Source organism: Leucopleurus acutus, assembly GCF_964270905.1.
Source record: "Leucopleurus acutus genome assembly, chromosome: 6".
Classification (NCBI taxonomy): domain Eukaryota; kingdom Metazoa; phylum Chordata; class Mammalia; order Artiodactyla; family Delphinidae; genus Leucopleurus; species Leucopleurus acutus.
The window spans coordinates 14,811,781-14,955,959 of record NC_139149.1 but is presented as its reverse complement, the minus strand read 5'-3'; positions in this window follow the sequence as shown (position 1 = coordinate 14,955,959).

Here is a 144,179-nt window from a genome sequence, read left to right as displayed (position 1 = left end):
TTTAAGAATAATTTTGCACAACTTTATGTATCTAAATTTGCAAATCTGAAAGAAATGGAGTTTTCTAGAAGAATATAATTTACTGAAACCAGCTCTAAACAGACCAATTTTCATAGAAAATATTAGAGAAAATTTTAAAGGAGTTAATTTTTTTTTTTTTTTTTTTTTGCGGTACACGGGCCTCTCACCGTTGTGGCCTCTCCCTGGAGCACAGGCTCCGGATGCGCAGGCCCAGCGGCCATGGCTCATGGGTCTAGCCGCTCCGCGGCATGTGGGATCTTCCCGGACCGGGGCACGAACCCGTGTCCTGTTCATGCCCCTGCATCGGCAGGCAGACTCTTAACCACTGCGCCGCCAGGGAAGCCCAAGGAGTTAATTTTTTTAAAAGTACAAGGGCTACATGTTTCCCAGGCAAATTTAACCAAACCTTTAAAGGAAGGATGATTCCAAAACTATTGAAATTGTTCTGGAGCATATATGAAAAAGAACAGCTTTCAAATTATTTTCACCCAGCAAAGATAACATTGAATACAAAGGCTATACAGAAAAGAAATGATAAATGAATCTCACATATGAATATTGATGCATAAATCATAAGTAAAATATTAGCAACCAGAATTCAGCAGCATACTAAAAGAATAATACTTCATAACAAGTACAGCTTATTCTAAGAATGCAAAGACATTTCATCAAAATAGATCTAAGAAGAAAAATCATATGATCGTCTCTACAGATACTGAAGATGCATTTGACAAAATTCCATACCTGCTTGTATTTGCATAAAGAATCACTGGAAGGACAGGTAAGAAACTAATGAAACTGGTGAGTCATGGGGGCAGAGAGCAGGGTTATCAAACAGGGCAAAGAACAGCATGGGTGGGGGCAATGTTCTCAATGTCCATCTTTTTATATCACTTTCATTTTTAAGCCATGAGATCATTTTACCTGTTCAAAAATTACAGTTCTCCATAAATAATATTATTTTAGTTACCATTGTATTCTATGCCAGGCGCTTCAACTCTGTTTTTGTTGAAAAATTAAGCTTCAGGTAAATCACAGACAAGAGCAACACTTTGTCACAGAATTGTAGGTCAAAGGGAACTAAAGGAAAAACCAAATGTGATGTTACTTCCTTTCTAGACAATCTCTCTCTGCTCCATCTTGACTACAGGATGTAGGCTGATCTTGGACTTGCTGTAGCACAAACAACCCTACTCATGGGCTTTGGTAAGTCCTATCTCGTCCCAAGTCCACCATGCTGGTCTCACTCTGTCCTTTGATGAGGGAGGAAAGCAAATCCATAAGCAGTGTGTTCAGTCAGTCCTGCAGAGCCCGGGCCTCCAACCTTTCTATTATCTCCAACTCCCTGCCTCGAAAAGGAACTCTGAAGTGACCAAATGTGCAGTGTGGCCCAGGACTACCCAAAGGGTCCTGATTTGTGTTGGAACCCTCCTCAGCATGCTGTGGGTATTCCACTGTGTTTACTGAGCATCCGCTCTGTGCTGGCATCAAGGTCCTGGAGCTGAAAGACTCTTCCCTTCTGGCAGAGAACTCAGACCAGAGAGGCCCAGGCTGGGCTGTCTGCTCCTACCTGCTCCTATAGAAGTGTGCAAAGGGTGCAGAAGAATCCCACAGGAAAGCTTTGAGACCCAGCCAGGGAGGTCAGGCCAGGCAAACCTGCCCAAGTTTTAAGGGGTGATTTGGAACTTGCAAGACCCAGAGGTCAGGAAGAGTGTTGAAAACACAGCTTTAGAGTAAGAGGCCTTTGTCAAGTGGCCCCTCTGCCCAAAAGGCCCTCCACCTTCCCTCGACCACTCTCATCCTTCAAGTCCCCTCCAAAAAGGCGATTCAAGAAGGGCAACCTCAGTTCTCTCTCTCATGCTGGTGTGTTTGATATGTTCACCATTGTCTCCCTAGGACCTAGACCAATGCTTGGCCTCCAGTAGGTGCTTGGTAAGTATTTGTTAAACGAACAAATGATTTGTAAGTTATGTTCTTCAAAGCTGGCCAGGAAATTTTACATCAGGGTGTTCTGTTTCTTTGGATAAATCTCTATGGCAAATATAAAAAAATCATTCAGGTGCTTATTTGTTTCTGAAAGAGGCTGTGCAGGATGGAGTGTTTGAGTTTGAACACATAGCCAACAACTTACAATATTGGGCTTGGGAACAGTGATACCCTGACCTGATTACACTTAATTCTGTTTCCTTTGCTCTGCTCCCTCTCCCCGCCTGAAACTCTTCCTCTTCCCTTAAATCATAAGAAGGAAATAAAGGAAGTCATTCATGTAGGTACACAAACATTTTAAAGGGCTCTACCCTTGGTGGATAGTACACATATATCCCATTACTTTTTATTATTTATTGTGTGATCTTCAGCCACTCACTTAACTTCTTCAAGCCTTAGTTTTTTCCGCTATAAAAGAGAAATGTTATTTCTACTCTGTTTATTGGCCATGTTTATAAAACTCACAATTGAACACCTCGTACATAATAGATGCTCAATAAACAGGAGATGAGACTCCCATTTAGTAATAGGGGTTGCTATTATTATTGGTGATGGTGACGGTGTGTGTATTGGTTCATTCATCAGTCTCAGCACATTACAAATACCAGTCAGCAGAACCTCCTCCTTCATCCTATTACGTCTATGTGTGCAGAGAGCAGTAAAGAGTTCACAAAGATATTGAGAAATTAATTAAACGTACTAAATGATTGGGGCAGTGAAATATGAAATCGTGGAACATGAAGACTGGGAAAAATAAGACTGAAAAGAAGGACTTTTTGAATCACAAGGAAAAGTTCTGTGTTTTAGACATTCAGGTCTGGATTTAAGTACTCAGAACTCTGTTGGAAGCAAATTCTTGGTGTCTAATCTAGATCCGTCACCCTTCCCCTTTCTTTGGATTCTTGGGCAGGCACTGGCTTGTTTTCCTCCATTCCCTCTGCTCATTCTTTGGTTTTCTCCAGGCTCTGCTTCCTATGCCCTTCCTTAAATGTGCTTCCCAGATCTTGCTCATCAGGTCCTGGTGCATGCCACTCTGACCCTCCAATCACCTGGGTGAGGATCCAGGAGTCATGCTTGATTCTTCTTCCTCTTTCTCTTTCATCAATCTCTATAGCTTAATAGTTTTCAAGCTTTCCATCCCCACTGGCGCAGTCTACTTTCAGACACTAAAAATAGCAGCTAGACTTCTGTGGTAGCCCCTGACCTTGACTATCATCCATGCTTCCTTCTCCCAAATTGTTCTTCACACTGCAGTCAGAGGGATATTTCCAATGCAAATCCCTAGTGCCCTCAGAAGACAGTCAGGGCTCCTTAACATGGTGCCCAATGCCCTTCAGGACCTGACTCCTGGCAGGAGCCCACCTCTCCAACCATATCCTGCTACCTCCCATTTTTCTCTCTCAGTCCCTCTCACATGAAAGGAGAAGCTTCACAGTTCAGGGTCTTTGTTGATATGCTCCTTTTGCTGGGCATACCTTTTCCCAACTCCTAGCCAGATCTCAGCTTGGGGGCCACCTCCTCTAAGAAGGCTTTGCTGACAACTCCTCCCACCCCTCACTCGACTTATACTCACAATATTTATGTCATCATTATGGTTGCCTCTTAACTGTCCTTCTCCCTGTATGGAATAGTGGTGAAATGTGGGTACTCAAGAGCCATCTTACCCACCAACCAGCTGTGGCATCTTGCACAAGTTACTTAACTCCTCTGTGCTTCAGTTTACCCATCTGAAAAATGAGAGTAACCATTGCAGGATGATTGTGAGGATGAAATGAGCTAATACATGTAGAGTGCTGGGCACAGAGAATGGAACATAATAAGCCCTGCATGAGCATGAATTATTATTATTAGATTGTGATCACTTTGAGGGCAGGGCTGAGTTTTATTCACTTCTGAATCCTCAGTTTCCAGCTGAGTCCCTGGCACTGAATTAATGATTAATAATAATAATAGTGACAATGATGATCAGAGCAATAAGTGTCTATAGAGATAGCACTTTACATAGCTTATGACATGTGTTCACCTGCTGTAAGATACCTATGATTATCCCCATTTCACTGGGGAAGATATGAGGCCTCAGAGAGGACTGGATTAATCCAGTTTGTTGGAGGAGTAAACAGTAGAGATGGTATGCAAACTAGCCATTCTGATTTCAATACTCATGCTTTTGGAATTTGGGGATTTTAATATCTGAGACTTGGAGATTGGTTCAAGATGGCAGAGTAGAAGGACATGTGCTCACTCCCTCTTGCGAGAGCACCAGAATCACAACTAACTGCTGAACAGTCATCAAAAGGAAGACACTGGAACTCACCAAAAAAGATACCCCATATCCAAAGACAAAGGAGAAGCCACAATAAGATGGTAGGAGGGATGAAATCATGAAAAATCAAATCCCCTAACCACTGGGTGGGTGACTCACAGCTGGAGAACAATTATATCACATAAAGCACCCACTGGAGTGAAGGTCCTGAGCCCCACGTCAGGCTTCCAAACCTGGGGGTCTGGCAATGGGAGGAGGAACCCCAGAGAATCGGAATTTGAAGGCCAGCAGGATTTGATTGAAGGACTTTGACAGGACTGGGGGAAACAGAAACTCCACTCTTGCAGGGCACAAACAAAGTTGTGTGCACACCAGGAACCAGGGGGAAGAAGGAATGACCCCATAGGAAACTGAACCAGACCTACCTTCTAGTGTTGGAGGGTCTCCTGCAGAGGCAGGGGTCAGCTGAGGCTCACTACTGGGAGAAAGACACTGGCAGCAGGAGTTCTGGGAAGTACTCATTGGTGTGAGCCCTCCCGGAGTCTGCCATTAGCCCCACAAAAAGCCTGTAGGCTCCAGTGCAGGTTAACCTCAGGCCAACAACCAGCAGAGAGGGAACACATCCCCACCTATCAGGAGACAATCGGATTAAAGTTTTACTGAGCTCTGCCGACCAGAGCAACACAGAGTTTTACCCACAACCAGTCCCTCCCATCAGGAAGCTTGCAAAGTCTCTTAAATAGCCTCATCCATCAGATGGCAGAAGCAAGACAAACTACAGTCCTGCAGCCTGCAGAATGAAAACAACAATAACAGAAAGATACACAAAATGAAAAGACAGAGGACTTTTCTGTCTTTCATTCATCATCTGTCGAAGATGAATGAATAAGATAAAACCCCAGATAAACAATTAAATGAAGTGGAGATAGACAACCTTCCAGGAAAAGAATTCAGAATAATGATAGTGAAGATGATCCAGGATATCAGAAAAAGAATGGAGGCACGGATGGAGAAGATGCAAGAAATGTTTAACAAAGACATAGTAGAATTAGAGAACAAACAAATGGAGATGAACAATACAATAACTGAAATGAAAAATACACTAGAAGGAATCAATAGCAGAACAACTGGGGCAAAAGAACAGATAACTGACCTGGAAGACAGAATGGTGGAAATCACTGCCATGGAACAGAATAAAGAAAAAAGAATAAAAATAAATGAAGACAGTCTAAGACACCTCTGGGACAACATTATATGCACCAACATTCACATTATAGGGGTCCCAGAAGGAGAAGAGAGAGAGAAAGGACCTGAGAAAATATTCAAAGAGATTATAGTTAAAAATTTCCCTCACATGGGAAAGAAAATATGCACCCAAGTCCAGGAATCACAGAGAGCCCCAGGCAGGATAAGCCCAAGAAGAAACATGCTGAGACACATGGTAATCAAATTGACAAAAGTTAAAGAAAAATTATTAAAAGCAACAAGGGAAAGATGACAAATAATATACAAGAGAACTCCCATAAGGTTAACAGCTGATTTCTCAGCCAAAATTCTTCAAGCCAGAAGAGAGTGGAATGATATAGTTAAAGTGATGAAAGGGAAGAACCTACAAGCAAGAATACTCTAACCGGAGTTCCGGGAAGATGGCGGAAGAGTAAGACGCGGAGATCACCTTCCTCTCCACAGATACACCAGAAATACATCTACGCGTGGAACAACTCCTACGGAGCACCTACTGAACGCTGGCAGAAGACCTCAGACCTCCCAAAAGGCAAGGAACCCCCCACGTACCTGGTTAGGGCAAAAGAAAAAACTAAACAGAGACAAAAGAATAGGGACGGGTCCTGCACCAGCGGGAGAGAGCTGTGAAGGAGGAAAAGTGTCCACACACTAGGAGCCCCTTCGCGGGTGGAGACTTCGGGAGGCGGAGTGGGGGAGCTTGGGAGCCGCGGAGGAGAGCACAGCAACAGGGGTGCGGAGGGCAAAGCGGAGAGATTCCAGCGCAGAGGATCGGGCCGACCGGCACTCACCAGCCGAGAGGCTTGTCTGCTCGCCCGCCGGGGCGGGCGGGACTGGGAGCTGAGGCTCCGGCTTTTGTCGGAGCGCCGGGAGAGGACTGAGGTTGGCGGCGTGAACACAGCCTGCAGGGCGTTGGTGCGCCGCGGCTGGCCGGGAGAGAGTCTGGGGAGGGGTCTGGACCTGCCGAAGAGGCAAGAGACTTTTACGTCCCTCTTTGTTTCCTGGTGCACGAGGAGGGGGGATTGGGAACGCTGCTTGGGAGAGCTCCGGAGACGGGCGCGAGCCGCGGCTAAGAGTGCGGAGCCCAGAGACGGACATGGGACGCTAAGGCCGCTGCTGCCGCCGCCAGGAGGCCTGTGTGCGAGCGCAGGTCACTAGCCACACGCCCTTCCGGGGAGCCTGTGCAGCCCGCCGCTGCCGGGGTCCCGGGATCCGGGGACGGCTCCCCCGGGAGAGCGCACGGCGCGCCTCAGGCTGCAGCGTCACGCCGGCCTCTGCCGCTGCAGGCCCGCCCTGCACTCCGTGACCCCCCCTACCCCCCGGCCTGGGTGAGCCAGAGCCTCCGAATCAGCGGCTCCTTTAACCCCGTCCTGTCTGAGCAAAGAACAGACGCCCTCCGGCGACCTACACGCACAGGCGGGGCCAAATCCAAAGCTGAGCCCCTGGGAACTGTGAGAACAAAGAAGAGAAAGGGAAATCTCTTCCAGCAGCCTCAGAAGCAGCGGATTAAAGCTCCACAATCAACTTGATATACCCTGCATCTGTGGAATACCTGAATAGACAACGAATCATCCCAAATTAAGGAGCCCTGTGGATGAAAGGCTCTTGGTGCTGCAGCCAGGACTCAGTGCTGTGCCTCTGAGGTGGGAGAGCCAACTTCAGGACACTGGTCCACAAGAGGCCTCCCAGCTGCACATAATATCAAACAGCAAAAATCTCCGAGAGATCTCCATTCAACGCCAGCACCCAGCTTCACTCAACGACCACCAAGCTACAGTGCTGGACATCCTATGCCAAACAACTAGCAAGACAGGAACACAACCCCACCCATTAGCAGAGAGGCTGCCCAAAATCATAATAAGTCTACAGACACCCCAAAACACACCACCAGACGTGGACCTGCCCACCAGAAAGACAAGATCCAGCCTCATACACCAGAACACAGGCACCAGTACCCGCCACCAGGAAGCCTACACAACCCACTGAACCAACCTTAGCCACTGGGGACAGACACAAAAAACAACAGGAACTACGAACCTTCAGCCTGCAAAAAAAAAAAAAAGGAGACCCCAAACACAGTAAGATAAGCAAAATGAAAAGACAGAAAAACACACAGCAGATGAAGGAGCAAGATAAAAACCCACCAGACCTAACAAATGAAGAGGAAATAGGCAGTCTACCTGAAAAAGAATTCAGAATAATGATAGTAAGGTTGATCCGAAATCTTGGAGATAGAATGGACAATAGAATGGACAAATTGCAAGAATCAGTTAACAAGGACCTAGAAGAACTAAAGATGAAACAAGCAATGATGAACAACACAATAAATGAAATTAAAAGTACTCTAGATGGGATCAATAGCAGAATAACTGAGGCAGAAGAACGGATAAGTGACCTGGAAGATAAAATAGTGGAAATAACTATTGCAGACCTGAATAAAGAAAAAAGAATGAAAAGAACTGAGGACAGTCTCAGAGACCTCTGGGACAACATTAAACGCACCAACATTCGAATTATAGGGGTTCCAGAAGAAGAAGAGAAAAAGAAAGGGACTGAGAAAATATTTGAAGAGATTATAGTTGAAAACTTCCCTAATATGGGAAAGGAAATAGTTAATCAAGTCCAGGAAGCACAGAGAGTCCCATACAGGATAAATCCAAAGAGAAATACGCCAAGACACATATTAATCAAACTGTCAAAAATTAAATACAAAGAAAACATATTAAAAGCAGCAAGGGAAAAACAACAAATAACACACAAGGGAATCCCCATAAGGTTAACAGCTGATCTTTCAGCAGAAACTCTGCAAGCCAGAAGGGAGTGGCAGGACATATTGAAAGTGTTGAAGGAGAAAAACCTGCAACCAAGATTACTCTACCCAGCAAGGATCTCATTCAGATTTGATGGAGAAATTAAAACCTTTACAGACAAGCAAAAGCTGAGAGAGTTCAGCACCACCAAACCAGCTCTACAACAACTGCTAAAGGAACTTCTCTAGGCAAGAAACACAAAAGAAGGAAAGGACCTACAATAACAAACCCAAAACAATGAAGAAAATGGGAATAGGAACACACATATCAATAATTACCTTAAATGTAAATGGACTAAATGCTCCCACCAAAAGACACAGATTGGCTGAATGGATACAAAAACAAGACCCATATATTTGCTGTCTACAAGAGACCCACTTCAGACCTAGAGACATATACAGACTGAAAGTAAGGGGATGGAAAAAGGTATTTCATGCAAGTGGAAACCAAAAGAAAGCTGGAGTAGCAATTCTCATATCAGACAAAATACACTTTAAAACAAAGACTATTAGAAGAGACAAAGAAGGACACTACATAATGATCAAGGGATCAATCCAAGAGGAAGATATAACAATTGTAAATATTTATGCACCCAACATAGGTGCACCTCAATACATAAGGCAAATACTGACAACCATAAAAGGGGAAATCGACAGTAACACATTCATAGTAGGGGACTTTAACACCCCACTTTCACCAATGGACAGATCATCCAAAATGAAAATAAATAAGGAAACACAAGCTTTAAATGATACATTAAACGAGATGGAGTTAATTGATATTTATAGGACATTCCATCCAAAAACAACAGAATACACATTTTTCTCAAGTGCTCATGGAACATTCTCCAGGATAGATCATATCTTGGGTCACAAATCAAGCCTTGGTAAATTTAAGAAAATTGAAATTGTATCAAGTATCTTTTCTGACCACAACGCCATGAGACTAGATATCAATTACAGGAAAAGATCTGTAAGAAATACAAACACATGGAGGCTAAACAGTACACTACTTAATAATGAAGTGATCACTGAAGAAATCAAAGAGGAAATGAAAAAATACCTAGAAACAAATGACAATGGAGACACAACGACCCAAAACCTGTGGGATGCAGCAAAAGCAGTTCTAAGGGGGAAGTTTATAGCAATACAAGCCCACCTTAAGAAGCAGGAAGCATCTCGAATAAACAACCTAACCTTGCACCTCAAGCAATTAGAGAAAGAAGAACAAAAAAACCCCAAAGCTAGCAGAAGGAAAGAAATCATAAAAATCAGATCAGAAATAAATGAAAAAGAAATGAAGGAAACAATAGCAAAGATCAATAAAACTAAAAGCTGGTTCTTTGAGAAGATAAACAAAATAGATAAACCACTAGCCAGACTCATCAAGAAAAAAAGGGAGAAGACCCAAATCAATAGAATTAGAAATGAAAAAGGAGAGGTAACAACTGACACTGCAGAAATAAAAGAGATCATGAGAGATTACTACAAGCAACTCTATGCCAATAAAATGGACAATCTGGAAGAAATGGACAAATTCTTAGAAAGGCACAACCTGCCAAGACTGAATCAGGAAGAAATAGAAAATATGAACAGACCAATCACAAGCACTGAAATTGAAACTGTGATTAAAAATCTTCCAACAAAGAAAAGCCCAGGACCAGATGGCTTCACAGGCGAATTCTATCAAACATTTAGAGAAGAGCTAACACCTATCCTTCTCAAACTCTTCCAAAATATAGCAGAGGGAGGAACACTCCCAAACTCCTTCTACGAGGCCACCATCACCTTGATACCAAAACCAGACAAGGATGTCACAAAGAAAGAAAACTACAGGCCAATATCACTGATGAACATAGATGCAAAAATCCTCAACAAAATACTAGCAAACAGAATCCAACAGCACATTAAAAAGATCATACACCATGATCAAGTGGGGTTTATTCCAGGAATGCAAGGATTCTTCAATATACGCAAATCTATCAATGTGATAAACCATATTAACAAACTGAAGGAGAAAAACCATATGATCATCTCAATAGATGCAGAGAAAGCTTTTGACAAAATTCAACACCCATTTATGATAAAAACCCTGCAGAAAGTAGGCATAGAGGGAACTTTCCTCAACATAATAAAGGCCATATATGACAAGCCCACAGCAAACATCATCCTCAATGGTGAAAAACTGAAAGCATTTCCACTAAGATCAGGAACAAGACAAGGTTGCCCACTCTCACCACTCTTATTCAACATAGTTTTGGAAGTTTTAGCCACAGCAATCAGAGAAGAAAAGGAAATAAAAGGAATCCAAATCGGAAAAGAAGAAGTAAAGCTGTCACTGTTTGCAGATGACATGATCCTATACATAGAGAACCCTAAAGATGCTACCAGAAAACTACTAGAGCTAATCAATGAATTTGGTAAAGTGGCAGGATACAAAATTAATGCACAGAAATCTCTGGCATTCCTATATACTAATGATGAAAAATCTGAAAGTGAAATCAAGAAAACACTCCCATTTACCATTGCAACAAAAAGAATAAAATATCTAGGAATAAACCTACCTAAGGAGACAAAAGACCTGTATGCAGAAAATTATAAGACACTGATGAAAGAAATTAAAGATGATACAAATAGATGGAGAGATATACCATGTTCTTGGATTGGAAGAATCAACATTGTGAAAATGACTCTACTACCGAAAGCAATCTATAGATTCAATGCAATCCCTATCAAACTACCACTGGCATTTTTCACAGAACTAGAACAAAAAATTTTGCAATTTGTATGGAAACACAAAAGACCCCGAATAGCCAAAGCAATCTTGAGAACGAAAGAAGGAACTGGAGGAATCAGGCTCCCAGACTTCAGACTATACTACAAAGCTACAGTTATCAAGACGGTATGGTACTGGCACAAAAACAGAAAGATAGATCAATGGAACAGGATAGAAAGCCCAGAGATAAACCCACGCACATATGGTCACCTTATCTTTGACAAAGGAGGCAGAAATGTACAGTGGAGAAAGGACAGCCTATTCAATAAGTGGTGCTGGGAAAACTGGACAGCTACATGTAAAAGTATGAAATTAGATCACTCCCTAACACCGTACACAAAAATAAGCTCAAAATGGATTAAAGACCTAAATGTAAGGCCAGAAACTATCAAACTCTTAGAGGAAAACATAGGCAGAACACTCTATGACATAAATCACAGCAAGGTCCTTTTTGACCCACCTCCTAGAGAAATGGAAATAAAAACAAGAGTAAACAAATGGGACCTAATGAAACTTAAAAGCTTTTGCGCAGCAAAGGAAACCATAAAGAAGACCAAAAGACAACCCTCAGAATGGGAGAAAATATTTGCAAATGAAGCAACTGACAAAGGATTGATCTCCAAAATTTATAAGCAGCTCATGCAGCTTAATAACAAAAAAACAAACAACCCAATCCAAAAATGGGCAGAAGACCTAAATAGACATTTCTCCAAAGAAGATATACAGAGTGCCAACAAACACATGAAAGAATGCTCAACATCACTAATCATGAGAGAAATGCAAATCAAAACTACAATGAGATATCATCTCACACCAGTCAGAATGGCCATCATCAAAAAATCTAGAAACAATAAATGCTGGAGAGGGTGTGGAGAAAAGGGAACCCTCTTACACTGTTGGTGGGAATGTAAATTGATACAGCCACTGTGGAGAACAGTATGGAGGTTCCTTAAAAAGCTACAAATAGAACTACCATATGACCCAGCAATCCCACTACTGGGCATATACCCTGAGAAAACCATAATTCAAAAAGAGTCATGTACCAAAATGTTCATTGCAGCTCTATTTACAATAGCCCATAGATGGAAACAACCTAAGTGTCCATCATCGGATGAATGGATAAAGAAGATGTGGCACATATATACAATGGAATATTACTCAGCCATAAAAAGAGACGAAATTGAGCTATTTGTAATGAGGTGGATAGACCTAGAGTCTGTCATACAGAGTGAAGTAAGTCAGAAAGAGAGAGACAAATACCGTATGCTAACACATATATATGGAATTTAAAAAAAAAATGTCATGAAAAACCTAGGGGTGAAACAGGAATAAAGACACAGACTTACTAGAGAATGGACTTGAGGCTATGGGGAGGGGGAAGGGTAAACGGTGACAAAGCGATAAAGAGGCATGGACATATATACACTACCAAACGTAAGGTAGATAGCTAGTGGGAAGCAGCCGCATAGCACAGGGAGATCAGCTTGGTGCTTTGTGACCGCCTGGAGGGGTGGGATAGGGAGGGTGGGAGGGAGGGAGACGCAAGCGGGAAGAGATATGGGAATATATGTATATATATAACTGATTCATTTTGTTGTGAAGCTGAAACTAACATACCTTTGTAAAGCAATTATACTCCAATAAAGATGTTAAAAAAAAAAACAAACAAAAAACACATAAATAAAGTTTAATATATTCCAAAAAAAAAAAAAAAAAAGAATACTCTAACCAAGAAGGATCTCATTCAGATTTGATGGAGAAATCAAAAGCTTTACAGACAAGCAAAAGATAAGAGGATTCAGCACCAGCAAACCAGCTCTACAACAAATGCTAAAGGAAGTTCTCTAAATGGAAACACAAGAGAAGAAAAGGACCTACAAAAACAAACACAAAACAATTAATAAAACAGGAGAATACATATCAATAATTACCTTAAATGTGAATGGATTAAATGCTCCAATCAAAAGACACAGACTGGCTGAATGGATATAAAAACAAGACCTTTATATAAGCTGTCTACAGGAGACCAACTTCAGACCTAGGGACACATAGAGACTGAAATTGAGGAGATGGAAAAAGATAATCCATGCAAATGGAAATCAAAAGAAAGCTGGAGTAGCAATACTCATATCAGACGAAATATACTTTAAAATAAAGAATGTTACAAGACACAAGAAAGGACACTACATAATGATCAAGGGATCAATCCAAGAAGAAGATATAACAATTATAAAAATATACACACCCAACATACGAGCACCTCAATACATAAAGAAAATGCTAACAGTTCTAAGAGGGGAAACAATAAGAGTGGGGGAATTTAACACCTCACCTACACCAATGGACAGATCATCCACAGAGAAAATTCATAAGGAAACACAAGCGTTAAATGACACAATAGACCAGATACATATTATTGATATGTATAGGACATTCCATCCAAAAATAGATTACATTTTCTTCTCAAGGGCACCCAGAACATTCTCCAGGATAGATAAGATCTTGGGTCACAAATCAAGCCTCTGTAAATTTAAGAAAATTGAAATCATAGCAAGCATCTTTTCTGACCACAATGCTATGAGATTAGAAATCAATTACAGGAAAAGAAAAAACTGTAAAAACACAAACACATGGAGGCTAAACAATACATTACTAAATAACCAAGAGATCTCTGAAGACATCAGAGGAAATCAAAAAATACCTAGAGACAAATGACAATGAAAACACGATGATCCAAAACCTATGGGATGCAGCAAAAGCAGTTCTAAGAAGGAAGTTTATAGCAGTCAATCCTACCTCAAGAAAAAAGAAAAATCTCAAACAAACAATCTAAGCTTACACCTAAAGGAACTAGAGAAAGAAGAACAAAAAGCCCACAAATTTAGTAGAAAGAAAGAAATCATAAAGATCACAGCAGAAATAAATGAAATGGAAACAATAGCAAAGAGAAATAAAACTAAAAGCTGGTTCTATACGAAGATTAAAAAAATTGATAGACCTTTATCCAGACTCATCAAGAAAAAGAGGAAGAGGACTCAACTCAATACAATTAGAAAAGAAAAAGAAGTTACAATAGACACTGCAGAAATACAAAGCATCATAAGAGACCCCTACAAGCAACTCTATGCCAATAAAATGGACAACCTGGATGAAATGGACAAATTCTTAGAAAGCTATACCTTCCAAGACTGAACCCAGAAGAAACAGAAAATATGAACACACCAATCACAAGTAATGAAATTGAAACTGTGATTAAAAGTCTTCCAACAAATAAAAGTCCGGGATCAGATGGCTTCACAAGTGAATTCTATCAAACATTTAGAGAAGACCTAACACTCATCCTTCTAAAAATCTTCCAAAAAATTGCAGAGGAAGGAAAACTCCCAAACTCATTCTACTAGGCCACCCTCACCCTGATACCAAAACCAGACAAAGATACTACAAAAAAATAAAATTACAGACCAACATCACTGATGAATATAGATGTAAAAATCCTCAACAAAATACTAGCAAACAGAATCCAACAACACATTAAAAGGATCATACATCATGATCAAGTGGGATTTATCCCAGGGATGCAAGGATTCTTCAATATATGCAAATCAATCAATGTGATACACCATATTAACAAATTGAACAATAAAAACCATATGATCATCTCAATAGATGCAGAAACAACTTTTGAAAAATTCAACACTGATTTTTGATAAAAACTCTTCAGAAAGTGGGCATAGAAGGAAACTACCTCAACATAATAAAGGCAATATATGACAAACCCACAGCAAACATCATTCTCAATGGTGAAAAACTGAAAGCATTTCCTCTAAGATCAGGAAAAAGACAAAGATGTCCACTTTCACCACTATTATTCAACATAAATTTGGAAGTCCTAGCCACAGTTGAAAAAGAAATAAAAAGAATCCAGATTGCAAAAGATGAAAAAGAAATAAAAAGAATCCAGATTGCAAAAGAAGAAGTAAAACTGTCACTGTTTGCAGATGACATGATTCTATACATAGAGAATCCTAAAGATGCCACCAGAAAACTACTAGAGCCAATGAATGAATTTGGTAAAGTTGCAGGATACTAAATTAATGCACAGAACTCTCTTGCATTCCTATACACTAACAATGAAAGATCAGAAAGAGAAACTAAGGAAACACTCCCATTCACCACTGCAACAAAAAGATTAAAATACCTAGGAATAAAACTACCTAAGGAGGTAAAGGACCTGTACTCAGAAAACTATAAGACACTGATGAAGGAAATCCAAGAAGACACAAAGAGATGGAGAGATATACCATGTCCTTGGATTAGAGAATCAGTATTGTGAAAATGACTATACTACCCAAAGCAATCTACAGATTCAATGCAATCTGTATCAAATTACCAATGGCATTTTTTTACAGAACTAGAACAAAAAATATTAAAATTTGTATGAAGACACAAAAGACCCTGAATAGCCAAAGCAATCTTGAGGGGAAAAAAAAAAAAAAAAAAAAAAAACGGAGATGGAGGAATCAGACTCCCTGATTTCAGACTATACTACAAAGCTACAGTAATCATGACACTATGGTACTGGCACAAAAACATACATATAGATCAATGGAACAGGAGAGAAAACCCAGAGATAAGCTCATGCACCTATTGTCAACTAATCTATGACAAAAGAGGAAAGGATATACAATGGAGAAAAGAAAGTCTTTTCAGTAAATGATGCTGGGAAAACTGGACAGCTACATGTAAAAGAATGAAATTAGAACACTCCCTAAAGCCCATACACAAAAATAAACTCAAAATGGATTAAAGACCTAAATGTTATACCGAACACTATAAAATTCTTAGAAGAAAACATAGGAAGAACAGTCTTTGACATATATCACAGCAAGATCTTTTTTGACCTGCCTCCTAGAGTAATGGAAGTAAAAACAAAAATAAACAAATGGGACCTAATGAAACTTAAAAACTTTTGCACAGCAAAAGAAACTATAAACAAGACCAAAAGACAACCCTCAGAATGGGAGAGAATATTTGCAAATGAATCAATGGACAAAGGATTAATCTCCAAAATATATAAACAGCTCATGCAGCTCAATATTAAAGAAACAAACAATGCAATCCAAAAACGGGCAGAAGACCTAAATAGACATTTCTCCAAAGAAGACATACAGATGGACAAGAGGCACATGAAAAGTTGCTCAACATTACTAATTATTAGAGAGATGCAAAACAAAACTACAATGAGGTATTACCTCACAGCGGCCAGAATCACCATCATCAAAAAATCTACAAACAATAAATTCTGGAGAGGATGTGGAGAAAAGGGAACCCTCTTGCGCTGCTGGTAGGAATGTAAATTGATACAGCCACTATGGAGAACAGTATGGAGGTTCCTTAAAAAACTACAAATAGAACTACCATACGACCCAGCAATCCCACTACTGGGCATATACCCTGAGAAAACCATAATTCAGAGTCATGTACCACACTGTTCACTGCAGCGCTATTTACTATAGCCAGGACATGGAAGCAACCCAAGGGTCCATCGACAAATGAACGGATAAAGAAGATGTGACACATATATACAATGGAATATTACTCAGCCATAAAAAGAAACGAAATTGAATTATTTGTAGTGAGGTGGATGGACCTAGAGCCTGTCATACAGAGTGAAGTAAGTCAGAAAGAGAAAAACAAATACCGTATGTTAGCGCATATATTGGGAATCTAGAAAATGGTACAGATGAACTGGTTTGCAAGGCAGAAATAGAAACACAGATGTAGAGAACAAAGGTATATACACCAAGGGGGGGAAGTGGAGGGTGGTGGTGGTGGTCCGATGAATTGGGAGATTGGGATTGATATATTTACACTAATACGTATAAAATAGATAACTAATGAGAACTTGCTATATAGCACACGGTACTCTACTTCACTTCGCTGTACAGTAGAAACTAACAGAACATTGTAAAACAGCTATACCCCAATTAAAAAAAAAATAGCCAAGACTTGGTCAGAATCTTCTCTTTGTCTGGAAGTCTCTTTTCCAGATTTTGTCTGGCCAAGTCCCACTTGTACTACAACTCCCTGCTTCAAAGTCACTGCTCCCAGGCAGCCTCGCTGACCCTTACGTGCTTATGTGCTGCATGTCCCCATTGTTCTGTGAGTTCTTTTTTTTTTACACCTTTATTGGAGTATAATTGCTTTACAATGGTGTGTTACTTTCTTCTTTATAACAAAGTGAATCAGTTATACATATACATATGTTCCCAGATTTCTTCCGACTTGCATCTCCCTCCCTCGTACCCTCCCTATCCCACCTCTCCAGGCTGATCCCTTTGTGCTATGCGGCTGCTTCCCACTAGCTATCTATTTTACGTTTGGTAGTGTATATATGTCCATGCCATTCTCTTGCTTTGTCACAGCTTACCCTTCCTCCTCCCCATATCCTCAAGTCCATTCTCTAGTAGGTCTGTGTCTTTATTCCTGTCTTACCCCAAGGTTCTTCATGACATTTTTTTTTCTTAAATTCCATATATATGTGTTAGCATACGGTATTTGACCTTCTCTTTCTGACTTACTTCACTCTGTATGACAGACTCTAGGTCCATCCACCTCAATACAAATAGCTCATTTTTGTTTCTTTTTATGGCTGAGTAATATTCCATTGTATATATGTGCCACAACTTATTTCTTCATTCATCTGATGATGGACACTTAGGTTATTTCCAACTCCGGGCTATTGTAAATAGAGCTGCAATGAACATTTTGGTACATGACACTTTTTGAATTATGGTTTTCTCAGGGTATATGCCCAGTAGTGGGATTGCTGGATCATATGGTAGTTCTATTTGTAGTTTTTAAAGGAACCTCCATACTGTTCTCCATAGTGGCTGTACCAATTCACATTCCCACCAGCAGTGCAAGAGTGTTTCCGTTTCTCCACACCCTCTCCAGCATTTATTGTTTCTAGACTTTTTGATGATGGCCATTCTGACTGGTGTGAGATGATATCTCATTGTAGTTTTGATTTGCATTTCTCTAATGATTAATTATGTTGAGCATTCTTTCATGTGTTTGTTGGCAGTCTGTATATCTTCTTTGGAGAAATGTCTATTTAGGTCTTCTGCCCATTTTTGGATCGGGTTTTTTGTTATTGAGCTGCATGAGCTGCTTATAAATTGTGGAGATTAATCTTTTGTCAGTTGCTTCATTTGCAAATATTTTCTCCCATTCTGAGGGTTGTCTTTTGGTCTTGTTTATGGTTTCCTTTGCTGTGCAAAAGCTTTGAAGTTTCATTAGGTCCCATTTGTTTATTTTTGTTTTTATTTCCGTTTCTCTAGGAGGTGGGTCAAAAAGGATCTTGCTGTGATTTATGTCATAGAGTGTTCTGCCTGTATTTTCCTCTAAGAGTTTGATAGTTTCTGGCCATACATTTAAGTCTTTAATCCATTTTGAGCTTATTTTTGTGTATGGTGTTAGGGAGTGATCTAATCTCATACTTCTACATGTACCTGTCCGGGTTTCCCAGCACCACTTATTGAAGAGGCTGTCTTTTCTCCACTGTATATTCCTGCCTCCTTTATCAAAGATAAGGTGACCATATGTGCGTGGGTTTATCTCTGGGCTTTCTATCCTGTTGCATTGATCTATATTTCTGTTTTTGTGTCAGTACAATACTCTCTTGCTTACTGTAGCTTTGTAGTATAGTCTGAAGTCAGGGAGCCTGATTCCTCCAGCTACATTTTTTGTTCTCAAGATTGCTTTGGCTATTCGTGGTCTTTTGTGTTTCCATACAAATTGTGAAATATTTTGTTCTAGTTCTTTGAAAAATGCCAGTGGTAGTTTGATAGGGATTGCCTTGAATCTATAGATTGCTTTGAGTAGTAGAGTTATTTTCACAGTGTTGATTCTTCCAATCCAAGAACATGGTATATCTCTCCATCTACTTGTCTCATCTTTAATTTCTTTCATCAGTGTCTTATAATTTTCTGCATACAGGTCTTTTGTCTCCTTAGGTAGGTTTATTCCCAGATATTTTATTCTTTTTGTTGCAATCGTAAATGGGAGTGTTTTCTTGATTTCACTTTCAGATTTTTCATCATTAGTGTATAGGTATGCCAGAGATTTCTGTGCGTTAATTTTGTATCCTTCTACTCTACCAAATTCATTGATTAGCTCTAGTAGTTTTCCGGTAGCATCTTTAGGATTCTCTGTGTATAGTATCATGTCATCTGCAAACCGTGACGGCTTTACTTCTTCTTTTCCAGTTTGAATTCCTTTTATTTCCTTTTCTTTGATTGCTGTGGCTGAAACTTCCAAAACTATGTTGAATAAGAGCAGTGAGTGTGGGCAAACTTGTCTTGTTCCTGATCTTAGTAGAAATGCTTTCAGTTTTTCAACATTGAGGACGATGTTTGCTGTGGGCTTGTCATATATGGCCTTTATTATGTTGAGTAAAGTTCCCTCTATGCCTACCTTCTGGAGGGTTTTTATCAAAAATCGGTGTTGAATTTTGTCAAAAGCTTTCTCTGCATCTATTGAGATGACCATATAGTTCTTCTTCAATTTGTTAATATGGTGTATCACATTGATTGATTTCCGTATATTGAAGAATCCTTGCATTCCTGGAATAAACCCCACTTGATCATGGTGTATGATCCTTTTAATGTGCTGTTGGATTCTGTTGCTAGTATTTTGTTGAGGATTTTTGCATCTATGTTATCAGTGATATTGGCCTGTAGTTTTCTTTGTGACATCCTTGTCTGGTTTTGGTATCAGGGTGATGGTGGCCTCATAGAATGAGTTTGGAAGTGTTCCTCCCTCTGCTATATTTTGGAAGCGTGAGGAGGATATGTGTTAGCTCTTCTCTAAATATTTGATAGAACTCGCCTGTGAAGCCATCTGGTCCTGGGCTTTTGTTTCTTGGAAGGTTTTTAATCACAGTTTCAATTTCAGTGCTTGTGATTGGTCTGTTCATAATTTCTATTCCTTCCTGATTCAGTCTTGGCAGGTTGTGCATTTCTGCAGAAGAATTTGTCCATTTTTCCAGGTTGTCCATTTTATTGGCATAGAGTTGCTTGTAGTAATCTCTCATGATCTTTATTTCTGCAGTGTCAGTTGTTACTTTTCCTTTTTCATTTCTAATTCTATTGATTTGAATCTTCTCCCTTTTTTTCTTGATGAGTCTGGCTAATGGTTTATCAATTTTGTTTATCTTCTCAGAGAACCAGCTTTTAGTTTTATTGATCTTTGCTATCGTTTCCTTCATTTCTTTTTCATTTATTTCTGATCTGATTTTTATGATTTCTTTCCTTCTGCTACCTTTGGGGTTTTTTTGTTCTTCTTTCTCTAATTGCTTTAGGTGCAAGGTTAGGTTGTTTATTCGAGATATTTCCTGTTTCAAAAGGTAGGATTGTATTGCTATAAACTTCCCTCTTAGAACTGCTTTTGCTGCATCCCATAGGTTTTGGGTCATCGTGTCTCCATTGTCATTTGTTTCTAGGTAATTTTTTTATTTCCTCTTTGGTTTCTTCAGTGTTCACTTCATTATTAAGTAGTGTACTGTTTAGCCTCCATGTGTTTGTATTTCTTACAGATCTTTTCCTGTAATTGATATCTAGTCTCATTGCGTTGTGGTCAGAAAAGATACTTGATACAATTTCAATTTTCTTAAATTTACCAGTGCTTGATTTGTGATCCAAGATATGATCTATCCTGGAGAATGTTCCATGAGCACTTGAGAAAAATGTGTATTCTGTTGTTTTTGGATGGAATGTCCTATAAATATCAATTAAGTCCACCTTGTTTAATGTATCATTTAAAGCTTGTGTTTCCTTATTTATCTTCATTTTGGATGATCTGTCCATTGGTGAAAGTGGGGTGTTAAAGTCCCCTACTATGAATGTGTTACTGTCAATTTCCCCTTTTATGGCTGCTAGTATTTGCCTTATGTACTGAGGTGCTCCTATGTTGGGTGCATAAATATTTATAATTTTTATATCTTCTTCTTGGATCAATCCCTTGATCATTATGTAGTGTCCTTCTTTGTCTCTTTTAATAGTCTTTAAAGTCGATTTTGTCTGATGTGAGAATTGCTACTCCAACTTTCTTTTGGTTTACATTTGCATGGAATATCTTTTTCCATCCCCTTGCTTTCAGTCTGTATGTGTCTCTAGGTCTGAAGTGGATCTCTTGTAGACAGCATATATATGGGTCTTGTTTTTTTATCCATTCAGCCAATCTGTATCTTTTGGTGGGAGCATTTAGTCCATTTACATTTAAGTTAATTATCGATATGTATGCTTCTACTTCCATTTTCTTAATTGTTTTGGGTTCGTTATTGTAGGTCTTTTCATTCTCTTGTGTTTCTTGCCTAGAGAAGTTCTTTTAACATTTGTTGGAAAGCTGGTTTGGTGGTGCTGCACTCTCTCAACTTTTGCTTGTCTGTAAAGGTTTTAATTTCTCCATCAAATTTGAATGAGATCCTTGCTGGGTAGAGTAATCTTGGTTGCAGCATCTTCTCCTTCATCACTTTAAATATGTCCTGCCAGTCCCTTCTGGCTTGCAGAGTTTCTGTTGAGAGATCAGCTGTTAACCTTATGGGGATTCCCTTGTGTGTTATTTGCTGATTTTCCCTTGCTGCTTTTAATATGTTTTCTTTGTATATAATTTTTGACAGTTTGATTAATATGTGTCTTGGCATATTTATTCTTGGATTTATCATGTATGGGACTCTCTGTGCTTCCTGGACTTGATTAACTATTTCCTTTCCCGTATTAGGGAAGTTTTCAACTATAATCTCTTCAAATATTTTCTCAGTCCCTTTCTTTTTCTCTTCTTCTTCTGGAACCCCTATAATTCGAATGTTGGTGTGTTTAATGTTGTCCCAGATGTCTCTGAGATTGTCCTCAGTTCTTTTCATTCTTTTTTGTTTATTCTGCTCTGCAGTAGTTATTTCCACTGTTTTGTCTTCCAGGTCACTTATCCGTTCTTCTGCCTCAATTATTCTGCTATTGATCCCATCTAGAGTATTTTTAATTTCATTTATTGTGTTTTTCATCATTGTTTGTTTCCTCTTTAGTTCTTCTAGGTCCTTGTTAAATGTTTCTTGCATTTTCTCTATTGTATTTCCAAGATTTTGGATCATCTTTACTATCATTATTCTGAATTCTTTTTCAGGTAGACTTCCTATTTCCTCTTCATTTGTTAGGTCTGGTGGGTTTTTAATCTTGCTCCCTCATGTGCTGTGTGTTTTTCTGTTTTCTCATTTTGCTTATCTTACTGTGTTTGGGGTCTCCTTTTTGTAGGCTGCAGGTTCGTAGTTCCCATTGTTTTTGGTGTCTTTCCCCAGTGGCTAAAGTTGGTTCAGTGGGTTTTGTAGGCTTCCTTGTGGAGGGGACCAGTGCCTGTGTTCTTGTAGATGAGGCTGGATCTTGTCTTTCTGGTGGGCAGGTCCACGTCTGGTGGTGTGTTGTGGGGTGTCTGTGGCCTTATTATGATTTTAGGCAGCCTCTCTGCTAATGGGTGAGGTTGTGTTCCTGTCTTTCTAGTTGTTTGGCATAGGGTGTCCAGCACTGTAGCTTGCTGGTCGTTGAGTGAATCTGGGTGCTGGTGTTGAGATGGAGATCTCTGGGAGATTTTCACTGTTCAATATTATGTGGAGCTGGGAGGTCTCTTGTGGACCAGAGTCCTAAAGTTGGCTCTCCCACCTCAGAGGCACAGCACTGAGTCCTGGCTGCAGCACCAAAAGTCTTTCATCCACATGGCTTATAATAAAAGGGAGAAAAAGAAGAAAGAAAGAAAGAAAGAAAGAAAGAAAGAAAGAAAGAAAGAGAAAGAAAGAAAGAGAAAGAAAGAAAGAAAGAAAGAAAGAAAGAAAGGAGGGAGGGAGGGAGGAAAGAAAGAAAGAAGATAAAATAAAATAAAGATAAAATAAAATAAAGTTATTAAAAAATATTAAGGAAAAAATTTTTTTAAAGAAAAAAAAAACGGATGGATAGAACCCTAGGACAAATTGTGGAAGCAAATGTATACAGACAAAAGCTCACACTGAAGCATACACATACACACTCACAAAAAGAGGAAAAGGAAAAAATCATAAATCTTGCTCTCAAAGTCCACCTCCTCAATTTGGGGTGATTCATTGTCTATTCACATATTCCACAGATGCAGGGTATATCAAGTTGATTGTGGAGCTTTAATCCGCTGCTTCTGAGGCTGCTGGGAGAGATTTCCCTTTCTCTTCTTTGTTCTCACAGCTCCTGGAATTCAGCTTTGGGTTTGGCCCCGTCTCTGCGTGTAGGTTGCCGGAGTGCGTCTGTTCTTCGCTCAGACAGGACGGGGTTAAAGGAGCAGATGACTCAGGGACTCTGGCTCACTCAGGCCGGGGGGAGGGAGGGGTATGGAGTGCAGAGTGAGCCTGCGGTGGCAGAGGCCGGCGTGATGTTGCACCAGGCGGAGGCGCGCCATGCGTTCTCCCGGGGAAGTTGTCCCTGGATCCCGGGACCCTGGCAGTGGTGGGCTGCACAGGCTCCCCGGAAGTGGGGTGTGGATAGTGACCTGTGCTCTTACATAGGCTTCTTGTTGGCGGCAGCAGCAGACTTAGCATCTCATGCCCGTCTCTGGGGTCCGTGCTTTTAGCCGTGGCTCGCGCCTGTCTCTGGAGCTCCTTTAAACAGCGCTCTTAATCCCCTCTCCTCGCGCACCAGGAAGCAGAGGGAAGAAAATGTCTCTTGCCTCTTTGGCAGGTCCAGACTTTTCCCCGGACTCCCTACCGGCTAGCCGTCATGCACTAACCCCTTCAGGCTGTGTTCACACCGCCAACCCCAGTCCTCTCCCTGCGCTCCGACCGAAGCCCGAGCCTCAGCTCCCAGCCCCGCCCGCCCCGGCGGGTGAGCAGACAAGCCTCTCGGGCTGGTGAGTGCTGGGCGGCACCGATCCTCTGTGCGGGAATCTCTCCGCTTTGCCCTCTGCACCCCTGTTGCTGCGCTCTCCTCGGTGGCTCCAAAGCTTCCCCGCTCCGCCACCCGCAGTCTCTGGGGCTTCCTAGTGTGTGGAAACCTTTTCTTCTTCACAGCTCCCTCCCAGGGGTGCAGGTCCCGTCCCTATTGTTTTGTGTCTGTTTATTCTTTTTTCTTTTGCCCTACCCAGGTACGTGGGGAGTTTCTTGCCTTTTGGGAGGTCTGAGGTCTTCTGCCAGCGTTCAGTAGGTGTTCTGTATCAGTTGTTCCCCGTGTAGATGTATTTCTGGTGTATCTGTGGGGAGGAAGGTGATCTCCGCGTTTTACGCTTCCTCCATCTTCCCCTCATCCCTGTTCTGTGAGTTCTTTAAAGGTAAGAATCATTCATGATTCATTTTGATATTTTTTCATGCATAACATGTGGCTGGCAGGTGAAGGTGCTGGGACGAAAACTGAGGATTGGCTCCTTCAGCATGTTACGTGCTCAGAGGGTGGCAGACAGTGTGGATTGCAGGCAGAGGGGCACTGTGTGTGTGTGGGTTCTGGCCAGGACTTTTGCCTCCTGCCCAATCCCACCACTGAAGTTCCTGGGCTTTGTACCTCCACTCTTCCCATCATTTCTCAACCCTTCCCTGTGGTGGGCACGATAGCACCTCTGCTGAAGAGCTAGACACAGCTCCCAAATCCCACCTTCCTGATCTCCATAGAATGATCCTCAAGATCTGAGGTAGTTTCACTGTACAGATTCAAGAGTGGCTGCCAATGCAAGTACTCAACCCCCCAGCTTTCTAAAAGAAAAAGCAAGGAAAGGAAAATCTGTTTTGCCCTTTGTAAGGGCTGTAAACCTGTGTATATTCTCAAACTCTATGGTATTTATTGATATAAGGTAAGAACAGTGCCTTGTATTCAGAATATTGCTTACTTTTTCTTCTCAAAGTCTGGTTTTCCATACAATAGCAGTCTCAATGACCTAAGCCAGGAGTTGTTCACTCTGTACAAACATGAAGACAACGTGTGGCAGGAATTTGGATCACTAATGAGGCACTGGTACTTTACTGATATGGTTAGAGCACTTTAGCAATTGATACGGGTGTTAAGAGTTCAGATTCCAGGGTTATATAATGTAAAATGACAGATATTAATTGTTTGAGCCTTGATATCCTCATCTATAAAATCAAGATCTTGTTAATGTTTTGCAAAGTAATTGTAAACATAAAATGATGATAAATGCATATAGTTATTGTCCTCAAGGAACCTCTTTCCACCTAAACTGGGAGGTAAGTCTTTGGCAGACTAGGCGTGATTGGGGCCTAAGGTAGACTGTGTTAATTGTCCCCATTTGTTCCTCTGACCATATTCACACCTATTGCCATGCATCTCTGCAGTACTTTCCCACTCTGACTCTGGGCTCAACTTTGTGACTTGTTTTGTCCAATAGAATAAAAGAGAAGAAATAGTGTGCTAGTTCTGAGAACAGACCTCAAGAGCCTTTGCCGTTTGTTTTTTTTTTTTTTAATCTCTGGTATTCTTTCTGTCATTATCAGGACATGCCTGAGCTAACCCCCTGATTCCAGAGGAGGATGAGAGACATATGGCGCATAGCTGAGTCACCTCAGCCAAGGCCAGCCTAGATCAGCCAACCCCTAACCAAGCTGAGATCACAGCTGAGATTTAGCAAAACTGTCCAATGAAGCCCAGTTTGGATCATCACTGAGCCTTGCAGACATGTGAGAAATAAATGTTTGTTGTTTTATCTTCTGAAGTTTTGTGAGATTTTGTTACACAACAATAGCTACCTGATACCTGATGCCACGTGCCTTATCACTTTGGAGAATAATGGGAGTGCGAACCCACAGGCTGGTTGGGGCATGTGTGGTCCAGAAGACCCATAGGGTCTTATAAACAGTTCACCATAAATGTTTTTCTAAGTTTAGCTCCTCTTGATATGAGATCTTGCTTGTATATAGACAGATTTTCAGATAAGTTTTGTGATTGCAGAAGTTTTCCTATATGATAGATAGTGGTAGAAAGGAAGTGCATGCAAAAGATTCCCTCTTTTTAATAAATTACCTCCTAATCAGGGATTTTCTTGTCTCTGTCCTCTCCTCTCTTGTCCCTCCATTGCTATTTGTATCTGGAGGATTATAACGTAATCAGTTTTTTTTAAATGTCAATGTTAACTAAGAAGATAAGGGATCAAATACTTCTCTTATGTAGTATGCACACATCATGTACCTCACTTTTCATTCAGGAGAAATTACTACAAATTATTTGGTTATTAGTTTTCAGCAAATGAAACTTCATATTCAATTAGTTACTGTCTTCCTTTGAAGTTTTGTGGAAATATTGCTGTGAGTGGAATCATACCATATCCCAATCTTTGGTTACATAATTCTCCGTTGGTTTACACATTTTTCTGGAATGCTCTTTAAGGCACCTAAAAGTTTATAAACCATGTTCACATTGAAGTTTTATCCTATTTCACCAGTGATTTCAATTCTACCTGTGTAACAACATAAATTTGGTCATCAGTCAGCCTAGATGTTAGACTGGCCTGGCTAAATGCTGAGTGATCTTCATCACATTAAACTCTCTAAACCTCTGTTGTCTAATTTCTAATGGGAGCAAAAAGTACTTAACCCATAGAATTGTTGTGACCATCAACTATGATGACAGATGTAGAGCACTCAGCACTGTATCTGGCACATAGTCACACTGAAGAAATATTAATTTCCTCCTTCCCAATGGAAAATTACCAATGGAAATTATTGAGTCTGAGGAGCAGAAAGAAAAAAGGTTGAACAGAGCCCAAGGGACATGTGGGACATCAACAAGCAGACCAATCAATATATGCATTGTGGGAATCCCAGAGGAGAAGAGAGAAGAGAAAGGGGCAGAGAGATAATTTTAGCTCCCCCCAATTTTTGATAGTTATACTAATATTTTTAACTTCCTCTACTAGTTACCATGTAGCTTTAAATAATATACATGTAAAGTTCTATTTCTTGTCCATTGCTTTCAACTGTGTCTCTTAACCTTTCATTTTGCAAAATGAATGTATTACCCTCCTAATCCTTCCCTCTCTTTTACTCCTCCCTTTTCATCTCCTTATTTCTGTCCAGCTAAGTCTTTATCTTTTATGTTATCAGTGTGGATAACATTTACATTCTGTTTTGTAACCACTCAGTTTTCTATGCTTTGTTTATGAATTTCTCTAAATATTGAAAACCAGTAATCAATGTTTACATTATGGTGATATTCTTTAGTGCAGAACTAAGTAATGAGCATTTTCTTTTTCCCAGGTCCAATATTATAGGCCCTTTGGTTAGTCAAAAGAGAACATTCTTAACATCAGAGTCAAATGTTCTTTTTCCCTACACTCAAAATTGCTTAGATTTATGCCATATTTTGGTTTATTTTCTATTTTGGCCATAACGATTTTGTACACATTTTATTTCCTTGGGTTTTGATTTTTTTCATATAGGGAGAAGAAAACTACATATATTCTTATTATATTACAAATATCATTTAATTCTGCAGTCATTAATTTCTTGGAATTCTTTTTATTTTTCTTAAGATAATGTTCTTGAAACTCAACAACTTTTAATATTTTCTGTCAAGGCTTGTGGCTGACTAACTACTAGGGGCTTCTTTTCATTGGAATCCTCATGAGCTTTACAATTTTCTACATTCCATAGTTCTCCTTTTCTTGGTTTTGCCCACTGTCCCCTGCCCTACTCCCTCTTTTAGGAGTGTATCCCCAGTAAATTCTTTAGAAAATGCATAAGAGAAACAATATATTATGAACACTTGCATGTCTGAAAATGAAATTGTCTTGTTCTCATTCTTAAGCTAGATATAGAACTCCAGGTCCAAAATAATTTTACCTCCATATTTTGAACCCTTGAAACTTGTGTTTTCTAGCATCCTTCATTGCTGATGAGAAGTCTGATCCATTTTGATTTAAATTCCCTTATATTTACCTGTTTACACTTTTCCCCCCTGCAATCTCAAGAATGCTATCTTGGCTGATTTGATATTTTAGCATGATACATCAAGGTTTTAATCATCTTTTAATTTATTCTAATCAATATTTGTGTTTCTCTTCAGTCCTTAGAATTATTTTTATTGTTTCTTTCATAACTTCCTTCCCTAATTTCTCTCTTACCCTTTCTGAGCTTTTCTTAATTGGCTATTGAACCTCCTGGATTTATCCTTCATGCCTCTTTTGCAATATTTTATTATCCTTCCTTTGTTGTTTTGTTCAATGTTATAGGAAGTTTCCTCAATTATATTCTCTAATTTTTCTATTAAATTAAAAATTTTGAAATTTTTGACAATTTAATTTCCAAGGAATATTTACTATTCTCTTTTGTCATTAAAAAAAATCTGGGTTTTCTGATTTCACCTTATGAATATAAAGTCTTTTCAAGTCTCTGATTCTTTGAATTCTCTCTGTCTCTTATGGTGTGTTTTTCTATTTTTTTCCTCAAGTATCTGTTCATCTTAGTTGTCCATTAATTTTTAAAGATGAATAAATAGAAATGACACTTTATAAGGTGTTTGTCTATCTGTTTTTCCTCAAATGTTTGTTCATGTTTAGCTGTCAGCTCATTTTTAAGAATCTGGAACAGAAATGCTATCAGTTTCTGTGTATGGGACAGATCTACCAACTGGCAAGCTTCTCTCCAGGGTATCTCTAAACAAGAAGGCCTGACTCTGGGATGTACACATATACCTGCTCTCCTGTTCTTCCCAAAATAAAATAATTAATTTCTTTAGAGGGAAAACTTGCTTTTTGGGGGTGGAGAGGGGCCGCAGTTAAGCCTGGAGTCCTGCCCGGAAGACGCATGCCTTATTCCATCATTACCCACCCTGTGTACTTTGGGCTGTGGACACCTCTGCTTGGGTCCACCTATTTATGTACTGACATTTGCCATAAATGTTTTGTTTTCCTGAAATTTGTCAAAATTTCTTCTTCAAAGACAGCATCCCTATTATTCTCTTCATTATTATTTATTTTATGATTTAAAAAAATCTTCTCTTATTTTAAAAGGATCATAGGAAGGAGGGAAGTCCTATTCTTGAACTCGGTTCACTATCTTGAAATGGAAGCCTCTGAAATGTCAGTCTGGCAGTCTACAGTCCATACTCTGAGAGTGTCACCTTAAGGCTTTGCCTGTGATGCCTCTAAAACTTCTCCAGAGTCATTCATGAAAAAAAAACCAAAAAAACACAAAAAAGAAAAAACTCAGGTAATTTTTTTTTTTTTTTTTGCGATACGCGGGCCTCTCACTGTTGTGGCCTCTCCCGTTGAGGAGCACAGACTCCGGATGCGCAGGCTCAGTGGCCATGGCTCATGGGCCCAGCCACTCCGAGACATGTGGGATCTTCCTGGACTGGGGCACGAACCCGTGTCCCCTGCATCAACAGGTGGACCCTCTACCACTGCACCACCAGGGAAGCCTGTCTCTAGGTATTTTTTTATTTCCTCTTTGATATCTTCAGTGATCTCTTAGTTATTTAGTAACATATTGTTTAGCTTCCATGTGTTTGTATTTTTTATGTTTTTTTCTCTGTAATTCATTTATAATCTCATAGTGTTGTGGTCAGAAAAGATGCTTGATATAATTTCAATTTTCTTAAATTTACTGAGGCTTGATTTGTGACCCAAGATTGGATCTATCCTGGAGAATGTTCTGTGCACACTTGAGAAGAAAGTGTACTCTGCTGTTTTTGGATGGAATGTCCTATAAATATCAGTTAAATCTATCTGGCCTATTGTGTCATTTAAAGCTTGTGTTTTCCTATTAATTTTCTGTTTGGATGATCTGTCCATTTTTGTAAGTGAGGTGTTAAAGTGCCCCACTATTATTGTGTTACTGTTAATTTCCTCTTTTAGAGCTGTTAGCAGTTGCCTTATGTATTGGGGTTCTCCTATGTTGGGTGCATATATATTTATAATTGTTATATCTTCTTCTTGGATTGATCCCTTGATCATTAACATACTGTCCTTCTGTGTCTCTTATAGCATTCTTTATTTTAAAGTCTGTTTTATCTGATATGAGTATTGCTACTCTAGCTTTCTTTTGATTTCCATCTGCATGGAATATCTTCTTCCATCCCCCCACTTTCAGTCTGTATGTGTCCCTAGGTCTGAAGTGGGTTTGTTTAGACAGCATATATATGGGTCTTGTTTTTGTATCCATTCCGTAAGCCTGTGTCTTTTGGTTGGAGCATTTAATCCATTCACATTTAAGGTAATTATCGATATGTATGTCCTATGACTATTTTCTTAACTGTTTTGGGTTTGTTTTTGTAGGTCCTTTTCTTCTCTTATGTTTCCCACTTAGAGAATTTTCTTTAGCATTTGTTGTGGAGCTGGTTTGGTGGTGCTGAATTCTCTTAGCTTTTGCTTGTCTGTAAAGCTTTTGATTTCTCCATGGAATCTGAATGAGATCCTTGCTGGGTAGAGTAATCTTGGTTGCAGGTTCTTCCCTTTCATCACTTTAAGTATATCATGCCACTCCCTTCTGGCTTGTAGAGTTTCTGCTGAGAAATCAGCTGTTAACCTTATTGAGTTCCCTTGCATATTATCTGTCATTTTTTCCCTTGCTGTTTTCAATAATTTTTCTTTGTCTTTAATTTTTGCCAATTTGATTACTATTTGTCTTGGTGTGTTTCTCCTTGGGTTTGTCCTGTAGGGGACTCTCTGTGCTTCCTGGACTTGCGTGACTATCTCCTTTCCCATGTTAGGGAAGATTTCAACTATAATCTCTTCAAATATTTTCTTGGGTCCTTTCTTGCTCTCTTCTCCTTCTGGGACCCCTGTAATGCGAATGTTGTTCCATTTAATGTTGTCCCAGAAGTCTCTTAGGCTGTCTTCATTTCTTTTCATTCTTTTTTCTTTATTCTCTTCCACAGCAGTGAATTTCACCATTCTGTCTTCCAGGTCACTTATCCGTTCTTCTGCCCAGTTATTCTGCTATTGATTCCTTCTAGTGCATTTTTCATTTCAGTTATTGTATCGTTCATCTCTGTTTGTTTGTTCTTTAATTCTTCCTGGTCTTTGTTAAACATTTCTTGCATCTTCTCTATCTTTGCCTCCATTCTTTTTATGAGGTCCTGGATCATTTGCACTATCATTATTCTGAAATCTTTTTCTGGAAGGTTGCTTATCTCCACTTCATTTAGTTGTTTTTCTGGGGTTTTATCTTGTTCCTTCATCTGGTACATAAGCCTTCTGCCTTTTCATCTTGTCTATCTTTCTGTTAATGTGGTTTTTGTTCCACAGGCTGCAGGTTGTTGTTATTCTTGTTTCTGCTATCTGTCCTCTGGTGGATGAGGCTATCTAAGAGAATTGTGCAAGTTTCCTGATGGGTGGTACTGGTGGTGAGTAGAGCTGGGTGTTGCTCTGGTGGGCAGAACTCAGTAAAACTTTAATCCACTTGACTGCTGATGGGTGGGACTGGGTTACTTCCCTTTGGCTCTTTTGCCTGAGGCAGCCCAACACTGGAGCCTACCTGGGCTCTTTGGTGGGGCTAATGGCAGACTCTGGGATGTCTCATGCAAGGAGTACTTCCAGAACTTCTGCTGCCTATGTGCTTGTCCTCACATTGAGACAGAGCCATTCCCCACTTCTGTAGGAGACCTTGCAACTCTAGGAGGTAGGTCTGGTTCAGTCTTCCCTGGGATCACTTCTCCTTCCCCTGGGTCCCAATGTGCACACTACTTTGTGTGTGCCCTCCAAGAAGGGAGTCTCTGTTTCCCCCAGTCCTGTCAAAATCCTGCAATCAAATCCCACTAGCCTTCAAAGTCTGATTCTCTAGGAAATTCTCCTCCTGTTGCCAGACCCCCAGGTTGGGAATCCTGACGTGGGGCTCAGAACCTTCACTCCAGTGGGTGGACTTCTGTGGTAAAAGTGTTCTCTAGTTTGTGAGTCACCCACCCAGCAGTTATGGGATTTGATTTTTATTGTGATTGCACCCCTCCTACCGTCTCATTGTGTATTCTCCTTTGTCTTTGGATGTGGGGTATCTTTTCTGGTGAGTTCCAGTGTCTTCCTGTCGATGATTGTTCAGCAGTTAGCTGTGATTCTGGTGTTCTCGCAAGAGGGAATCTAATGTTAACTTTTGAAACAGTTGTCTTGAAATTTACAGTTATTCTGAGGATATTCACTAATGGATATTTTTGGTGGTTCTCTTTTGAATTTTCCTTTGGACACTGTGCACATTTTTTTTACTTTCCTCAGTGTGAACAAATCTTTAGTCATTGAAGTCATATTTTATTTCTTAAAATACCTCAATACTAGTCTGAATATATTCTCTGAGGCAGAATGAATGATACATTATTTTTGTGGTCAAAACCATGTGATAAAGCAGATCTTAAATGGGGTTGTAAACTGATTATGAATAAAATCCCAAAAGAGGAAGACTTTTTTTTTTCTGTGAACAATAGCAGCAGCTTTTGAAGAAATGTACACTTCTCCAAGGTGTCCACTATAAGAGGGTGACAAGTTGATGTCAAAATGAGACTACAGCTTTATAACCACTGCCATGCATGATCTTCCTTGCTGTTTATGGTAATTACTGTGAAGTCAATAATAGTGGTAGCTATCATTAATAAGCCCCTACAGTTTAAAGCCAGAAACTTCATACATATGATTTATTGTGTTCGGTTATCACCCCCATTTTTGCAGATGAGGAAACTACAACTCAAAATTAAATGTCCAAGATATTCAGCTAGGAAATGGCAGAGCTCACTTGAAATATCAGGTCTGTCAAGCCCCAGTGCTGAGTTCTTCCATCTCACAAGCCTACCTGGACAAGTGTTGCTTCTCTTTTATATACGAGAAAATGAAGCCACTTGACCAGGGTGATTGACTAGGTGATTTCTTTCCTGGATCCTAGCCTACTAGCTTCTCCATAGCTCTCTCCTTCTCACTCTTGGTTGACAAATTCCTTCTAGGTCAAGTGGGGTGTCCCCAGCCAGTGTCTGTATGGCAGGGTGCAGCTCTCATGCATGTCCTTAAAGTGGGGGGTGCAAAGTGAGTCTTCTTGTGTCTATGCCCTGCTGACATGCCAGCCACTTGTAGGTAGGTGAGAAGTAGGGAACACCAAGGTTGTGTTTTCTTAGGAGATTGATGGTTTCTAATGTCCTGACCTTTCTCATGTGGCTAGAATCCTTGGTCCTGTTCTACCTAGAGCTATCCATTAAGCCTCGACTCTAGCTTTTATTACTTTGGCTGCTGAATTAGACCTTCCCCCTTCCTACTGAGGCCCAACCAGTACAAAGTCTCTTGAGCTTTTCCTCTTTCTGGAGGTTTGGGTAACCCTTCGGGGTTGTCAAAACTTTGGGCAAGTGGGATGTGGAGGCAGAACTGTCTCCTGCCAGCTATGCACTGACAATCAAAGACCTTGGTTAAAGCAGTCTAGTTCCTGGAATGTGAGGTATAGTATCATACGTAAGGGGATATATGATCAGTAAGGGGGATAACAGGCCAACAAAATGATTCCAGGCATTTCTGAACAGTGTGTCTGTGTGTGTGTGTAGGTGTTGGGAAAAATGTGTGTGTTTGTGGTTGCAATAGTTAGGAGCCTGAGGATTGAAACTAGCAAATAAATGCTAATCAAAGAGCCAAATTGTGTAATAGTCATTTCTATATCCTGGGCTAACCAGTACCTTCACAGCATGTCTGTGAGACTCAAGAAATTGGAAGGTGGAGGGCCTGGTTACTACCCGACATTACCAGGGAGGTCTGGTGCCTTGGGCCTTGGGCACAGGACAACCAAAATATATTTCAAAACCCTCCTGGTTTGTGCACTCAGAGCTCTTTATAGATTGACCCATTGCTTTCCATTGGTTCCAGAAGAGAGCTGAGGCAATCTTCAGATGTTTGGTGTTTATTCTGAACACTAGGGATAGTGCTGGCCCAGAAAGGGGTTGAAGCCAATTATCACTATCAAATTCCTGAGAAAGTCCAAACTACCCTATTCAGTGGTCAGCTAAGTGTTCAGCTAAAGTGGATTATGCATAACTCTCTTTTAGATGGGAGAATGTAAATCTCTATAAATACTGAAATATATTTTTCTGTGTGATCAGACGAGGAACTAAAGGAACTACAAATCAGTTGTAGACTTATAGATTTCTCTAATGGACTATGGATCCACTCTCTTTTCCAGAGAATCACATTCCTGCTCCCACACTCAGCAAAAGTTCTCATTTAGGCTGCATTCTTCTATAAAAGGTCTGTGTACTTGAGCTGTGTGTTTCTTGACTGTGGTTTTCATCTGGACTCTGGGCCAGTTGGTTTTCTTTCACTATACCCAAAAGGCTTCTTTTCTGAGGACCTCATAAAGTCAAAAGGTATTGAGTTGAGAAGAACCAAACCCACAGTGCAGAAGGAACCCTGGACAGGTTACCAACAATGAGCTTGAGACAGGTATGCACGTGCAGTAACTAGATGCAAATGTAACCAGAGCAGGCTCCTAGCATTCCATGATGGCTTACTAGATCCTGTGTAACTCTTCAGGAGTGTTCCTCTCCTGAATTTTCTTCTACATCTCACATGGATCCAGGTCAGTTCACAGTGGGCTGGTCACATCCTTCTGTAAAGGTTGATATGCTAACTGTGCAGGCTTCTCACTCTGGTTGCAATTGCTTGAGATTGGTATTGAGAGTGAATCTCAGTCAGCCATATTCTAGAGCTGTAGTTGTGATCACTCCAGTTAGTCATGCACTTAGCTGAGCAAATTCTGTAACTGTAGTTGCCTGCTGCAACTGTCTAGAGGAGTCTTCTTGTGCATGGGTCTCCTGTAGAAAGACTTTGTGTAGACTTTTTAAAATATATATATATATATTTATTTATTTGGCTGTGTTGAGTCTTAGTTGTGGCACGCAGGATCTTTGTGGTGGCACAAGGGACCTTTGTTGCGGCATGCGAGATCTTTTGTTGTGGCATGCAGGCTTCTCTCTATTTGTGGTGTGTGGGCTCTAGACTGCGTGGACTCAGTAGTTGTGGCACGCGGGCTTAGTTGACCCATGGCATGTGGGATCTCAGTTCCCCTGACCAGGGATCGACTCCATGTCCCCTGCATTGGAAGGCAGATTCTTAACCACTGGACCACCAGGGAAGTCCCTAGATTTTCTTAACTTTTGGTAGGAACAACTCCTATGTTAAGTGCCACCTTGAAAAAAAGATGACTTCCTGTATTTCATTGCTAAATATTACCTATGACTAAAGCTTTCTGTGATGCCAAGTTCTTTTGTGACATTGACTATTTGGCCATATTTTGCCCAGCTGTGAATGAACTCCTTGGAGGAAATTACTGCCGTGTAATTGTTCAAAAGTTGGCATTATTGCATTGTGCAATACATGCTTTGCCTCTTCTTAACTTCTGTGGTTGTTGGAAACCCTTGAAATTTCTTGGCTTGCAGCTGAATCACTCTAACTTTTGTCTCTGTCTTCACTTGTCTCAAGTCTATCTCCCCACTGTGCTGTGGCTCTATGTCTGTGTCTTCACATGGCCTTCTTATAGGGGAACCAGTCACTGGATGAATCCACTCTAATCCAGATGAGTCCATTCATCTCAACTGCAGTTACACCTGCAAAGACCCTATTTCCAAATAAGTTCACATGATAAGGTTCTGAGGGGGACATAAATTTTAGGGGGACACTAGTCAACCCAGTATAATTACAGATCTCTGGACAATGGATCCATCCCTTTTTACAGGCACTCATATCTCTGCTCTCTAACTCATGCTTTTGTAAGAATAAAGCACCAGGGAAATACATGCAATTCCCCCAGTCTGAAATTTGGAGTTCAGAATTTGAGTGCAGTAACTGGGTTCTGTCCTGATACTGCTATAATTAGGTTACCTTTATTCCTTTATGTATAATTAACTTTTGAAACTGCTGGTTCAATCTGTGACAACCAGTGATACATCATCTTTAACCAGTCTGCACCATCATAAAAAAAATGCTGCTCAAGTACTAATTTATTGCTCTGTGACACAAATGGTACATCTCAAACTCAGCCAATTTTGAGGATGGTTTCTGGGCTGTTTAAAAAGGCTTCTTCTGCCAGCTTTTGGAAAACGTTGCTTTAGAAATTATTATTTTCTGTTTCAGGACAAATCCATGAATTTGGTCCATTCATGTTAGCTATAGTGAGATGATGCATCTCTTGTCCATAAAACTTGAATAGTAGGGTGTCAGAAGTGATTTTTCTGAAGTTAACTTTTCCCATACTTGGAGTTATCAGTTTCTGTCGTGCTGGTGTGCATTTCAGTTGAGGTTTTATTACATTGTGTTGGCAGCACATTATGTTTTTTACACATGGATTTGATTGAGAAATGAAACTGGAATAAGAATGAGGTAGCAGCAGCATCTGCTGCAAGACTCAGCTATTGCTGTTGTCAATCAGCCTGATTGATTAAATATGGTGGTACACATTTTTATTAAAATGAAATACTTCTCTTGAAAAAGGACCATTACGCCAATAGACTATATGACTCTCCTGAAGAGTGTGCCTGAGGAAAAGTCCTCTTGGCAGAGTACAATAACTGTAGATTGCTGGAACCAATAGGGTAGCTCAGATTAGATCTGGCTGGTTTTATAAAGTGAATTTTTTTGGCGTTTGGAAGATGTGAACCAGCATTTTGGGGGACGAAGCCCTGCAGAAGGGTTTGAATTTGGCTTGATTCCCAAACACTGTCCCTTCTTTTGCTGATGTCCCGTGGTCCACTTGGTTTTCAGGCATCTGGTATGACCCAGACCTTTTTAAACATGAGAGCAAGCATCCTGCTCCACTGAAGTTCCATTTCTCTAATCTTCTATTCAAACCCCTTTTCAGCTTGCTGTTATTTTATAAATCTGAAAAGCAGACATCCAAACAGAGATGAGAACAGAGATTCTTAATAATGAGAGTAGACAGATTATCCCATGGACTTGGATCAGAATCCAGCAAACAACACCCCTGTCTGCAAAACTCTGAAATTTGGAGGAACTTCAAAGAGGAAGTGGTGAGGGTTTTGGTATTAGATCCTTACAAAACCAAAGACGTGAAATAGGAAATCAGGACTGCTCCCTGGAGGACAAAGCAATGATTTGATTGGTCCTGTTCAATTTTCATGTGGCTGACTTTTTGTCTTGCTGTGGTCACTCAGGTCTCCTTTGCTGGGGCTGAGTATGCCTGGAGTGTTGATGCTTCATGCTGGCTCAGGTTAGCCTAAATTCCAGGGAGCCTGTTTAATCATGGCCTCCAGGAAAATGTTTCCTGTTGGAATCCATGTTGGACAGTAACCCAAAGAGGCTTTGCATTAGTGTAAAACACAGAGTTTCAGAAGACGGCTTTTCAGAAAAATAAGTGGGAAATAAGAAAAGAAAAACCTTTGGAGTAATTCCTTTAACACACAATGCTTCTGCTGCAGGGCGTGTGTCAAGACTAATCTTGAAGGATTGAGATATTTTCAGCTGTATCCAATTTAGGTTTCAGCTTTTCATTTCAGAGGGATTGCTCCTGAAACAATCTTTCTCACTCCTCTCCCCACCCCCATCTTCTAAAGCCTGTTTGTAGATTTGGGGATTGCTAACAGATTTTAAGAACAAGAAATCTCTGAAATACCACATAGCTAAAAGCCAAAAAACAGGAATACTTGAGAACTTCCTTTAAAAAAAATATTTTATCAAGGGGTGGTCTCCAGCTTTCAGTCAGCTTTCTTCTCTGGACTCAGCTATGAAGGATGAAAATCCCACAGAGATTTGCAGACTTAAACTGGGAGCTTCCTATAGGCTCCAATCCTTGTTTTAAGGTACGGCCTCTTTCTATCTGGTTTCTTTCTTGGAATCTTGGATCTCATCAATGCCAGATCCATGAACAGAGGCCACCAGCTGGATGTCAGAAGCAGAATATACAGTACATTGTCTGAAAGCACTCAGGTGTCCTGGCTGTGCAGCCAGGAGCCTGGAATGCTGCCACTGCTGGAGGTCAGGAACAGGTAGGGTGTCAGTAACTAGCTAGGAAGCACACATGTTGAGGGACAGGCCAAAAAGCAAACCTAAGTCCAGAGATTCTGGAAGGCATGTAACAGCAACCCAAACACTGTGTTGTGCCCTCATTCAGAGACAAAAGATCAAATGATTAAGAGTATGGGTGTCAATCCTACCTTGAATCCAGGTACTAATCCATTATCTATACTTTTGGGCAAATGGCTTAATCTTTCTAAATATCACTTTCCTCATCTGTAAAGTAGGGATTAAGCACCTTTCTTATAGAATTTTTGGTAGATACAATAAAATAATGTTAACTTAATCTCTTGTCTAACACATGGTCAATGCTTAATATGTTGTAGTGACTATGTTTTCCAATTTCTTAATTTGTTGTAGTGACTATGCTTTCCAACAATTCTAAATGTATGGCTCCTCACATGTATGGGTAAGGGGAATTTTTTGTCATTAAAAATTTCAGAGGCAGAGCAGACACGAGTCTGAGAGGGCCTGAGACCACAGAGCAGGTACAAAAGAGACCAGACTGGTAGTGGAACATGGTAAAAGAAAGATGGTCCATTGGGACCTAGCTCTAGGTGGGACAATGCTCTTATATAAAAAAATTGAGTGACTTGCACTAGCTATTTGTTTTGTCTCCTCAATTTCTGGTAGTTTTTTTTTTTTTTTTTTGCAGTACGCGGGCCTCTCACTGCTGTGGCCTCTCCCGTTGCGGAGCACAGGCTCCAGACGCGCAGGCTCCGGACGCACAGGCTCAGCGGCCATGGCTCACGGGCCCAGCCGCTCCGCGGCATGTGGGATCCTCCCGGACCGGGGCACAAACCCATGTCCCCTGCATCGGCAGGCGAACTCTCAACCACTGCGCCACCAGGGAAGCCCAATTTCTGGTAGTTTTGAAGAAGTTTTGGCTGCCTTAGTTTTGTTGCTATTATTATTATGGTATATTTTATTTAACTTTTTGTTAAAGTATAACATATTAAAAAGTGCATCATCTTAAGTGGAGAATGCAGCACATTTTCACAACTTGAGCACACTCATGTAACCGGTAGCCAGTTCAAGACCAGAACACTTCCAGGACCCCCAGAGTCTTGCCCCCTTCTAGTCACCATTCCTACACCACAGGGAACCACTATTCTGATTTCTACCACCAGAAACCAGTTTCATCCAGTTTGGGACTGTATGTAAATAAAATCATATACTCTGTGCCTCTTTTATACCTGGCTTATTTTGCTCAGCATTTGTTTGTCAGATCCATCCACATTGTGGCTTGCATTTGGAGTTCATTCATTCCAAATACATACTATAATATTCCATAGTGTGAATGTATCACTCTATTCAATGTAGGTGAGTAATTGGGATGTTTCCAATTTAGGGACATTGTGGATAGTGTTTCTCTGAACATTCTTGGATGTGTCTTTTGGTGAACTTGTGCACTCATTTCTCTTGAGTGTATCACTAAGAATGCAATTACTGTGTCAGCTATAGTAGGTGCTGTCAAACAGTTTTCCAAAGTGACTGCACCAATTTACTCTCCCCAGTAATGTATGTCAATTCTGTGGTTCCGCATCTTCCCCATCACTTGGTATTGTCTCTTTGTCATTATAAACCTTCTGGTGGGTCTAGTATACTGCACTATGGCTTTAAACTTTCATTTTCCCAGTGACAAATGAATTTGGGCACATTTTTTGGACTGGAAATCTGTGACTTGGAGAAGCTAGAAGCTCCCTTCAAAGACATATAACTAATAGGTGATTATAAATGACACTCTATGTCAACACTGCTTCTCCAAACCGAAGTGTGGATTTAGGCCATAGTGATAAGAAGAGGGGATGTCATGCTTCCTCACAGTCTGCATTGGCTCTTTGCATCTTGAGTGGTATATTCTGTTCCCGGTCCTCCACTTTAACAAGGATGTAGATGAATGAGGGTATGTTTAGAAGAGAGTGATTAGGTCAGCAGTCAGACCAGCAAGGGGAATAGTAAGAATAACTAGGATGGTTAAACCTATAGGGAGACATCGAAGGGGGAACAGAAAAATTGCCATTTAATTTATGGAAAGTATCTTCTGAAAGAGGGGGCGGGTTTGTTCCGTGGGACCCATGAGGCCAAACTATAAAAACTACAAGAATGAAGATTGCAGGATGGAAAAGTTCAGCCCCTTGTTATCTTGCTCTTTCTTCTGGTTTTGGCCTACACAGCAAGGTCAGGACAGTCTTCCTTGTGGGCCACAAAATATTCTCAGCTAATTTGTGTAGCTGAAATAGATTCTGTAAATAGGGAACACCTGAGATTACAAGTGCCCCTCCCACCCCTGCTGCACTTCATAATTTTATTTTTCCTGACAAATATTTATGGACTCCTCCAAGCTGTAGAGCCCATTCCTGAGTTCTTCACAAAGGACAGACATGATTACAACTGGAGGTCTCATATATTCACTGAGGAATTCTCAAAAAATACAAAACAGCCAATTAGGGCTATAACAGACAAACAATCAAGCAAGGAAGACAGTGTGTGGAGACATTTGATGATGTTTAGTTGACTCAAGGTGAGTGAGAGATGCTGATGGCCAGGGGCCAAGTTTGCATGAGGCTAATAAGGTCTCCAAAAAGATGCAAGAAATAATTTGATTTCAAAGGAAGGAATGGCTAAACTAGGGCTATTGGAAAGGAGCAGACAAGGCAAGCCAGGCAAAGGAAGGAGAAGGAATCAAGTTCAGAAGTAAGGAAGATGAGATCCTTGAGGGAAGAGTGCTGTGGAATGAAGGACGTGTGAGCGGAGGGGATGGAGGGAGAAAGGTCAGGGATCAAAGGGTAGGAGTTATTTCAATAGGTCTATAAATCCACATAAGTGTCAAATAGTGTCTGTATGCATAATGTATAATATCACACACACAGACATTTATGTTGACTTTGAAATATGCACAGATGTTGTATTGATTCAAATATACTTAAAAAACATACTGAACTCATAGTTGATTTTGTCATGTATTTTCTCAATCAACAATTCTAAATGTATGGCTTCTCATGTGTATGGGTAAGGGGAATGTTTTGTCATTAAAAAGGTGTCTTATACTTGCAATCATTGGTAACTATTAGTCTGGAATATGGCTGTTGGTATCAATCTACAGAAAACTGTAGAAATGCAGATTATTAAGTAGGAAAAAAACACGGGAAGTCTGAAAGGGAGTTTGGGTTACTCACTTATCACTCTCAGGGCTGAAAGGAATCCAGATAGCTCATATTATACATTCCTCTACTTCTGGCCACAGTCAGACCTCATCCACCTTAGACAGATGACAATCTATCTTATTTTCTGTCATTATTTGGATTTGTTTCCCAACATTTTTGAGTGGAAATCACTGCAGTGGGTACCGTGAGAAATGCAAAGGTAAGTAAATTGTGTTCCTTGCTTTCTGGAAAGAGAAATACAACTACTTGCTTGAATCTTTTATTTTGAAATTATATAGCTCTCTCTACCAGGATTTCTTTACTGAATCTAAGTTTGACCTTTGGGAGATTATCACGGAGTGATAGTTTTGATCCACATTTTCTTGCCACAAAAGGATGCTGGTGCTTAAAAGACAGGAAGAACAAGAGGCTAGATGCTCTCTACAACCTATTTCATTGATGTCCACAGCACTATTCCAACACCATTGGAGAAAATATAGTAAGGGCACTGAAGGAGCCTAGCTGGAGTTGCAATTATGAGAAAGACAATCTCCCTCCCATTTCTCTTGCTCCCTCCAGCACACCCACACCCACACCCACACACACCTTGTAAATGATGCATTCATAAAACAGCTAATCAGTGTTGGAACAGGCAAGCAACCAAACAAAAAAAGACATTTTAAGAAAGGCTCCTATTTTCTCACTGATAGGACACATGTTAACTAAACTTAGCAACAGCTACTCTGGTGGGAAGACATTTTTCTTTGGGCTGTCATCAAGTTTTGATTCCCACCCCCCGCCCGTTCTCCCAACACATATCTAGAAAAATTCCAGTATGATAACACCATTTTAGCAGTTAGCTAAATAGCTAGTGTAGTGCAGGAAGTACTCTCCATCCCTTTCAAAGTGGAAGGATGGGGTCATTTCGCTTTTCCAACCAAGCTGTGAACTCTGGATAGTGGAGCACTACCATCCCCCAAAATAACAGATCTAGAAAGACCTTTGAGCTGAGCTTTGAATGATGAAATCTGACATACCTTCCATCACAGCTGTGCATATATTAGTAGCTCTGTACATGATTATTGACTGATTGAATTAATACACCCAAAAAAGCACATACACATGTATATTTAGCAGAAAGAGAACGCCATACATATGTGAAAACAGAAGGGGAAGCATGAAGGCTATTCAAAGTTGGTAGCAGGATTAGAAATGCCTCATACTAATTAAGCTAAGGAAGGTGAGGTGTTAAATTGGCCTCAGAGGATCAAAAGGACAGATATGTTGGGATGGATCCAAAAGCTATTCCATGGGACTGGAAAGGGAGAAAGAGGACTATTGCTTAGAACAGTGAGAACTGAAGAGCAGTATGATATTCAAAATCATTTATTCAAGTACTTACAAGATGCAACAAAAAAGTGACAGGGTCCCTATCCATAAGAAACCCACAGTCCAATGGAGGAGATAAGTGCAAAAGCACACAGATTAGAATATAATGGATTAAGTGATAAAGTTGGATAGACATGATGTTTATAGACTTATGTAGAAGGGTCACTGACCGCATATGTTCCATAGGTAAAGAAAGGCTTCCTCTAGTGATTAGCCAGGCAGAGTATGTGCAGTGGAGTTCCTGGTACAGCAAACTACATGTGCATGAGAGAGTATGATAAGTTAGGACAGTGGTTCTTAACTATGACCACATATTAGAGCCACTGGGGGGATCTGAAAAACAACCAATCAACTTCCACTTCTGGCTATGATTGCATAAGAATATGCTTGTATGAGAATATATTTCCCAGTGAAGATAATAAAAGCTCTATAAAAGAAAAAAACAAACAATTCCTTGAAGACATTGGAGAATAACCAAATCAGCCAGGCATTGTGGGGCCAGGATCCTAGAAAAAAGTGATGCTCAATATTTTCTGATGCTTTTATTCTGGAAGTATTTACTGATTTATAAGCATAATGGGGCTGAGAGACTAAGCAGAAAACAGTGAATCGGAGCTTTTGGCAATCTCATGGGGCTATCAAGACAAAATCTGGAGTTCAGAGTTACCAAGGTGATGGGGACATGGCAGACATGGCAGACCAAGATTCCAGGGAAAAGAGAACCTCGGAGAAGTGAGCCCTATATTCTCTCTTGCTTTCATCTTGAGGCATTTGCCAATTTCTAAATTGCATGTGCCAGCATAGAGACTATAAAGCAATGCAGAACTTTCTGCAGTCTCAGAGGCCCTGGGTGGGGGAGGGGCAATTAATGGAGTGCAAAACACAATACAGAAGAGGGGCTTATAAACATTGAGGCTTTCAGTTGAAACCTATTGAGGCTATACACTGAGATTAAGGGAAGACCTAAAAAAGGTCAACTCTTATGAAAACCAAAATCAAGTCTTAAATTATCTGTTATTACTCAGACAAGGTGATCTTTTCTACTTTAATTGCCAGCCAGAAGGAAATTAAAATCCCTGTGGAGAAAGATAACGTTACCCAAATTCTCTACAATTTATTATACATAATGTCCAGCATTCATTTTAAAATTACTCATCATTCTAGAAGGAAAAACAAGAGAAGGAAACAGAAAATGGAAGCAGACCCATAAGTAATTCAGGTATCATAATTTGACATAGTCTTTAACTGTGATACATATGTGCAAAAAATAGATGACAAGATAGAGGAGTTCACCAGAGAGCTGAAATCTATAAATAAGAATTAAAAGGAATTTCTAAAACTGAAAACTACAATAATTGAAATAAGTAATTCAATAGATTAACTTCACAGAACAATAGATAAATCAAAAGAAATGATCAGAAAACTTAAGTGTAGGCTAGCTGAAAATATCAGAATGAAGCACAAAGAAAAAGAAGGCTGGAAAACACCAGAAAGGGGTGTAAGAGACACTTGGAACATGGTGAAAAATTCTAACAACCTGTAAGCATAAACTCAGAAATAGAAGAGAAAGAGAATATGTTGGAAGCGATATTTGAAGAGATATTCTCTGAGAATTTTCCAGAACGGATGGAAATCATCCAGCTACAAATTCAGTATGCACTGTGAACACCAAATAGAGTAAATACAAATAAAACCTTACCTAGGAACATAATAGTCAAACTGCTTAAAATCAAAGATAAAGAGAAAATCTTAAAAGAGGCCGTATTAAAAAGACACATTAACCTTAAGGGAGCAGCAATGAGACTGACATTTGATGTCTCAACAGAAATGCTGGAAGCAAAAAAGACAATGGAAAGATATATTTATCAAGCTAAAGAAAATCTCTCCCATTCTAGAGTTCTATACCCAGCAAAAATATCCCTCAAAAATGAAGATAAAGTGAAGACATTTTAGACAAGCAAAAGTTGAGAGAATTTGCTATCAATTGATACAATAAGATGAATACTGAAAAAAGTTCTTTAGACAAATGAAAAATAATCTCAGATAGAAATACAGAAATGCAAGAAGAAATGAACAGTACAAGAGGTATATGTACAAATTAATGAACATGTATAAATTAAATCAATGTTTATTATGTATAACTACCACAAAATCATATCTTGTGATTTTAAAAGAACATAGAATTAAAATGCATAATAGAAATAAGGGTAAATGTAGTTCAAGAATTCTGAGATTGTTGCATTATCTGGGAAATAATAAAAGTATCAATTTATAATAGATCCTAATAAAGAAAAGACATGTAATGTAATCTCTAGGGCAGTGTTTTCTGAAGTGTGATTCCTGGACCAACTGGATCAGCAGCACCTGAAAACTTGGTAGAAATGCAAATTCTTTGGTTTCCCCCTAGACCTGCTGGAGAAGAAAATCTGAGGTAAAGCCCAGAAACCTGAATTTTCAAATGCTTTCCAGCTGTTTCTGATGCATGCTAAAGTTTGAGAATCACTACTTTAGAATAACCACTGAAAGAATAATAAAAGAATTTACAACTAACAAGCTAATATTGATATAAGGGGAGGATGGAATAATAGAAATTCTTGATTAGTCCAAAAAGAAGAAAGAAAGGGAAAATAACAGATGAGAGAAGAAATGGGACAATTAGAAAACAAAGTGGCGGATTTTAAAACCACATGCATCTGTAATTATTTTAAATATAAATGCATTAAACATTCAGTTAAAAAATATTGTCCAAATGGATAAAAATGCAAAATTCAACTAAATGATACTTAAATAAAATACACATTTTAAATGTAAGGGCACAGAGAAATTGGAAGCAAAATGATAGAACAAGCTATACAAGAAAACATTAGCCAAAATAACTGGTATAGCTATACTAAAATCAAACAAAGCAGACTTTAGGAAAAGAAGAAATTCAAAATGTTAGAACATTTCAAAACTTTAGAAGGGTCAACCTCTGAGGAAGATATAGTAATTATATATTTAAAATAGCCTCCAAATAAATAAAGCAAAAAATGACAGATTACAGAAAAAATAGAAAATTTTACTAACAAAGTATGAGATTTTAACATAGCTCTTTCAGTAACTGATAAAGTAAATACATAAAATATCAGAATTACAGAAAATGTGAACAATACAATTAACAAACCACCTAATTGACATCCATAGAACTCTGCAACTTATAATTGCAGAATATATTTTCTTTTCACGTGCTCATAAAATAATTACCAGAATAAACTGTTAACTGAACAATAAAACAAGTTTTAAGAAACTTCAGAGGATGGATATCATATTCCAGAATAGATTCTCTGATTATAATGAAGTTTAACTATATGTAAATTAAACCCATGACTCAGAAAAGAAATCAAAATAGACCCCAAAGATCTAAACAAATTCGAACCTAGTCATATACAACTAAAAGAATGCATCATGACCAAATGGAACTTATGCCAAGAATGGAAGGTTAACTTACATTTAGAGAATCAATCATTATAATTCACCACATTAACAGAATAAAGGAGGGAATATATAATCATCTCAAGAGATACAGAAAAAGTGCTTCATAAAATTAAAACTCTGTCCATTATTAAAACTCTCAACCATGTAAGATTAAAGGAATCTTAATTTGTAAAGGATATCTATTTAATTCTGAAATATTGAAAGCTTTCCCTTTGATATTGGAAGTGGGACAAGTATGCTCACTATTACCATTTAGACACATCACGATTATGTATTTACAGTATCCAAAAACAATATATAGATAAATGGTTAGAATTAAGAACTTAATTCAGCAAAGACACTGGCTACAAGAACAATATAAAATTACTCACAAATAATGCAAAAATAAAGTTTTAAAAATGGATTAAAATCCAAAATTTATAATGGATTAAAATTACCAAATACTTTGGACTATGTCTACAGAAATAGCTAGACCCCCACACTTTCAATTACACAACATTTTTGAGAGAAATTAAAGAAAACCTAAATAAATGGAAGGATACACAGTGTTTGTGGATCATAAGGTTTAATTTTGTAAAGATGTCCACTTTTTCAAAATTGATTTATGGGGTCAATACAATTCAATTCAAAATCGCATAAGTTTTTTAAAAAGTGACAAGCTGATTCTAAAATACGTATAACATGGGTCAAAAGGAGTGAAGACAATCTGGAAGAAGAACAAAGCTGGAGGACTTACACTATATAAAGACTTAATATAAAGCTATGTTGTTTAAGCAGGCGGAATGGGTGAAAAGATAGACAAACAGATGAATGGAACAGAATAAAGAATTCAGAAGCATACCTACACATATATGGTTGTTTGTCTTGTGAATGAGTTGCCGCTTCAGTGCAGTAAAAAGCATAGTCTTGTCAATAACTGGTTTGAGGTTAATTTGATATCCATTCAGAGGCGGAAAAAATTAACTCCTATCTTACATCATACACAGAAATTCTTTTAATGTGGATTATAAATCCAAATATGGAAGGTAAACAATAAATATTCAAAATATTGCATAGGAGAATATCTTTATCAACTTGCGTGCTCAATATTTTTAAAATCATACATAAAATCATGACAAACAATTGATAAATTGGACTTTATTAGAATCATTAAGATTAAGAATGAAAAGACACCAGAGAGAGTGAGCAGACAAGCCACAGCATGAGAGAAGGTATCTGCAATACAATCATCCAACAAATAATTTATGTACAGAACATATATATATATAAAGATCTCCAGCAAATCAATATATAAAAACAGACCATCACCTCTCAAAGGAAAGAATGGACCAAATGGCCATAAGTATTTGGAAAGATTTTCAAGTTCACTTGTTATCAAGGAAGTTATAAACAAGATGCGATACAACTATACAGCCACCAGAATGGTTAAAATGTAAAACAAAACTCAAATACCAATTTTTGGAGAATGTGGAGCCAATGGTACTTTCACATACTGTTAGTGAGAGTATTAATTAGTACAACACTTTGGAAAACTATTTGGCATTATTTACTAAAAGTGAACAAATTTGTATCTTATGATTCAACGATTTTACTCCTAGGTATAGATATGCACACTCGTGGGCACCAAAAGAGGTGTCAAGAAAGTCTGAAGCAGCATTATCCATACATAATATTCCTAAATGGAACAAGGCAAATGCCAATGAACAATAGAATGGGGAAATAAGCAATAACATATTCACAGAGTAGAATCCTCTATAGTAATGGGAATCAACAGGTTACAATAACAAACACAAAAATATGGATGAATCTCACAAATAAATTATTGAGTGAAAGAAGTGAGATATCAAAGAATACATGCTACATGATTCCATTTATATGTAGTTCAAAAACAGGCAACATTTAATCTATGGTGATAGGAGCAAGAACAATGCTTACCTGGAAAGGTACCTATGACTTGGAGGAAGCACCAAGGAGATTTCTGGCATGTGAGAAATGTTCTCTGGCTTGATATGGTGGTGAAATGAAATGTTCGCCTTGTGGTTGGCAGACCTGAGCTTGAATCCTGGCTTATGAGGGGTATAACCCCAACGAATATCTTAGCCTCTCCAAAATCTCGGGTTCTTCATTTGTAAAGTTCAGATACTAAGACCTAGTAAGGATTAGTGAGATGACATAGGTAAAATTCCTAGGTCAGAGCCTCACCTGAGCTGAATGCCCCATAGATGTTAATTCCTTTCACCCCACTTTGTATGCACCTCCAACCCCTCATTTCCCCTACCCCCCATGTACATCAGTGAGGTATTCTTTATGAAAAGACTTATCATGTAATGGGACCAGCAGCCATATCTGCAATAGGGATGCAGCCAGTGGCTATTCAGCAGAGTAAAGATATCTGACTGGACTGGGGACCAAACCTATAACATTGACTTAATTGGGCTGGGGTGCAGGCTGTGGGTACAGCACCTATGCCTCAAGTGTAAGGGAGCATTTGTAGTTCCAAATCTTTGTGGGAAGAGCATGGCCTCTCTGATGCTGATAGATGCCTGTCATTCTCCTTCATTCAGTCTCTTGGCATAAGCAATGATGTGGAGGGTACTTCGTGTATTTGGCCGAATCCCAATTGGCAGGATTGGATTTTACCTCCCTGGATTCTCCCTGCAATTCCTCTTGGATCGAGTGTCCTCGGCTTCCTGTCCTAAACTGCTGGAGGGCGAGCGGCAGGCAGCTGGGAAACATCTGCCACTGCATTCCACCTTCATTAGAGAGGTGGACAAAGTGATATATGTGTGAATTCTTCCAATCGTGTGTGTTTGTGTGCACTTGTATAAAATTTCACTTTTAAGGCCCTTCTTGGAGTCTTGGGGATGAAAGGCAGCATGGAGTTGAGCTGTCGTTATTACAGTGAGTCCCTCGTATTGCTTTGGCAGATATAATGTTTCCCAGGCATATAACATTTTTTTTTTATTTAAAGAGGCAGCCTAGAGCACATTCCAGCTTGAAAGGTTTTCCTTTCTGGATGGTGGTTTCCTTCTCCGAGTCCTTGGGAAAATGTTGCCACATGTTTTACTGGAATGATTGACTTCCTAGAAAAGAGCGTGTAGAGCCCTTGTAAAGATTTAATTTTTATGGGTTCTCTAATTCTTTTCGGAAAAACAGATCACTACTCAAAGTGACTCTGTGGGGTGTAGACTCTGATGGGAAGGCTGAGGCCGGGACCAAGGGTGCTGAGAGTTCCCATTTAGTGGTGATGCTGGTGGTACATTGCAGGCTGTGGAGCTCAGGGCCAGAGGGAAGAAGGTCTCCCATAAACTTGATTTGAGTTTTGACTCCATTTCTTCTTAGTTGTGTGTCCTTGGGCACTTAATCTCATCCCTGAAATCAGGACCACAATATCTGCACTGTGTGATTAAATGAGATAGTGTATAGCAGTGGTTCTCAAGTCAGACCACTTTGCCCCCCAGGGGACATTCAGTAATGTTTGAAGATGTTCTTGGTTGTCGCAGCTGAAGGGCGTGTGTGTGTGCTGCTGGCATCTAGTGAGTAGAAGCCAGGGTGCTGCTAACCATCCTACAGTGCACAGAACAACCCCCCACAAAGAACTAATAGGCCCAGAGTGCCAATAGTGCCGAGGTTGGGAGACCCTGGTGTACGTGACCACGTGGGGCAGAGCTTCCCTCCCTCTCCTCTTTCCTTTGGTCTATAATTTCCTCCCCAAGCTTTCTCCCTGCTGAGGACGCCCTTGGAATTTTAGATGTTTCCTTGACTGGTTTGCTCTCCCATTCTTCACAGTGGTTATTTTGGAGATCTTCATTCCTGTAAGACCTCATAACCTACCAACTCTTTCCTCTCACTCTTAGCAGGTGACAAACTGACAGAGAAAATAGACATTTGATGAGAGTTCATTCAACTTTCTGCTTCCAAACTCACTGACCAACCTTATCTACTTCTTCTTCTTTGCCTTTGGAGTCCTGATTTTCTTTGGGTGTTGGGTGGAGATGCCTTCATCTCAGAGAAGAGAGTCTAGCCTTGTTCCAGGGACGAAGCTTCAGTCCCAACTTTAGGTAATATAATGTATCAAGGAGTCTTCTAGAGGCCTTCTGGAAAATATTTTTCTCTCATTTAAGACGGAGGTATATGAGGAGAAACTCTCTGCCCTGTGCCAACTCATGCTTCCTGACTATGAATTTGTCATCTAAGGTTTGATCCTCAGCGCTATTACAGCCACCTTGCAACCACGAGGCAAAAGTGAAGCAAATCACAGAGCTGTTAATTCTGAGACCTGCTAACACTAAGCTGCTTAACTAATGGTAGCAAAAAGCTACTCCCTGACTTCTAAGATCTGAGTTCATGTCACAGTCCTACAGGATTGGGGCCTGAAAGGATATCTAACAAATATACATCTTGTTTTATTCTTGTTCCAGGGAAATACCTTCTGGATCGTATCTCCATCCATCTCCCTCAGGATTCTCCTCTATCATTGTTTCCTTCCTCTCTTCTATATATTTTTAACCTTTCTTTCCTATTGGCTTCTTCTTATGACACGCTCAAATCTCTGCCACCTTAAAAAACAACATCATTCCCAAAACTATTCCCAATCTCATCCCCTTCCAGGTACTTCCCTATCTTTCATCTTAACCATCATAGTGAGTTCTTGGTGAGTTTTTTCTACACTTGCTGTCTCTTCCTCCCCAAATCCCACCTGCCTCTCAACACTGGCAATCTGGATTCCCCTGGAACTTGCCCAAGTTACGAAGACTCCCACTGCCCTATCCAATAAATACTTCTCAAATCTTATCTCATCCTGACAACACCCTCTCCTTCCTTGGCTTCTGTAACACTGTGTTCTCTGTGGGGTTTCCTCCCACCACTCCAGCTGACTTTCAGTCTCTTGTATTGAGTCCCTTTCTTCTGCCCACATCTTAGAGGGTTCTCTGCCAGCTCTCCTGTCTTCCCCTTTGCTCCTAGTCTCTGGAAAATCTCATCGAAAGCCCAGCAGTGGTTTATCATCCATATACTCCCAAACTTCTGTCTCTAGTCCAGAACTTTCCTGATTTGAAATCCGCGTATTAATTTGCTCTTGCCCAACTCCACTTCGATATCTCCCAAGAACCTCAACCTTGACATACTCCAAGTTAATTTCGATGTCTTTCCTCAAAACCTCAGATCAATCAATGGTGGAACATTTTTTCCTAGATGCGTAAGCCTGGGAACCACTGTTAACTTCTTCCTTTCCTCATCTTTACTCCAATGTTTCATGAATGCTATGAGTCGTATTCTCTAAACATCTTTCTGTTTTCTCTGGTCCCCTATAATGTCTCCATTAACTAAGTTCTTACAGCTCTTTCCTAGCTTTTCTCCCTGTATCTATCTTGCCCTGCCACAGCTCATTTTGCTTTCTAAAATGCAAATCTGATGATGTGTGTCACTCTCTTGCTTAAAATTCTACATTGGCTCATATGGTATGATCCAAGCTCATTACTGTGATTTATGAGGCTCTGTTGTCTGGTCACTTCTTCCCTTGCACTCTCTGAGACAGTGTAAGCATGAGCCTCAACCTTCTCCTAGACTCTTCCACTACCACTCCCTCTGCCCCGCCCCACCCCAGCCTGGACGACCACTTGTCTCTGGAAGCTGAGATGTCACCTGCTTTTCACAAGTCCTCCTCACTCACCTGCCTGGATTAGAAGCCACTCCCATGTCTCACGTCTCCTTCCCACCTTGGAGCAAATAACTCACTGAATTCAAGTCCTTTCTTTGTGTATCTGTATCCGTGGTAAACTGTAAGCTACATGAGGGCAGGCCTTGTGTCTAACTTATTCACCATTCGTAGATGCTCACTGAATATTTGTGGAGTGACAAGAAAGACAGGATGAATGAGCAGTTATGGAAGTGTCAAGTGTCCTCCATCATACCACACAGATGACATATCCCTCTGCCAATGGCCAACCCCCTTCCTCCTTTTCCACGTCTCTCTTCTGTGTCCCACTTTCAACCCATCACCTTCTAAAGTCCACATGCATTTTCTGCCCACCTTCGCTTATGCAATCTTTTCAAGTTTCATTTAATGCTTAGGACAGTTGTGAGGCAGCATTATTACTTTTGTTGTAGAGATAAAGTTCAGAGAGGTAAGTAAACTTCCAGAGGTCACACAGCTGAGGAGAAGCAAAGCCAGGATTCAAATGTTTGTTTGTCCTTTAAGCCCTGTGTTTCTCCAGCCACAATAATGAATGTTTTATTAGAGGTGTTTTGTTTACAGTATTGTTTAGCTGTTTGTGTGAATTCATTGTATATCGCTACCTAGAGAGTTGAGACAATGGAACCGGTCTTTTCTTAACAAGTATGGTCTCAGGAAATGCTTGTTGGTAGATTAACTGACAATTTCAACTTAAAGGTGCCTGCAAATTCTGGGCAGAGGGTTAGGAAAAAGGGGTGTTCTTTAGGGTTGATTTCAAGACTCCACCTGGTTTCCTGAAGTTTGCATGGCCTAGAAAGTTAGCATCCAGGTTTATGTTTCTGCAGCTTGGTCATGATTGGGTGCTTTGTTAACAGAGCTCCAGGGCTGCTAAACACAGCAAGTGGTAGCCCTGTCAGCACCCAGGGGCTCCTGGGGGAGTCTGTTTCTAGCATTTGGATTCTATAAGATCCCTTTGAAAAATTTAATACTAACCAATCTGTCATCACTGTTTCTCAAGAAAAAGCCACAGTTGATCTCCCTCTTAGTATTATTCGTTTGTCCTTTTATTTATTCACCAAATATATATATTCAAAAAACAACCGCAGGTTTTGCATCATCCACTGGGAACACAGATCACAAACAGTTACAATGACTAAAAAAATTCGGGGGGTGGAGTGTTAGGAAAGGCTCTCTGGAGGAAGTAATGACGTAGAGATGAGGAAGATATATGAAAACATTATCCAGGTGTAGTCTGGAAAGCACTGTGGCAGGCACGGGGAGGGGATGCAAGAGAAGCCCAAGTCTTGGTCCCTGCCATTTGGAAACTCAAAATGAAGTTAAATGGGCAAGGCAGCCTCGTATGAAATGGTTAAGAAACTCAGACGAGCAGTAGCTATTAAGTATCCAAATGGATGGGATAGATTTTAAATTCTAAACAATACCTATAAGGTGAGATCACTGGTTTAAGGGATCTGGGAAACTGGAGATACTTCAGTTTGATGAAGAGTGGAAGGCTCAGGATGAGAGCCTCACCGCCTAAGGCTACCTCCTGGGGAAGTGAGTTCCCCGTCATTGGGGGTATTCAAGCAGGTCCAGAGGGCCACTTATGGATAAGGTTGGGTGGTCAGGGGAGGTGGCAGAATTCATACACATAGGAGAACAGTGTGTTCTGAGATTCAGTTGTTCAAATACCTCTCATGATTTTTGTTATACCTCAACCCCAACCGTGTTATGATTTAGTCACTGTTTTAAAGAGATATATTTTAAAAGAAGGCCAGTGCAGATCAACATTTACAGTGTAAATTATCTCTAACATTTTAACATTTATTAAGCAAAAGAAAGTAATAAGGTGTAAAAGAGTGTGATGGATCCCATCACTTGTGTAAAAAGATATATATGCGTATATATACATATATATATGAATAGGTTTATATATATATTTTTTATTTATCACCTATTGCTAGAAATTTTCAAATTATAAAATAGCTGGTAATGCTGATTGCCTCTGGAATGGGATACTGACAGTTCAGAGCACATATTACCGACTCAAAACAATTGAAAGAATGAGAAATATTTTAAAAGCTCAGTATCAGTCATGTGCCCTTTTGTATATTAGAATGTATGCTATATGTCCGCAGAAGGAAGACTTGAGAGGCTAACACCAAGAGGCTGCCTTTCTTTTTGTTTTGGCGGTACGCGGGCCTCTCACTGTTGTGGCCTCTCCCGCTGCGGAGCACAGGCTCCGGACGCGCAGGCTCAGCAGCCATGGCTCACGGGCCCAGCCGCTCCGCGGCATGTGGGATCTTCCCGGACCGGGGCACGAACCCGCGTCCCCTGCATCGGCAGGCGGACTCTCAACCACTGTGCCACCAGGGAAGCCCCTTGGCTGCCTTTCTTTATTTTTCTATATTTTCCAAAATTAGTCCAGGGGACATATACATGGTTTTTGATTTTAAAATTGTGTTCAGTGACATTATTGGATAATGGAGAATAAAGCAAACAGGTATAAGAGGTAGGAGGAAGTAGTGAGAGCTCCACACAGGCTGAGAGTAGAGATGGGAAGAACCATGGCCTCGAGGGACCTTTGTGATCCAAGAGGGAGTTTCAGCCTGGTTGGAAAAGGTTGGACCAGGGATTGGGGTGGCGGTTTCACACGTGAGATCAGAGACTGACCTCCATGTTCTACAGTGAAGGGTTGAGGGGTAGGGAATGGCTTTGGCTCGAGAAGGAGCCCTGGAGGCTGAGAGCAGAGCAGCGCCTGTGGAAAAAGAATGAGGAAGCTGGAGAGCAGGGGACACGGGGAGGAGTTAAGGCTGAGGCAAGAGGGTGGTGATGGGACCCCACGCGGACGCCAGGGCCACTGAATTGCACGGTCCCGGGGGCAGCTTTCAGTTTGCAGTTATAGGCACAACCTCCGTAGCTGGACATGGCAGCCCTGTCCGGGTGGCAGGAGGGCTGCTAGGCAGGGTGAGGGCAGGCTTAGGGGGACCCAGAAGTGACAGTTGAGGATGGGCAGTGGGGAGGCAGGGCCTTAGGAAGGGTCCTGCACTGGGGTGACCTGGGCCCGATGACGAGGGGACAGGTGGCCAGTCTGGGAAAATCTGGCATGGGGGAGCTTGTGTCCCAACTGCAGAGGTGGCAGAAGCTGTCCTCCTGAGGTGGAGTGTGACCTTGGTGCGCCTGCTGGTCAGCGATGGGCAGACGAAGTCGCTGTGTTATCCGCACGTGGTTCAGTCATGCCCGTTCCAGGGGGTGTGGGCATGCCACACTTTAGGAAGTGCTGGCTGGATTGGAGGGGGGCACTGGATGACCTCAGAGGCCGTAGAACAACAGGAGGTGTACGATTCTAGGAAACTAAGAAAGGTCCTAGCTGACTTGAGTTGTTGAGGTGGCAGGAGGGCCTGTGGTTTCCGAAGACGGAGAAGACAAGCGGGAAGGAGATCTGTGAAAAGTAGGGCATCTCCTCAGACTTGATTTGTTGGATAAACGCACGATGCCCTGAGAGGAAGGGCCTCGGGCGGCAGAGAGGAAGAGAACATCACCCTTCCCTTTTTCTCGTGGTTGATGGAAGGGGTCCCGCCTCAGTGGGATGTAGTAAAAATCAACTTGGCTTTCCACCCTGATCCAAGCTATTGAAAATTCCGGTTCATGTAAGCCATCTCTCTCAGATGGCCTTACCAGTCTCCTTGGAAATAAACTTAAGGCCTCTCAGAAACCTTAAATCTGAGGCTTGAAGAACATTCTTTCCAACAGTTCTGAAACCTAACACTGTACTCCTTTCTCTGTTTGGGATTCCAGCAGAGATGGCTGCTTCCCTCTCTTTTCAGACGAGGCAACAAGATGACATACTTTCCTTTTTCCTAATTTCCCTTAGAAGAGAATGACATTTGCTTGTACAGTTCTATTTTTTTCCTTTTGGTTTTTAATTATAAAAAGCTTCTAGCTGCTGATTTATTATATAGGGAACGAATTGTGTCTTTGAGACCCACTGCACTGTAATTACTTGAGTTAGCACTGCAGATATCTATGCAGGGGCCAGCAGTCAATGTTGACTCAGAATAGATAATACACGGACTGCTATTAAGTTTAATGTAGATTAATGTGAGTTGCTTCCCTTTGCATGTATGTACGCAGGTACCAATAATTAAGATTAATTTCCACTAGATAGAATGGCCTTCACTGTGCACAGTGCCAGAAAATGCCTCTTTAATAGCTGTTAATTGGATATATTTGCTTTGATGGTGAAATCCTGATTAGTCTTGTTACCCCGAAAACTCCCCTCCTTGCTACTCCCACCCCTGCCCACTCTTTAGGAGAAAAAGAGATTGATGACAGCAGAGTCAGAGCTTTGGAGGTGATGAGCTCTTCTGCACCCTTTCACTCAAACCCACCCCATTCACTCCAGTTCTGAGTGAATCAGCCCTCTCTGCTTCTACTGGCTGAAGGCCTACTGTGTGCTAGGTGCTTTATTTACAGGTTCATTCCTAATGACAACAGTGTGAGGTGGAAATGACCCCCTGTTTATACAAATGAGGATCTGGAGGTTGAGCCAAGGTAAGACATTTGCCCAGATCACAAGCTAAAAGTTGGTGAGAGAATAGGGATCCCAGTGGGTTCATTCTCTGAGTAGATACATAAGGATTTTAAAACTGGCCGAGATGGGCCATTATGCTATTGGCACTGCTGTTCTTTTTCTATTTTCTTGTTTCTCTAAAGGTCTTCAAGCCTGAACTGAAGCAACAGCTCCCTCATCTTCTCTGTGTCTCTCTTCACTATTACGCACCCCCTTCCCTGTATGGAAGGGTTCAAGGCCAATGAGAAACAAAAGGCAAGCCCTCGGTTAGTCAGAAGCACCAGGACAAAGCCCATTCATTTCCTTAATGGGTCTCAAAGGCTGGTTTAAGTACAGCAAAGGTGTGAAATGGTAATAGTTCTAGGGAGAAGCTCTACTTCTCCTTAGCACTAATGCCCGTCTCTATCCCCATTCTGCAATGGGAGCTTCTTCCTTATATTTGCACGTTTTTCTCATTGCACAGGTACTCTTATAAAAAGCAAAGTTCCCTGGCAACAGTAACTCATAACCGGCTTCTACTGGCTAACTCCGGTAGTGAAGGGATTTGGTTAAGGGAACCATATGAGAAGGAGAAAGGCACCAAGATGAACGTGGCTTTTCTCCACTTTTGCTCCAGGCTGGTGGAGCCTCCAGAATCCCTGAGGTACCAGAGAGAGGAATGATTCGGGGCACCCAGCTTGCTGCTCTCCTGCGGCTCCAGGGAAGGACTCTGCTGCCTGGAAGCGTTGAATTGGAATCTTGCCTCTGCCACGGATGACCCGTGTGACCTTGGTCAGCTTACTCAACGAGCTGATTACTAATTGAGCCTGAGTGTCCTTTCCTTCAATACCACCTGATTTCCAGGTTTTTTTTTTTTTTCCTCAGAGAGGAAATGAGATAATCTGTGCTAAGTATCGCACTTCATGCAGGAGTGGCACATTCAATGAATATCACTTCCCTTCCCATTTCTAAGGACTGTGGCCCTACTGATGAGTTCAAGGAGAAGCAAATACCTACATGAAAGTTTTCTCCCAGGGAAGCTGAATATACACTGACACCAATGGGCAGAAACAAAAATTCTCTCTAGGTCTCAAATCCTTCCTCACACGAAAGTGAGGAATTTGGCCTCAGTCAGTGGAGTACCACTGGCATTTTGAATGGGCAATTTCTCATCACTTGGGACCGTCTCATCTGTTAGAGCACATTTAGCATAGCTTGTCCTGCCCACTAATCGCCCACAGCACTCTCAGCCATTGCAACAACTCACTGTCACACTTTTTTTTTTTTTTTGCGTTACGCGGGCCTCTCACTGCTGTGGCCTCTCCCACTGCGGAGCACAGGCTCCGGGTGCGCAGGCTTAGCGGCCATGGCTCACGGGCCCAGCCGCTCCGCGGCGTGTGGGATCTTCCCGGACCGGGGCACAAACCTGCGTCCCCTGCATCAGCAGGCGGACTCTCAACCACTGAGCCACCAGAGGAGCCCGCTGTCACACTTCTGAGTGCCCCCAGGAGACACTGTGCTGCCGCTCCGGTTGAGGACCCCTGTTGGGTTCCTAGTTCTAATATCGCTCATGGCTCCCTGTAGCCCTTTCCCCAGCATGGGGCACCAGGAGTCAGACTGCCTGCCTGCAAACAGCCTCTAAGATTGAGGCTCTGCTGTGGAGCTGACAGTCCCTTGGCGGGTGCAAGCTTCTAGGACTGGTGCAGCCACCGCCTTCCTTTCTCACCACCGGCGGCCGTTATCAGCCTGGCTCCCAAGTCCTCACCTGACACATTCTGGTCGAGGAGTCTTACGGTTGGGAAGAGATGAAATGCCCTGACTTCTCCTTGATACTCTGTCCCCATGTGGCTCTGAGTTGAAAGGAGCGATTTAAGTCTTGCGTCCCACCTAGCTTGGGTCTTAGAGTTTCGTGGGCCCCTTTGAGCAGGAGTTGAAAGTGACATCAGAAAACAAATATTATTGAAGTTTAGATACCGGGACATGGTTTAGGAGACAAGAGATGCTGGATTCAGAGGTCTGCAGACAGACCAAGAACCTGGCAGCAATACTGGCATTTCAAGATGTTAACAGTTGGGGCATGATACATTAGCAAGGAGTGGGACCTGAGTGGGAAGCGCAGGATTAACAACAGTAATGCAAGTAATCATAGAACTGGGAGACCTGGCAGAGCAAAGCACTGGTGGCCTACGTGAGGTCTGCTCTGGCTTGAATGAGCCAGACAGACCCTGAGAGATCAGCGTGACTTTCTTAGAAATGTGCAGTATAGAATCGTTGAATTTAATTCTGTGATTTTGCTGTGTGCAAATGGTGGGAAGAATTGAGAGACAGTGACATGCCCTGAGGCCCTGGCAGGGACGGTAGCCTGACCACCTGGGGCTTATGCCGATGCCTGCTGTCATTGGTGAATGTGGGCAACAGCTGCTGCTTCAACAGCTCCTGAGGCTGGCACTGCTATTAGGGTTGGAGTTTCTTGTGTCCCATTATTAAGGGGCATTGTTCGGACCCACTCCTGCTTTGATTGGGATATTGGAGATGGAAGAATGGATGGATGGAAGGACAGGTAGATGGAGGAAAAGTGGATAGAACGAAGGAAGAAATGGATGGATGAAACCTGAAGTATAAAATTGAATAGGAGCGTTCTGTGCAGTTCAGGGTTTCGTGCTCAAGAACGGAACTGCAGAGACAGAGAAAACCCAGAGATTGACAAGGACCTAGGAAGATTCATTAAAAGAAAAAGAAAAAAAAATCCCAACCCTTGACTACACTCAGTATGAGCTGGGATGTACTCAGAGCTAACACTGAAAGACACGCATAAAGCCAGCTTTAGCACAGTCACAAACCTCCTGCATTTCAGTCTGATAAACTGCTTCAAGAAGGTCGTTTTAACACAGATTAACAGGAACATTTCTTTTCATTCTATTAAATTATTATATGGAACATGAGGTAGTTACGGATTGGAATTATTACTGGGACTAATGGGTGGGATGTACATGGAGGCAGGTCTAGCAGGAAATTTATCATTAAAAGACTGTCCAGTGATGAGGTAAACTTCCTGGTGACCGCCTGAACTCCTGGTCATTGAAAACGAATTGTCAGGCAGGTGGTGAGAGTGATTCCTGCACTGGGTCAATGGTTGGACCAAAGACCTCTCCGTTCTCATTTTAATTCCTAGGTTTTATGTTTCTAGAATCAAGAAGGACTTAGATAAATTCTTATGTGGCAGATCCCATTATAAGTTCTTACTAGAGGCTGAAATATAGTGTAGTACAAATTTATGGAGTGACATCAAGGAGGAAGGAAGGGAAGAAGAAAGGAATAAAAGGCCGGTAACTAACATATCCTGTGCTGGGACCTTTGCTGGAGCTTACATGGTCTCCTTCAATCCCCACGATTACCCTGGGAGGTAGGTGTGATTGGGTGGCACTCTCAGATGAGGAAACAGATGCCTAGAGAGGTGAAGAGACTTATCTGAGGTGACACAGTTAATTAGCAGCACAGATGGGCTTTTTGCCTAGTCTTTCTGAAGCCTAAATCCAAGCTCTCTCTGCCGTGCCAAGTACCTCCTAAAAGTGCACTTGTGGGCTTCCCTGGTGGCGCAGTGGTTGAGAGTCTGCCTGCCGATGCAGGGGACGTGGGTTCGTGCCCCGGTCCGGGAGAATCCCACATGCCGCGGAGTGGCTGGGCCCGTGAGCCATGGCCGCTGAGCCTGCGCGTCCGGAGCCTGTGCTCTGCAACGGGAGAGGCCACAGCAGTGAGAGGCCCACGTACTGCAAAGAAAAAAAAAAAAAAGTGCACTTGCCTGGAAATTCCCCGGGTGATGCTGTCCACATGGCTCTAGCCAGGTGGTCTGGGGTCTGAAGTGATGCGACCTACCTGACCTTCTGCTGTTAACACCTCGAGGCAGGAGGGCAGAGTGGCTAGTGCACTGAGCAGTTAGAGGTTTTCCCTGCTGCTCAACTGCAAAATAGGTACCACACTCTCTCCCAGTTGTCCCCTCAACAAATATATCACCAAAAAATTATAACTGAGTAACACTCTATTACTTATAATTTTTTGATATCATATTTTGACTTGGAAGTCAAGAAAAAAGCTTCCTGTCCCAGGGCCAGATTTTATCCTTTTTGAGACTGTTACTTTATATTAAAAGGAAAGGAAAGAAGGAAAAGTTAAATTATCTCTAAAGTCTTTAAAATTATATACATTTGTCATGTAATATATAATTAAATGTAAAATATATGTGTATATATCTGTACGTATACATATGTATATATACATCTGCTAATATTTAAATCAACGTCTGTTTATCTACACTAGTATCAGCTACAGTGATATAATTATCTAATAATCTAAAAACAGAAAATAATTTAAAATCAACAGTTCGGCTTTAGAGTGCATTATTTAGTGATCCTGCTACAGATTTACTTAAAATAACAATAAAATACAGTTTGTCCACACCCAGCCCTCAAGTGGTTCTTCTCTCGGGTTACATGCTCCACTGGGTGGCAGAGGGGCCCTTGCCAATCACGTGGGTCAAAGGCAGATCGTCACGACTGTAGAAATGAAAGTGTCTGAAATGCAAACTCTGGAAAAGCCATTTCCATTACTTTCAGCCATGCCAGGGAGGGTATGGGGGTTTCCCTCGCCTCTGTAAATCAGCTTCCAGACACCAGCTCCACCCTCCTCCCTCTGTGGTGGGCCCTATTACCAGAGTGCCCACAGGCCAGCGCTCCAGCCAGGAGGGGGTTAAAACCAACATTTGCAGATAAAGAGGTAAACATATTTACATTCCTCTCTTCACACTTTATGCATATGTCATGCAGTGAATAGTTTTAGAGGTCTGTTTGTACTATCTCTCCAGAATTTTTACAGTCTAGAGGACACAAAATCTCTATAAAGTGACTTATTGAAATAGAAGCAGATTGGTAAAAACGTTTCCCTCTTATGAACTGTGAAGAATGATCCTCTAAATGAAATCAGGAAGGAACTGGACAGAATCTTGTTTAATGGTCTGACAAAATGAATCACAATGATTCCAGACATCCATCACTGCTAAAAGGGAACCACAAATGATCTGTGAACCACTATATATTGATTACCCATGTAGTACAAGTGTCGGATTTAATGTTCACACACCATAGAGAGGCGGCAGGGACAGATGGTGCCTTAACTCTTCTTTGATAGATTTTAATGGTGAAATATTGATTTCTATCTGGCCAAGGCCTGCTGTTAGGGGCCAAAGTCATTTGTTGGGTATTGCTGGACACCCAGTCGGCCCGGCGTAATCAATCATTTTTGGCAAGGCAGGTGAAAATTCAGAGGGAAGCACCTTGGAACCCCAACTGGCACGTGATGTGTCTGGATCCAGCCACCTAGAGAAAGAGAGAGAGAGAAAGAGAGAGAGAGAGAGAGAGAGAGGGAGGGAGAGGACTCTTGGAGATTGTGCTTGTAAAGAATTATTAATGATAAGACATGTTTACTGAGGAGAGTCGCAGCGAATCAGAGCTGACATGAAATAGTCTGGGAGCCTCGTGGAGAAAATGAGCCTCTAGCTAAGAGGGACTATATTTTATTTAAACATCCTTCTAAGGCTGAGAACTCAGGTAATCTGTTGTGTTACAAGCCACTGGCTGTTCTTGCCATCCAGAGAGATAACACTGAGACGCTAATAGGAACACATCAATCACAATCAGGCCGCAATTCCAGTGGTGTCTCTCCTCCCAGCTCCTCTTTAAGCTCCTTAATAGCGGTGATAACATAGTTCGGGGGCCGCTGAGAGGGGCTCTCCCCTCTGAGGGTCATATTCATAAAGTGAAGAGCTTGCCAAGTCAGCACCCAGGGAAACAGGTCTGTGCCAGGGAATCCTGTGTGAGGAGAGAGGGAAGAGCATGGGCCATCTGGGAGGGTTGGGATCCAACAGGAGAATTTTCTGTTATCTGTGGCCCTCCTGGGTTTTGTGATGTCAATTCTACCTCCTTCCCAAGAAAGGGGTGTGAGCATGTGTGTTACATGTAAGTATTAAATAACAAGACTCATTTTCTTGGGCAGCTTGTAAAAATGTTTTAAAGGTGATCCCCAAATGGCGAACTCCACATGTTTGGAGTGATGGCAACCTCTTGGGAATCGGTGTGTGGCTTCCCGAGAAGAACCTGGGACAGGGTCGTGTGAGGCAGATTGGGGCAGCCGGGGCAGGTCCTCTGAGCCTCTGCAGCTCTGTGCCCATCTCTAGCCTGTCGCCTGCAAGGCCAAGCATCTGTTCGCTGGTTTGACTTTCCCGTAGGCTATGAGCTACAGGAGGTGGCAGTTGTGTCTAATGAATTGTTGTATCATCAGTACTAATATACCATCCTGGGACTCACAAGATATTCAGTGTGTGACTACGGCTGAACACATACATGCAGGTGTTTGTGTTGAAAGGCAGTCAGTCATACTGCTTTAGTCATATTGCTTTGCACCTTTTAAGTGTCCATCTAAACGTATGTGTTGTGTGTGCAAATATACACATTCATAAAGGAATGCACTGACCTTAGAAAGACGTGTAACACATGTTTCATTTATTTGTGTGATTTACTTTCTAGGAGACAGCATAGTGCAAGATGACAGCCTGTACTCTAGGGCCAGACTGCTTGAATTCAAATCCTGGTTCTGTGCCGTTTACTAGAAGATGACTTTGGACAAGTTGCTTCAACTACATGTGCCTCAGTTACCTCATCTCTGAAATGGGGATAATAGTACATATGTTTCAAGGATTCAATGACTTAATAGATGCGAAACATTTATAATATTACCGTGCATACAGTATGCATAAATGTTTTATATTACATATTTATGTTTAAAGTGTATATTTAGTCATGGCATTACATTCAAAATCTTTATATAAATATGTACATATGCATGGAAATAATCAGCCTTTAGATGGTTGACATTAGGAATCCCAGCCAATAGTTGCCTCACTCTCAGTGATACAACAAAACCCGAACTGAGGGCAGTGAGTTTAATCTGGTGGTTGTTTGGAGGAGTGGCAGGTATTTTGATTCATTTGTAAATATGTACACTCTCAAGCTATCTCATATTGGGGCTTCAAGGAGCCTGTACTTGCCTGAGTATGTTTATCTCCCCAAACCTGTTTGCAGGGGTGAGTGTCTCTAGCTGAACAAGGGTATATGTGGGAGCACACATACAGAGCTCTGCAGAGCAGGATGAGGCCAGCTTTGCGGACTGCCCCGGCTGTGCAGCCTACCCCCAGATGCCAGCGTGCAGGAGGAAGATCCCGCTTAGATTATCTTGCTTACCTAATGATTTTTGCTTCACTGCCTTGCTCGATTGTGTTCACCAGGATGGCAGGCTATTAAAATGTCAAGGCACATTGAATTGTTGTTATCCAGGAGAGAGACCTTTCCAGTCAACCTGTGTTCTGGGGGTTGCATAAACTCCAAGAAGGAGATTGGAGAAAGGCTTTATGGCTTTTTTACATAGATGGGGGTGAGCAGGGAGGTTGGGAGAGGGCCCTGGGAGGAGGAGAGGTGGGACACGAGTCGGGGTTTACGGCAGCTGGAGTGTGTTAATTAAAATGCCAGCTCCTCAAACAGGTATTGGTGACTCCTTGCCTTTGCATTTATGGGTAACCGCAAAAGGGCCTCGCTGTGCCGTGCGATGCTGCTGTGGTTTAAAGAAGGGAGAGGGGCGGTGACTCCCAGTGGAAGGTGGAGTGAAGCTGAGAGGCTGCAGTGCAGCGAATCGGGGTACGAAGAGCAATTTTATACGGTAGAAATACCAAGGAGGTACATCGCCGGTTGGCAAGAAGGGCTAGAGAGAAAAACAAAGGTTTCCTTGGCGCTGCGCCTGTCCCAGCTCTGCGGAGGGCCACGTTCTCTGCACCACGGGAGGTGGCGGGCGTTTGGGACGGCGGGTGACAGTATTGAGCCACCGGCGACAATGTTATCCACGCGGCACCTCTGGCCCGGTCTCTCCAAAGCCAGCTGGGACAGTCTAGAGACGGTCTTTTCGTGCCGTCAAGTCTCATTTGGCCAAGGATTTATTTTCCTTCCGGGGGAGAGGGAGAGAAGGGGCAAAGGACGTTCTCATAAAGTATTCAGCGATCAGAGCCGCCGAAAGCTCCAAGCAGACATTCAAACTTGCCTGGATTGACTTTTCCCCTTTGTTCACATCATCTCACAAACATTTGGCTTTCCCCGGCCACGTCTGTTTCGCTTTTGTTTCAGAGAGACGGCTTTGTTTTTGCTTGGGTCTGGCTCTGCCCGGCGCTCCATTGGTCCCTCCCCCTCGCCTCGGGCACCATTGGCCGCGCCAGCTCGGTGGCCGCGGGGGACGCGAGGCGCCGTCGCCTTTGTCAGTTTTATCAGCTGGAGTTTTATGTGCGCGCATCTCTGTGCGCGCGCGCGCACACACACACGCACACACACGCCGGCGCTCATTCCCCGCCCACCACCCACCCCGCCAATTTCCCTGTCTCCATCCCCATAAGTCACACCCACCGTCATTCTCAAATCCTCGCCCTTCCTCTCCAGCCGTGCCCTCCGGAGCTCTCCACTTTAGTTTCTGGTCCCTGGCGCAGCCCATTCTTCTGGCTTAAACCAAATCTCACTCACGTTTCCAGCTTCCCTTCCTGCCGGCTTCTCTCTCACCTGGCTGAACATGTCCAGAGTATCTTTGTAAGGCTACGGTCTGACTCCCCCATCCTTGGGTCCTCCTTCCAGAAGGCGGATGGAGGGCCCCGGGAGTGTCTCTGGCCCACCAGCCCTGCTTTGGTCTGTTTTCCCTAACTTCTCCCTCCCAGCCCACTGTTCCCAGGGCCCAGCCTAACGCTCCCTCGTTCCCCTCCCCAGCGGCTGAGGTACCTTTCATGGAATTTCCAGGGCCCCTTTATCAATCCCCTAGCTTTATCATGCTTTATTGAAATATCTGTTTATTTGTTTTGAAGCCCTACAAACTTGGTAGTTCACTCATTCAATCAACAAATATTTGTTGAGTATGTACTCTAAGTATTAACTACTGTTAAGTATTATTGGGATATAATGGGAAGAAAAACAGACACAGCACCTCCTCTCCGGGCATACGTATAAAAGGTTCTCTGCGTCAGGCTACCGTGTTCTATTCTGTAACCTGGGACATACAGAGGCTCAATACATTTGGAATGGATGGATGAAAGGAAGAATACATCCTCTCCCTGCCCTCTTAAACAGCTTCACCAGTATTGTCTCTTTGCTGTTTCATTATGCAAAACACAAGCGCACTGTGACAAGCTCGTTAGCAGATTTTACTTTCTTAAACTCCTGTATATCCATGATCCCCCTGGGTCTCTGAAGCCACCCTATGAGGTGGCTTTGGTCCATTTCTAGCGTTCCATTTTATTAAGGTTCAGTGAGTTCAACGCCGAAGGTCAAATGGCTCACTACCGATGGAGCCCAGCCCAGACTTGAATCCTGGGCCCCTGCACTCCTAGACCAGCGCCCTCTAGATGACACACAGGCCTGCGTGTCTCGTGCCCACCAGATGCCTCCCAGCCATAACCCCAGGAAAATGGCAAAAGGGGGAAAAGACTGATCCTTCCTTCCATTTAATTCTCTTTCAGATGCCTCCTGGAATCTCCCTGGCACAAGAGGTATTGCTTAAGAGGGAGGTTGATTTAATGGATGTGAAGATAGGATTTCTTTTCTTAGCTTCTCCTTAGCTCCTATCCTTGCCCCCAGTGATCTTTCCGGAGAATGGCTGGCTCAGCTTTAATTGGATTTTCTGAAAGTCACCAGGAACTTGAGGCTGAGCGCTGTGCCCATCACCAGGGTCAGTTCATTTCCATGATTAATTTAATTAATATAACTAGGTGGTCTCATGTGCCTGGGCTGAGAGGGACAGAGCTCCCCAGATGCTTTCTGGACGCTGCTGACGGCAGCTTTGGTTCCATGCTAGACACCTTAACCTCATCTGCTTGTGGCGTTTGAGGTCCCGGCTGTGTGGCCAGGCCAGAGCTTCTGGGACCCCGGGCTGCTGCCGCCTTGAGCCTATAGCTGCCACGGGGGGAAGGTGAAGAGGGGTACACGGGAGGGACTGCGACCCCAGCAGTGAAGCACAGCTCTGCTTCTCCTCTGCTGCCCTGCAGACAGCGTGGGCTCTGTGTATATCAACTGGGGTTACTTGGGGTTCATCTCTGTGAGTTCCAAGTTCCTTATCTGTCAAATGGGAATAACAAAGACCACCTTACAAGATTGCCACAAGAATTCAAGGAGACAGTGTCTGTAAAGTGACCATCTCAATGCCTCATACAGAGTGCACCAAACCCCTATGTGTTTCTCTCTGGTGTAAACACACACAAAGGCAGACACAGGTATGCACACGCACGCTCACAGGCTTCTGCCTCCCAGCCAGGCTCTTTGTCTATTCACTTCCATCTCACGATTTTCTAATATGGCTTTAATTCCCTTCCTCCTGCACTCTCTTTCCCACGTCTTCTCTGCATTTAGCTGCGTGTTCTGCCCTTTTCATGAAGTTTTCTCATGTGGGTGCTGCCCGATGACAGTGAGTCGTGTGATCTGGGGTCAGTTCCTTACCTCTTTGGGCAGGTGCCCCTTCTCTCTGGTCAGGGGCAGCTTTCCTGGCCATGTCGTCCTGTTCTGTAGTCATTCACCTCCGTGTCTGTCCGCCATCAGATTCTGGGCCCCTTGAGGCAGGGACTCAGTGAGCGAGCAAATAGGGGAGACTTGGAAAGGGTTGGTGGAAGGAAGGAGAGCAGGAAGGACTCGTTATGATACGAAGTTGGTCTTATGAATGTCACTGGATGCAGGTGGCCACCACTGGCCCCTACACAGCTGGATGCAAATTCAGCTGGATGCCTTCCTCCAGCCAGGGGACGGGCTTGCCCAGTGGAGGGCAGGGCTGGCTTTCAGACCTCATTTCTCTCCTTGGCTCTGGTGCAGGGCATACTGCACAGCGTGTGTGTTATGCTGTAAAAGGAGGCCAGGATGCAGTGCAGGCTGCCCGGGCACTGGTCTGTCTCACTTTGCCTGTTGAAGTCGCCCAGGCTTCTCCTGTTAAAGAAGTCCTTGCCCTTGGCCTGCTCCATGGCCATAGAGCTGCAGTGAGGCGTGCATAGCTCCTCTCCAGTGTGACAGTGCCACCTGCACCCCGGTAGACATGCTGTCCTCTGACAGTGGCCTCCACCTTCAGAGGAAAGAGTACCTCCTAACCTCATGTCCCTTGAAGGCTACTCTCATTGGACGACCTTTCTGCTTTAATATTATTGTAGAGCATGGCCATCATACGTATAGCTTCTTTTATTAAGTGCCTGGTTAATACTAATTAAAACTAATGCCTAGTTAAAACACTGTGTAATGTTTTTTGCTCCCCACAAAACTCCATGGAGGAGAAAAAGTCTCCCCATTTCACAGATATGGAAGTTAAGGCTCAGAGAAGTAACAGTGAGTGAAAGACACCTCCTGGCACCGTGTGGTCTGCTGTCCTCCGGGATGGAGCCTGAGCTCTGGGGTCTCTGATCTGGGGATTCTCTTTAGTGTTTGGCAGATGTCTGGGTAGGGCCTAGCGGTTAGGTGGGAAAGTGCATCTCTGAGTCGGGGGGCAGATATGGTTTGAGGAACAGGCTAGGTTACAGCTTTGTTTAGGCAAGGCCTGGCCCAGATCAAAACCATATGGACACTCCTGTCCTAAAACAGCATCTCTTTTCTTCTTGCCAAAGAAGAAAAAAGAGTTTGAAACTTTGAGCTCCCAGGAGGCAGCACACACTTGGAGGTACTTTTCCTAATATAGCTTGTAGGAATATGAAACACTTTTGTCACTTTTTAGAAGCGGGGGAGGCAGAAAAAGGTCATATTTTCATCTCTTCAAGTTTCCAGTAATAAAATGAAATTGCTTTTTTCTTAATCTCCTGCCCTTTCAGTAAGTCTCAATGCTCTCAAGTTACTAATTTTTCCATGATTTCCTGAAATTTCAAGTCGCTTTCCTCTGCTGTGGGCTGGTGTTTGCCATAGCCTCAGGCTGAATCTACCAGCAAGTGACTTTTTAGATAACTTAAAATAAAAATAAAATAAAAATCCATTAAGAATGGCAGCATTGTAGGGACTGGGGTTGGGGGGCGGTAAGCCTATCTCTACAAATCTACATAGAAAACACAGACAGACCTGAGTTCAAAAGACCGTCCACCCAATTCCTGAATCTCCGTGAGCCTCAGTTTTTGCATCTGTGAAATGGTGGCAACTATAAAGGCATCAGAGGGACACCGTGGGGAGTGAATGAAATGACATGTGTGAAGGAGTAGGACAAGATCTGGCCCACATCGGGCTCTCCTAGACGTTTACCTCTCTCCTTCCCGGTCATTCTCGCCACCTCGATCCCCGATCTAGGCTGCTCCCGGGTGACACTTGTTTGATTTAACTCCTTGCAGCTGTTATGGGTTCCATGCCGAATTACTACATTTTCACTTAGATTAGTGAAAATAATCTAGTTCATCTCATAAAAATAATTAGTTCGTCTCATACTCCCCACTACAAGTGGGGTCCCATCAAGGATAAATTTGCTATGCATCTCTTCTGCTAACTTGGCTATCTTGGGTGTTGCATTGTTTTTGTTTGTTTTTTTGCCAACATTGAGTTTTATTGTTTTGGTTCACTTCTGATAATATAATATGTGTTAGCAGATTTTTAAGATGCTTTATTTTACATGCATTTAATCATTAACAAAGTTGATCATTTGCAGAGCTAAAATATTAAATATAAAGTTGGTCTATACATTTTTTTAACCCCATCGTACTCCATTTTCCGTTTTTATAGCAAATACTTTTTTTTTAAGATCTTTATTGGAGTATAATTGCTTTACAATGGTGTGTTAGTTTCTGCAACATAACAAAGTGAATCAGTTATACATAAACATATGAGTGGCATGGACATATGTACACTACCAAACGTAAAATAGATAGCTAGTGGGAAGCAGCCGCATACCACAGGGAGATAGCTTGGTGCTTTGTGACCACCTAAGGGGTGGGATAGGGAGGGTGGGAGGGAGGGAGTTGCATTGGTTTAAAGCTGGCGGCTCACAGAGAATGGAGGCTCTGTTACACTTTCTTTGCATCTCATGCCATGTGGCCACTTGACACTTGTCTTTGAACACCTGACCACTGTAAACATTTGACAAAGGCAGTCTTGCTTAGTGGTTATGAGCACGGAAAGAAGCCTCCGACACTGAATGGGAACACACTGATGAATCCCTCTGAGCCTCAGTATTCCCGTTGGTTCAATGGGGATAATGGAGACTATCTCCCAGGGTTAGTGTGGGGAAATCACAGATGTGAAGAGTGAGCCCTATGCCTGGTACTGAGTAAATGCCTAATAAACTATAGCTATTATTTTTGTGGTTGTTATTTTTATTCTTAATGCTGTGTGAAACTATCAGCATTATCTATCTGTCTATCTATCTACCTATCTCTAGTGAAATATCCCTAGTGAGTTCCATTATAATTTCTGAGTAAACCATTCTTCACAAAACAATGGCTCCAAGACAGAATAAAAATGTGCTGCAGACACTTCAAGGAGCATTTTCCCCTGTGCAGATTATGAACGAAATACATTTAATTTGCTCACTGCATCTTTAAAGAGTTGTTTAAGGCCAGTCAGCATTTAGAATTTTTACCTAAACTTTGCAAAGCAAATGACACAGTCAAATATATTAGTATAAGCAAACATCTTATTAGCCTTGAAAAGTTAGTTTACACACGTAGCAATGATTTGTATTAACAGCAAAGGAGCTATTCTTCCTTCTAGAAATTCTATTAACTGTCCACCTTCATGTGTCAAAGAATTCTTCAGAGAGGTTCTCATCTATTCATTCTATCATAAATATTTGCTGAGCCACAGAGGATGTGGAGATTAGCAAGATACAGTTGGTCCCTGCCCTCCAAAAAGTCTTGGTCTTGTGGGGACGCCAACCTGGATCAATACACCTATGCTCCGGTAGAAGTACACAGAGGGTGTTATGGAGTCAGAGGGAAGGGGCTTTGTATCAGGCTTGAGGAGTGGCAGAAGAAGAAAAGAGAGGTCAGGGAAGGCTTTGTTGAAGAACAGAGATAACTGCACCACAGAGAGGAGGGAGAAACACCCTGGGTGTATTGGGGAAGAGTAAATAGTATGATGGAGTAAATGAAGGGAGGTGAGGCAAAGATACAGGTTGAGCTCCAGGATGAGCTCCAGGACCAGAGTCAGGCCAAGGAGTGTGGACAGGATCCCATGAGCTGCCAGGAGGAAAGTGATGAGATCACCTTTGTGTGTTCGATTACTGGGAGGATAGAGGATGGACTTGGGAGTGTGGGGAGGGGTTCTGCTGAAGCTCGGAGAAAGGTAGAAAATTGCTTCTCAGATGTGGTCCAGGGACAAGCAGCATCTATATAACCTGGGAGCTTGTTAGAAATACAGACTCTTTATCTCCTCTATAGACCAACTGAATCAGAGTCAGTATTTTAACAAGGTCCCTGGGTGATGTGTAACCACACTGCATTGGGAGACTCTTGGAAAGGTCGGGACTGAACTAGCATGGGGCAGTGGCATTACAGATAGAAGGGGATGGATTTAAATCCTGTCTAAGTCTCTGTTTCCACTGAAAAGTGAAATGATTTAGCAGGTAGTAACTGAAGACTTTGGGGGTAAGTTATCTCTAGAAGCTGCTGTGTAAATGTGCATTTTGGGACATCAGATATGTAAGTTTGTTAACTGCCCAGAGTTTATTAAGAAGTCCTAAAATGTGCTAAAAGGAAATGTGAAAGATGAATTGCTTATGCAGGGCTAGAGAGAGTGCTAGGTAAATACCATTTGAGGAGATAATTTTAAATGAGTGGGTCTTCCTTAGCTTGTTCTAATAGGCTTATGGGTATGTAATGTGCTTGGGGGTAGGAGGTTGGGGCCATGGATGGATAAGCAGTATCCTGGTAAGGCCTGGGGTTGGGGGTGACCTTTCTTTTAGAACATCTCCATTCATTCAGACATTCACATACTGAATATTATGCGAGACACTGGGAATACAGAGATGAACTAGACAGAAGTGTCACAAACTGAAGGTGTTTTAACAGCCACGTGTGTGGACATGGGTGTACAGCAAGAACAGCACCTTGTCAAGCTTTTCAGGCTTGGCACATGTTCTTAAACACATGGGCTCTGGGCCAGAGACACCCACACTCCAAACTTTTCTTCTTGGCATCCTTGGGCAAATGCTATAAACTCTTTGTGCCTAAGCTTTCACATTGCAAAATTAGAAAGATAACACTCCTCAGAGTAGTTATCAGGAAAAGATGAGCATGTGTGTGTAAAATGCTCAGCAAAGGGTATCAACCATCAACACCATCACCATCATCACCATCATCATTATCATCACCATCACCATAATCATCACCATCACCATCTTCATCACCATCATCATCATCACCATCACCATCTTCATCACCATCATCACCATCATCATCATCATCATCACCATCACCATCACCATCACCATCACCATCACCATCATCATCATCACCATTATCATCACTATCATCTTCATCATCTTTGTTGTTATATTATCTCTCACTTTGCTTTTAGTCTTGTGAGAGGTACCACAGAAATACAAAGCACACATTCTCAGCTCTCAAGAAATCTCCTACCTAGTTGGAGAAAGAGTACACACCCATGGGATATGGATCACCAACAACAGAAACTAAATATAGGCTCAGGCCCATAGAGGGGCAGGCCATCAGTGTGAGGGGCTCTGAGGAAGGAAGGTGCACTCCACGGGCTGGGATACCCAGGAAAGGCTTCTGAGGAGAGCTGCTGTTGAGGCAGGAGCGTGAGTGAGAGGGCCGAAGCTCCCTCCAGTCCCACTCGAAGTAGGACAACAGCAGTGGACCCCTGCAGATTTGGGGAGAGAAGGATTGATTGACAGCAGCCTTTTGACATAAGGCTCTCGTTGTCCACAAAGGGAGCAGTCCAGAGGGTGGTGCCAGCTACTTCTTGCTCAAGATCCCTCAGCAGGTGAGTGGTTGTGCTGGAATAGGATCCCAGTGCTCCAGCACCTGAGTTAGTGCTCTTTCCACCTCAGCAGTTTTGTGTCTGCATATAACCCCCAGCATATAAGGAGCTCCCCAGTGCCCGGGGGGGAGGGGTGGGGTTACATGCACAACGTGGTTAGAAAAGGGCACCGGGCTCTGAGGATGATCAGGCATGAGATCCAACCTCTGTCACTATCCACTGGGTCCCCTGCAACCTGACTCTCTTAATGGCTCCTCCTGTCTCTTCTGTCCCTCTCTTCCTCAAATGTGTCCCAAGGACCTACTGTATGCAAGGTCTCGTTAAATGTTGGAAATGCAGAACTGAGTGTAACCTGCAGCCCCTGTCTTCAAAGAGCAGGTGTGGAGAAGATTTTCAAGATAAGAATGAAACTCCACTTGGTTGGCTCAGAGATCTGAGGTTCCATCATAAGCCTTGAGAAAGCACACAGTGATTGATTAGCAATGTCTGCCAGGGATGTGAGAAGAGACGAGTGGTTGCTCCAGACCTGTGCATCTTTCTCCAAAAACAAGTTCTGGACCTTGAGAATGTTTACATTCGTGACTCACAGCCCTAAAAGCTCATGTGCACTAGTTAGTGCAATGATGAGATCTTAGCACTAGAGATAAGAAAAAACAAAACTCATCCACTAACCAAACAAAACCACAAACAGAAAACATCCCATCCAACAAACAAACAAACGAACAAAACACCAATCTTTCTTCCCCCTTAAGAATCCCTAGCATCATAAGAAGCTTAGACTTTCCAAAGGTAGCTGTGTTTAAAATGCCTTCTAAGGGAGCCTAGGGAAGGTTTTCTTCTCCTGAATCCTCCAGATTTTACCATTGGATTTATATATTTTCTCTGAAAAAAATCCCCAATTTTATAGAATTTGTACATAAAAAACCCTCTGCATTGCACTTGCCGTGGCCCCCACTTCCTGATCCAGCCCTTGGAAGCCTCTGATCTAGCCCTGCCTCCTGTCCAAAGCCTCTGCTTCTCTTCATCCCCTGAAGGAAACCACTGAGTCAGTCTGCCCTTCGAGAAGAGGACATCGTGAGTAATGCTGCAAGTACAGGGTAAGATGACCATGACGAGTGGTTGCCCCTGGTCTGTGCATATTAAGGCAGAGCGGCAGTACTCTTAGAAAACCGTCGATAGTAGGAGGAAGGCCAGGGTTTACTTTGCTGGAAGTGGGATGGCTTTCACAGATCCACACACACTCTCTGAGCCTGGTTTCCCTTTGTGACCACAAGCATACTTCTGAGGCTCCTGGCTGCTGGCAGCTGTCCAGCCTTGACCCTGGATTGGAGCTAAGGCATCTGGCTTTTGTAAACCAGTCTGAGGCCTTACTGACCTGGTATGTGAACCACATCAGGAAATTGCCCAAAGCTGTACAACTTCACAATGTTCACAGTGTCCTGGAAATTCCCAAGTGCAGAGGCGTCCTTGATACAGGAGAAAAGACAAACGATTTGAATGCAGACAGATCTGAGTTCATATCTTATAAGCAGCGTGACACTGGGTGAGTTGCTCCCTTGGCCTTAGTTATTTCATTCATAAACTGGGATATACAGCCTACCTCATTTGTTGGCCAATGTATGTGAGCCAACATATGTGTGACAGTAGTATTAGGTTTGCTATGAGTAACTGAGACCCCAAATGGCAGTGCTTAAAGAGATAGCAGATAATTCTCCTGCTTAAAAGTCTATAGTTGTGCGGCCTGGGCTGGCCTGGAAGCTCTTCTCTGCAAGGTTCTCAGAATCCACTTTCTTTCTGTTCACTTCTCCACCATTCCTAAAGTTTGTCCTTGTCTTCATGGTCTACTATGATTGCATCCACATCCACGTTCCAGCAGAAGGCTGGAGAAAGGTATGAAGAAGCAAGGACAAGAGACATGGACAAACCATCCTTTAAGGAAGATCCCCTGACCCTTTCACACTCTTCTGCTTATATCCTATTAGCCAGAACTGAGTCACATGGCCACATCAGCTACAAGGGAGCCTGAGAAATATAGTATTTATCCAGGTGGCCATGTGACCTGCTGAACAGTCCTTATTTATGGAAGAAGGGAGAGAATCGATTCTGGGGCCCAACCAATCTCTACCTGACTTTATGAAGCACTGAGAACTGTGCTTGGCTAAGTGATAAATCCTTCCTTCTTTCTACTCATTGCCATGCACGTGCTGAGTACAGTGTGGATGTGGTTTTCCATTTCAGTCTGGTTGCTGCCTGCACATGCCACTCCAGTTACTTTTTCCTAAATTTACCACCTGAAGAATTTGTGGCAGGAAGAATTCCTTTTGCAGCCTCCTTGAAAAGGAGCTGGTGAGTGTTTGATGAGGGTCGGTTTCTTGCTCATAAGCCACCTGGACTACTGCATGTTTCCTACAAAGTCACAAGCTGTTCAGTGACTTACACAGCTGCCTCTGTGTGCCAGGAGGGATGCTGTGGGAGGAGCAGGCCTATCACACTGAAGAGGGGGCTGATCCCAGCCTGCACTTCTTTCAGGAAGAAAACCTGTTTACATGATATGCCTCACCCCTCCTTCTTTTGTGTTCTGGGGCATAAATGAAGGTAGTAGCAATTTGTTTTTACCAATATTTACCCAGTGTGCTCTGCCAGGCAGTGGGCAAGGCATAAGCGTAGGCATAGACACACTGGGGGATACAACTCATTGCCCCTGACCTCATGAGCTTCCAGTAGTTGGGAAGACAGATATTAAACACACGATTGCCCAACTCATTCTTTAATTACAATAATATCTAGACTTAACCACCCTTAATAACCAAAGCGCCATTTTGAACACCTGCTTCCTTCTCATCTGCCGTATCTGAACAGGAGTCCTGGACTTCTTTCTCGGGCATGGCTCTCACATGAATTTCCCCTCTCACCTCTCACCCCTGTTGGCCTGGCTCAGGCCCGTGTGACTTCCTACATATAAAATACGAGGTTGAGTGTGTGGGCTCAGGAAGGAGGCCACCCGCACCAACTCCAGGCCCTACCGCTTTCTGGTTCAGTGTGACTTGGGGGTTGCTTGACCTCTGTGCCTCAGCTTCCTCCTTTCAACATGGGCTGATAACAGACTGTATTCATTTGCCAGGGCTTCTGGAACAAAGTACCACAAACTGGATGCTTAAGCAACAGAAATGCATTGCCTCTTAGTTCTGGAGGCCAGAGTCTGAGATCATGGTTGTCACCAGGGTTGGTTCCTTCTAAGGACCATGAGAGACAATCTGTTCCAGGCCTCTCTCCTAGCTTCAGGTTGTTTGCTGGTAATCTTTGGAGTTCTTTGGCTTGGAGATGTATAACTTCTGTCTCTGCCCTTATCTTCACATGGTGTTCTCCCTGTATGTGTGTCTGTGTCCAAATTTCCCCTTTTTAAAAGGACACCAGTCACATTGAAGTAGGGGTCCTTTCTATTCCACCATGACCTCGTCTTAATTACATCCGCAAGGACCTTATTTCCAAAAAAGGTCACATTCTGAGGTTTTGGGGTTTGGGGCTTCAACATGTGAATATCTGGGGGACACAATTCAACTCATACCACTGCACATTATTGTGGGCGCAAATGGGTCACATGCATAAAGCCCCTAGAACAGGGCCTGGAACAAAGGACGTGCTCAGTATTAGGAACTGTTATTTTTAATTGCGATTTCTTTCTAACTGGTCTTCCAGCTCTGATCTCTGACTTCCAGTTGCTGAGATGATAGAGCTTTCTTCAGCATGTCCCTGCTCAGACCACAGGCCTTACCATTCATTCACGCTTCTATATAATCTTGCACAAATGAATCCAGCTTTTCTCCAGATTCTCACATTACATTATTTATAGCTTTGTCATATAATTTATAATCTCCTCTGCACTATGATTTACTGTGAAGGCTAACAGCCTCCCAAGTGAGCTCTTTAAGGCAAGGACATTATTGTTTAATTGATTCTCGAATGTAGATCTATCTGCATTCATTTTTGTATCTCTCAGATCCACAACAGTGTCAGGCTTCCCCTGGATTCTGTGTGGGGCTGACAAGTGCTCCTTGTTGGTGTGTGTGTGTTGGGGTGCACAAGCACGCATGTATTTCTGCCTAGACATTCTCCTGGGAGGGGCAGCAACATGTGGTAAGAGAGTCCAGCTCTGTCTGCTGTCTTAGTCAGTTTGAGCTGCTGTAACAAATTACCATAGACTGGATGGCTTAAACAACCAGCATTTATTTCTCACAGATCTGGAGGCTGGGAGGTCCAAGATCAAGTGCTAGCCGATTGGGTTCTTGGTGAGAGCTCTCTTGTAGATGACTGCCTTCTTGCTGTATCCTCACATGGTGGGGAGAGAGAGATCATCCCTCTTGTGGTTTTTCTTACAAAGGGCACTAATCCCATTCATGAGGGCCCCACTCCCATGACCTAATCATCTCCCAAAGGCTCCACCTCCAAATACCATCATATTGGGCCTTAGGGCTTCAACATGTGAAATGGGGAGACACAAATATTCAGCCCATGGCATCTGCTCTGTAAAGCTTTGTTCTTTCCATTACAACTCACCTCTGCTCCCTATCCAGCAAGTTGACCTTGCTCACACTGGCTTCCTCTCCCGGGCTCCTTTCTCAATCCTGGACCCAGCTAGTTTCCATCACATCTTCTCCTAGAACCTCCTTCTCCCCCAGCCAAAGTCTGAAGTTGTTTGTACATAGTGAAGAAGTGAACTGGCAGGGGTAGCTGATGTCTGCAAGCAGGGGCCCTGAATCTCCATGCTGCAGGGACAGCCTGTGGGACGAGCTGGATCCACTGCACCTCCAGGCTGCTGTTCCAATTCCCCTCTTCGTGTGCTGGTTTAGGCTCTATGCATTCTTTATTTATATTCTTAATCCCTTTTCCTTTTCATGGTGTCCCTTTCTCCTTTTAGGTACTTCATGTCTGCATGCTCCCTGACCTGTATCTAAGCCTCTCTAGAGAAAGAAGATGCTATCAGTTCTCTACCCCTTAATGCGAAGAGAAGTCTTGGGATTCTACTCCTTGGTCTGACCTCTGATTAGACCTTGGAAGGCTTTTTTCCTTTGGGAGTATCTGAGGTGAGGGCCTGTAGTAGGAGGCAGAGGTGTCTACTCGGTGCAGCTGAAAGCCCTCCCTGAAGAGCACGCCTCCACATCCAGCTTGTGTCACCTACCCGACAACTGCTTATCCTGAGATTTATTTCCTTTCCCTTAGTAAATCAGAAACGGTCCTTTGAGCCACTATTTGCTATTCCAGCCATGTGGAATTGTAAAGGGGCAAACGATGTGGTCCCTGACCTCAAGGTGTGCCTGTGAGATTGATGGGCTGAGCAGACAGGAGGAACACAAGTGATTGAAATGCAGGGATGCCTACGCCACCTGCATGCAGGAGACGTGCTTAAGCACAGACCTGCGGGGGCAGGAGAAGGACTGAATAAAAGGCAACAATTAGTCCTGCTGGGAGAATCTGGAAAGACTGTCTGGAGGAGGTTGCAGAGAGGCATACCATAGTCTGGAGAAGAGGATGGTCCGGAGTGGTCCGAGAAGGGAGAAGTTAAGTATTTGTGCTAGAGCTCAAAGTCTGATTAGGGAGCCAAAGTTGGGGATGCGGAGAAGAGTCCTGAAGCCCACACCAAGGAGAACTGACAATGAAGTTGCTCTCATTCACTTTGCTCCCCAAGTGAATTTCCTTTATCCTTTAAATCTCATCTGCCTTCCACATGAGTCCAGCCAATCAATGCAAGCCTTCTCTAACCTGTGTAGAACCTTGGTGCAAATGAGAAAAATACATGCCCTGCCCTGCAGGCACACAGTTTGGCCAGCAGATGGCGCCTCTGTGTGAATTGGGAAAGCCATGGCAGAAGGCTTGGTCAGCCCAGCGCTGACTGAATTAGATTCCCTTCGTGACTTCAGCAGAGGGCCCTTGTTCCAGGCGGGGGTGGGGGGAGCGGAGGGCGGGCTGTTTAACGAGGAAAATTGTGCAGGGCAGCCTTATCTACGCCCCCTGAGCCCCAGCCCCATTCTATGGACATATCAACCCCTTTCACAGCTCTCTAACCTTGACACGTGTTGTTTCACCTGCCTAGAGTTCCTGTCTCCTTTGCAAATCCCAACTCATCTCTCTCGACTCAGCCTGTGTCCTGCCATTGGTGACACTTTTTGACTTTCCGAGGCAGAGGGGGTGAGCTGTTCTTTGAGTTCCTGCGTGCACCACAGGACTGGGCACTGCTCATTCATCAACGTATTCCAGAAGGGCCCTGGCCACCCAGCAGGGCTCAGGAAAGTCTGTTGCGTGAGTGGGTGAATTGGGCAATATTCTTCAACGCATCTTCCCATTTCTTCTCTCTTTCAGTATTTTGTCCACTAGAAAGGTGAGTAGGGTAAGTACCATTAACTTCATTGGGTAGTGAAGAAACTGACGGTTAAGGAGTGTCAGTGCCCGATGGAGGTCCCAATCTATTTTGCAGTGTTACCTCCTGCAGAAGCCCTACCTACCCTTATTCATAATGTGCTCAATCAAAAAAGATTACTTCCTGATTCTTGGAGAAGCCCTGTACTTTCCTGCCCCTCTTCCTGAATGCCTTTCACACATCTCACCTAATTAAAAACAAACTCAACTGTAACGGACAGCTCAAGTACCACTCTCCCCATTAGGGCATCTACAATTTCTGGGCTGGAAAGTCTTCAAGGCACCTGTTCAGTGTTTGTACCGCATTTCTTGCCCAGAATCAGTAGTAAGTGTGCTCACCTCTTCTGAGAGCTGGAAGCACTGAGTTCTGAGTTTTGTTTGTTATTGTGTCTTTTGGACCACCGAGGACAGTGCCATCTACACAGCAAGATGCACAGCATGGACTTACTGGGCTGTTTGTGTAAGCTCAGTTAGGTTCACTAGTTATCTCAGTTCAGTATGTATTACCACCCCTCGCCCACCTTTTTCCATAGAAGAGTTAAGGCAGTGAATCTCATTTTGAAGTAATTAAATCAGTGACTTTCAAACTGTTTCATACAAGCCCCATAGTAACAAATCCATTTTGCATCATGATCCTGTATACAGATATATAATAGTTTCTTCTGAAACTAAACTTTTCCAAATTAGCATCTCCACCGACAGTGTGCAGTAAATGCTAATGTTTCCTATTCAATTCTATCCTGCTTTAAAAAAATGCTGGTTGTGACCTATTAATTGGATCTCAAACACACTAATGGGTCATGGCCCCAGTTGGAAAAACACTAATTGGAACCCCCGAGAGGCAGGATTCTGAGAAAGCACAGGCCAGTGGATTAACCTGAGGGTTCTGTCCTTGGGTAGATAATAGTGGTGGAGGCCAGGGTCCGTGCGAAGGTGTCTGGGCCTGGAGTCAGATTTGTTGCCCAACTGTGGCCATGGGCAGTGACGTGGGCAAATGCCCTGGAATATTTCCACCTCCCATTCTGTTCCCTGTCTGGCACCCAAGACTGTGGAGGGGAGGGACGTGCTCTGTGCAGTCTTACAGCCCCAGGACTTGCAGAGTGCCCGGATACAGGTACTCCATGAACAGCAGCTGAATGAAGAGTGAATAAATGAATGGGTGGTGATGGCATCAGAGTCCTGCTGAGTGAGGGGTTCCAGGGGTTGCTACCTCAGCTGCCCTCAGGAATCAGGCAGGTAACATTACTGCATGGAGCAGACTATGTGGGAAGCAACAGGCACCATTCCCATGAAACCCTTGGAAGGCGCGTGTCTATGTGTGCACTCCTTTCCTGTTGCCACTGTAGCAGATCACCACAAGCTTAGTGGCTTTAAACAACAGAAATGTGTCCTCTTAGGGTTTTGGCAGCCAGATGTCTGAGCAGAGACTTCAGGACTAACATCAGAGTGTCGGCAGGGCTGGCTTCTCCTTGAGGCTCTGGTGTAGAATGTGTTCCTTCCCTCTTCCAGCCTGTTGGCTTGTGGCCCCATCACTCCCGTCTCTGGCTTGTGATCACACAGCCTTCTCCTCTTTTGTGTCAAATCTCTCTTAGTCTCCCTCTATAATGACCCTTGTGATTACAGTTAAGGCCCAGGATCATTGCCCCATCTCAATATCATTAATTATATCTTCAAAGCCCTTTTTTGCTATATAAAGTAACATTCTCAGGTTCTGGGTTTTAGACCAGGATATTTGGGGGATCATACTCCAGTCTACCATCCCATGACTGGGCAGAGTCAGAGGGAGGTTGGAATTAGGAGGAACCCAAGATTCTTCTGGTCCAATCTTCTTACTGTAGACACAGTACATGAAGTCCACAGAGAGGAAGTGACTTGCCTATAGCACTGGCTGGTTAAGAGCAAGGTCAGGATTGATTGCATTTCAAGTCTCTGCCATTTCCACAACAGCTGCTTCTCTGAGGTGCCCTGCAGCTCTGGTGTACTTTTTCTGCAATGCGTCCTTAACAGTGGTATCTAAAATGCCAAAGATTCAGCACTTGTATTTTCCACCCTAAAAGTCAGACATGTTGTCAGTTATTTCGGGACTTCTGGAGTTGAACTAATACATGAAAAGCTGGTGTTACTTTCCACAGAGATGGTGCATTCTTAAAGTCCTGAGGATTTTTAAAGCCCCCAGGAGCTCCCAGAGGCACCTTGAAATAAATGTAGGTACTCCTTTTTCTTAATCCCATTAATTATTCATGTCTTATTTTCCATTCAAACTATTCATCTCCCAAGTACTCCATACACTTAGTTCCCCCTGGTTGTAATCATGCAGTTCAATAAATCCAAAGAAGGTAACAGCCCTTATGTTCAGGGAGCCCAAATCCCTTCTGTTCTGCATAGGGAGAGAGTAGGAGGTTTAACACTTTTCTTCTAAGTTAAGCCAGTGTCAGGAAAGAAATATAAGAACTAACTTGGGGAAAAGCACCAGGGAAGATGTGATCCGTCAGTCCCATGGGAGCCCCAGCCCAGTGTGTCACTGGATATTAGTGAGGGGCAGGTCCTCTCTAATTGGTGTTTCTGAACATGCCCCAGTACATTAATCTACTCTTACGAAACCAACATGGCTTTGTCAATTTATTTAGGGAGATAGACAGATGCATCAATAGATAGGACTCTTTATACATACATATGTACATCTATATAGATACACACATATGTATATAGATCTGCATGTGTGTGTACATGTGTGTGTTCTTGTATGACCCTTTTAGAATAATGCATTACATAACTTTACCCTAATCACTACTGTGTAAAGTAGAATTTAATGATACTGGTTTCCAATACTTGAAGGACAGTGATACAAGTGGGAAGAGTTCATTGTAATATTCTGGATGCAAGGAACTGTCCTTGCTTACCTTTGTGATTCTTATTCTTAGGTCCATCCATTGTCAAGGCAGATGAAGGCTGCATATATCTTCAAAAAGTCTGGACAGGAAAGAGAACGTCCTCACCGAGAGCTATGGGTTTAAACAGGTGGCCAGGCCTCCTATAGATGTGTCACCCAAAGGAGGACTTAAGATGTTTGGGCTACATTCCCACAGAAGCAGGACAGTCATGCCTGCAACAGTGTGGTTATTCCTTTGTGTATCTCTCTTGTAACCCTGAACACTTTGAACACTTATGGTGGTTATTTACGCACTTAACTTTTCTTTCCTTCTAAACTGGAAGCTCCACCCCTGCCTTCCATCTATTTCTCCAGTGGGAGCACCCGGCAACCAGCACTCAACTGAGGCTTGCTAAATGCATACTTCGGATGGGATTTTCTTATTCTGAGGTTTTTTTATCTTTTACATTAGCCAAATTTTGGGGCTTTCTGTAGCGGAAACTGCTAAATAAATATCCACAAGAGCCAGTAGGGTGGTAGTTGGACCTCAGTGAGGGCAGACAGCTGGGAGCATTAGGCTTGGGGGCATAGAGCACGCTCATCAAGGTCACGGGCAGTGCTACTTAGCTCCAGCCAATTGCGGACGTTTGTGAATATGGAGTCAGTATTTCTAGATCTTTCCATCTTTTCAAAACAAGCTGGAAAATACCAATTTTAATATGAAACTGTGTGAATGGACTCGGTCTGCAGGCCACCAGCTTAACTTTCTTGTCTAGAGCTACTCTCTGACTAACCAGAGTCAAGTTTGTACGTGGAATAAGCTAGGGTAACAGGCAGCTGGATTGCTCTCTATCTTTGTCTCTCTGTCCCTCTCCTTAAAAAAACAGATTTATTTTGTTCTAGGAATATTACATTATCAAATACTTACCTTCTGTTGTGCTACATTCATGAGTAACTCCAGAATGATTCACTTTCTTGCACAAGGATCATGTGGGAGACTAAATTAAAATGGAATTAGAAAGAACTTGTATTGATTTGCAATTAACTTTGTCATATTGAACAAATGTTAATCACTTGCTAAATGGATAGTGGATTCTACACCAGACCCAAAGATGAGTTAAAGCATCATTCTCATCTAGGATGAGTCCTGCCCTCAGACTCAGGGAAGGGGACCTTGCCCTGGTCCCATGCTTAGACCAGCATTGCTTAGACTTTATGTGCTCACAGATGTCCCAGGGAATCTTGCTAAGGTGCTGACTCTGATTCAGGAGGTCTGGGATCAGACCTGAGATCCTGCATTTCTGACAAGTTCCAGAGTGATGCTGAGACTACTGGGTTGGCCTACTTTTTGAGTAGCAAAGCTTAGAGACCCTGTGCTGGCTTTCTGGCTATACCTCTCCCAACTCGTGAGGAGTCTTGGGGGGTCCTTAGACCATGTAGAGGCCATGCCACCCATCTTCTTGGCCATACTCTAGGTGCTCAGACCCAGAGATTCCCTTCTTGAATGGCTCTAAGCCCTCATTCAAGACCTGCATGGCCCTCTTTTCTAAATCATCCTTCCAAGGGTATACTGTGCCACCCAGATATTCACCTCCAGGCCTTGAGCCTTGGCTGAGGTGATTATGGAAAGCACAAACGGAGCTGACGTGAGGCCTGGGGTATCCACATACATGGTCACGTGGTCCAGCGCTCTGTCTGCCAAGCCCTTCAAGTGATTCTTCTACACATTTAGGCTGAGAATCACTGCTCTAGATGCAGCAGGACCAAGGCTAATCCAAGCTGCTTGGAAATCCTCCAAAATAATATGAGATCACAACCCAGGGACCATGTCATTCCTCTCCCTCTGGCAACATTGTGAGGAAGTCTCCTCTCTGTTTTCCTCTTAGCTGGCCCACTAGCTTTTGATTTTGGACAAGATAGTTCCCCCATCTCAGCTTCCAAGATTTAGCCACAAAATAAGAGAATTTAGATCTTCTAGATCTAAAAGAGAGTGAATCTGAAAATAACTCTCTTAAAATCTATGAAATATCTTCAGTTTCACTTATTCACATTAAAATCTCATTGATCAGTTTTATGAACCTTTCTCTTTATTTTATTTTATTTTTATTGGGCTATAGTTGTTTTACAATGTTATGTTAGTTTCTACTGTACAGCGAAGTGGAGTTCTCTGTGCTATATAGCAGGTTCTCATTAGTTATCTATTTTATACATATTAATGTGTATATGTCAATCCCCATCTCTCAATTCATCCTGCCCCCTCTTTCCCCTTGGTATCCATACATTTGTTCTCTATGTCTGTGTCTCTATTTCTGCCTTGCAAACAGGTTCATCTATACCACTTTTCTAGATTCCACCTACATGTGTTAATATATGGTATTTGTTTTTCTCTTTCTGACTTAACTTCACTCTCTATGACAGTCTCTAGGTCCATCCACATCCCTACAAATGAACCCATTTCGTTCCTTTTATGGCTTAATAATATTCCGTTGTATATATTACCACATTTTCTTTATCCATTCGTCCGTTGATGGGCATTTAGATTGCTTCTATGACCTGGCTATTGTAAATAGTGCTGCAATGAACATTGGGGTGCATGCGTCTTTGTGAGTTATGGTTTTCTCTGGATATATGCCCGGTAGTGGGATTGCTGGATCATATGGTAATTCTATTTTTAATTTTTTAAGGAACCTCCCTACTGTTCTCCATAGTGGCTGCACCAATTTACATTCCCACCAGCAGAGTGGGAGGATTCCCTTTTCTCCACACCCTCTCCAGCATTTAATGTTTGTAGATTTTTTGATGATTGCCATTCTGACTGGTGTGAGGTGATACCTCATTGTAGTTCTGATTTACATTTCTCTAATAATTAGTGATGTTGAGCAGCTTTTCATGTGCATCTTGTCCATCTGCATGTCTTCTTTGGAGAAATGTCTGTTTAGGTCTTCTGCCCATTTTTTGATTGGGACTTTTGTTTTTTTGATATTGAGCGCCATGAGCTGTTTGTATATTTTGGAGATTAATCCTTTGTCCATTGATTTGTTTGCAAATATTTTCTCCCATTCTGAGGGTTGTCTTTTTGTCTTGTTTATGGTTTCCTTTGCTGTGCAGAAGCTTTTAGGTTTCATTAGGTCCCATTTGTTTATTTTTGTTTTTATTTCCATTACTTTAGCAGGTGGGTCAAAAGAGATCTTGCTGTGATTTATATCAAAGAGTGTTCTTCCTATGTTTTCCTCTAAGAGTTTTATAGTGTCCAGTCTTACATTTAGGTCTTTAATCCATAACTCCTGGGTGAGATGGACGGGCAAAGGGCACCATGGGATGATTACTCTATAGCAACACATCTTAAACTCCAATGTGCAGTTGAATGACCCAGGGATGTTATCAAAAATGCAAATTCTGATTAAGTAAGTCTGGGGTGGATCCTGGAATTCTGCATTTATAGCAGGCTTCCAGGTAATGCTCACACTGCTCGTCTGGGGAGCACAGTTCAATAGCAAGTTTCTGTAGCGTCAGTACGTTTAATCAGATTGCTTACCTCTGAAGACCTGGGGTCAGTCTGAAAAAGAAATGGTGCTTTATAGAGGCAGGGAATAGAGGGAGAATAAGTTATAGCAGAGTACACAAAATCATGCTGTTTGGTAGGGAATGTAATCAGTGAACTGTAACTAGTCATAAACTGGAGAAAATGTGTCCCCATTAAAATTAGACTCAGCTGTAGCCTGTTGGTCTATGGAGCAATGTGGCCCAATATTGCCAGATTTTCCAACTTTTTAAGAGAGTCTGGAAAATGAGTTCTTTGAAATCTTTTGATTTTCAAATGTTGACAGTTAAACTAGTTGATATTAAACTAGCTAGCCTACTAAAGCCCAACTATTTAACGAAGACCAAGTAAGCCAAACAAAACATGGGTGGAGACCAAATGGCCTGCGCGAAGACAAGTTCAGGAAGGGGGAAGAAATCTGTCTTAGGTTCTGGGTGGGGAGGCAGAGTAGGGAGAGGACACCAGACAATCAAAAGCCTGCCTGAGTCTAATCAGTGAGGCAAAAGGGGGCACAAAAGTGAGTGGGTAGGGCTTCCCTGGTGGTGCAGTGGTTGGGAGTCTGCCTGCCGATGCAGGGGACGTGGGTTCATGCCCCGGTCCGGGAAGATCCCACATGCAGTGGAGCAGCTGGGCCCGTGAGCCATGGCCGCTAAGCCTGCGCATCTGGAGCCTGTGCTCTGCAACGGGAGAGGCCACAGCAGTGAGAGGCCCGCGTACCACAAAAAGAAAAAAAAAGTGAGTGGGTAATAAAAAGGAAGTGGGAGAACTCAGAAGACCAACTTGACTACTTCCAAAGATGTATGTACTTATTCCAGCTCTTCCTTTTAAGACTGACTTTGCAGAATTTCTCCTGCTGAAGCTTGGGATGGGGAAAAATGGAGAGGAAGGGGGCTCATGGCTGAATCTGAATGCTGAGTGACATGTTTTCACTCATAGGTGGGGAGGGGTCCCAGACCCCAGACCCCTCTCTTCCCCCTAATAGCTATCCAGTGATCCTTGGAGGATGTTTTCTATATCTATCTGCTGAGTTTGCTTTGTCTTCACTCAGGGAGGGGCCACAGGTTGTCCAAGTCCCTGTGTATAGCCTTTTGGATGGAAAGTTTCCAGAGGGCATCACCAAACAGAGTTGGGCAAAATGAGTTGGAGAGACACTATCTGGTTCAGATTCTCATTTTGTGACATCTCATATCTCATGGAGGGCACAGACTAAAATCAAATCTTGCAAAGTCAAGTTTCAGTGCCCTTTTCAACTTCACCTCTGGGTTACTGAAAAGATTAAATGTGAGTCTGTTTCTGTTTTGTAGATATGTTCATTTGTGTCGTATTTTAGATTCCACATATAAGTCATACCATGTGGTAGTTGTCTTTCTCTTTCTGACTTACTTCGATTAGTAGGATAATCTCTAGGTCCAACCATGTTGCTGCATATGGCATTATTTCATTCTTTTTGATGGCTGAGTAATATTCCATTGAGGGAGGGTAGGGGAGGAAAGGAATGGGAGTCTGTGATTAGCAGAGACAAACTATTATATATAGGATGGATAAACAACAAGGCCCTACTGTATAGCACAGGGAACTATATTCAGTATCCTGTAACAAACCATAATGGAAAATAATAAGGAAAAGAATATATAAATATATGTATCACTGAGTCACTTTGCTGTACAGAAGAAATTAACACAACATTGTAAATCAACTATACTTCAATGAAATTAAAAAGAAAAGATTAAATGGGAACACATGTGAAAAGTGCTTTGTAAACCGTAAAGCATGACAAATATGTCAGTGATTTTTGTGAGGTGGTAGGAAACTGGTTAATTCTAAGTTAGCATCCTAGCTCTTACTAGCTTTGTAAACACAATCAAGTGACTTAACCTCTCTGAACCTGTCTCCTGACCTGTAAGATGGATGCAGGTAAAGCCTACCTCATAGAGGTCAGGATTAAGTATGATAGTGCAGGGGTGGGATAGGGAGGGTGGGAGGGAAGAAGACGCAAGAGGGAAGAGACATGGGAACCTATGTATATGTATAACTGATTCACTTTGTTATAAACCAGAAACTAACACACCATTGTAAAGCAATTATACCCCAATAAAGATGTTTAAAAAAAAAAGTATGATAGTGCACATAAAGCACCTAGTGTTTTATCTGGCACAAAATAGCTGCTGCTCAATTAATAGTAGCTAATATTATAATAATTATTCCTAATACATTCAAATGCCTCAAAGTTCCTATTTATGCTTTCAAATTCTTTATCAATTTAAGTAATTATCATGTTAAAAATCAGATAAATAAAAAGAAAAACTCAGTGATGATACTTACCTATGGAGATAAATCATTGAGAACAAATTGAGACACTCTGCTAGACTTTTGCATACATATTCTATTTGTAAAAATATAAAGATCATGTTTTCAACTTGCTTTTTCATTGACTCAACAACATATTATGAGGAAATTTCCATCAGTAATTACATTCTTATATTATTTGAAAGGACTGCAGAGCTCTTCTACTTTTGGGAAGATGGAGTAGTAAGCTTTTTTAAAGAAGCAGGACAGATTCTTCTGGATCTATGGTTAGGCAAAGTGTTCTTAGACTTGACATCAAAAGCATGATACCTGAAAATATAGGTAAATTGTACTTCATCAAAATTTAAAACTTCTGTTCTCTGAAAGACCTTAAGAGAATGAAAAGACAGGCTACAGAGTAAGAGAAAATATTTGCAAACCACAAATCCAAAAGTATGTAGGATATATAAAGGATTCTCAAAACTCAACAGTAAAAACACAAATAATCCAATTAGAAATGGGCAAAAGACCTGAAAAGGCATCTCACCAAAGAAAATATACAGATGGCAAATAAGCGTATAAAAAATTGCTCCACATCCTATGTCATTGAGGAAATGCAATTTAAAACAACAGTGAGATACCGCTTCACACCAATTAGAACGGCCAAAATCTAAAACACTGACAACATCAAATGCTGGTGAAGATGTGGAGCAACAAGAACTCTCATTGCTGGTGGGAATGCAAAATGGTACAGCTACTTTGGAAGACAGTTTGCCAGTTTCTTACACGACTAAACATACTCTTAATATATGATTCAGTAATCAAGCTCCTCGGTGTCTACCCAAAGGAGTTGAAAACTTATTCCATAAAAAAGCCTGAACACGTATGTTTATAGCAGCTTTATTCTAATTGCCCAAAATTGGAAGCAACCAGGATGTCCTTCAGTAGGTGGATGGATAAATAAACTGTGATATATCCAGACAATAGAATAATATTCAGTACTTTAAAAAAAGAGCTATTAAGCCATGAAAAGATATGGAGGAACCTGAAATGCATGTTGCAAAGTGAAAGAAGCCAATCTGAAAAGGCTATATACTGTATGATTCCAACTCAATGACCTGGAAAATGCAAAACTGTGGAGATGGTCAAAAGATCGATGTTTTCCAGGACTTAGTGGGGAGAGTGAGAATAGGCAGAGCACAGAGAATGTTTAGGGCAGTGAAACTATTCTGTATGATACTGTAATTCATGGCTACATGTCATTATGTATTTGTCGAAACCCATAGAATGTAGAATATTAAGCATGATCTATGGACTTTGGGTGTAAATCATGTAATGTGAACTATAGGCTTTAGGTGGTGATGTGCCAATGTAGGTCCATAGATTGTAACGAATACCATTCTGGTGTAAGATGCCGTATGCCTGGGGGCAGGGGGCATATAGAAATTCTGTACTTTCTTCTCAATTTTTCTGTGAATCTAAAATGCTCTAAAAAATAAAGACTCTTTAAAGTTAAATAATATATATTCAAGATCTAAATTAGTCATTGGGGAATGCAAATTAAAACTATAATGACGGGGGCTCCCCTGGTGGCACAGTGGTTGAGAGTCCGCCAGCCGATGTAGGGGACACGGGTTCGTGCCCCGGTCCGGGAGGATCCCACATGCCGCGGTGCGGCTGGGCTCGTGAGCCATGGCCACTGAGACTGCGCGTCCGGAGCCTGTGCTCCGCAACGGAAGAGGCCACACCAGTGAGAGGCCCGCTTACCACAAAAAAACAAAAAAACAAAAAACTACAATGACGTATCACTATACTCCTATCGGAAGTCCATTGCTGGTGGGAACATAAAATGGTAGAGACACTTTGGAAAACAGGGTGGCAGTTCTTTAAAAACTAAACGTGAAACTACCATATAGTCCAACAATTCACTCCTGGGCATTTATTCCAGAGAAATGAAGACTTATATGTTCATACAAAATCCTGTAGAAAAATGATTTATAGCAGCTTTACTTCTAATAGCCCCTAACTGGTTACGACCCAGCTGTCCTTCAGTGGGTGAGTGGGTAAATAAATTGTGGTACATCTGTACCATTGAATACTCTTCAGCAATAAAAAGAAACAAACTCCTGATACATGCAACAGCTTAGATGAACCTCCAGAGTATTAAGCTGAGTGAAAAAAAAGCCAGTAAAGCCCAATAGCTTGTATACTGTATAGTTCCGTTTACATAACATTCTTGAAATGACAAAATTACAGAAAGGGAGTGGTTAGTGGTTGCCAAAGATTAAGGAGGAAAAAGTGTGGGAGGGTAGCAGGTGTGGCTGTCAAAGGGCAACATGAACATCCTCGTGGTGTTGGAAATGTTCTGTCTTGCGATATTGTTCTACAGTTTTGCAAGATGTGCCATGGAGAGAAACTGGATAAAGGGTGTATGGGTTGTCTCTGTATTACTTTTTACAACTTCCTGTGAATCGACAATTATCTCAAAATAAAAAAGTTTAATTAAAAACAATTTGATAGGTTAAAAAAACTGCAGAATATTGCAACCTATGAATATACTGCAATTTATTCAGCCAATTTCTTAGTGTCTTGCATTCAGGTTATTATAATTTTCTTATTTCAGAAAGCACTGGTATGAATTCCCTTGCAGCTAAATTTTAGCACTTATCTTTATGCATTTTCTTATAGTATATCCCTAGAAAGGAATTGCTGGTCAAAGGCTATGTATTTTCTTTCACACCTTCAGAACCTCATTGCATCCAAAGTATAGAAAGATTCAATACTGGGAAGCACTGAACTTATGTGAGCATTCAAGACGTGAACAGAAAAAAAAAAATGTTAAAAAGAGACCAGTCCTCTCTATTTTAATCTTGAGCGATTTAAGCTTAGGAGGTTGCTAATACAGCACACTAAGCATATTTTAAAGACTTTTGATACACATTTCAAGACTTTTTCATTTAAAAAAATGTGGATAGGGCTTCCCTGGTGGCGCAGTGGTTGAGAGTCTGCCTGCCGGTTCAGGGGACACGGGTTCGTGCCCTGGTCCGGGAGGACCCTGTGTGCCACAGAGCGGCTGGGCCCGTGAGCCACGGCCGCTGAGACTGTGTGTCCGGAGCCTGTGCTCCACGACAGGAGAGGCCACAGCAGTGAGAGGCCCGCATACTGCAAAAAAAAATGTGGATAATAATAGTACCTATCTTCTGGGATGGTTGTGGGAATTAAACACATGGAAAGCACTGGATAGAGTGTTTGGCATATAATAAAGGCTCAATAAATGTTAGTTGCCATCTTGATTATGATGTCTGGAATCCACAAACGATGCAACGATTTACACCTGCCTGTACGAGAAGCCAGAACCAGGCATTACCAACCACATCCATCTTTGCCATGTTTCATTGTTATTTTAATTTGCATTTCTTAGATTACTAATGATCTGGAACACATTTTTTGGTGAATTTATTGGCCATTTGTATATATTCTTCTGTGTTTTGACTGTCTATATCCCTTGTCCTTTTCTCAATTTGGATATTTCTTTGTTGCTTTGAAGGAATTTTCATATAGTAAGGTTATTAACTCATTTTCATATGTGGTGAAATATCTTTACTAACTTGTTCAGCTTTTAACACTCTAAATTATGTTTCTTTTTGTGTTTTTTTCCTTCCGGTTTTATTGAGATATAATTAACTATAGCACTAAGTTTAAGATATATAGCACAATGATTTGATTTATATACGTCATGAAGTGATTACCACAGTAAGTTTAGTGAACATCTATCATCTCATATAGATACAAGATTAAAGAAAAAATTCTTGTGATGAGAATTCTTGAGATTTACTCTCTTAACTTTCATGTATAACATTCAGCAGCGTTCATTAGATTTCTCATGTTGTACATTACATCCCTAGTACTTATCTTATAACTGGAAGTTTATGCCTTTTGACCACCTTCGTCCAATTCCCTTTTCCCTATCCCCACCTCTGGTAACCACAAATCTAATTTCTTTTCTATGAATTTGTTTGTTTCCTTATACAAAATTTTAAAAAGTAGTCATATTTACCAGTAATTTCTTTATGGATTTTGGTGTCAGTGTTATGTCTGGAAGAACTTTTCTCATAAGAAAATTGTACAAACACCTTTATTTTTTCCTGTTTTATTTGCTTTAATTTTTATTGAACCTTGAGTGAAAATAATTGCTTGTTCATGATACACTCTTATCATGGCTGAGTGCATGATCCTCTAATATGCCTTCATTCCTTTGATTTTAAGACTGTAAGAAGCACCCATGAGCCCACCACACAATATTATAACTAGAATATTGAAATAACTTACATTCTTCCTTGTGATCTGCCTTCACTCTATCCTCCTTCCTCCTTCTGCTTTAGAAAACCTAGAAGTCTGTGCTGAGCCTTTCCTTTTTCGTAACTTCATCCTATCTACATGACTTCGGAAGACATATATATTGTATTTGAATTGTTTTAATTCTAATAAAAAAGAGTATTATTCCACATGTAATCTTCTGGCACTATTTTTTTCTCTTTTAATATTACACTGCTCAAATTGATCATTGTAACTGTGTCTCCCTGTATACACTTTGATGGCTGTACACACTCAGTTGTGTTCCTACACCACTGTGTTTTTCCTACACTCCTCCATTTATAAACATTTACATCACTATTATGCCTAGTGGTGTTCTGAATACACGTATGTATTTTTTTGTCAGTTTTTTAATGTTTACTTTTTATTTATTTATTTTTTATTAGTCATCCATTTTATACACATCAGTGTATACATGTCAATCCCAATCTCCCAATACATCACACCACCACCCCCATCCCCCTGCCACTTTCCCCCATTGGTGTCCATACATTTGTTCTATACTTCTGTGTCTCAATCTCTGCTTTGAAAACCAGTTTATTTGTACCATTTACTAGGTTCCACATATATGCGTTAATATACGATATTTGTTTTTCTCTTTCTGACTTACTTCACTCTGTATGACAGTCTCTAGATGCATCCATGTCTCTACAAATGACCCAAGTTCTTTCCTTTTCATGGCTGAGTAATATTCCATTGTATATATGTACTACATCTTCTTTATCCATTTGTCTGTCGCTGGTCATTTAGGCTGCTTCCATGACCTGGCTATTGTAAATAGTGCTGCAATGAACATTGGGGTGCATGTGTCTTTTTGAATTATGGTTTTCTCTGAGTATATGCCCAGTGGTGGTATTGCTGGGTCATATGGTAGTTCTATTTTTAGATTTTTAAGGAACTTCCATACTGTTCTCCATAGTGGCTGTATCAATTTACATTCCCACCAACAGTGCAAGAGGGTTCCCTTTTCTCCACACCCTCTCCAGCATTTGTTGTTTGTAGATTTTCTGATGATGCTCATTCTAACTGGTGTGAGGTGATACCTCATTGTAGTTTTGATTTGCATTTCTCTAATAATTAGTCATGTTGAGCAGCTTTTCATGTGCTTCTTGACCATCTGTATGTCTTCATTTGAGAATGTCTATTTAGGTCTTCTGCCCATTTTTGGATTGGGTTGTTTGTTTTTTTAATATTGAGCTGCATGAGCTGTTTACATATTTTGGAGATTAATCCTTTGTCTGATGATTCCTTTGCAAATATTTTCTCCCATTCTGAGGGTTGTCTTTTCGTCTTATTTATGGTTTCCTTTGCTGTGCAAAAGCTTTTAAGTTTCATTAGGTCCCATTTGTTTATTTTTGTTTTTATTTCCATTACTCTAGGAGGTGGATCAAAAAAGATCTTGCTGTGATTTATGTAAATGAGTGTTCTTCCTATGTTTTCCTCTAAGAGTTTTATAGTGCCCGGTATTAAATTTAGGTCTCTAATCCATTTTGAGTTTATTTTTGTGTATGGTGTTAGGGAGTGTTCTAATTTCATTCTTTTACATGTAGCTGTCCAGTTTTCCCAGCACCACTTATTGAAAAGACTGTCTTTTCTCCATTGTATATCCTTGCCTCCTTTGTCATAGATTAGTTGACCATAGGTGTGTGGGTTTATCTCTGGGCTTTCTGTCCTGTTCCATTGATTTATATTTCTGTTTTTGTGCCAGTACCATATTGTCTTGATTACTGTAGCTTTGTAGTGTAGTCTGAAGTCAGGGAGTCTGATTCCTCCAGCTCCTTATTTTTCCCTCAGGACTGCTTTGGCTATTTGGGTCTTTTGTGTCTCCATACAAATTTTAAGATTTTTTGTTCTAGTTCTGTAAAAAATGCCATTGGTAATTTGATAGGCATTGCATTGAGTCTGTAGATTGCTTTGGGTAATATAGTCATTTTCACAACATTGATTCTTTCAATCCAAGAAGTTGGTATATCTCTCCATCTGTTGGTGTCATCTTTAATTTCTTTCATCAGTGTCTTATAGTTTTCTTCATACAGGTCTTTTGTCTCCCTAGGTAGGTTTATTCCTAGGTATTTTATTCTTTTTGTTGCAATGTTAAATGGGAGTGTTTCCTTAATTTCTCTTTCAGATTTTTCATCATTTGTGTATAGGAATGCAAGAGATTTCTGTGCATTAATTTTGTATCCTGCAACTTTACCAAATTCATTGATTAGCTCTAGTAGTTTTCTGGTGGCATCTTTAGGATTCTCTATGTAAAGTATCATGCCATCTGCAAAGAGTGACAGTTTTACTTCTTCTTTTCCAATTTGTATTCCTTTTATTTCTTTTTCTTCTCTGATGGCCATGGCTAGGACTTCCAAAACTATGTTGAATAATAGTGGTGAGAGTGGACATCCTTGTCTTGTTCCTGATCTTAGAGGAAATGCTTTCAGTTTTTCACCATTGAAAATAATGTTCTCTGTGGGTTTTGTTGTATATGGCCTTTATTATGTTGAAGTAGGTTCCCTCTATACCCGCTTTCTGGAGAGTGTTTATCATAAATCGGTGTTGAATTTTGTCAAAAGCTTTTTCTGCATCTATTGAGATGATCATATGCTTTTTATTCTTCAATTTGTTAATATGATATATCACATTGATTGATTCACGTATATTGAAGAATCCTTGCATCTCTGAGATAAATCCCACTTGATCATGCTGTGTGATCCTTCTAATGTGCTGTTGTTTTCTGTTTGCTAGTATTTTATTGAGGATTTTTGCATCTATATTCATCAGTGATATTGGTCTGTAATTTTCTTTTTTTGTAGTATCTTTCATTTTGGTATCACGATGATGGTGGCCTCACAGAATGAGTTTGGGAGTTTTCCTTCCCCTGCAATTTTTTGGAAGAATTTGAGAAGGATAGGTGTTAGCTCTTCTCTAAATGTTTGATAGAATTCACCTGTGAAGCCATCTGGTCCTGGACATTTGTTTGTTGGAAGATTTTTAAGCAAAGTTTCAATTTCATTACTTGTGATTGGTCTGTTCATATTTTCTATTTCTTCCTGGTTCAGTGTTGGAAGTTTATACCTTTCTAAGAATTTGTCCATTTCTTCCCGGTTGTCCATTTTATTGGCATAGAGTTGCTTGTAGTAGTCTCTTAGGATTCTTTGTATTTCTGTGGTGTCTGTTGTAACTTCTCTTTTTTCATTTCTAATTTTATTGGTTTGAGTCCTCTCCCTGTTTTTCTTGATGAGCATGGCTAATGGTTTATCAATTTTGTTTATCTTCTCACAGAAACAGCTTTTAGTTTTATTGCTCTTTGCTATTGTTTTCTTTGTTTCTATTTCATTTATTTCTGCTCTGATCTTTATGATTTCTTTCCTTCTGCTAACTTTGGGTTTTGTTTGTTCTTCTTTCTCTAGTTTCTTTAGGTGTAAGGTTAGATTGTTTATTTGAGATTTTTCTTGTTTCTTGAGGTAGGCTTGTATAGCTATAAAATTCCCTCTTAAAACTACTTTTACTGCATCCTATAGGTTATGGATCGTCGTGTTTTCCTTGGCATTTGTCTCTAGGTATTTTATGATTTCCTCTTTGATTTCTTCAGTGATCTCTTGGCTATTTAGTAATGTATTGTTTAGCCTCCATGTGTTTGTGCTTTTTATGTTTTTTTCCCCTATAATTGATATCTAGTCTCATAGCGTTGAGATCAGAAAAGATGCTTGATATGATTTCAATTTTCTTAAATTTACTGAGGCTTGATTTGTGACCCAAGATGGGATCTATCCTGGAGAATGTTCCGTGCACATCTGAGAAGAAAGTGTACTCTGCTGTTTTTGGATGGAATGTCCTATAAATATCAATTAAATCTCTCTGATCTATTGTGTCATTTAAAGCTTGTGTTCCCTTATTAATTTTCTGTTTGGATGATCTGTCCATTGGTGTAAGTGAGGTGTTAAAGTGCCCCACTATTATTGTGTTACTGTCAATTTCTTCTTTTTATAGTTGTTAGCAGTTTCCTTATGTATTGAGGTGCTCCTATGTTGGGTGCATATATATTAATAATTGTTATAGCTTCTTCTTGGATTGATCCCTTTATCATTATGTAGTCTCCTTCTTTGTCTCTTGTAACATTCTTTATTTTAAAGTCTATTTTTTTTATTTTAAAGTCTATTTTATCTGATATGAGTATTGTTACTCCAGCTTTCTTTTGATTTCCATTTGCATGGAATATCTTTTTCCATCTCCTCACTTTCAGTCTGTATGTGTCCCTAGGTCTGAAGTGGGTTTCTTTTAGACAGCATATATATGGGTCTTGTTTTTGTATCCTTTCAGCAAGCCTGTGTCTTTTGGTTGGAGCATTTGATCCATTCACGTTTAAGGTGATTACGATATGTATGTTCCTATAACCATTTTCTTAATTGTTTTTGGTTTGTTTTTGTAGATCCTTTTCTTCTCTTGTGTTTCCCACTTAGAGAAGTTCCTTTAGCATTTGTTGTAGAGCTGGTTTGGTGGTGCTGAGTTCTCTTAGCTTTTGCTTGTCTGTAAAACTTTTGATTTCTCCATTGAATCTGAATGAGATCCTTGCTGGGTAGATTAATCTTGGTTGTACATTCTTCCCTTTCATCACTTTAAGTATATCATGCCACTCCCTTCTGACTTGTAGAGTTTCTGCTGAGAAATCAGCTGTTAACATTATGGGAGTTCCCTTGTATGTTATTTGTCGTTTTTCCCTTGCTGCTTTCAATAATTTTTCTTTGTCTTTAATTTTTGCCAATTTGATTACTATGTGTCTCAGAGTGTTTCTCCTTGGGTTTATCCTGTATGGGACTCTCTGCACTTCCTGGACTTGGGTGGCTATTTTTTTCCCCATATTAGGGAAGTTTTTTACTCTAATCTCCTCAAATATTTTTTCAGGTCCCCTCTCTCTGTCTTCTTCTCCTGGGAGCCCTATAATGTGAATGTTGTTCCATTTAATGTTGTCCCAGAGGTCTCTTAGGCTGTCTTCATTTCTTTTCAGTCTTTTTTCTTTATTCTGTTTCACAGCAGTGAATTCCCCCATTCTGTCTTCCAGGTCACTTATCTGTTCTTCTGCCTCAGTTATTCTGCTATTGATTCCTTCTAGTGTATTTTTCATTTCAGTTATTGTATCGTTCATCTCTGGTTTTTTGTTCTTTAATTCTTCTAGATCTTTGTTAAACATTTGTTGCATTTTCTGGTCTTTTCCGCCATTCTTTTTCCGAGGTCCTGGATCATCTTCAGTGTCATTTTTCTGAATTCTTTTTCTGGAAGATTGCCTATCTCCATTTCATTTAGTTGTTTTTCTTGGGTTTATCTTGTTCCTTCATCTGGTACATAGCTTCTGCCTTTTCATCTTGTCTATCTTTCTGTAAATGTGAGTTTTGTTCCACAGTCTGCAGGATTGTAGTTCTTCTTGCTTTTGCTGTCTGCCTTCCACTTTTACATTTTTTTTCCCTAGTGTACAGGTTAAAAGTTTTCTGTTGGATATACACGAAGAAGTAGAATTGTTGAGTTATATGTATTATGTGCCAAAATGTTTTCCAATGTGGTTATATATCTTTTCCTTCAAGAAGTATTGTTTAAAAGATTGTGAAACTACATCTTCTCCAGCACTTGGTGTCACTAGACTTTTAAATTTTTTTGTCACATGAATAGTGTTATGGTATCTATAATATAGCATCAGGATGGGTATTGGATATAAAATGGTATCTCATTATGTAATTGCTTTGCGTGGCCTGGTCTATTCTTATATTATTGGCTCGTGTGTTTCCTCTGCTGTAAGGTGGCTGTTTGTGTCTTTTTCTCATTTTATTTTTTTGATTTAATCTTTGCATATAAATCTTTAGCAATATGCAATTTATTTTTTGCTAAACCTTTTTGACAAATGGATAGCATATTTTCCCAACAACAATCCTATTTTGGAATATCCCTCAAGAAAGTTTGTAGTTTTCTCTGTATACCTTCTTTGAAAACTTGTTAACTTTGTAATAAAGATATTATGCTGATGACAAAAAAATTTTTGGTCTTCCTTGATGGGGTTGACTTAATGCTGTGCAAATAACAAAACAGCCTTGTCTGGGTAGACACCTCAAACACAGTTTTGCAGGAAAGCCCCTGCTAATCCAGGTGAAGACAATATTACCTGCTGGGTAACTAGCCTGTGACAGCCAGCCATGGCTGTTTCAGCTCACAGACCTGGCACATGCCAGGGGCTCGGGAATACTTACAGGTTAACATAAGATGATCCACCAATGATTTCACTAATTTCATCCAATTGCACAGCTCTCTCTCTATGAACTCAGTTATGCAGGCAAAACATTTCAGCACTTCCCTACTGGAACAGGGTCTTAATTTTCTCAACACTCTTTAAAGCTCATCATAAAGTTCATTTTCTTTTTGAGTAAGAGACTCTCACATCAGAAGATGGATATAACACACAGATATACACATATGCATAGGATTGAACAGACATTCTATTTTCAAAAATATAGCTTAGATTTGAGGAAAGAGTATCAACCTTTGGACTGCGTGGCCATTTTCACCAGGCAGGAAGGCCATGAACAAAATGCTCCCTATATGAAGGCCACAAAACCCTTGGCACGCTAGGGCTGACCAGCCCTTTTGAGAGAAAGAGCAGACCCCGGGAGCTGGTAATGTGTACTAACAAGCTTTTTATTCTGAAATCCATATTGCAGAAGGGATTGAAATCAACAGCAAAAGCCACATCTGTGTGCTCCTCGCCAGACCCCAGCAAGAAGCCTGAATACGGCATGTCATTATGATTAATTGTGGGTAATGAGGGTCTTATGAACCCAAGAAAGAGAAGCGTTTGTTTCTCTGCTGTTACAGTTATAGCCTCCGATTTGTTTTCAAGCACTCTACTGCGGAAAGCCAAAATAGAATAGGACTCTTCTATAGCCATCCTTTACTTCCCTGCCAGGCATTTCAGTAAATTAACATGCAGGGGCCAGTAAGGGAATTTGTGAGCTCTTTTAAGAACGTGATAAAGAAATGGTTTCCTCGTTCAAAGAATCTTTATAAAATCAGGCTGTAGGAGATCTGCTGTGAATTCTCACAGAAGCTCACTGGTGCTGTGAGTCCAGATACAAAAAGGACAATGTTCACAGAAGCAGGGGAAATAAAAGAATTCTTTTATGGAAGCAGCAGTGTTTTCGTCTTTCTCTAACCTACCAGAAGGTGGCGCAGATTCACTGCCAATACAGTAAAGGAGGACGTGGCTTTCTTTTCTTTTACAGCCCTGCTCTGTACAAGTACAGTAAAACGGGGGGAGTGGAGGGGTGGGGAGTCCCATATTTAATAATAAATTAAACAGGTTTAAAATTTCATCCTTAAAAAAAACCAAATAACTCGTATAACATCTGTCAACTAATTTGTTGCCAAACTCAGTTTGATGTGAGTCAAACTACGAAACAAAACAAAACAAACATGGGATGAAGATTTGAGGAAGATAATTTTTAATATCTTAACGTAAGAAAATTAACAAGATGGATTTTGTAATGGCTTCAGACAAACACTACATGAAGGAAACGTGTAGGAGATTCTAACAAACAGCCAAGAAGTCGGGCATACATTTCATTCCGTTTGAAAATATTCCTTATCGTATTTTAATTGTTGGACATTTAAAAATATCTTTAGGAAGAAGCACTGTGATTTCCTCTTTGTGTGGCAGCTTGTGCATTTTTGAAATGAAAATTAAACTTTCCCCTGGGAAGATAACATAGGATGAAGAAAACACAAAAAGAGTGTTTAACAAACACACAAAAACAAAAATGAAAACAAAAAATCCATCATTGACGGCAGAAATAATAAAACCCTGCTCATTTGGTGCGAGGGGAGCCGCTGGAAGCCAGCCCTAGTTTAGAACAACTTATCAGATGTACGGCTGGTGCCCACTTTTCCAGTAGTCAAGAGCATTTTTAGAGATGTGACATCCACCTGGAAGGGAAAATTTTTTTTTTTTAAATTTCAGTAAAATATTAATTGGGGCACTTTCAAAAAATCCTTTCCTAAATCTTCCCAGCTTCCAAGACCACTCGTTCTAAACAGAAAGGGAGTATTTTGAATCAAAATAAACAAAACAAAAAAAACCCCAAACCGTTCCATATAGAAACCAAAACAAAGACCCAAAAGAAAGCTTGAACATTTTCAAATTAGAATTTCTAAAGACAACGTACTCAGAGAATGACCTCAGAGTTCTGGGTTAGTACTGATTTTTCAGCCCCAAATCGAGTCTAGTTTTAACAAATGTTACCAGGGAGAACAATGTATTTTCCTTTTCCTAACTAAAATCTATTTTTTAAAAAATTAATTTGCTCTCTGTATTGCCGGATTACATTTTCATTTAACTTCGGTGCCGTGTCTTGTAATTAGTTTTTCTTGATCTGTTTCTCGGAAGGAAAAAAAAAAAAGAAGTAGAAAAAGGGTGGGGGGGAACAAAGAATTAAAAACAAGCTTCTCGGATGCAGTTAAAATATTTTCCTTTAACCCGCCTGGCGGAAAAGGAACCGACAACACTGTACCCAGGGCAGCGGCGTGTCCCACGTCCCGCTTTCCCCATTTCCAAACCTCAACATCTTTTCTTAAAAATCTTCGGTGCTTATTGTGAAGTCAAGGGATCTTGGCGTAGAAAGACGGTCGCTTGTAATTTATTTGGGAGAGGGACGGGGTCTTGGAAAGGAAACTGGGGGGTTTACGAGGAGGAAGAGTTTATTCCCCAACTTCTTCCCGGGCGTTCGCCTGGACCGGACGGGAGCTGCGAGCCCTTCTCCGGCTCACCTGGGAAGGCCCCCTCCTGGCACCCGCTTTGTTTGGCGTTCCTTTAAAAGCCTCTTGTTGGCAGAGAGACCCACAATGAAACAAATTTTCATTTTATGACGTCCTTCCCCCTCTAGGAGTCCGAACAATGTTTGGGGGGCTCGGCACGCCTGAAGATAAAAGAGTTTTATTTTAAATGCGATACGTGTCAGGATTAGACAGCGTTTCCTTTCAGCTAAACTACAGAGCGGATCTTCATTTCCTATTGCACTGCTTCCCCCGAAAGAAACTTTTCTTTTCCTTTTTTTTCTCTTTTCCTTTTCTCCCTCCTCTCCCCCATCAGAGAGTCGGGGAGACGAGGACTGAGCGCAAAGCTTCTCCCTCTCCCCCCACGGAAAGCATCTTGGACTCCTAATCGGTGTACATTTCAGGGCAACCCGGGGCCTCGGCGACGGTTCTGGGTTTAGTTTTCCTGGATGAGGCTGCAAACTGGTTGCGGCTGGAGGGAGCGGCCGAGCGGACCCGGGGCTGGCGGCCGAGCCGAGCGAGGCGAGCGTGCCGGCGGGACGCGGCCGCGGAGCCGGCGCCTGGGCTACGGGGGCATACGGGGCCGGACTCCGGCCGGGCCGCGTCGGGCCCGGGCACCCGGACCTATAGTGCGGAACAGGCCGGACGCCGATGCCTTCGCTTCTGGGGTCAGCTGGCTTCCCTTCTGCCACCGCGGGCCCCGATGGGACCGGGCGGCGGGCAGGGCCTTTGTCCGCGCGGTCTCGGGGCCACGGGCCGGACGCCCGCCCCCTCCAGGCGCAGGCCGCGGAGAAAACGGGCGCAGACGGCCTTTTGCACTTCTCCACTTGAGCGGGAATCGGACGGAGGAACCGGGCTAGAAACCCCGAAAAGGGAGGCTGTGATTTATGGCCGGCGAGCCGGAGTCTGGCACCATATGGTGGGATTTATCAGGCCCGGGCTGCCTCCAGCCCCCGAGCCGCCACCCCCCCGCCCCAAAGTAGGGCAAAGAGTGCCCGGCTGACAATGTCACCGGCCTAGCCCTGGGCTGGGAACGCCTCATCCACTGCTGTCCTGGCTTCCAGAAGAAGTTGATAGAAGACGGGCTTTTATGTATATATATTTTTTACCTTACGGTAGTACTCGCGATTACACAAAAACGTTAACTCGTGATCTTTGGTCCTCAGCACTCAACATTAGGTCGGTGGTCCCCCCCTCCCCCCGCCCGCCTTCCCTTTGGAAGAGGCGGGCTGGCGTGGGGGTCGCTTTGGTCCAGGTGGAAGGTGGTGTAGGGTTAAGAAGCCGCAGACCTCGGAGAAGGGCCTCACTTCCTCTTCATTTTGTCGCCCTTTGTGTTACATACGGGGGCAAGCAAGGTCTGCCAATCACTACCATTTCTCTTTCTTGTTCTATAAAGAAGGGGTCGTCACAGCAACAGGGACATGACAGGCTGGTATCTCTCTGGAGCTCCAGGGGGCCCTTAATAGGATTGAAGCAAAAGATCAAGCGAATGGTTTCCTATTTTAGGCCTGTAATGACTGCCAACTGCTTGCATATACATGGGCCTTACAGTATTATGAGGCAATTTTTAATCCCAGAAAAGAGTAACCTGTTTTCTAGCCGAGGCTGTTTCAGAGAACCCTGTGGGATCCACCCTCCCTCACCAGCCTCCATCCTCATCTGCCCATCTCCCCCTTTATGTGAGGGGAGGGAAGGACCTCTCCCCTCCTTCCTGACTTCACTTGCCACCCCTCCCCCAGAAGCTGAAGGTGTCATTTCCTTTCATTAATTCATTTTACCAGCCTAAAGTAAATACTCCGTTTCAAGGGAACAAAGACACCCCTTTTTGGTATTCAGTTGAAGTCCCTAGTGGGATCAGAAGTTTGCACATCTTTGGAGAAACTGGCCTTGGGTGAGGGTTAGCCAGACATGCCCACCCCCACACCATCCCCCACCAACCCAAACACCTACCAAAACACAAAGCGACCTAAGGAGGAGTGAAAAGGTTTCTCTCCCCCAGGCCACTGCTCATGTTCAAAACGAAGTCACGTGGGCACGGGGACCGCTCATGGTGGGTGGATGTCCCTTATCTGTGTGCTTGTGGAGTAGAGAGAGGAAACAAACGCAATGCATGGGGCAAAGGGGTGGTTTGTTTCCACCCCCAGACCTGGGGAAACCCGTCAAAGGAGACTGACTTCAAAAAACCGAGACTGCCTGGGAAATCTGAATGCAAACAACCCTGGAATAATCAGCGCCACCAACATCTGTCACCACAGCTGTTTCCTTTCTGGTTGGTGAGAGGACCTCTGTGGGCTGGCACTGAACTCCAGGCAATGGGCCCAGGTTCTTTCTCTTCCAAACAGAGCCCTCCAGGTCTCTGTGTACTAAGCCTGTTTAAAAAGAAAACAGAACAGAAAACAAAACAAGCATGACATTGCCACCTTTTGGGTGAAAATAAATAGCCTGGTTGAAGTAGGTTAGGAAGAAATGTTTTTGTCATGTGGTCACACATGGGGAAACTGAGGCACAGGGCAGCCAGTGAACTTTCAAATTAATATCCAGAGAAGAAATCGGAATTGGTGAATTTAATTCTCAGCCTATTGAATTCTGCTGGGTGTCTTAGAAGGCAATGAGTTTAAAGAGTGAGGGTTTTTATTGTTTGTTTTCCCTTTTGTTCAATCGAAAGATAATTATTGAGCACCTAGGATGTATGTGGAAGACAAAGTGCTTTGCGTTGTGAGGGGTCAACAATGGAATGTGGTCCTAAGTCTGGGACAATACATCTCTTATTCTCCCGGCACTTCGACAAACAAGGGCATGGGCGCGGGGGCATAGGTGCAGGGGCATGGTGGCTTGGGCTGAGGCTGCAGGAAGAGCAGCTCTGACAAGGGAACATGGGATGTCTGGCCAGAGTAACCAGCAGAGACTTCCTGGAAGAAGTAGCACTGGGATTCCTAGGAACTGGAAGCTGAGTGAGATTTTGGTAAGTAGAGGTGGGAGAGGACACAGAAGATGCAGAGAACAGCAGGCTTTTGCCATCACAAGGCAACAGCCGGTTAGTTTTTCAAGGGATGGAAGGAGATAAGGCAGGAATGAAAGAGGAGACAGCTGCTGCCTGGTTGGGACTTTTGGACTTGAGCCTGTGGACAAGGGGAGCTCTGAAGTGACAGATCCAGGGGTGAATCTAGGGCTGATGCAGGTAGGGTTTGGGATTGTGGGAAGATGTGGGCTCTGAGATCCCAGTGGGCAGGCTGTGGGAGGCATGAGGGGTGAGGGCTGCTGCCGGCCAGTGGCATGAGCATGGAAAGAAAAATGACTGTGTAAGAATTGGATGGATGTAGAGCTCAAAACAGGGAGATAGGTCAGAGGTGACAGGACCTTCAAGCCTGGATGACCAGGGAAAAAAGGCAGCCTCGTTATGTGCAAGGAATTAAAATAACATTTAAATCCAGCATTACAAACAGAGTGTTTAAAATATTGAGAGCTTCAGGACAACAGAGGAACTCATATACCGACACTGATGAGTTTTTTCCAACATTGAAGAACTCTCTTTGTCAAAGCCAAACACTTGGCCTCAAGGCTGAATGTCAGTGCGACCTAAAGCCAGGATCTCAGAGCTCAGCGTCTTTGTGGGGCGGACAGAGAAGCAGCTTGTAGAAAGCATATTTTCCCCAAGATGCATTATTCTTTTTTAGCACTCATTTCAATTTTTATACCATTACTGAGAAAGGAAGTTAGAGAACGATATCCCAGAGGTATATTCTCTGCAACTCCCCGTCAGGAGGAAATAAATGTTCTGGTGTTAAAACTGATCTGCATTTATTTACTTATTTTTCAGTTGCATCCAATGTTTGCTTCAAAATGTTCCAGAGGGCAGATATCAGGATAATCATGCAGCCAATGCAAGCCAGACGGATGGAAAATAGTGAAAGGGCACTGGACTAGGCATCTGGGTCCAGAGTTCCCTTCCTGGTTATGCCAAGCAGGCTGTGTGAGCTCGGCCGCATGGTGGCACTATCTGGGCCTGGTTTCCCAACCTGAAAAATGTGGTACGTAGAATGATCTCGAAGGTCCTTTTCAGCTCCAGACCAATGGATGCGACTCCTTCTCCAGCACTTTCTTCCTTATATACTGTACTCTGCTTTGCATGTGCAAACAGAAAGGATATTTATATTGGATGATTTAGACTTTATTCTGGATTTTAATAACTTCATTTGCATTGAACTTTATAAATATTTTGAAAGCATCATGCCATCTAGTCTCCCTTGATCCACAAAACTGCCATGTCAAGTGAGTAAGCCAGGGATTTTATCCCCAAAGGTACAGCTAATGATAATCATTTCTTTTCATGGAGCCTACACATGCCAACATATGCCTTACATGAAATGTCTCATTTAATCACCACAGTGCCTTGTAGGTATTGTTAGACCCACTTTACAGATCAGAAAGCTGAGACTAGCAGGGCTGGAGACTCCCTGTGTGCTTCCTGCTTGCTGATGGCTGAGTCAGGATTTGAACCCATGTCTGTCAACTCCAGCTCCATGTTCTCTAAGGCCTGGGGAAGTCACACAAATGTTGCCCACTGTCTCCCCTCCTTGCACAACATCTCTTGTATGCTTTTACCATCTGTATTGTCAAAGGACACTTTTTTTTTTTTTTTTTTTTTTGCGGTACGCGGGCCTCTCACTGCTGTGGCCTCTCCCATTGCGGAGCACAGGCTCTGGACGCGCAGGCTCAGCGGCCATGGCTCATGGGCCCAGCCGCTCCGCGGCACGTGGGATCTTCCCGGACCGGGGCACGAACCCGTGTCCCCTGCATCGGCAGGCGGACTCTCAACCACTGCGCCACCAGGGAAGCCCTCAAAGGACACTTTTGGCCTGTGTGGCCTTCCATGGTCTTGCCATGTGAAATATAAAGGCTGAGATTTAAACCAGGCAAGCTGTCGACTTACCAGGTTTCAATGTTAACCACGCACCCAACACATGTCTCATACGCTACCACAGGCTTTGGGACCCTGAAGAAATATTAGAAATGTCTCATTCTGTGAGGATTTCACAATCTGAGATGAAGAAACCGACGAAACCAGTAAAGCATCAGTGAGCGAGCAGTGTTCTAGAACATAATGGAAACAGCCAAACTTTATAGGATGTTCACTTTATTCCCCCTGCAACCTGGACTATTGGGCTTAACTCTCACGACCAGCCTGTGCAAGGGGCACTCTCTGTACCTCTTTAGGGAGGACGATGTTGATCCAGAAAGAGTGCTGCAGTCACTGCCTGGAAGTCCCACAGCTGGCAAGTGGCAAAGCCAGGATTTTAATCAGGGTGTCTGATCACAAGGCCTTGCTGTTCTTCCCGGTACCACACAGCTTCCTGTGTTTAACAGCATGATGCATGGGTCAGAGTGGGATACACAGACCTCTGAAAATAGGAAAGCGCAGCGTCTGCAGGTGTGATGAGACCTCCTGTGACATGCTGAACAGAAAAGGAGTCTCATTGTTTTCTAGTTTTGCCTCACAGTGGAAAGTGCTGATAATGTGGGGAATGTTTAAAGTACCCAGGAAAGAGAAGAAATCACTGGACAGACAGCTTGGAATTCTGGGAAGATGGGCATTGGGTTCAAGTCTTGGCTCCATCATTTACCAGCTGTGCTTAATCTCTTTACACCTCAGTTTTCTTCTCTCTAAATAGGGTAATGATATGTCTCTGTTCAGACTTCATTTACAGCATTTGAATTGCCTGACACGACTGGCCCCATGGCAGATGCTTAAGCAAATGACAGTTACCCAAGGCTGAGAGCCCGTTGACAAAACCTACAAATACCATGTTTGTTCAAAGTGAAGACAGTCGGAGAACTTGTTGTCTGTCCAGTGGTTTCCTTGTCCTGAGTTTTGATTCATTTCCCAGTGTTTTTAGCCCTGGAATTAATAGGTAAGCCAAGCAGACCAGTTCTGTCTGCCTATTATTATATATATATTATTATATATATATATTATTATATATTATATTAATAAGATATATTATTATATATATATATAACCACCAAAAACTGTGGCTTAAAGCAACACTCATTCATTTTGCTTATGAATCTGAGCGTTGACTGGGCTTAGCTAGGTATTTCTTGCTTGGGGTTCCTTACATGATTGTTGTCAGAAGGTTCTGGGGCTGGGGTCATCTTCACTCACGCGTCTGGAGTCTGGGCTGGGAAAACTAAGGGCTGGGGCTCCTTGGGCATCTCTGTCTAGGTGGTCTCCCCACGTGTTCTTTTTCTAAAACTAGCAGAAGCCTGGGGGGGAGCTATCAGTGGCCTGCTTGGGTCCTGTGCCCATTCTTCAACCAATCACTGTGGCCAGAGGGAGGCTATGCTCTCATGAGCCAGACGTGGATCATGTGCTCCTCCTGGGTCAGCCCCACCCAAGCGGCTTAAACTGAGTGTGGAAAAATGATGGATCTCAAGGGAAAGTTGAAATGGGGCTAAGTGATGGGGAAGCAAGGCTGTCAATGTCCACTGGAGTTCCTTGCTTCTCACTGGTGCTCGGGAGACATGTATTGGTGATAATGATGGGTGGGAGTAGGTCTAACACTCCTACACTGAGATGCCCAGGCCATTGCTTCTCTGCCTGGACCAGAAGCTACATACAGTGCTGTGGCCTTGAGGGGGAGTGTTCGGCAACTTAAAGGTTTTATGGACCCTACGTTTTGGCCAAACTTGCATCTTCCTACATCTGTGCCTTTACCTACTTACTTCATTTCTTTCACTTGGAACGATGTTCCTACACATTCCCACTATTTGGAACGATATTGCCCAATTTGGAAGACCCAATTTATGGTCACTTCAGTCAAAGGTGAACTTTTCTTCCTCTGATTTGTATGGCCTTGCTGCTCAAAGTGTGGTCCAAGTGCTGCAGCATCAGTGTCACCTTGGGACTTGTCAGCAACGATGCAGAGTCTTGGTCTCCACCTCAGACCTATCCATCAGAATCTTCAGTTTATATCCTAGTGTTCGTGGTAGCAATATTTACAATAGCCAAGACATGGAAGAAACCTAAGGGTCCATCAACAGAAGAATGGATAAAGAAGATGTGGTATATATACATACATTGGAATATTAGTCATAAAAAAGAGTGAAATAATGCCATTTACAGCAACATGGATGAACCTAGAGATTATCATATTAAGTGAAATAAGTCAGACAGGGAAAGACAAATATCATATGATATCACTTCCTTGTGGAATCTAAAAAAAATGATACAAATGAACTTATTTACAAAACAGAAACACACTCACAGACATAGAAAACAATCTCACCGTTACCAAAGGGGAAAGGCGAAGGAGGGATAAATGAGGAGTTTGGGATTAACATATAAACACTACTATATATAAAATAGATAACCAACAAGGACCTACTCTATAGCTCAGGAAACTATTGGGTTGGGCAAAAGCCCGAAGGAACTTTTTGGCCAACCCAATACATTCACTCTCTCGTAATACATTATAATGGAAAAGTATATATATGTATGTATGTATAATTGCAGAATCTGCAATTTAACATGATTCCAGGGTGGTGTGTAGGCACATTTGAGCCACACCACCCCAAGAGCAGTGGCCCTTAGAGTGTGGTCCAGGGAATTTGGAGATCCCCCATATTCCTCCAGGGGGTCTGAGAAGTTAAAACGATTTCCATACTAATACTAAAACTGTATTTCCTTTTTCACTCCCATTCTCCCACGAGTGTATGGGGGAATTTTCCAGAAGCTCCATGACCTGTGAGGATGGAATCCCTCTGATGGGTGTTGAAACGTGTGCTTGTGTGTTCTTGTGTTTTAAATACTTGTTTTAACTTATGATGTGATAAATATAAATAGACGTAAGCACATTATAATTTTTAAGCATGTAAAGGGAGCCTGAGACCAGGAAGTTTGAGAAGTTCATGCAGCTCTTGGTCCTTCTGCCTCTGGATAAGAAAAGTGTTGACTTTACCTCTGCATCTCCAGCTTCTGGCACTGAGTTGAGCTCGCTGCTGGCGCTGGGTCAGTGAGTGTCCTGTGAGGACTGCCTGTAATTTCTTGTCTTTGGGGCAAGGAGGGAGGCCTGAGGTTACTCTCTGGGCATCTGGCTCCATAGAGTTCCTTTGTTAGACTATAAATATTCGCTAAAAACTTTGAAAACTAGGAAGTCATTTTGAGTAACTAAAAAAAGTTTTGTTTCTAACTCTCCTGCATCATTCTTTCATTTATGGCGCTTTTCACTCTTTAGTTCACACTATTCAACTCCTCATAGAGTCAGGAGGAATTCTTGTTCCCGTTTAAAGAAAAGCAACACAGATATAAGAGAAAGCATATGACTTTTCAATATCACAGAACAAGCCAGTATCATCCAAGACTTGGATCTCAAATGCCCAGACCAGACTCCTTGTCCCAAGACTGTGGGTCTAGGACAATCCATAAATGAGCCCAGTGGTGTCCTGGATGCCTTCCTACCATCAACAGCTGAAACGCCACGGGGTGATGGAGCTGGCCACACACTCAGGTGCCAGGAACAGGATATGAGTGTTGAGGATGTGGGCATCTCTGTAAGGACTGAGGCTCACGCCCCTTCTGGAACTCCAGTGCTTTCCATGTGTCCCCTATTGGGCTGGTACCTGCACTTAGGCATCTCAGTTTTTCTCCCAGCAGTATGAAGGAATTACACTCATATTATCCTTCATGTGCACATGTGGAAATTGACGCTTCGAGGGTAACTCACCCAAAGACACAGTGGCTAAGTGGCAGATCCGGCCTCTGAAGACCTCCCTCTCTGCTTCTGCCAAATCCCTCTAGCCCTCTCTCCTGGCTCGACTTTGTGGAGGGGCCTGATTTACAATCCCCATGGCTCTTGTTCATCAGTCTGATCTGATCATTGAGAAGGTTTTGTTCTAGGACTTTTGGAATCAAAACCCCTCCAGGCTGGACTGCAGTTTCTCCTACCCCTCCCCTCCCCCACATGCCTTCTTCCCCTACCTCCATCCTTCTCTCTTTATTTCTTTCTCTTCTTCCTCCTCCCTCCTCCTTTTTATCCTCCCTCCTTCTCTTTCTCTCTCCCCTCCCACCCTCCTTGGGAAGTTTTGGAATCCTAGAAAGTGCTTTGTGAGAGGATGAATGCTCCCCCTTCTAGGGTTAAAAGCAGTGCTGTTCTGGTGCAGAAATGTCCTGTATAAAAGCCAACAACCCCATCTCCCCATGCCTGCCCTGAAACGGGGAGGAACCTGATGCTCTGATGATCGCCTTGTAAAGGGCAGCTTCACAGCCCTGCCCCCCAGGGCACTTGAAATATCACTTTCAGAATCCACTGGGCCATTTCCATGCTCCACCCCATCCAAGGTAAACCATCCATTATCCAGAGTTAGGCGCTCAGGTGGGGGGCCAGGGAGCTATGGAGAAACCAGCTCATTGAAATCCGGATAATCCCTAAACCTCATTTTCCCCATTGCCTATGACTGCCTCTCTGCCCTGCCCCCTTTTACGGGACCCGCCAAGAAGCCACTGGACCGCTTTGCCTGGCACTCCTTTTATCTTCCTGGCCCGAGGGGGGCCATGGGCTAATGATCAGTGAAATCAGGAAAGGCCAAGAGGCCCAGCTAATCCACAAATTGGATCAACCACCCCTGAATAATCAAGAGCTGCTGGCACAAAAGTTGGTTTCTCTCTTTGATCACCAGCAGGCTCAGAGCACACCTACGTTTTCTTCCTGTGGGAGTCCTCTTGAGAATTAAAGGCTGCTTCTGTTTGGCCAAATAAAATTCAGTCATAGAACTAAAAGAATCCAGTGTCCCAGTGTCTCAGGGCGACTATTTTAATATGACAGTGAGGAGAGGATTAGAATTCTAAAGAGGTGGTGTACATTCCCTAGACTTGATGGGCCAGTTCCAGTGGGTGTAGAGCCTTCACCAAGAGGAGATGGGGCTTAATCACACGTAAACTTCAGCACGCTGTGTCTAATGTTATAGATCTTAGTAACGGTGATACAGTGCAGTGGTACTGGCACTAATAACTCAACCATCTGAGTTAATAACTGCTTTAAGAAAACCCCATGTACAGAAACCATAATTCAGGGAAGAAAGGAGATAGGAAGTCATAATTTGTATTATAAGATGATTCTCTTTTTCTTAACTAAGGCTTTTTCTCAAGTTCTTTTAAATAGCAAGAATATCAGTGGTTTTCAAGTGGTTTAATGGACAAAAACTGTACTTACCCATGAGTTGTCATGAATGACTTCATGTGAACACGCTCCTGTGTTAGTAATTTTTTAAAATTGATGTATAGTTGATGTATAGTTGATGTATAAATTGATGATTTACAATATTGTGTTAGTTTCAGGTGTACGGCAAAGTGATTTGGTTATACACATATATACGTATATATCTATATTTTATTTTTGATTCTTTTCCATTATAGTTTATTGCAAGATATTGAACATAGTTCCCTGTGCTATACAGTAAATCTTTGTTCCTTATCTATTTTATATATGGTAGTGTGCGTCTGTTAATCCCATACTCCCAACTTATCCCTCCCTTCCCCTTTGGTAACCATAAGATTGTTTTCTATGTCTGTGAGTTATTTGTTTTGTAAATAAGTTTATTTGTGCTACTTTTTAGGTTCCACATATAAGTGATATCACACGATATTTGTCTTTCTCTGTCTGATTTACCTCACTTAGTATGATAATCTCTAGGTCCATCTATGTTGCTGCAAATGGCATTATTGCATTCTTTTTTATGGCTGAGTAGTATTCCAGTGTGTGTGTGTGTGTGTGTGTGTGTGTGTGTGTGTGTGTGTGTGTGTGTGTATCTCACATCTTCTTTATCCATTCATTTGTCGATGGACACAAGTTGCTTCAGTGTCTGGGCTATTATTAATAGTGTGTTGCTAATTTTTAATGACCATTAAGCAGTATCTACCTACACTTGATCTTGACCAAGAAGCCAAATGTAACAGTTGCCCCTTTCTCAGACTAGGAAGCTTCCATGAACTGTGAGTTTATGAGGGTGGGTCCCAGAGCAAAGGGAAACTGAGAGTTTTGTTGGGTTTTCAGTTCTCTGAGAGCTTTCAAAGAAAGAAACATTCCCTTTGCAATGGCATGGACCCTGGAATCTATCTGGAATCAGATAGACATGGGTTTGAAATCTGCCTCTGCTATTTATGGGCAATGTTATTTATTGTCTCTGACCCTCAATTTCCACCTCTGGGTCTACATCCTGGTTAAAACACTCCAGGATTTTCCTATCTCACCCAGCATAACATCCAAAGGTCCTTCTATTGACCCTCATAATGCAGGTACTGCTGACCTTTTTGGCCTCTTGCTTACCAAGCTCTAACAACTCAAACAAACCAAGCTCACTTCTGCTTCAGGACTTTGGCACATGCTCTTTCTGATCCTGGGAAGTTATTCCCCAGCCCCAAGCCTGCAAGCTCCCACTTGTACCTCATTTAGCCACTTGCTCAAATATTATGTCCTCAGAGAAGTCCTTTCTGGTTACACATCTTCAAGTCCCTCCCTCTCTGGCCCTTCCTCTGGCTTGATTTTATTTCACAGTACTTATTATTGCCTGATACATACAATATTTATTCATCTGTTGACTAATTTGTTGTCTGTCTTTACTGATAAAAATGTAAGGTGATGCAAGCAGGAGCCTTGTCTTATTTGCCCCCAGGTTTCCACTGCCTAGGACTTTGCCTGCATGTGGTCTAGATGCCCAGCAGTCACAGAACAAATGACCTTGGAAATGACAATGATAAGATCTACCTTGCAGGTGTTATCAGTATTAGGAATGATGTAGGTAAAGCCTGGAACAGAGCAAGTAGATGGTAAGTATTACCACTGTTTGTTAATATTATTAGCACAAATCTTGTAACTCTAAGTTCTTTGTAAATATTTGCTGAATCTGTTGGACTTGAAGAGCCTGAAGGAAATTTAATGCACAGCGAGTCAGTGCCTTTTAATGAACACGCCTCAGGAACCTGTGTTTCTGAGGCACCTGTCAAAATCCCCTCCTTCTACTCCAGAGTGTAAAACTCAAATGCTTTCAGAGGCCGGCCAGAAAGTATCAACACTAAGCACGTGAGGCTGTCTTGGTGGGAGCTGTAGAACTGGAGAGGCCATGCTCAACTCCTGGCAAAGATCCAGGGTTGTCGGGTTTTGTGTTCTTTCAAGAGAAACTGGAAACCCCAACTTTTATGTAAAATCTCCTGATTTTAAAATGATAGTTACTTATACCTGAAGTGTAAACAACCAAGTTCCCAGATGCCAGTCAAGGGTCTTTCTAAGTATAGCAGTTTCAGATTAACATTGTGAATCAATTATATTTCAATAAAAATGTGTAAAAAGGACTAATAAAATAAACTGTGTCGGGGGTCCCCAAGGCTACCCCCATGTTCGGAGACTCACTGGAGGGACTCACAGGACTCAGCAGATAGTCGTGCTCACAGCTAAGTTTTACCGCAGTCAGGTTGCAGGAGATGCAGATGGATCCTAAAGGGAAAAGACAGAGGTGGCACCCAGGCTTCTTTTGCTCTGACCTCCTTCTACTTCCTCCCTCCCAGGAGGGGTCACATGGAGCCCACTCTTCCCCCTTCACCAAAAGGCAGTGATGTGTGTGTGTGATGCCCCTGTGCAGGGAAGCCCATTAGGGACGCGGCACCCAAGTTTTTATGGGGAGCTGGTCACTCTGCTGAGCACGTACTAAAATTCCAGACTCCAGGGGGAAAGCAAGTGTCCAGCATAAACCATGTTGTTTCCCAGTCTAGGTATAGCGAGTGGCTCTTCTCAGTTGGGGAATGTTTTCTATCCATATAGGGAACTGTTTACCAGCCAGGTTCCCAGATGCCGGTCAAGGGCCTTTCTAAGAATACCAGTTTCAGACCTGCTAAGTTAACTCTTGCACAATTACTAAGTAAAAACGTTAAGCTTTCGATTCTGGAACGTTCCAAACACACAGGCACAAAAAGAAAATCATATAATAAACCTCCATGTACCATGTATCTCCCTACCCACTTCCCATCGTGCCCCGAGTTATTTTGAAGCAAATCCCAGATATCGTATTCCATCAGGAAGATTTCAGTAGGTATCTCTAAGTGATAAGAACTCTTCAAAAATGATCTGGAGTTCAAGCTGCCGGTCTGCAATCTCCACCCTACCCCTGTGCCAGGAAACACTTTCCAAATGATGAGTCTCAGTTGACGGGCTGCTGTGCCAGACCCTCCCCCTGCCAACATCACTACCTCGAGGACTTGGGCCTAAGGGGAGGGTAAGAGAGCATATTGATGGAGTCAGGGCCATGCAGCCTGGCACTGAATTCTAACAGGATGTCTGTTTTGCCAGAATGACTGGAGTGGCTGTCAGTGTGCGTGACATGGGCTTCTTTGGCTTGATTGTGAGCTGTCCAAGGGCGGGAACTGGACCTGCTCTTAGTCTAGCTGTCTTCAGGGAGACCCACGAGAGGCTCTGTGTTTGCAGAAACCAGAGGAGAAGTGACTCTGAGCCTCAGCAGAGCAAGGGAGAACAGGAGGGTAAAAGCGCTTCCTGTGTGCCAAGGGAGTTGATTTCTGAACAGTCCCACTGTCGGTGCTGCAGGAGATGGCAAAGAGAAAGACACACCCTGGGCAGGGAGTCAGGATTCCTGGGACACTCTTCTCTGGCTCAGTCACTGACTAGCTGGCTGTCCCTGGCCAAGTCATATCACTCCTCCAGCCTTAGTTTTATTGTTTGTGAAAGTGTTGGGGTTTTCATTCATTCACTTTCGGTTAAGCAACAAAAATTTATTTCTTCAGAGTCTGGAGGCTAGAAGTCCAAGATCAAAGTGTTGGCAGTTTTTTTTTTGTCCCCTGAGGTGTCTCTCCTTGGCTTGCAGATGGCCTCCTTCTCCCTGTGGCTTCCTGTGGTCTTCTGCCTGTATGCGTGTCTGTGTCCTAATCTCCTCTTATTATAAGGACACCAGTCATATTGGATTAGGGCACACCCATATGACCTCATTTTACTTTAATTACCTCTTTTCAGGCTCTCTTTCAAAATATAGTCACATTCTGAGGCACTGGGGGTTAGGGCTGCAACACAGTAATTTTAGGGGGACCCAGGTCAGCTCATAACACTACCCTGTTCCCACAAATTGTAGATTGGACAGTTGAATCTCAGAGTTTGGTAATCTTCCTAAGGTGACATAGCTAGCAAGTGTCTAAGCCCCATTTCACACCCAAATCTATTGGGTTCAGAGCTCTTTTTCCATCAGGCCCCTCAGTATTTGGTGATATTCTCCCTGCAGGGACAAACTTGGGTGCTCTCCTGATTCTAATGACTCAAGATTCTGAGTCTTTCTAAGGCAGACAGGAGTTAGCAAGTGTCTTGGGCTGGGTTCCCAAGAAGCAGACCCTGAGATGAGCATTTGTATATTAGTAATTTGCTAAAGAGGTGCTCCCAGGAGAATCTGGAAAGGGAAGAATTAAGTAAGAATATGGTTTCAGGAAAAGTTCTGCACATGACAGCTGTATCCTGATCCCACAGGAGACCTCTGGAGTGTGTTATGACTTCCAAACAGAGGCAGGAGCGCTGGGCTTTCATATACCACACCCATCCATCACTGGCTCAGGGTTACCCCAGCGGGGGAACGCTTCCAGCTTTCTGGGTATTCAGGCAACATGGCTCTGTTCCCTGGGATAGTTCCCAACAGTACAGGCTGTTTGAGAAGCACACTGAAGCTCAGGGGAGGTGTGCACAGAAAAGGAGCTCAAGGTGATCTGGGCAGAGCACTGACAGTGTCCACCACAAAGATAGAGAAGCTTCTTGCACCATCAGAGAATACAGGAGAGTTATTGCAAATACGGCTTGGGTCAGACATTGGCTAATTTTGCTTTTGCTCTATCAATGTTCAGCTTCTTTGTAGTATTTCTAAGAGGTATAGACAGTCTTAAAGAAATGGAGAGAGGAATTTCAGACTTTCTTCCTGGCTGGCTGGAATCTCCAAAGGAACCCGGGGCTGAGAGTTCTGGGTCCAGTGCTGGCTGTCACTCTTGTGGTGGGTGTCACCCTGCGCAAGTCACATTATGCCTCCCATCTGAACAGTCAGTATAATAAGCCTGCCTCTTCTTTCTTAGGCACATAGTGAGGGTAAAATGAGGTCACAGGTAGAAGAATTTTCTGAGAAGTAAAAAGGATTAAATAACACAAAGTGATATTTTAATAACATGACAACTGTGCTGTGAAGGGAAATGTACAAATGCAGGTATTTATGATCTCAACGGACATTGTCAGTAGTGTTATCATTAGCACCAGCCCTAAGCCCCACAGTCAGTGCTGGAGAACTCTCACAGACCCAGCTGACTGGGACTTTGATGGGTGAGGAGTCCCCCTTCTCTATGGAAGTACTAAGTTGGGGCTTGCATGGTTTTCCTTATACCTTCTACCTGGAGTTAGCCAAACTGCAAGGTTATAGACACAGTCCTCTGCCCAAGACTTCTGATCCCAAATGCAAGGATTCAACCTACAAATTTAGAAGGAAAATTCCTCACAAGACCACCCTCACTTCTTTTGTTTGAATTTTATTTTATTTATTTATTTTTATACAACAGGTTCTTACTAGTCATCAATTTTATACATATCAGTATATACATGTCAATCCCAATCTCCCAATTTATCACACCACCACTATCACCACCCCCCGCCACTTTCCCCTCTTGGTGTCCATACGTTTGTTCTCTACATCTGTGTCTCTATTTCTGCTCTGCAAACTGGTTCATCTGAACCATTTTTCTAGGTTCCACATATATGCGTTAATATATGATATTTGTTTTTCTCTTTCTGACTTACTTCACTCTGTTATGACAGTCTCTAGATCCATCCACATCTCTGCAAAAGACCCAATTTCGTTCCTTTTTTGACTGAGTAATATTCCATTGTATATATGTACCACATCTTCTTTATCCATTCATCTGTTGATGGGAATTTAGGTTGCTTCCATGACCAGGCTATTGTAAACAGTGCTGCAATGAACATTGGGGTGCATGTGTCTTTTTGAATTATAAGACCACCCTCACTTCTGACATCAACTGCAAACTCAGCAATTTCCCAAAACCATCTCAGGTTTGTTTCACTAGAGAGACTCACAGAACTCACAGAACCTATTATATTCATGGCTACTGTTTATTACAGGGAAAAGATACAATCAAAATCAGCAGAGTCTAGGAGGCTTCCAAATGTGAAAATTCCACATCTTCAGAACTTTACTCTCCCAGCATCAATCACCTGGGGAACTTGTTAACAATATAGACATCAGGGCCTGCCCCAACTGACTGACCGAGTTTACAGGGATGGGACCCAATCATCTGTTTTTGTTTTTTTTGGTTTTTTTGGTTTGCTTTTTGAGCTTCTCTGACTCTTACAGGTATTTGTGTTTTTGAGGCTAGCAGGGAATACCAAATTTTGTTTTGATACTTAATTAGTTGGGGCTATCATAACAATGTATCATAGACTGGGATGCTTATAGACATTTATTTCTCTCAGTTCTGGAGGCTGGAAGTGCAAGACCAGGTACCAGCACAGTCACATTCTGGGGCAGGCTCTTCTGGGCTGCAGACCGCCGACTTCCAGCTGTGTCATCACACGGCAGAGAGTGGGGAAGGAAGCAAGTGCTCTTGTGACTGATACGAGGGCTCCACCCTCAGGACCTCGTTTATTCCCAGTTACTTCCCAAAGGCCCCACCTCCTAACACCGTCACTTCAGAGGGTAGGGTTTCAGCACGTGAATTTTGGGGAGACGAAAACATTCAGTCTATAACATTACTTGTTAGAGAACAAATTACTGGTTTTAGCAAGCTCATCTCATTATTTAAAAATATTTGGCGAATTTAAATGAAGAATTAAACTTCTGTAAGAGTTTTTGACATGTTGTATGAGAGATTAGTGGCCACAGACATACATGTAGAGAATATGACCTGGCACATTCTGAAGCCAAGCATGAAAACAAAGACAAAGAACATGACTCCTGCCAGAGAAAGATGCTCAACCACCATTTCTCTAGGCACTGAGAAGGTGCCAGAGGCTCGTGTTCAAGGCTAACAACCAGGGAGTCCAATGATACCCATAGCAGGGTAGCTGGCATATTCAATGTAAAGAAGCCATACTTGGAGAGGGCAGTGATGTGACTCGTGCTGGACGTAGTGTGCACCATAGAAAGGTATGTTGTAATTGAGGACACCAAACACCTTTGGATTAAAATCCTGCAGGGAAGAGATAGGTGCAGGATGTTTCCTACCACTTCCTGAACAAGTGGTCCTCCATTTCTGTCACTGGAGTTAAGAAGATGGGTAACAAGTTAATAAAAGCCAAGTGAGAATCAAGATTTAATAATAGAGGCTTTATGATATGACTTTAGAAATGTCAAGGATTGCTAGGGATCATCTAGCCCACTGTTCTCGAAGCTCTGTTCTGTGGGGCCTGCGGGGGTCCCTTGGAGCTGCCTTAAGGCTTATCTGGCTGAGCAGGGTAGAATTTCAGGCCTCTCTCAGAGCCCCGGGATCCTTTCAACCAGTGGAGCTCTGCTATTTGCTGTATTTGTTTATCCTTCTTGGCATTGTTTTCTTTTTTTTTTTTTCTTATCCGCCATCTTGGACCCATTTGTTTCTAATCAATTTTTTTTAAACATCTTTATTGGAGTCTAATTGCTTTACAATGGTGTGTTAGTTTCTGCTTTATAACAAAGTGAATCACCTAAACATGTACATATATCTCCCTATCTCTTCCCTCTTGCGTCTCTCTCCCATCCTCCCTTTGGCATTGTTTTCTTTTGAAGAAAGTGTTCTGAAACTAAAAGAACAGTTTGTTAGGCTCTGTTCTCATTGAACCCCTTCCTGTTGGAAATAGGCACAGTGAGACTCAGAGGAGGAGTCATTCAGCTCCTGCTGCCTGAGTCTGCGGGGAACCCAGGTCTGATGTGGCTCCGGCTGCAGTTCTGTGGAGCCTCAGTTCCACCCCAGAATGACCCAGAGAGGGCACCACTCAGGCTCTGCAGACATGAGTGTGAAGGATGGAAGGATCCCTGGTCTGCATATGCTTGTGAGTCACCGTATCCTCAACCTGGTACCCAAATTGTAAAAATCCTATGCTTTGGCTTCCTGGAGAAATAGTCATGACATTCTTTATGGTTGTCTTCCTGTGGGGACAGGACATTTAACAGAGGTTCCCTAAGCATCACAGGAACCCAAGCTCACTCAGCAAGGAATTCTCTCAGGTACCACAATCCGTGATCCTGGAATGCTGGGTTGACAACGAACATGGCCACCAAAGGATCTGAGACAATGGTGGAGCTGACAAGATTCTGGGCCTCCAACAAAGAAGGCACGCTCCTGACTGGGTGATGTGGGTCCTGAGGCTGTGGACGGGTGGTGGTGATTGATTAGGTTTTGGATCATGTTCTACAGTGGCTGTTGCTTAAAGTAAACAGAGCGAGGAATTAGAAGACGAGGACTCGAGTCTGGCTTGTCTCTTGCTAACCTCATAATCTGGAACAAATGTCTTAACCTCTGAGCTGAGACAGCAAACTCCACAAGGCAAGGACTGAATTTATCCAGAGCAGGGAGCACAGTGCCCAGCACGTTGAACATTCAGAGTGTCAAAGGGAGCCAGGTGCAGGGGTGTTCTTGGGCCACCCGCTCTTCCCCTTGGAGGATGGTCTTTCCCAATCACTAGTACTGTTGCTTCACCCTTTCCTCAGTAACTCCCCTTCTTTCTTTTTATCCCTTCATTCAAAACACACCTTCTCTCCCCGCTTCTCTCCACTGAGGGTGTGATTGCTTTGGGAACGAGAGAAGCATGGGATATGGGAGGCAAGAGGAGAGCTGTGTGGGTTTCCTCCAGTTAAGGGGATGCTGATGGAAGAACATGGTGGGGTGGTCTGCTGGGTGTGTCTTGCATGCCCACTGGTGGGTTGTGGCTGGATGAAGGTGCCACACAATCACTCAACGAACACATCTGCTGATGTACTAGACACCCTGAGGCAGGGGACAGCAAAGCGTTACATACCTTCTCCTCGTAAAGAATTCCGGCACAAACAGTGAAATGCACTAGAAGAGCCCTCTATCCTAGAAAGCAACAGCACAAGAGGTGCCTTTGGCAGAGCATAAATAATTAGGAATGCAGAGGATCTGAGATGGAAGGGTCTGAGACAGAAGATACTGGCAGGGACTTCCCTGGTGGCACAGTGGTTAAGAATCCGCCTGCCAATGCACGGGACACGGGTTCAAGCCCTGGTCCGGGAAGATCTCACATGCCGTGGAGCAACTAAGCCCCTGTTCCACAACTACTGAAGCCCGCATGCCTAGAGTCTCGTGTTCCACAACAAGAGAAGCCACGGCAATGAGAAGCCCGTGCACCACAAAGAAGAGTAGCCCCCGCTTGCTGCAACTAGAGAAAGCCCGCGTGCACCAACAAAGACCCAACGCAGCCAAAACAATAAACAAATAAATAAATTAAAAAAAAAGAAGAAGATACTGGCAGTACCTTCCAGGCAGTGTCATCCCGGAAGAGGAGATGCATCCTCGCTTCAGTTAGATTGGAAGTGAACGGCAGCTTCCGAGGGCTACTGTGTACAGTGGAGCAGGTTGTTCATTGCACGGAGTGTCCAGCTGAGGGGATAATGAAGGTGGAAATTCAGCCCATAATCCTTTCCCAGAGCTGTGCCCCGTGCACACTAGCGGGGTTACGTGAATGCGGTGTGGGCTCCCGAGACGCTGGCCGTCAGCCACACTCCTTATCCAGTCTTCTGCAACCTCAGTAGGCAAAGCTGTCTCTAGCCTTTCATCCTCCCCGCCCCCACCCCTAACTCCTGGGCATATCTTAGGGCCCACCGCCTTTCCAGTCACTCACGTTTCCATGTAGGGTGGCTCTACAATATTTTGGGCTCAGGAATCCTTTTGAGAATCTGATGAAAGCTTTGGACCCTTTCCTTCAAAAGAGGTATGTTCACACTTGAATGAAATATCAGAGGATTTATCCACATGAAGCCCATCAGTTGAGCCTTCTCCAGAGACTACTCCCCACGGTTCAAAAGCCCTGTACCACAGTGATAGTCTTGGCCTCATGCTGTGCCCCATGGAGGAGGAATGAGTTCCTGACTAATGGATGACACCCAGTGATCTACATTTCTCCTTGAGTGGAGCTACTTTTTTCAAAGGCTGGAAGCATCGGGGATTTGACCTCTTCTTCTCTCTTCACACTGGGTAGTTTGAGGCAACAATTCTGAGTGTGTGTGTCTCTTCTGCAGTTCCAGACTCTCCCTCTGGCCAGCTGTTCCTCAAAACTCAGAGAGTGGAAGTAGGGTGAACAGGGAGGCTTAGCATAGATGTAGAATCATGTAGCTAATCTCGTTATGGGTAGTCACGTGTGGTTGAGGATGTAGTGATGAGAAGCAGATAGGCATGGTGTTGTCAGTGTCAGTTCCTATGCAGGTGTAGGTTACTGTGAAAACAAATAAAAACAGAAAAAGGTCACATGTAGAACAATGCTGAGACTGTGACATAATAGTGTGTATCGTGGCTGGACAAGGGACAGGGTCTAGGTCATGGAGAGCCAGCCCCTAGGGATATATAAAGGAATATGGCCTTGAAAAGAATAGAGGAGTCAATTGTAAACTGGGGAGTGATGTGTTGGATTTGCCTGTTCTTCTTTCATAGTAGGCTCTAAACTAATGTGGTGACAGTAAAGATAGAAGGAGGGAGACACACTGAGTCTTAAACCCGGGGATTACTGGCAAGGTTTGGGCTTTGTAATTGATTGGATATGAGAAGTCAAGGGGAGGGTAGAGTTCAAGGCTGACTTCTAGTTTGTTCTTTTTTTTTTTTTAATTGCTCCTTGAGATTTTATTCGCTGTCCTAGTAGGAATTATTAAAAAATAAAGGCTCTAATTTTATTTAAACAATGTTGACGAAAAAGACCTCATTTCTCTAGGGGGCAGGGAAAGCATAAAAGTCTGAATTTTCACTTTTAATATGGCCTGAATTCCTGGAAGGAACTTAAGACTTCTTGGGTAATTGAGAGCCCTGGGGAAAGACCAGAACTTCCTGTTTTACACCAGCTCCAGGGTTTTATGGTGATTTGGACTTCTTTTTCTGCCGTGAAGAGCCGCCTTTCCCCTGATGGAAAAAGAAAGCCTAGGGTCTTTGTGCTCTAGGCCAGGGACCCAGATACAGGCTGTCTGCTCCCAGGTGAGGCTTCCTGGGGTGCTGGTCCCAGCCAGAGCCATCACTGTGTGCCCCTGGAAAGAAGCCCAGTCCCCAAGGTTGTCCTGGGGACCATGAAGGCCCTTGCCTGAGTCTGTGGTCTGGGGAGCTGGGAAGAAGGTAGAGATGTGGCTGTAAGAGGCCCAGGCTGAGAACAGGTAGGGTATGTCATGCCAGCCATGGATGGACAGGCAGGTGACTGGGCAGCTGCAAGACCCTGGCACACGGAGGACCCCTCAAGCTCCTTGGAAATAGACTGGCCTCCCAGAAGTCCCTTGGCAAAGGCAGAACCTCTTCATGACATCTCAGCCAATTCGTCCACCACTAGGAGTCAAGCCCAAGCTTGGGTGAAGGGGTAGATTTTTAAGGCCACCGACCGAGCTAGGAAAATAGGAGGAAGAAGACAGATTAATCTTAATAGATACCACTTATCGAGCACTAACTCTATGCCAGACACTGTACTGAGAACTCAATAGTTATGATTATATTTAATTCTCAGGAGAATGCTTTGCTATCTCATTGCCATTTTACAAATGGGAAAACTGCAGCTCGGAAAATTGTTACTTGTTCGAGACCACGAAGATTATACATGGTTGTGGTGACTTCAGAATGTTGCAACTTGGCTAGGCTCAGGGAATTTCTTGAAATTCTCTTTCTTAGGTATTTTGGGTTAAGGTGGGTCATGAGAGAGATTCTTGTGGGAGACTTAGAGGGCAGACAGAGCAGCCCTTCTGTAGCTCGCACACATTGTCACTGACCTACTGGTTCGCCTCGCTGGTATGGAGGTAGCTGGACCAGCAACCTTCCCCTGAATGCTTTTTCAGTTTCCAAACTCCAGGGCAGGTGTGTGTTTAGGTCTGTCATAAAGGACTCGGGCTTCTGTGAGACACCCACACTCTAGGACTGCACTAAAAGTGGAACTGACATGGGCTTTAGTCTGTCCTGTGGGCACTAGCTATACTTGTGAGATGCACCTTATTGCTCTTGTCGACTGAAAATGATGCACAATGTGAGAGTTGTGAGTTAAGTTCTATTGGGGGTAAAATGAGGACTGTAGCCCTGGAGACAGCCTCTCAGATAGCTCTGAGAAACTGCTCCGAAGAGGTGCGGGGGAAGCCAGTATAGATGTGATTTAGGTGAAGGGGGATAAGTGTAATCAATTGCACATTTTGGCAGAAGGTTGCTGCCAGTCACGAGGAGCAGATGTCTCCATTAATGATTTTAGTGCTTTTCTAGATATGAGAAGATGCAAGAAATTGGGTTCATAAAATCTTCTCCTGAAAATGATTATCTGAAGTCCCGTTCTGCCAGTTTTTCCCAGAGCACAGAGTGCCTCATTTCCGATCTCCGCCCTGAACTCCTTTCAGGGTGTGTTGAAGGTCAGCAGCTGCAGTGGCTAGTGACCTCATCCTTGTAGAGGCAGATGGTGGCAGTTTTTAGCTGGCACCCTTCATCTTCCCTTCCCAGCTGCCTGCCCTGCCGATTTTAAGCTCCAGCATCAGATACAAAGACACATCTTAGAGAGACCAGCTCCCACAATTGTATAAGGTCAAACCTCTGTAAAAAAAATCTCCTTTACATAAATATAGGGATGCATATACATATATGGACACACATATCACATACATGCACACAGACATGCACAGACACACACACAGACACACACACAGACACATACACACACACAGACACACAGACACTGGGTTGGCCAAAAATTCGTTCGGGTTTTCCTGTAACATCTTATGGAAAAATCCAAAAGAAAGTTTTGGCCAACACAATAGATTCATCCCCGTGGATCTACTTCTCTGATTGAACCCTGACCAATGATCAATGCCAACACAGTGGCAGGGCCAGGATCTGATCTCTGTCTCTGATAGTTTCATCACAGCACCTGCACACGCACACACACACACACACGCCGACTCAGATTACCTGGCAGTTGGAGGGGGAGGTTCCACTCTGTACATGCTGAAATGGAGGCCCCCATGGGATGTTTGGGTGGGTGAGTCATGGGCTGTCGGAGGTCCCTGAGGAGCCTCTTGTGCAGTGGATGATCAGGGAAGGGGAAGTCAATGTGGGCTGGCTGGAATTGGAAACAAGCTTTATGGTGGTGAGACTTGATTTAAGTCTCAAAGGCTGGTAGGAGCTGGTTAAATGGATGGGAAGGGAGTGGGCGTTGTGGATGGGAGAGTAGCATGAGGAAGGCCCGCAGCAGGAATGAGCATGGTCTGGAGTGATCAGCATGAGCGGTCTAGCAGGGGAGTATTGATTACATGGCCATTGCGATCTATTCAGGTTTGTGAATTATATCTCCCCAAGGATGTGGTGGGCTCTGGGTGTTGGGTATTGCATCTGGTAGAGTAAGTTTCTAGTTTAATTGAATTCAACTTGCCTCAAACATTTTGTGAGCACCTACTATAACGGCAGCCTTGTGCTGGATATAAATATCAATAAAGCACAAACCGTATCCCAGAAAAATTTGCATCCATGTTATAGATATTCAATATATTTTTGCTAAGTTCGACTGAATGGAAATCTTAGTTCAATAACAGGGCTGACTCTGGACTCCTGATTCCATTTCTGGTTAACTGTGTGAATGAAATGATGAAACTCAGTTCAGTCTATCCACCCACCCCTCACCTCCATCCGTTCACCCAAAGCTTAATCAACTTACCTAATCCTTTTCATGTATCTCTGTCTATCAATCATCTATTATTTCTTATTTTCTTAAATGGGGGGCAGGATTTGAGCAGCCTACAAAATTAACCATACATAAAATGACCATTAAGAGATAAAAGCAAATAAAAAGAAAGGAGAGAGAAACAGACGTGGGCAGACAGGGATGGGATCAGTTACTGAAGTTGAGGATTGAGCTCAGTGCCAGTTTAATAGAAATGAAGGGAAAAAGAAAAAGAGGAAAGGAATGCACCCTTGGTTATCCAGTCAGTAATATCTGAAGAGAGAAGGAATACAAGTTGGGAGAGATAGACTTTCCCCGGCATTGTGTGGAAGGAGGATTTATTGATCAGGGTTGCGCGGGACACCAGGTAGCACAATGGACACCATCTTCCACTGCAGTTCTACAAAGGCAGAGATATGCTCCCCAAATGTTGCTGCTATCAACCCTCTATAAAGGCTAAGGGCATAACATTAAATCTTATTTCAGCACAGGCTTTTCTGTGGGAAACTAAGATAGTAACGTTCAGCTACATTACATTCTGATGATCAGCCATGAGAACTGAGAGGAAGGGCTAGGGAGCTGCCTGTGAGGCTCTGCCTTTCAAATTGCTTTGGTTCCAGAGAATCTTTGGCTTAGGGACTTGTCACCATACCAGAAAAGTCTCTTCTAAAATGCATTGTCGTCAACTCTGATCTTACTCTGTTCCAGGGGTAAGAGAGCTGGACGCTTGGCCAGCGTGCTGTCCTTCCTCTCCCAAAGCCAGGAGTGAATACACTGTGCAAGAGGCCACCTCGGCTTTAAAAGAATTTGGACACCCTGGCCGTAGAATAACTTGGGAGCCCCTTGGAGAGTGGTGCCTCGAGGTACAGTGTGCAGGGCTGACATGTTCCCCACCACAAGTAGCTTGTTTGTAGTGGAGCTGGTTCAGGGCACAGCTACTGACCAGGGTGGCATCTTCCTCCTTTTGGTCAGCAGCTCCATCATGTCCAGTGTGTCACAGCATTAGCTGTGCTGGTCCCTAGAATCCATCCCTCACTCAGGGCAAACCCTTGGGGATATGAAGTCAGCCCCGAGGGCCAGCTGGAGTTGTGAATGGTGAAGCAAGTGCCCCAGCAGGAAGGCCATTCGGTCCATGGTTCCATGAGGATTCATTGAGCACCTGCAAGATCAAGCATCCAGAGGGGCCTCCAGTGTTTCAAGGAGGGGAACAGGGGGGAGAAGGGACTTGAAAGTTGCAAAAGAAACAAAAGAGATGGACCTGGGCCTTCAGGATTATTCAAAGGGGTCTAGAGAAAGACTAGATACCATCCAAAATGGCACAACCCCACAAGAAGACTCCCTAATTACGAGGGCACAGCAGTGTGCCTCAGGTGCCTATGTGGCTTTGCACAGATCCTAGAATATTTGCTCTCAGGTTTCTCATCTTTATAAATAGGAAAAGTAATACATCTGCAGCTTTACTGCATTGAGGTGAGGGAACAAGGAAGACCGTGGCATCAAGGTGCATCAAGAATGTTGAAAAGGGCCACGTGAAGATGCAAGCCGATGTTAGCATTAACATAACAATTATTGATTTAAGATAGTGCCTGTGACATCAGCGTGCTTTGGTTTCCTGGTCAGGCTTACCGTGGAAGTCTCTCCGAATTATACTAGCATTTACCTACCCTTCCTTCTCAGCAGGCTCCGTCAGATAATCCCTGTCTGCTGTTGCCCTTCACCTCAAGCTTCTCTAGACTTTCATGCACCATTTGTCTGACCCTGATGCTGAGGCACGTACAGACAAGTGGTTTCCCCCCTGCCTGCCTTCTTGCCAGGTGACTGCAGCTCCTGCACGTATTGTGCAGGTTAAGCTCCTTCCCTCCCTTCTTCTCCTGCCCCATGGAGGCCTCCCAGCCCCTGCTGCTGCCGGCCAGAGAAATCTCAATTGTCTCAGCTCTGCCCGGCCCTCCTCTTCATTTCAGTATACAAGATAGTCCCTTCATACTCCAACTAAAGTTATATCATAACAATATATTAATAATATAGTATAATATGCTATATTTATACTATATGTCATACTATATATACATACACATACTGCGTAAGCTATGTACTGCCAGTATATATATTATATATCAAAATACTATGCCTTATATTACAATATGATTTCTTATTCAGCTTGCCAAAAACCCCTCTTAGGTAAGTATTTATTACTATTACCTTCATTTTGTAGATGAAAAAACTGAGGGTCAAAGTGGTCTGAGTAATTTGCCCAAAGCTATTCGCCTAGTAAATTGTGAAGCCATGACCCTGACTTGGAGATTTCTCCTTTAGCCATTGTCTTCTTTACTGCTTTCCCACTGATTCTCATAATTCTGTAATCATAGTTTATGTACTTCTGTGGTAATATTTTTGCAGTGGTATTGCTGCTGTTTGGTGGTGAGATGCTTGGAGTGAGGCATGTGGACTGCGTATGTGGTGTGCGTGCGTTGACTTTTTTTATTTTTTAACGGTACTTTTATTCTTTTGATGTGGACCATTTTTAAAGTCTTTATTGAACTTGTTACAACACTGCTTCTGTTTTATGTTTTGGGTTTCTTTTGTCCGTGAGGCATGTGGGGCCTTAGCTCCCCAACCAGGGATGAAACCTGCACCCCCAGTATTGGAAGGTGAAGTCTTAACCACTGGACCACCAGTGGAAGTCCCCGTGCATTGACTTCTCAAGCTGATTATCTGTCATTTTCTCAAAGGCAAGAACTGAGTCTCGGGACATTAGGTTGGGGACTCCCTAAAGGCCACGTGTGTACCATTGAACTGGACATGTGGGTAGATAGTACACAATGAAACAATGTAAAGGAGCCTGCAGGAGCGGCCACGGTAAAATTCACTGACCACCCTGAGTCTTCAGCTCTCTGTTGTCCTACCCATTGATCCTCTGGGTCTTTCTGCAGCTTTTTAAAAGTTTGGCAGTTTGCTCTATTGAAGGCAAATATGAAACATGCAGAATTTAAAGAAAAACAGTAAAATACACGTTAGCATCTAATTGAAAACGTTGCCTGTTGTGACATACTAACTGAATGCTAATTGAAAATAGGGTGAGTTGGGGCGTGTGTGTGTGTGTGAATATGGACAACATCTAAAACTTGGATTTTTTATCAACAGTGATTTTCCAATGTTTTAGTTGAGTTTGATTTCCTGTGTCTCTCTGGGCCAAATCTTGCATGTCTGTGTATCTTAGCTTTCTCCAGTGAAGATGCAGAAGTAACATTTCTTTCCCCTTGTGGTTATTGCATCTGAAAAATTAAAAGCACTTTATAGGCAGTAGATATTTTGTGGACCATACCTCCAAGAAATAGATGTTAGAAAGCTCCCTCTTCCCATCCTTGCCAACCAAGGAACACACAGCTATGGGTGGACGTGCATCTGCCCCCTCCTTTCCTTGCAACTCCTCTTGTGCTCATCTCCCTGGCACCCACCTCATCGACCCTGGGCAGGTCAAGGCCGCCTCCCTGAAGGCTCAGGGTGTCCTATGGAGCCCACCTAGCCTAGTGCTCAGGTCCTGGTTCTCCCTGCTCCAATCCATCTTTCACTCCCAAGTCAAAGTGCTCTTCTCGAAGGGCAGCTCCATTCACATCCTTTCCTACCCCATCACCTTTCTGCTCTCCATCACATTCTGCATAAGGCACAAGCTCCTAACCCCAGACACAAAGGCCCTCCCCAGATAGGCCCCAAACTCCCTTTGAAGACTTCTCTTGATGATTTATTTTCAGTGATCCAAACTGAGCCCTTGACACATTTAACAAATATTTGGGGGAAACTTACCATGGGTCAGGCATTGTGCTGGGGTTACACACAAAACAGTGTAAAAAGTGATCTGAAGTGACTTCGAGTTGTTTAGGGTCTGATGGGGGCAAATCTGTGACACAGTGTTCTGGCTAATGCGATGGTGGAAGTGTGCCTGGGGTGCTGAGGGAGCACTGGAGGGTGTACTTAACCAGCCCGGAACAATCAGGGAGTGCTTCCTGGAGGGGAAGACATATCAGTTGGCCTTGAAGAAATCATCATTCATGGCCTCCCGAACAGTGCTCTCTGCCTTCCTCTTCATGTATGTGTTTTCTTTTATTTATTTTTATTGAAGTATAGTTGATTTACAGTGTTGTGTTAGTTTCAGGTGTCAGTATGTGTTTTCTTTCGGATTGAATGTCCTTGCCTTATCTACACCTCCTGAAGTGTATGCTTCCTTCAAGACTCATGCAAAAGCCACTTCCCCACCCATGAATCATTTCTGGATTCCCCAACTTGAACAGACCTCTCTCTTTTGACCCTGGTGGTGTTTTGTATGTTACCTCTCATGACTCTTTATCTTGTCTGACTCTACTTTTATGAAAGTTACTTGACATTATTATCTCAAACCCTCAATTCTATGTTTGACTCATTATTCTTTGCCCGGCATAGACTGTCCTGATGATGTCTGAATTAATTGCTTTGCCTTTATGTCCCCCAGGAGAGGGCCAGGAGCCTCCCAGGATGGATTTGAATGAAAGGTGAAACTAGGCTTCCCAAATCTGTGAAGACTGTGTACAGTTAGCTCAGAACCTGGGCCTCATTGGGCTGAGGTCATGGATGGTCACTGTGTGGCCCAGTGACCTTGGACATGTGCTGTGGTCTCAGTCTGAGTTGTAACTTCCAACATCCATCTTTCAAGTATGAGCCCTTGGTCACCAAGCCATCCATCTGAAGGAGAATGCAGAAGCTGGGGAAGTAGTTAATGGAGAGGGGAAGGATCATTGTCAGGAAACTGGGTTCCAGTGCCACCTTGTCACTTACAATTGAGTGACTAAAAGCAAGTCATGTCCCAGATCTGTGCCCTGGTTTCCTCAGGTGCAAAAAATCAGCATTGGATGTAGGGATTTTTCCAACTCAGAATGGCAAAATATGATGGAAACAGCTGAAATCACTGTTTTTGTATGGGGTAAAGAGTATAAACCCTAATTTGAAAAGTGCCTGCTCCTGTGGTGACCTGGCATAGCCCAGCTTTCTCCATCCTTTGATCCAAACTGGAAGTATCTTCTCAGCTGTTGATGGGAAGTGGCGCTCTTTGGTCAGAAGCTGAGAGAACGTCAATATGAAATGCCACACTTTACAGCCTCGACGACTTTCCTGAAAGCTCATCCCTGCTCACTGATCATCTGGCACTGAGACCAGGCTGTAAAGGTCTTCAGTTTGATATATTTCAGGCTACTTTACCCAGGAAGAGTTTGTAAGCAGGGCAGACATACGTTTTGAAGAGCATTAAGAGCTTCTGAAATTGTCATTATCAGTTCTCCGTGGTGCTCCCTTTAATGACATGAGTGGCAGTGACATAAGAAAAAAATAACAGCCCGATCTTTGTGTTTTGTAATGAATAATAAAGTATTTTAACCTCTTTAGGGACTTAACACCACGTTAATCCTTTAATCCCTAGAAAAACCAATTTTTTTGACATGAAAGGGGATATTTAACCTCATCCAATTAATTTTCTACCTTAGAGATGCAATGATTATGAAGAGTAGATTGAATAGGAGCTACCATGTTGGGTATCAAGTAGCAGATTTGACACCAAAAAATAGCATCAAAAAGAAATCCTATGCCACAATTTTGTTTAAATTTACCCACTTTGAAATACCAGGTCTTGGAGGCCTTCACATCCTAGCACTGCTGCTTGCCCTGAAGTGCTCACATCTGCAACTACTCAGCCACCGCACAGCCATTAAACCAGGAGCTTGGCTGACATTCCTGCAATACCAGCTCCCTCTCTCTGTTTGAGCTCCAAATTAGAACTGTTCTTGTGAGGAGGCTGAAATGCCTGCTACAGAAACATTCCTAACAGTAAAAAGTTAGCTAAGTGTGAACTCAATTTTAAATTACACAGCAGGGGAAGCACATCATTCAAATTGTTCTCAGAACAATGGATTAGAATTGGAGATAAAAGATAAATGGTTGGAGATTTAATTATTTTTGCATTGGACTTCCACATGCAGACATGGAAAGGTTTTAATTCCACCCACACCCTACCCCCAGCCAGAACTGGAATTTACAGGGATGAAAGAAAAGAGATGATGAAAAGTGAGGGTTATGGCAGTGCCACAAATATCTGAATGGTGCAATGAAAAGCCCCCGGGTTCTTCTGGATGAAGATGGTTGCTTTAGGAATAAAAAATGGGACATGGGAAATGTCAGGGTGAACTCTCACTCTGATCCCCGAAGCCACTTTCCGTAGATGTCATTTACCAGAAGCCTGTCACCCAAGCCAGAGGGCAGGAGCACAGATTCTATGTGCTGGCATCCCCTCTGTGTCCTGCTTGGTTCTTGGCATGCAAATAGTGTTGTCTGGCACAGGGCTTTCTCCTGAGGACTGACAAAGCAGGACTACAAAGAAATGACACTGGCCTTCTTTATGTGGCTTGTGAGGGAGCATGGGCCCCATGGAGGAATGGGAAGTTGTGGAAACAGAGTCTGAGTCTTCATCCTACCACCCTCCATCTCGTAGCCTGGGACACAATGATTCACTGATTTAAGACTTGGCGATGTCATCTGTTAAGTGGGGAGAGTGGTGCCAATCTCTTAGAGTTGTTGCAGGTTTACATAAGGCAAAGTCAGGAAAACCCCAGCAAGGGTGCCAGGGAGACATTAGTTTCCTTCTCTCCAACCATGTGGAAATTAATCTCATTATTTGATTGACTGTGGTAGAAATAATAGAAATTTAAGGGAATGCTGAGGTCACCTAGTTTTTGTTTTTTTTTTAACATCTTTATTGGAGTATAATTGCTTTACAATGGTGTGTTAGTTTTTGCTTTATAACAAAGTGAATCAGCTATACATATACATATATCCCCATATCTCCTCCCTTTTGCATCTCCCTCCCTCCCACCTTCCCTATCCCACCCTTCTACATGGTCACAAAGCACTGAGGTGATCTCCCTGTGCTATGTGGCTGCTTCCCACCAGCTATCTATTTTACATTTGGTAATATATATAAGTCCGTGCCACTCTCTCACTTTGCCCCAGCTTACCCTTCCCCCTCCCTGTGTCTTCAAGTCCATTCTCTACGTCTCCGTCTTTATTCCTATCCTGTCCCAAGGTTCTTCAGAACTTTTTTTTTTTTTTTTTTTAGATTCCATGTATATATGTTAGCATACGGTATTTGTTTTTCTCTTTCTGACATACTTCACTCTGCATGACAGACTCTAGGTCCATCCACCTCACTACAAATAACTCAATTTAGTTTCTTTTAATGGCTGAGTAATATTCCATTGTATATATGTGCCACATCTTCTTTATCCATTCATCTGTCAATGGACACTTAGGTTGCTTCCATGTCCTGGCTATTATAAATGGAGCTGCAATGAACATTGTGGTACATGACTCTTTTTGAATTATGGTTTTCTCAGGTTATATGCCCAGTAGTGGGAAGGCTGAGTCGTATGGTATTTCTATTTTTAATTTTTTAAGGAACTTCCATACTGTTCTCCATAGTGGCTGTATCAATTTATGCTCCCACCAACAGTGCAAGAGGGTTCCCTTTTCTCTACACCTTCTCCAGCATTTATTGTTTGTAGATTTTTTGATGATGGCCATTCTGACTAGTGTGAAGTGATACCTCACTGTACTTTTGATTTACATTTCTCTAATGATTAGTGATGTTGAGCATCCTTTCATGTGTTCATTGGTAATCTGTGTATCTTCTTTGGAGAAATATCGATTTAGGTCTTCTGCCCATTTGTGGATTGGGTTGCTTGTTTTTTTGATATTGAGCTGCATGAGCTACTTGTAAATTTTGGAGATTAATCCTTCATCAGTTGCTTCATTTGAAAATATATTCTCCCATTCTGAGGGTTGACTTTTTGTGTTGTTTATGGTTTCCTTTGCTGTGCAAAAGCTTTTAAGTTTTTAGGTCCATATATTTATTTTTCTTTTTACTTCCATTTCTCTAGGAGGTGGGTCAAAGAGGATCTTGCTGTGATTAATGTCATAGAGTGCTCTGCCTATGTTTTCCTCTAAGAGTTTGATAGTGTCTGGCCTTACATGTAGGTCTTTAATCCATTTTGAGTTTATTTCTGTGTATGGTGTTAGGGAGTGTTCTAATTTCATTCTTTTACATGTAGCTGTCCAGTTTTCCCAGCACCACTTATTGAAGTGGCTGTCTTTTCTCCATTTTATATTCTTGCCTCCTTTATCAAAAATAAGGTGACCACATGTGCGTGGGTTTATCTCTGGGCTTTCTGTCCTGTTCCATTCATCTATATTTCTGTTTTTGTGCCAGTACCATACTGTCTTGATTACTGTAGCTTTGTAGTATACTCTGAAGTCTGGAGCCTGATTCCTCCAGCTATGTTTTTCTTTCTCAAGATTGCTTTGGTTATTCAGAGTCTTTTGTGTTTCCATACAAATTGTGAAATTTTTTGTTCTAGTTCTGTGAAAAGTGCCATTGGTAGTTTGATAGAGATTGCATTGAATCTGTAGATTGCTTTAGGTAGTATAGTCATTTTCACAATGTTGATTCTTCCAATCCAAGAATATGGTATATCTCTCCAACTGTTGGTGTCATCTTTAATTTCTTTCATCAGTGTCTTATAGATTTCTGCATAAAGGTTTTTGTCTCCATAAGTAAGTTTATTCCTAGGTATTTTATTCTTTTGTTGCAATGGTAAATGGGAGCATTTCATTAATTTCTCTTTCATATTTTTCATCTTTAGTGTATAGGAATGCAAGAGATTTCTGTGTATTAATTTTGTATCCTGCTATGCTACCAAATTCATTGATTAGCTCTAGTAGCTTTCTGGTGGCATCTTTAGGATTCTCTATGTATAGAATCATGTCATCTGCAAACAGTGACAGCTTTACTTCATGTTTTCTGATTTGGATTCCTTTTATTTCTTTTTCCTTTCTGATTGCTGCAGCTAAAACTTCCAAAATTATATTGAATAATAGTGGTGAGAGTGAGCAACCTTGTCTTGTTCCTGATCTTAGTGGAAATGCTTTCAGTTTTTCACAATTGAGAACTATGTTGGCTCTGAGTTTGTCATATATGACCTTTATTATGTTGAGGTAAATTCCCTCTATGCCTACTTCCTGGAGAGTTTTTATCATAAATGGTCTTGAATTTTGTCAATAGCTTTTTCTGCATCTATTGAGATGATCATATGGTTTTTCTCCTTTATTTGTTAATATGGTGTATCACATTGATTGTTTTACGTATATTGAAGAATCCTTGTATTCCTGGGATAAACCCCACTTGATCACGGTGTATGATCCTTTCAATATGCTGTTGGATTCTGTTTGCTATTATTTTGTTGAGGATTTTTGCATCTATGTTCATTAGTGATATTGGCCTGTAGTTTTCTTTCTTTGTGACATCTTTGTCTGGTTTTGGTATCGGGTGATGGTGGCCTCATAGAATGAGTTTGGGAGTGTTCCTACTTCTGCTATATTTTGGAAGAGTTTGAGATGGACAGGTGTTAGCTCTGCTCTAAATGTTTGATAGAATTCACCTGTGAAGCTATCTGGTCCTGGGCTTTTATTTGTTGGAAGGTTTTTAATCACAGTCTCAATTTCAGTACCTGTGATTGGTCCGTTTATATTTTCTATTTCTTCCTGGTTCAGTCTCAGAAGGTTGTGCTTTTCTAAGAATTTGTCCATTTCTTCCAGGTTGTCCATTTTATTAACATATAGTTGCTTGTAGTAATCTCTCATGATCCTTTGTATTTCTGCTGTGTCAGTTGTTACTTCTTTTTCATTTCTCATTCTATTGATTTGAGTCTTCTCCCTTTTTTTCTTGATGAGTCTGGCTAATGGTTTATCAATTTTGTTTATCTTCTCAAAGAACCGGCTTTTAGTTTAATTGATCTTTACTATCATTTCCTTCATTTCTTTTTCATTTACTTCTGATCTGACTTTTATGATTTCTTTCCTTCTGCTAACTTTGGGGTTTTTTGTTCTTCTTTCTCTAATTGCTTTTGGTGTAAGGTTTGGTTGTTTATTTGAGATGTTTCTTGTTTCTTGAAGTAGGATTCTATTGCTATAAACTTCCCTCTTAGAACTGCTTTTGCTGCATTTCATAGGTTTTGAGTCTTCGTGTTTTCATTGTCATTGTTTCTAGGTATTTTTTGATTTCCTCTTTGATTTCTTCAGTGTTCTCTTCATTATTAAGTAGTGTATTGTTTAGCCTCCATCTGTTTGTATTTTTTGCAGATTTTTTCCTGTAATTGATATCTAGTCTCATAGCACTGTGATCAGAAAAGATACTTGATACAATTTCAATTTTCTTAAATTTACCAAGGTTTGTTTTGTGACCAAAGATATCATCTATCCTGGAGAATGTTCCTTGAGCATGTGAGGAGAAAGTGTGTTCTGTTATTTTTAGATGGAATGTTCTGTAAATATCAATTAAGTCCACCTTGTTTAATGTATCATTTAAAGCTTGTGTTTCCTTATTTATTTTCTGTTTGTATGATCTGTCCATTGGTGACAGCATTGTGTTAAAGTACCCTACTATGATTGTGTTCCTGTCAATTTCTTCTTTATGGCTATTCACATTTGCCTTATGTGTTGAGGTGCTCCTATGTTGGGTACATAAATATTTACAGTTGTTATATGTTCTTCTTGGATTGATCCCTTGAACATTATGTAGTGTCCTTCTTTGTCTCTTACAATAGTCTTTATTGTAAAGTCTCTTTTGTTTGATTTGAGAATTGCTACTTCAGCTTTCTTTTGATTTCCATTTGCATGGATCATCTTTTTCCATCCCCTCACTTTCAGTCTGTATGTGTCCCTAGGTCTGAAGTGGGTGTCTTGTAGCCAGCCTAGGTATACATCTTGTTTTGGTATCCATTCAGCCAGTCTATGTCTTTCGTTTAGAGCATTTAATCCATTTACATTTAAGGTAATTATCGATATGTATGTTCCTATTACCATTTTCTTAATTGTTTTGGGTTTGTTATTGTAGGTCTTTTCCTTCTCTTGTGTTTCCTGCCTAGAGAAATTCATTTAACATTTGATGTAAACCTGGTTTGGTGGCTTGAATTCTCTTTTTTTCTTTTTAACATCTTTATTGGAGTATAATTGCTTTACAGTTGTGTGTTAGTTTCTGCTTTATAACAAAGTGAATCAGTTATACATATACATATGTTCCCAAACCTCTTCCCTCTTGCGTCTCCCTCTCTCCCACCCTCCCTATCCCACCCCTCTAGGTGGTCACAAACCACCAGGCTGATCTCCCTGTGCTATGCGGCTGCTTCCCACTAGCTATCTAGAGTAATCTTGTTTGTAGGTTTTTCCCTTTCATCACTTTGAATATGTCCTGCCACTCCCTTCTGACTTGCAGAGTTTCTGCTGAAAAAAGAGCTGTTAATTTTATGGGGATTCCCTTGTATGTTATTTGTTTTTTTCCCTTGAAGCTTTTAATATTTTTTCTTTGTATTTACTTTTTGATAGGTTGATTAATATGTGCCTTTGCATGTTTCTCCTTGGATTTATCCTGTATGGGACCCTCTGTGCTTCTTGGACTTTATTAACTATTTCCTTTCCCATATTAGGGAAGTTTTCAACTATAAATTCTTCAAATATTTTCTTAGTCCCTTTCTTTTTCTCTTCTTCTGCGACCACATATAATTCATATGTTGGTGTGTTTAATGTTGTCCCAGAGGTCTCTGAGACTGTCCTCAATTCTTTTCATTCTTTTTTCCTTTATTCTGCTCTGCAATACTTATTTCATTATTTTATCTTTCAGGTCACTTATCCATTCTTCTACCTCAGTTATTCTGCTATTGATTCCTTCTATAGAATTTTATATTTCATTTATTGCATTGTTCATCATTGTTTGTTTGCTCTTTAGTTCTTCTAGGTCCTTGTTAAACATTTCTTGTACTTCTCCATTCTATTTTCAAGATTTTGGATCATCTTTACTATCATTACTCTGAATTATTTTTCAGGTAGACTGCCTATTTCTTCTTCCTTTATTTGGTCTGGTGGATTTTTACCTGGTTCTTCACCTGCTGTGTGTTTCTCTATCTTCTTATTTTGCTTAACGTACTGTGTTTGGGGTCTCCTTTTCTCAGGCTAGAGGTTCGTAGTTCCCGTTGTTTTTGGTGCCTGCCCCCAGTGGCTAAGGTTTGTTCAGTGGGTTGTGTAGGCTTCCTGATGGAGGGGACTGGTGCCTGTGTTGTGCTGGATGAGGTTGGATCTTTATTTTCTAGTGCCAGGCCCACATCTGGTGGTGTGTTTTGGGGTTTCTGTGACCTTATTATGATTTTAGGCAGCCTCTCTGATAATGGGTGGGGTTGTGTTCCTGTATTGTTAGTTGTTTGGCATAGGGTGTCCAGCACTGTAGCTTGCCAGTTGTTGAGTGGAACTGGGTCTTAGCATTGAGATGAAGATCTCTGGGAGAGGTTTTGCTGTTTGATATTATGTGGAGCTGGGAGGTCTCTGGTGGACCAGTGTCCTGAACTCTGCTCTCCCACTTCATAGGCTTAGGCCTGACACCTGGCTGGAGCACCAAGACCCTGTCAGCCACACAGCTCAGAAGATAAGGGAGATAAAAAGAAAGAATGAAAGAAAGCAAGAAAAAATAAAATGAAATAAAAGGGTTATTAAAATAAAAAATAATTTTAAAAATAAAAATATTTAAAAGTAATAGAAAAAGGAAAAAAGAAAAAGAAGGAAAGAAAGAAAGAAGAGAGCAACCAAACCAAAAAGAAGCACTAAAAAAATAAAATAAATAAATAAATAAAAAATAAAACAAACAAACGAAAAAACCGGACAGACAGAACCCTAGGAGATATGGTAAAAGCAAAGCTCTACAGACAAAATCACACAGAGAAGCATACCCATACACACTCACAAAAAGAGAAAAAGGAAAAAAATATATATATCATTTCTCCCAATGTCTACCACTCAGTTTTGGGATGATTCGTGGTCTATTCAGGTATTCCACAGATGCAGCATACATCAAGTTGATTGTGGGGATTTAATCCACTGCTCCTGAGGCTGCATGGAGAGATTTCCCTTCTCTTCTTTGTTCACACAGCTGCTGTGGTTCAGCTTTGGATTTGGCCCTGCCTCTGTGTGTAGGTCACCTGAGGGCATCTGTCTCTGCTCAGAGAGGACGGGGTTAAAGTAGCAGCTGATTAGGGGGCTCTGGCTCACTGAGGTCGGGGGAAGGGAAGGGTACAGAATGTGGGGAAAGCCTGCAGCAGCAGAGGCTGGTGTGACGTTGCACCAGCCTGGGGCGCTCAGTGTGTTCTCCCTGAGAAATTATCCTTAGATCACAGGACACTGCCAGTGGCGAGCTGCAAAGGCTCCTGAGAGGGGAGGTGTGGATAGTGACCTGTGCTTGCACACAGACTTCTAGGTGGCTGCAGCAGCCTTAGAATTTCATGCCCGTCTCTGTTGTCTGCGCTATAGCCATGGCTTGTGCCCGTCTCTGGAGCTCGATCAGGCAGTGCTCAGTATCCCCTCTCCTCGAGCACCCCAAAACAATGGTTTCTTGCCTCTTAGGCAGTTCCAGACTGTTTCCTGGACTCCCTCCTGTCTAGCTTCAGTCTGTGTTAACACAGCCAACCCCAGTCCTCTCCCTGGGATCTGAACTCTGAAGCCCGAGCCTCAGCTCCCAGCCCCCACCCGCCCCGGCAGGTGAGCAGATAAGCCTCTCAGGCTGGTGAGTGCTTGTTGGCACTGATCCTCTTTGTGGGAATCTCTCTGCTTTTCTCTCTGCACCCCTGTTGCTGCGCTCTCCTCTATGGCTCTGAGGCTTCCCCCACACCCACCCCACGTCTCCACCAATGAAGCGGCTTCCTAGTGTGTGGAAACCTTTCCTCCTTCACAGCTCTCTCTCACTGGTGCAGGTCCCATCCCAATTCTTTTATCTCTGTTTTTTCTTTTTCTTTTCCCTACCCAAGTATGTGGGGAGTTTCTTGCCTTTTGGGAAATCTGAGGTCTTGCCAGCGTCCAATAGGTGTTCTGTAGGAGTTGTTCCATATGTAGATGTATTTCTGATGTATTTGTTGGGAGGAAGGTGATCTCCATGTCTTACTCTTCTGCCATCTTGAAGGTCTCTCCAGTCATTACATTTTAATTTCTAATTTCAAATATAGGCTCGGCTGCCTTGTTGGATTTGTTGTTTAAACCTGACCTATAGCACCGACATCTACACACATACGGTAGACCAGTAGCTTGGCAGGGCTCCCCATGACTCACCTAACCTAGTTTTTCTCATTAATTTCACATATAAGAAGTAAAGTGGGATTTTTGGAACCAAGAGGGGGGAGGAGAAGGATGTGCTCTTACTCCCTCTTGCAAGAATACCAGAATCACAATTAACTGCTGAACAATCATCGACAGGAAGACACTGGAACTCACCAGAAAAGATACCCCACATCCAAAGACAAAGGAGAATACACAATGAGACGGTAGGAGGGGCACAATCACAATAAAATCAAATCCCATAACTGCTGGGTGGATGACTCACAAACAGGAGAACACTTATACCACAGAAGCCCACCCACTGGAGTGAAGGTTCTGAACCCCAGGTCAGGCTTCCAAACCTGGGGGTCTGGCAACGGGAGGAGGAATTCCTAGAGAATCAAACTTTGAAGGCTAGTGGGATTTGATTGCAGGACTCAGAAAGGACTGGGGGAAACAGAGACTCCACTCTTGGAGGGCACACACAAAGTAGTGTGCACATCGGGACCCAGGGGAAGGAGCAGTGACCCCAGGGGAGACTGAACCAGACCTACCTGCTAGTGAGGGAGGGTCTCCTGCAGAGGTGATGGGTGACTGTGGCTCACCGTGAGGACAAAGACAGTGACAGCAGAAGTTCTGGGAAGTACCCCTTGGTGTGAGCCCTCCCAGAGTCTGCCATTAACCCCACCTAAGCGCCCAGGTAGGCTCCAGTGTTGGGTTGCCTCAGGCCAAACAACCAACAGGGAGGGAACCCAGCCCCACCCATCAGCTGACAAGTGGATTAAAGTTTTACTGAGCTCTACTCATCACAGCAACAGCCAGTTCTACCCACCACCAGTCCCTCCCATCAGGAAACTTGCACAAGCCTACTAGATACACTCATCCACCAGAGGGCAGACAGCAGAAGCAAGAAGAACTACAATCCTGCAGTCTGTGGAACAAAAACCACATTCACAGAAAGATAGATAAGATGAAAAGGCAGAGGGCTATGTACCAGATGAAGGAACAAGATAAAACCCCAGAAAAACAACTAAATGAAGTGGAGATAGGCAACCTTTCAGAAAAAGAATTCAGAATAATGATAGTGAAGATGACCCAGGACCTTGAAAAAAGAATGGAGGCAAATATCAAGAAGAAGTAACAAGTGTTTAGCAAAGACCTAGAAGAATTAAAGAACAAACAAACAGAGATGAACAATACAATAACTGAAATGAAAAATACACTAGAAGGAATCGATAGCAGAATAACTGAGGCAGAAGAACGGATAAGTGACCTGAAAGACAGAATGGTGGAATTCATTGCTGTGGAACAAAATAATGAAAAAAATAATAAAAAGAAATGAAGACAGCCTAAGAGACCTCTGGGACAATATTAAATGCAACACATTTGCATTATAAGGGGTCCCAGAAGGAGAAGAGAGAGAGAAAGTACCCAAGAAAATACTTGAAGAGATTAGAGTTGAAAACTTCCCTAACATGGGAAAGGAAATAGACACTCAAGTCCAGGAAGTGCAGAGAGTCCCATACAGGATAAACCCAAGGAGAAGCACACTGAGACACATAGTAATGAAATTGGCAAAAATTAAAGACAAAGAAAAATTATTGAAAGCAGCAAGGAAAAATGACAAATAACATACAAGGGAACTCCCATAAGGTTAACAGCTGATTTCTCAGCAGAAACTCTACAAGCCAGAAGGGAGTGGCATGATATACTTAAAGTGATGAAAGGGAAAAACCTACAACCAAGATGACTTTACCCGGCAAGGATCTCATTCAGATTCGATGGAGAAATCAAAAGCTTTACAGACAAGCAAAAGCTAAGAGAACTCAGCACCACCAAACCAGCTCTACAACAAATGCTAAGGGAACTTCTCTGAGTGGGAAATACAAGAGAAGAAAAGGACCTACAAAAAAAACCCCAAAACAATTAAGAAAGTGGTCATAGGAACATACATATTGATAATTACCTTAAACGTGAATGGATTAAATGATCCAACCAAAAGACACAGGCTTGCTGAATGGATACAAAAACAAGACCCATATATATGCTGTCTACAAGAGACCCACCTCACCTAGGGACATATACAGACTGAAAGTGAGGGGATGGAAAAAGACATCCATGCAAATAGAAATCAAAAGAAAGCTGGAGTAGCAATACTCATATCAGATAAAATAGACATTAAAAGAAAGAATGTTACAAGAGACAAGGAAGGACACTACATAATGAGCAAGGGATCAATCCAAGAAGAAGATATAACAATTATAAATATATATGCCCCCAACATAGGAGCACCTCAATACATAAGGTAACTGCTAACAGCTCTAAAAGAGGAAATTGACAGTAACACAATATAGTGGGGCACTTTAACACCTCACTTACACCAATAGACAGATCATCCAAAATGAAAATACATAAGGAAACAGAAGCTTTAAATGCCACAATAGACCAGAGAGATTTAATTGATATTTATAGGACATTCCATCCAAAAACATCAGAGTACACTTTCTTCTCAAGTGTGCATGGAACATTCTCCAGGATAGATCATATCTTGGTTCACAAATCAAGCCTCAGTAAATTTAAGAAAATTGAAATCATATCAAGCATCTTTTCTGATCTCAACGCTATGAGACTAGATATCAATTATAGGGGAAAAAAACATAAAAAGCACAAACACATGGAGGCTAAACAATACATTACTAAATAGCCAAGAGATCACTGAAGAAATCAAAGAGGAAATCATAAAATACCTAGAGACAAATGCCAAGGAAAACACGAAGATCCATAACCTATAGGATGCAGTAAAAATAGTTTTAAGAGGGAAGTTTATAGCTATACAAGCCTACCTCAAGAAACAAGAAAAATCTCAAATAAACAATCTAACTTTACACCTAAAGAAACTAGAGAAAGAAGAACAAACAAAACCCTAAGTTAGCAGAAGGAAAGAAATCATAAAGATCAGAGCAGAAATAAATGAAATAGAAACAAAGAAAACAATAGCAAAGAGCAATAAAACTAAAAGCTGTTTCTGTGAGAAGATAAACAAAATTGATAAGCCATTAGCCATACTCATCAAGAAAAAAAGGGAGAGGACCCAAATCAATAAAATTAGAAATGAAAAAAGAGAAGTTACAACAGACACCACAGAAATACAAAGCATCCTAAGGGACTACTACAAGAAACTCTATGCCAATAAAATGCACAACGTGGAAGAAAAGGACAAATTCTTAGAAAGGTATAACCTTCCAAGACTGAACCAGGAAAAAGTAAAAAATATGAACAGACCAATCACAAGTAATGAAATTGAAAATTTGCTTAAAAATCTTTCAACAAAGAGAAGTCCAGGACCAGATGGCTTCACAGGTGAATTCTATCAAACATTTACAGAAGAGCTAACACATATCTTTCTCAAATTCTTCCAAAAAATTGCAAAGGAAGGAATGCTCCGAAACTCATCCTATGAGGCCACCATCACGCTGATATCAAAACCAGACAAAGATACTACAAAAAAAGAAAATTACAGACTAATATCACTGATGAATATAGATGAAAAATTCCTCAACAAAATACTAGCAAACAGTATCTAACAACACATTAAAAGCATCATACATCATGATCAAGTGGATTTATCCCAAGGATGCAAGGTTTTCTTCAATATATGCAAATCAATCAATGTGATACACCATATTAACAAACTGAAGAATAAATACCATATGATCATCTCAATAGATGTAGAAAAAGCTTTTGACAAAATTCAAGACCAATTTATGATAAACACTCTCCAGAAAGCGGGTATAGAGGGAACCTACCTCAACATAATAAAGGCCGTATATAACAAACCCACAGCAGACAGCATTCTCAATGGTGAAAAACTGAAAGCACTTCTTCTAAGATCAGGAACAAGACAAGGATGTCCACTCCCACCACTATTATTCAACATAGTTTTGGAAGTCCTAGCCATGGCAATCAGAGAAGAAAAACAAATAAAAGTAATACAAATTGGAAAAAGAAGAAGTAAAACTGTCACTGTTTGCAGATGACATGATACTATACATAGAAAATCCTAAAGATGCCAGCAGAGAACTACTAGAGCTAATCAATGAGTTTGGTAAAGTTGCAGGATACAAAATTAGTATACAGAAATCTCTTGTATTCCTATATACTAATGATGAATAATCTGAAAGAGAAATTAAGGAAACACTCCCATTTACCATTGCAACAAAAAGAATAAAATATCTAGGAATAAACCTACCTAGGAAGACAAAAGACCTGTATGCAGAAAACTATAAGACACTGATGAAAGAAATTAAAGATGATACCAACAGATGGAGAGATATATCATGTTCTTGGATTGGAAGAATCAATATTGTGAAAATGACTATACTACCCAAAGCAATCTACAGATTCAATGCAATCCCTATCAAATTACCAATGGCATTTTTTACAGAACTAGAACAAAATCTTAAAGTTTGTATGGAGACACAAAAGACCCCAAATAGCCAAAGCAGTCTTGAGGGAAAAAAACGGTGCTGGAGGAATCAGACTTCCTGACTTCAGACTATACTACAAAGCTACAGTAATCAAGACAATATGGTACTGGCACAAAAACAGAAACATAGATCAATGGAACAAGATAGAAAGCCCAGAGATAAACCCACACACCTATGGTCAACTAATCTATGACAAAGGAGGCAAGGATATACAATGGAGAAAAGACAGTCTCTTCTTCCCAGTGATGCTGGGAAATCTGGACAGCTACATGTAAAAGAATGAAATTAGAACACTCCCTAACATCATACACAAAAATAAACTCAAAATGGATTACAGACCTAAATGTAAGACTGGACACTGTAAAACTCTTAAGCTAAGACATAGGAAGAGCACTCTTTGACATAAAACACAGCAAGATCTTTTTTGATTCGCCTCCTAGAGTAATGGAAATAAAAACAAAAATAAACAAATGGGACCTAATGAAACTTAAAAGCTTTTGTACAGCAAAGGAAACCATAAACAAGACTAAAAGACAACCCTTCAGAATGGGAGAAAATAATTGCAAATTATACAATGGACAAAGGATTAATCTCCATATTATATAAACAGCTCATGCAGCTCAATATTATAAAAGCAAACAACCCAATCCAAAAATGGGCAGAAGAGCTAAATAGACATTTCTCCAAAAAAGACATACAGATGGCCGAGAGGCACATGAAAAGGTGCTCAGCATCACTAAATTTTTTTTCATTTTTGAGTGTTTTATTTATATCAAATTGGATAAAATGTGTGTATTTCTCAGACAGAAAAGACATATTGTGGTAGAAATGTACCTTTCAACTATTCATGGGTACACAAGTACACTGGGGAGATTGTATAAGTGCAGATTGTGATTCAGTAGGTCCAGTAGGCCTGAGTTCTATTATTTTTGGGGGGGGGGGGTTGAGTAATTTTTATTTAAAATGTTTATTTCCTTGTATCTTTG